At 47.5% G+C, this 121896-nt stretch overlaps 2 protein-coding genes across 6 annotated transcripts in view; both read right to left on the bottom strand.

Moving 5' to 3' along the window:
• Positions 1-206: 206 nt before the first annotated feature.
• Positions 207-90985, bottom strand: KDM2A (lysine demethylase 2A). Of its 5 annotated transcripts, none has more exons than XM_048852445.2 (22): positions 90912-90985; positions 90031-90058; positions 86645-86749; positions 54579-54717; positions 52645-52723; positions 51068-51114; positions 50448-50626; positions 48676-48782; positions 47377-47470; positions 36902-37055; positions 33945-34060; positions 32814-32940; positions 31229-31629; positions 11871-11954; positions 9679-9945; positions 9324-9455; positions 9128-9217; positions 6952-7661; positions 5632-5795; positions 4923-5081; positions 4352-4567; positions 207-3109 (listed from the first exon to the last, which is right to left on the bottom strand). In XM_048852445.2, exons 3-22 carry the CDS (start codon positions 86684-86686, stop codon positions 2928-2930), a joined length of 3489 nt encoding a protein of 1162 aa, XP_048708402.1. In that variant the 5' UTR covers positions 86687-86749; positions 90031-90058; positions 90912-90985; the 3' UTR covers positions 207-2927. The 5 variants fall into 5 exon arrangements, with proteins under 5 accessions (XP_048708402.1, XP_048708400.1, XP_048708404.1 ...); XM_048852443.2 differs by having other exon boundaries at positions 90866-90967; XM_048852447.2 differs by lacking the exon at positions 90912-90985 and adding an exon at positions 58186-58292 and having other exon boundaries at positions 90031-90328.
• Positions 90986-103595: 12610 nt separating this feature from the next.
• RHOD (ras homolog family member D) overlaps positions 103596-121896 on the bottom strand; it is a 20298-nt gene continuing 1997 nt past the window's right edge. The window contains 5 exon segments of the mRNA XM_048852942.1: positions 103596-103763; positions 104113-104174; positions 104177-104240; positions 104713-104822; positions 112746-112833. Of these exon segments, the coding sequence (XP_048708899.1) occupies positions 103596-103763; positions 104113-104174; positions 104177-104240; positions 104713-104822; positions 112746-112833 (492 nt within the window).

Here is a 121896-nt window from a genome sequence, read left to right as displayed (position 1 = left end):
CAAGGGAAACATCATTAACTGAAATAGGAAGAGCTAAATATGCACAATAAATTGCCTGGTAGGATTGTTATACTCTTCTGCTCACTGGAGGGGTCACACGATGACGGCAGTGAAACTAGGAAACTGAGTGGTACCATCAACTTGAGTTCACCTCCCTCTCTCGGGACGTCCAACTCCCACACAAAAAACATGCAGACCTGACAGTGTTTTCTTTAAACTTTTATTCCAAAAATCCACCCCCAAGAAACAAAATATTTCCCTTCAGAGGCTGGTATCTTCCCCTCCCTCCCCCACAAATGTCTCTCCTGTTCATGTGGTAATAGGTTATGAGCAAAGATTCTCTCTAAAACCAGTATTGGAGAATGCTTAGAAGAGAAAATAAAAACAAAAAAATTCCAACTAGCTCCCCCTCCCTTTGCCCCCAAATAATAACCCCCAACCCAAACAGCATAAGACTTGTTTTCTTTTACCCTTAATGCTTACATTTAATTTTAAAGCACGAATGTTGGAGATGGACTCTAAATTGCCAACAAAAAATATATATTTACAATATTTCTCTGGGGGGAAAAAAAAACAAAACACGAAAACACAACCAAAACCCTTTAAACCAATAGTGACTTTCTTCAGGGAGTTTTATTTAGGGAGCAGGGTTGTTTTTTTTTAAATCACTAAGTGATTTCATATATATATTTTTCTTTCTTCTTTCCTTTGTGGATTTTCATCCCTTGCCCTCCAAGGTGGTGGCCAGCTACAGGAACGAGTATCACACCTTTATTTTAATTTTTTAAGTCTCTGAAGCCACAGACTTAGTGGAAGGCTGTGTCTCAGAAGGCTGTGGGACAGCGAAGTTAAAAGACTGACCACTTCCTCCACCCAATCAGCTCGACTCCTCCTCCTGCCTACCATGGACACCCCGGCTCATTGGTCCGCTGTTGCTCAGCGCTGAATGCATATGTGACAGTAGCTAAGATGCTTTTGTTTTTCAAACTGAAAATGAAAAGCCGGCCCAAAAATCCTCGGGCCCAGAGCGTCCCCCAGGTCAGATGCACGTATATCTCCTGTGTATAGCTTCCCCTGCTTTTCTTTAAAAAAAAAAAAAAAAAAAAAAAAGTAGTTTGATTCTTCTGTTTTCCACAGGAGTAACCAAAAACAAAATGGCAGAAAGCTTCCACTCCTTGGTCAGTGATAAAGTGGGCTCCCCCACCCAAAACTCTTAATCCATTGTAGCAAAACTCCCATGTACCGAGGCACTGCGGAATTCATCACACTTGCACGTTCCAGTCAGCAAGCAAGCAGGCTCACGATATGGAGGCGGAGGGGAGGGGAGGGGAGGGGAGGGGAAGGGAAGGGAAGGGGAAGCACAGGACCTGAGCCCTCCACTGTGGATTCAGTGGATCTAAACAAAAAAGACACCCCCCACCCCCAGCCAACACTGCAGCAGCAGAAGTCATTGGTGCCAGAGAATTTGGAGCCGGCAGGCTGTGGGGAGAGCTGGAGGGGTGACAGCTGCTTCTGCCTCCCTTATTGCTTTTGAAGCAGTGAGGGTGCATCTGGTCGATTCTCCTTTGAGGTTTCACAACCGCTCGTCCCTCCCCCTTTTCCCTGCTGCTTAGAGTTCCTTTTTCCCCTGTAAGGCTGGAGAGGGGCTGGGGGAACACGTGGCAGGCTGGTTTTGTGCTATCAGTATGCTTAGAAGGAGAGGATTTGGGAGGCAGGAAGAGAGCAGAGTGCAAACTGTGCATTAAACATCGACAAGCTCAGTCAGTCAGGGGAGCGTCCAGTCACTTTTGGGGAAGAGGGGAAATAAATGACCCAAAATAAGATTCCAACCTTTCTTTTTAAAGTGCAAAAAGCTCTCTGCTGCCCAAGAGAGAGGGTTCTTTGGACCGACCATTCATTGCAAAGGAAAAGTGGCAGCTAAAGGGGTAGGGGGACGGGGACTTTCATGCCCCCCTCCACATCTCCCAGGTCGAGAGCCGACAGCTACACGCTGGGTGACAAGATGGAGAAGGATCCTCTCCTCTTGGTCGCAGCATCCCAAGAGTGCTCAATGATACTAGCCTGTCCCAGGGGGTGGGGAGAGCATGTAGCCCACCCTGTGCAGAATCTAGAAACCCCTCTGGAAACCTTTTGAGTCCTCCCTGAGCTCTGATGGACCTGGCCTCTGCAGACACCCACCCCCAGCCCTTCCAGAAGGGCTGGACACTCATCCTCATGGGGGTGTGGATAGATGGTGCTCTGAGCAGGCTAGCGCTGCTCTGGAGTGGAAGCTTGGCTAGCCATGGGAGACACCTAGCCTTGAGAACCCATTGCCATGGGGCTCTTGCCCTCTACATACAAGCTGCAGGAGGCAAACCCCAGTCACCTTAGTGAGGCAAGGCCAAGAGGAGGAAAAGCTCAGGGGGCAGAGCTGTGGCATGTGTGCCAAGTATGACAAGCCATAGGTCCAACAGCCACACGTGACGGTGCTACTGGAGAGACCAGGCACGCTCATTTCATACCATCCAGCTCCAATCTCTTTTCCAGGGGGAGGACACTCCCCTTGCCCATGCTGAGTAGGAAGTGAAATCTGTTTTGGGGTGCCAAGGCAGGGAGAAAAGAGGGGCACGTTTCCCTGCGTGGATACCTCTGCACAACCTCAGACTAACAGCAGCCAGGCTCCAGAACGAGCTCCCCTGGCCACAGCCCATTCCTCCTCAGCTATGGGTCAGCCTGGCAGGACCCCCTTCCCCTGCCGAAGTCCCAGGAAGAGGAGGAGGAGGAGACCCAGTGGAGTGGGGTTGGCCACTGCCCTGCCTGTGGAGGTGGGTGATGGAGGAGTGCATGATGTTGGCCTCACAGCAGGACAGGGCTGGGGAGGAGGAGCGCCTCTCCGAGAGGGATGGGGTGGGATCTTTCCTTCTCCTCAGTCTGCCTGGGGTTGGTCTCTAGCTGATTTTCTGGATCAGCTTCTCGTCAGACAGGCAGTAGAGGCTGCTGATGGACAGGTCTGAGATGAAATGCTCGCAGGCCTTGCGGGTAATCTGCTTGCAGCCTCGCAGGTCGATCAGGGTGAGGTTGGAGATGCGCCGCAGGTACAGCAGTGACTGGTCTGTCAGCTTATTGCAACCTGAGCAGAAGAGGAGGAAGGGGTTACAGCAGAGCACGCAGTACCCCACCATGCCACGCATAGCCCTGCACACCCCACAGGAAGCTGGGACAAGTTTGGCAGAAGGCTGGGGCAGCCAGCTGGGAACATGGGGTAGTTTAGAGGAATGGAAAAATACATTGAGGTTTATACTAACATCCCAGCCAGAGCAATATCCCCCAAATATCCCAGTCAGCACAGCAAGCCCCCCCCCCCCCCCCAGCTAACATCTGCCCCTGCCCCATAGCCCCATGAATATCCAAAGCAGCACCCCCACGGGAATTTAATCTGATGACAAACTCCATCTAAGCATCCCCTAAATTTTAATCTTTTCCACCTGCCATGGACTGGGTCTCTACCATTCACCCTGCAACTTTCAAGAGGAAGATGGTGAGTTCTAGTAGCTAAGGGAACCCTTGGATCTGGAATGTAGAGCTGGCTGGAAATTGTCAGACAATGTGTGTCAGAAAAGGCTGATTTCACAAAATCAAAATGTTCCATGGGGATGTGTTCACTTCATCCACTCTTACAGTGGAAGCCTGCCTGATTCCCAGCCATCTCGCCTGCTTCCCCCCCACCTGCTGGGTCAGCTGCCACAGAACTGGGAGCCTGGCACAGCCCTTGTAGCCCCAGCTCAAGCTGGGGGTCCTGGCTATATGCCAGGGAGCCTGGAAGCAGGGCTGACTGGCATCTGGGCAGCTCGGAGAGTCTCAGTTATGAAACAGTTTTGATCTCGCTCTCACGTGGAATGAAGATTTTCATCCGTCTGAGCGTTTCCCCACTCGCCATAAGGGCTATCGACTGAATGTGTTTAAAAGGAAAAAGAAAAGGAGTACTTGTGGCACCTTAGAGACTAACCAATTTATTTGAGCATGAGCTTTCGTGAGCTACAGCTCACTTCATGTGTTGATTTCAGAGGACAACCCTGCAGCAGATGCTGAGGAACATCTGGGGCACTGAAGACACAAGCTCACCCCCTTCATTCGGCCTTGGGAGCAGATTCCTAGCTGCCAGGTATTGTCCAAGACCCACAGCTCACTCATCCCTCTGGAGAAGGGCTGTGCTAAAGGCCACAACTGAGCCAACATGGAAACTAACCCCCATCCCGCCACTGTACCCCAGTAGCATGGAACCCATCCAAAGCGAGGGTAAATGAAGGCAGAGCAGTGGCACTGTCTGGCACCACACAAGGTGCCAGTGGAAGGGTGCAGAGGTTGCAGTCACCTGCCATGTTGATCTCAGTGAGCGAGTTGCGTGTGGAAGACCCCACGGCCGTTAGGAGGTTGGCCGACTGGTCCGTAAGGTGGCTGCAGTGACTAAGGTCGAGTCGTGAGAGCAGGGGCATATGGCGGATGATGAGCCGGAGGGTGGCATCGGTGATGTCCAGACCAGCTAGCCGGAAGTCTGTCATGTTACGGAGTTTGCTGCGATTGTCTTGACCTGCCGAGGTGCGTGGGAAACAATCATGTCACGGCCACCCCTAGATGCATTGCCATCTGCTACATGCCAGCACCTCCCACTTCATCACCTGCACCAAGACGTGAACTTCTAATAAATAAGTGCAGCCCAATCACCCTGCAACACTACCTGAAGACCACAGCCCTCATCTCGCTCCCAGAAATACAGATCCCTAAGGAAATACCCCCATCCCATGGCAACCACAGCTCCCACCCCATTCCCCGAACACTGCCCCCTGGAGATTCTTCTTGGTAACTACAACCCCTGCCCACCTGAACACAGGCCTTCCTTGCGCAACCACATTGCCCACCCTTGTATGACCCAGGAACCAACATACTGGGTTTGTCTGTGGGAGGTGTGAGCAAGTCCCGGATCTGAGGGTCCTTGATTCCTACTGCCCACCGAAGATCGAGGGTCCTGAGAAGGGGGCAGCTGGAGGTACTGAGCGCACACACTGCAGACCAGGAACAGCCTGCTAAGATGAGGTCTTTCAGGCCTGCCGGGAAGAGGGGGAACCAGTGAGTCAAGAGAGCCCTCAACTCCAAGATACCCCTGTAGCTTCCTTTCTGATCGGAGACCAACAGGACACTTTGTCCACACCCGCGCCAACACATTCCAATGACTTCACCTCTTGCCCACCCCGGGAGAGAGAAGGTCAGGATGGGATGTACACAGACCCCGAATTCCTACTTCATCCTGGCAGGATAGGGATGGGGAGGTCTCCTCTTCAATGCCGGGGACTGGGGGACACAGGGAACTTACTGCTAGAGCCAGCTTCCCTGTGTGACTCAGGAAGATCCACAAGGACTCCTGGGAGTGGGTGGTACCATGAGATACCCTGAAGATACATGAACATGGCAACAATCCTAGATTACCTCTGACATCCACAAGGGGCACAGGGCTATGGCACCCACAGGCTGGCTGGCTATTCAGAGTGGTGGTGGGGCTACCAGACAAGGGGCAGTTCAGCGTGTGGGTTGTAATGCCAAGGGCAAAGCAAAAGAGAAAAGCCCCCTCACCCTACCCCAAGCACAAGGCCCACTGACCTGGCAGCCTGTTGACAAGCCAGGTGAGCTGTTTTTTGGAGATATTGGTCCAGCTAAGGTCGAGGCTGACCGGCTGCCTCTTGATGATGCCACTCAGGGCCTGGGGAGTGATGGACTTGCACCTGCTCAAGTCAATCTTTGTCCACAATCTCTTGTCGCAGCACCTGATGCAGAGAGACATGCCGGTTGGACAGGAAGAGCCCATAGCCCCACCCGATACAGACTGCTGGATGCCAAGGGAATGAAGGAACTCCAGTGGTAACATGCTCCAAAGGACCCAGGGGCTTGCTGTGCTAATCAGACTTCTGCAGGCTCTTCAGCTCCAGTCTGGCTCTGGACACACTCCAGCTTGTGCTGGAGGAGCCATTTCAGATGCCAGTCATGCAGCTCACACTCAGAACAGGGGTTAGGCTGCCCCGGGAACCAGCAGCAGGGCAGTTGGTTATCTCAGCACTGCTGGTTACAATAAGAACCGGGGAATGCCTGGAAGAGAGACCATGCTGGGCTAGCAGCTAACAGGGTCTTGCAGGCCTGTAGGATCTAGTGTGCTTGTGCCTTCATGGGCACTGAAGTCGCTGAGGGGTTAGGGAAATACGGGTCCCTGCTTCCCACCTCACTAGCTAGGAGGCTGCATGTTCTGCCTGAGTGGCCAGCTCTCCTCACACAAGCTACAGGTAACTCCATTGTCTTGATGAGAACCATCATGTAGCCTGAGGTGAGAGAAAAAGGCCCCTGGGTGGAACAGGTATCCATGATGTGCCCATCATGACTGGGGACTGGAGGGGGTAAGAAATACTCAGGACCCCATGGGAGATCACTGCAACAGTGCAGAGCTCAGAGACAGTCCCCAGGGCCTTCCACAGAGAGTTAGTTTGTACAGCCTGGAGACAGTTCTGCAAAGCCACCAGGAGAGGGCTGGTGGACACAGGACACTGTCAACCACAGGAAAGGTAAGGAGAGTGCAGGACTGGTCACTGTGGGCACTAGCAAGGATGTGGGGGACTGGAACTCAGGAAATGCTCTCTGATGGAGGGACTGGCCACGGCCCAATAGAGCCATTCAGAGAAGTGTATTTCTTGAAGGGAGAACAGGTATGGCACAAATAGCAGCATGGCAAACTTCCAGCACCAACATACCTCACCCAAGAGCCAGAGGGACACGGCACCTCTGCCAAGGGCCCAATACGCACCAGCTGTGATGGGGCTGCAGCTGACCCTGAAACAACCCTCCCAGCTCTAGTCATCTCCTATTTGGTACTAATCAGCTAGCGGGGGTCCACTGCCTTTGATGAGGGCGGGGGTGGCACCATGCCCCACTTACCATTTGTACCAAGTCTTGCACACCCGCATACACTCGCAGAGCTCTCTGCGGCTGAGGTAGCGGAAGACGGACATCCACACCTCGCGCTGCATCCAGCTCTCCTCGCCGTCCTGCGCTCGGCCACCTCTGCCATTCAGCCGGGCCGCCCCGCCCTCCTCCATGCTTTCCTCTTCCTCCTCCTCATCTGCTGCCTCCTCCTCGTCTGCTGCCTCCTCCTCCCCAGCCCGCTGGGGCGTCCTGGCCGGGCAGTGGCGCACTACCACGCGGGGAGAGTGCCGCAGATTAGTGGAGGAGGCGGTGATGGCCTGCAGCTTGGGCACAATGGAAGTGCCGTGCAGGTCTTTGGCGGGCCTCTGCAGTGTGACCGTGAGGTAGGAGCCATGCAGCTTGGCCTTCTCCACCTCTGACAGCTCCTTCTTGCCACTAGGGTTGTTCTCCTTCTCCCGCACCATAGTGCGCTCCGTGACCTGGAGCCGCAGCAGTTGCCGCCGCTTGAAGCGCTCATCCCGGCTCGCGCTGTGGTGGTCACTGGGACCAGCCCCCGGGGATGAGCGCGTCACCACACCCCGCGGTGATGCCGGGTCATGGATCAGCTGCAGCATGGAGGTGGGCGAGTGCGGTGGGGGTGTCAGGGGCTCCTCGCAGCTCCGCAGGGGTCGCAAGACTTTGGCCTGCACTGTGTCCTCGTCGCTCTCCTCCATCTTCCGCTTCTGCAAAGCGGACAGAGAGGGGAGTTAACACCTCACCTATCAACAGTACAGGCCCAGACAGCACCCCCTGATGGCACAGCAGGCAAAACCCTAGGGGAACACACCATCACTGTGCTGATACAGGGCCCCACTCACCTGGGCAAGACCACCTTTCTCTGGGCACTTTGAATAGTGGGGTCCGTGCCAGCAGTGCCCAGTATGTGGAGGAGGGACTAAGGAGAGCTTGCCCAACACTGTCCATATGGCAGGTCTGCTCTCCCAATACGGAGCTGTAGTAACCAGAGTAGGTAGTGCAGGGTGTTATAACATAAAGGGCAGAGGGGCTCAAGCCAACCGTCCAGGCTGCGGTCATCTTCTTTCCAGTAACCTCGCATCCAGGCCATGGCAAGTTCACCAGGCCTCACACACAACTGGTTTCCAGGGTGGGGCCAGTGGCCCCTCCACCATTTGCAAACCCACCTGGCACAGGGGACTCAGTCAAACTGTTGGGAGTCACACTGACAGGAGGGGCAGAGATTTGGAGGCTGTCTGGGAACAGCACCAGCTTTTAGGAGTTACATGATCAGAACTCAGCTCCTAAATCCACACCTGGCCACCTGAACAAGCATCCTGACTTTCAGGATGGCTAAGTACCCACTGAGATCCTTTTCCTAAGGGAGTGGTGGTGGAAGGATGAAGCCACAAGGCTTTGCAATGTCCTTGAGGCCAATGGGAAACTGCGCCCTTCCCACTGCTGAGCCCTGCACCCAGGCTGGCCACATTCATCTCCTCCCAAGTTGCAGGCCCACTCCCTGCAGGAGGGTCCCCCACCTTGCTTGCCTCTTCTGGGACACTGCTCTCTGAGGCAACAGGCACAGTCCTACGTATGAGCTGGTAACCGTAGTTCTGCTGCCTAGGCAGCGCTGCCAGCCTCCACTTGGCCAGCCGGCGCCGCACATAGTCTGCTCGCTGCTTGGTGGCAGGGTCTGGGCGCCAGTGCCCTTTGAGGAGTTGTTTCTTCTGCAGGATGCTGGAGTTTGCTTGTTGACAGGCTCTCTGTGAACGTCGTGGGGGGTGGACATGGAAGAGCTATGAACCAGCTCCACTGGAAGTTAGCAACATGCACCTTCACCAGTGCCCACAAGCCACCTGGCCCCACTGAGGTGCCACAGCTCCACCAGTGCCCACCTGCCTGATGTGGCATTCACTGCCCTCAAGAGCATCAGTTCCTGTTGACCCAATGTGCCCATGCATATACGTGCACACATGCCTGGCTCCATGGCATGACGACCTCAACAGAACCTTCTCAATGCTTCCTGCAACTCAGCGTCCAGAGTGAGTAGCACCCCACAACCAGCTGGGCTCCCCCTTTCCCCACATACCTCCCCACCTGAGAAGAACCGAGTGAGGTGTACGTTTAGAGAGCAATCCTAGTGCTCCCATTCTCCTCACACTGGTGCTGTCCAGGCGAGTGGGTCTCCTCTTACCTGGCCCTTCTCCAACTCGTCACCCTGGTAGCACTTTGGACACTCCCAGCAATTGGGCAATTCATCATTCAGCAGCCCTTCCCCATCCATCTGTAGATGGGAGATATCAAGTGGTTAAGCACCATCCTTCAGCCACTCCCCTCCCTCCCCATACATGAGTGTGGACCCAGAACCCATGTCCCTGAGCCCACCTCACCTGCAGGCAGCCAGGGTGAACTATCTCGTTGCAGATGCAGCATTCCATGAGCTTTTTCTCAAAGTCCTGCGAATCCTCATTCTGATCCACCTCCCCGCAAAGCGCGCACGTAACCGAGTGAGGCAGCCTGGGCTACAAAGGAAGCCAAGAGTGAAACCAGGGAGACAGACACACCAAAGGAAGTGCCCTCAAGCTTGGGGGATGGCTAGTTCCAGGAGCTCCCTTGTTTTGACCCAAATTCTGCTCTGTCAAATTCAGATTTGGAGTGGAAGGCTCAAGCAAAATTCCCTGCCATCCTTGCCCGCAAGTGGCCAGCCACGGCTCCCCCCCCAACGTAACTTGCCACAGAACTCACCGCTAAGCATTGCCGGAGGACGCAGGACTGCTTCATGCGACCAGGCCCCCCAAACTTCTTCATGTCCCTGCAGTAGTGGCACATGCCGCACTCGCCCTGCATGCAGGCCTTGCATTTACGGCACCGCACCCGCCTCCGTCGTGCTCCTGACACTATCGGAGACACTGTGGGCCTTACAGGTGCTGGGCGTGGGGCTGGCTTCATGGTGTGAGGCTTGGTGATGGGGATGGTGGGCAGGCGCACCTTCGGCCGGGCCTGGAGCTTTAGCTGGCAATAGACGCACAAAGGAGAGGTCAAAGATTGGGAGGTTCATGGCTCACAGCTTTCTGTCATATTCAAGCAGCAGGAGCATCTCAGCAAGCCCATGTCTCGCACCTTTCATTTGGATCTCAAAGGACGGCACAGACTCAGCCCAGTCAGCATTTTCCCCATTTTACAGAGCTGAGAACGAATGTATCCAAGGGAAGGCAGGATTAGATCCCTAGCCACTAGACTGCTACACCCCAGAGTCGGGTGCATATCATGAGCCAAGGAAGGGAAATGACTGTTTGCAGCGCTTATCTTCTTTCCCAACCCATGCCCCAACCTCTTCTTCCAGTCGAGTTAGAGCTGCAAATGGGCCCCTACATCTCACTATGACCTTAGACAGTGGCTCGCTTCCTTCCAGCCTTCCCCTGGTGAGACTTGCTTCCTCTGACCCAGGGCCACTGGCTGGGAAAGTACACCAAATCTGAAACTGTTTATAACCAGCCCAGCTGCTAAGCACCTTTGCAACAGTCTTCTCACACAATTGCAGAAAATTCTCCAACTGCCAGGGCTTTATACCACTGGGAAGCTGGGATCCAAGCTCAGCCTGTTAGGGCTGGTCAGCAGTCTTTTGATTTAGCAAGACTTTTTGGTCCATGCCTGAATACTGACACGCTGCCTCTTGGAGCAGTACAATTCCCAAATTCTCCTCCAAGAGACATCGTATTCTGACATTTCTAAGAGCAACACCCATGGCGAGAGCAGCCAGAACAAGAGGAACAGACTATCAACCCTCACAGAGCTATGGGGCATAAATTAATCCTCAGTTTTGGGGTAAGCTGCAGACCCACCTGGCCAAAAGGCCTCGGTGGGGGGCTTATTGTATCTCCCTTTCTCCAAGTCGAGAGGTAGGAAGGCAGAAAAACTACTTGGCCAACTGCCACCACAGTAATTTCTATCAGAGGGAGCCCATTATCCAGCATGCTCACTCCCTTTTGGGGAACAAATTCTGACTTATGGATGTACAGGCAATTTTTTTTTTTTTTTTTAAAGTATTTAGGTACCTAACTCCCATGTACCTTTTAAAATCTAGGCCTTACTGCTTATTCCTATATATTCGCCGAATAGGTTAGGCAGACATTTCAGCCTATGGGACTTTTCACTAAGTTTTTCCTGTGACTATTCACCACTAGTGGCAAGTGTTTGGACAAATAAATCACATGGCATGACTTCGGCTCCACGACTGGATGGCAAACTATGGATGGAACTGGTGGAGAGTGGTGACTCCCGTTTGCATGTGAATGACTGGTATTCAGACCAACACACTTAGATTCATGGATAGGATGTGAGGGCAGAGTCTGAGGCAGTCACTCTGGATCGCTAGCCAGTTGCCACCTCTGGGAAGCATTCCTTTGCAGGAAGGCAGGAGCATAGCAGGGACTGATCTCCATGAGAGCGGGGAAGCTGCCTGCTTCGCCCTGCTGTGGGCTTGTTAAGAGAGCAGACATTAGATAAAGGCCGTATCTGTGGGAGGACCACACTCTGCTCCAAGACAGCCACTTATGAAAAGTTCACTGGCTTAGAGGTGCTTGTCGGTGAGTGCCAACTCTTGTGCACAGAAGCGCACTTGGGCTTGTGTTTATCTTTCACTTCTGCACTTTGCATTTCACCTGAAGTGGGGAACATAACAGCACCACTTTCTTGAATCCTGCATCTCGCTGCCTTCTCCCATCCACATTCCTGCATTTAAGCAGCTCTGGGAAGGGCTGCTGGGAACATGACTCCCCTCCCCTATGGAGGGTCACTAGGCAGTTAGGTTCCAGGGCTCTGCTCTCCACTTCCACCACTGGAATCTCTCCTCAGAAGAAGCAATAGGGAGGTGAGAAGCCAGATGAAACCAAAACCGCCAGCAGTTGGCTGGGCCATGGTACAGCCCCATCTCTTACCTTGTCTCTCTTGGGCCACTGGATGATAGGGACTCCTGTAAGTGCCAGTTTTGGGTCGCTGTTCGCGTGCTCCTCCAGCAGCAGCTATTGGAGAGTCAGGAAGAGAAAAGGAAGGAGACAAACAGCAGCACAGATACATAAGCAAGGGAACAAGAAACTGCTGCCAGCCTGGATCTGTCCAGATGCCAGGGAGAGAGCATTCCTTTCACATACTGCTGCAGTGCCTGGGGAAGAGATGTCCTCCGCTCCACCCCCAGCAGAGACACCTGTTCATCATTAGCAGAGCTGAGCTGAGCTACACAAGTGATAGTTATCTAGCCGTTTCAGCCCAGCAGTCCCTGGCAGACCATGCTGAGAGGAGTGTGCACTTGTGTGGGGACTAGTTCTTTTGTAGAGGAGCAGAAGCCCAGCCCCTTTTCCAGAGGAGCTGAGTTGCTTCCCTGTAATTTGAACGCTCTAAGCAGCAGACAGAGTGCAGGACAGCCAGCCCCTGCTCTGGTGTAGGAGGCAGTCATCCTCCTACACCAGAGCAGAGGAAGAGGAAGAATTCTCACAAGGAAACCACACAGCCCTGTGCTGGGTGCCAGGTAGCTAGAAGCGTCTTCTCATTCTGCCTTCCAGTTTGGATTTCACAGTAATGAACAGTTCCAAAAGGCGGCAGGGCTTTGAGCCTTCTGGGAACGTTCCCAGGGCTGGCCCTCCTGCCTTTAACTCAAGGACATCCTACAGCCAGGTGTTAGCGACAAGCACCTGCATCCCCTGGAAGGCTCTTGGACTACCAGTGCCAAGCCTGGCCTCTGCTCTCTACCCCACCCACCCACCCAGATTGCCGTTGCAGATGTGCTTTATTTACTTGGCTGTTGCTATGGCTACGTTTTCAGGAGCCTCCTGCTGGCACTCCCATGTGCCAGGCAAGTGCAGTGCTTCCTGCTGCCAGGAGGAAACAGGGCATGGGCTGGGCTCACATCCACCCCAGGGGATGCACGTCCCCCAAAGGGAGCCTCTGCTGGGGAAGGCTGCTTTCCAGTTACTCCCCGCCCTTCTAAGGCGGCTGTGGGCGCGGGCGGAAGTGGCTGCCTCCACTCCCAGAGCAGCATAGCATACTGTCCACAACCAGACTTTCCTCCCTCAGCCAGCCTTCACATGAGCACACACTGAAAGGAAAGGTCAGGGGCACTTAGACACACACACCTCAATGCCTATCAGAGCAGGGAGGGAGAAATGAACACTCCCCCTGCCCCAGGTACTCCAGGAGGTGGGTGGGCTGGCTGGCTGTTCAGGCAAGAACACCCTGCTCTGAGTGGGAGGGGGCACACCGTGATCCAACATCTAACCAAACAAGGTAGTATGGGGCAGGGAACCCTAAACGTGTCCCCTCTGTGCTCATCTCAGGACGGAGAACGCCAACTTCCAGCCTTGAAACACCCCGCCTCGAGGATCGCTAGCACAAGCGGAAAATACTCCCAGAGAGGGAACGGGCGACGGGATTTCCACCCCAGAACGCCCTCCCCCCAAAAAGGTGCAGGGAACCCACGTAAACAAGCCAACCCCAGTCAGAGAAGAGGGGAAAGCCCAAGCCCCAGCAGGGAGCTGTTTCGAGAGGGCAGATCTCATAGAAGGACGCCAATAGCATTGTTCTGCGGAAACGTGGACGGCAACCAAGTGCCCCCCCCGGAGGTTCCCATCTAATCCCCCCCAAGAAAGCTCGCCTCGCTGCCTGACCTTGCGTGCCACGTCCCTCTGGAGCTGCCGAGGCTGTGCGGAATGAAGTTTCCGAGCCCCTTTGTTTCGTTCCGTGCACTACGAGCTGCGGGGCTCTCCCTGGCTCCACTCCTTCCGATTTACAGTGTGTAAATCAGCAAACCCCCCGCTCTTCGGGAGACATGTTCCCAAGAGCCGCCCCCCGAACCCACGCAGCTGCCCCAGCAGAAACTCGCTCCTTTCCAGACCCCGTCCGCAGCTTCCTGTGCCTGCAAGACAATGCTGCTGCGTCACCCACATGCGGCTCCCAGCAATGCTTTGCAGCGGAAGATGGCAGAAGAGAAAGAGCCAGCGAGCGAGACAGCGCGCAGAGGACAGCTCCGTTCTGCTGCAGAGTCAGAGGAGGCTGGGACAAGCGGCTGGCGGCTCGCTGATTGGCAGACAGGGCTGCCCGAAGAGCCCCCCTCCCCTGTCCCCTCCCCTCACCACTGCAATCGGAGAACCCAGGGCCAGACCCCCGAGGGCTTCGGCAGTGTGGCTGACTTTAAAGAGCAACAGAAAAGCGTTAACCCCTTGTGTGCGCTGCGGCTGGCTTGCATTTGTCCTTGTCTTACACGCCCTGGCTAGCCCCTTCCCATTTTCTTAATCAGGCTGTTTTACGGGCTTCCTCTGAACGGACACCCAGGCCCTACACAGCATCTCATTGAGGGGCATGGGGGGACGATTATATTCCTATGAGAAAGGAGGTGGTCAGAGTCCATTGCAGACTACTGAACACAAACTGAGTCTGCAGGCATTGAACCTGGGAACCTGGGGATCTAAAACCATGAACCTCCACTACTTCAGCTAAGAGACCTCATCCGCTAACTTTTAGAGGCAGTTGCAGCCTCGAACCAATTTATATGTCCCCCTCTAGTGGCTACCTCAAAAAGCCATACTGGGTTTACCTGAGTTACACAAGGGGCTTGGCTACACGTACATTTTATAGCGCTCTAAGTTGCTGGCTCAGGGGTGTGAAAAATCCCCCCCCCCGAGCGCAGCAAGTCTGAGTGTTTTAAAGCGCAAGTGTAGACAGGCTCTGAGCTCATCCCCTCCTGGAGGTGGATTATCAGGAGCACTGGGAGAGCTCTCTCCCAGCGCTCGTGTGCGGTCACACTCGCACTTCGAAGTGCTGCTGTGGGAGCACTCCCGCGACAGCGCTTCTAAGTTTCCAGTGTAGCCATGCCCAAGATATCCCAGTGCACCCATCCCGTTCCCATCACTGGTGAATCTCAACATAATACATTGTGGGACAGCTTCAGTTAAAAATGGAGGATGTTATTAAAGTATGAAATATACAAGGAAAATGGTACTAATTAAGGTCTATTAAATTGTGTTATGCTGCCCCCAGTTTCATATATTACATACCACAGAACCTTCACTCTTGTAGAAGCTAGCAGGGAAAGCTTAAAGTCTGGCAGGTGAGCAGGGGACAGCTGAATTTTTTTTGCACCTAAGGGGCATGAGGAGCAGTTTGAGAAGGATGTGGCAGGGATGCACAGATTAGCTGGATGTTTCTGCTAAAATAATCCAGTAGCTAACAAGGCTGTGGTTTGAACTGCCATCCATATGGGGCATCAGCATTAACACCATGGTGAACTGACCCTCTCAGGTCTACTGTTGCAGGCTGTCCACAGACTCAGGAAGACATCTCTGCACGGATAAAGGTTAGAAGCTTCGTATAATAAAAAGCTGAGATGCTAGATCACAATTCTCCAGAAGGCTGCAAATCATGGAGTACATTGGGTGTTTCACCAACCAATCACATGCACCTCCTGTGAAACATGCCCTGCATTCCTGTCCCTCAATGGGAAAGGTTTCTTCATTCCGTCTCATTAGGTAACGATTCTGACATATTCAATACATATGCCTTCTTACTCATCTTGTGCTGCAGGAAGCTACCGCCTCTCATCACACCCTGATATATCAAGGTTGAGAGTTTGGGTGGTTGTCTACTGCACTTTACAGGTGAATAGGGAAGGTTTAACCCTCCCTTTCACAGCAGGAGAGATGAGGAGTGGCTGCTTTTTCAGACCAAACACCTCTTTCAAGCTACAACCTTTGCAGATTTCATTGTAGGTTTCACTCTGCTCTGTGGCATGGGAACAACTTTCCATGTAGCCAGTGACCTCCCCTCTGCTGCAGAGGGTGCCTATTTTATGCTTCTGGGCAGTCTCCAGGACTGAGCAATGGCCAGCTCCCTCCAGCCATGGATCCTCTATGTCCTAAATTTTTCTCCAACCATGGCTATCCTTGCTCCAGTATGATAAAGGGAGGATGTAATGACCAGAAGTCTAGTTTAGCAATTTTGAAAGATGTGGGCTTCAGCAACTGAAGTCCTCGCCACTTCTTGAACAGAGACAGGAGAGAGCAGCTCTAGACACTCAGAACCTAGAGGGAGAATAGTGAGGCAGGAACCTAAATGATCCTGATTTATTGCAGGGGGGAGAAGACTGGGGTACAGGAGAACTATCCTGCTTTGAATGAATGGTGACCACCCTTGCATGGCTGACAGATGGCTGACAGATGGAGTGGACTACAGGCCCCGCAGGCAAGGGGAGGCAGTAGCAGCCCATCATGCAATGAAGGAGGATTTAATTAGTGACTGCAGAGGTAACAGAAAATAGATTGGTGAAGGGACAGAGCAGTTCTGGCCAGCAGTCAGACTCTGCAATGAACGATTAGCTCAGCTACACACTAGCGGCAGCCAGACCAGAGAGGAGATCCTGGATATGGGAACTTCAGATTGTTCACCCTTCAGGGTAGGGAGTCTCTCTGTGTTTGTACTGCACCAAGCTTAATGGGGTCCCAATCCCAGTTGGGCCTCCGGGCACTACCAAAATATAAACATTTACTACTGCAATTACTAAGAGGTCCAGACTTGGGCTTATGAACCATCTAAGTCCAATGAGCAGGTAGTAGATATAACAATTTCTCTGATGGCCCACTGAACAGCTACGCTACTAAGAAACCAGGTCCCCACTAAGACTTTGGGGAGCATTATGTGTGGGAAGACGGAGGGACAAGGGTGATTGGAAAAAATGGGTGTGTGTGAAGTAGGTTTTAAGATCATAAAGCAGGTGGAGGGAGGGGAGGGAACCTCATTTATTATTGAGACCAGATGAGGCATAAACTAATGGCTGCCCTGTTAAAATCTCTCAATTGCCAGCTTAGGTTATGTACCTCAAGAGGAACCAGATATTAGCTATGCACCAGTAAGATGCCCAAGGCTTTGCATGATGGTCAGGAGGTAAGAGTGCTGCTGGATAAAGGGAGTTCTGAGAAGTTTGTTCTTTGCAAGAGATCTGGACCAAGCTACCATGCTCAGGTTGTATGTATGAGGACTGAGGGATCTATGCAGCTCCTGAAGTACACATCACTGTTTTATGATGCAAGTTAAAGTAGGAACACTCCCTTCCAATAGGGTATGAGGACAAGGTTTTCCAGTTCTCATAGGCCTTCTTAGTGAAACCATTACCGCTTGCATAGTGATTCAATCACAGGACAAGAAAGGAAAGACCTGGAATCACACCAAGAGGTTTGCTGAGAAGCCAGGAAAAGCTAAAAAACAAAGCCTTGGAGAAAAAGGGTAGAGCACAATGAGGCGAGGTTAAGAGAAAGATGAAGCTGGATGTGGTACAACCCTCTCAGTATTGGTGTTCTACAGTCAGACCTCACTCTTCAGCCTCTATACTCCCAAGTGGTGTAGAAGTCAGGGGTATATCAGTGAAGGTATAAACTATGTCTCAGTATGGGACCACAGATAAGTATGTATCAGAGTGGCCCATAAAAGGAAGAAGCCAGTAATCCCTAAAGCTTGTAGAGGAACGGTCCTAATGGTTTGACACAATTCCATAGGCAGGACCCCCTGCACCAACAAAAAGAAACCTAGGACAGGACAGCACTGAGATTTTATTGGCCTGATTTGTATCAACAAGTAGAGGAATGGATTCAAACCTGGCCTGAAATTCCAGAAAGTTGCCTTCACTAAGAAAAAAAAGTGATTACACATCTTGTGACATTTCCACTTGTAGGAGGTGCCACTTTCCTCACAAAATGATGGATGCTGCAAGACCCCTAGAATGCAGTTATTTGGATAACCAGTATCTAGTGGCTGTTAATGACTACGTACCCAGAAGCCTTTCCCAAAGAAGATATTAAACAGCCGGCAGGTGGTGAGTGCATTTGTTCAATTGTTATCCAGGACACACCGCAAACACCAGAAATGTCATGTCCAGGGTTATGCAGCCACTGTACAGACAATTGGAAATAAAAATGTTTAAAGTGTGAATTGGGAGTGCTTTGTTCCAGGTGAGCCCTGAGTGGGCCTGACTGTTATAAAAAGCCAGTCAGTCGCGAACCAGCAGAGCGGCTAACAGTGGGAGTTTGCCTGGGGAGAGCCCACTGAGGCTTTCATCTTGCAGGCTTCTCTGAGTAGTTACTACAGCACCTGTGGAAGCTCTTAGAAGGAAGGTAATATGGATGGTGAGCATTCAGCTGTTCTCTGCACAGGATGTGCCATGTTTGTCTTTCTTCCACAGGACAGAAGCGACTGTCTGTATAAAGTACAAGCTGGTCTCCATATTGGAAGAGAAGGTTCAAGGTCTGGAGAAACAAGTATCAACCCTGCGTTGCACAAGGGAAACTGAAGATTTCCTTTACAGATGTCAGGATATGCTTCTATGGGCACAACATTCTGAAGATTCAGAGCAGGCTGCGCAGCAGGGACAGAAGGGTGAAGAAATTTGGCAGCATGTGACCTCCAGAAGAAGAAAGGGGAGCGTCCATATACCAGAAACGCAGATACAGGTAAACAACCGTTTTCATGTTCTCTCCACAGGTACTAATGCGGAGAGTTGACTAGATGATACCTCTGAGGGAAGGGAACAGAAGGAGACTCCGCCGATTGGAAGGCATGAGATGCACTGTCCTAGGGATGGAGGTTCCACGACTGCCGCTCCCAAGAGGCGGCGGCGGGTGGTGGTAGTCAGGGACTCCCTCCCCGGGGGGATTGAATCATCTATCTGCCGCCCTGACCGGGAAAACCGAGAAGTCTGCTGCTTGCCAGGAGCTAGGATTCACGATGTGAAGGAGAGACTGCTGAAACTCATCAACCCTCGCATCGCTATCCCTTCCTGCTTCTCCACGTGGACAACAATGATACTGCCAAGAATGACCTTGAGTGGATCATTGCAGACCACGTGGCCCTGGGAAGAAGGATAAAGGAGTTTGCGGCACAAGTGGTGTTCTCATCCATCCTCCCTGTGGAAGGAAAAGGCCGGGGTAGAGACTGTCGAATCACGGAAGTCAACAAATGGCTATGCAGGTGGTGTCGGAGAGAAGGCTTTGGATTCTTTGACCATGGGATGATGTTCCAAAGAGGAGGAGTGCTAGGCAGAGACGGCCTCCATCTAACGAAGAAAGGGAAGAGCATCTTCGCAAGCAGGCTGGCTAACCTAGTGAGGAGGGCTTTAAACTAGGTTCACTGGGGGAAGGAGACCAAAGCCCTGAGGTAAGTGGGGAAGTAGGATACAGGGAGGAAGCATGAGAGCGCAAGAGGAGAGGGTTCCTGCCTCATAGTTTGTACCTCATCCTGAGAAAGCAGGATGATCAGCAAGTGCCTATACACAAATGCAAGAAGCCTGGGAAACAAGCAGGGAGAACTGGAAGTCCTGGCACAGTCAAGGAATTATGATGTGGTTGGAATAACAGAGACTTGGTGGGATAACTCACATGATTGGAGTACTGTCATGGATGGATATAAATTGTTCAGGAAGAACAGGCAGGGCAGAAAAGGTGGGGGAGTTGCACCGTAAGTAAGAGTGCAGTATGACTGCTCAGAGCTCCGGTATGAAACTGCAGAAAAATCTGAGAGTCTCTGGATTAAAGTTTAGAAGTGTGAGCAACAAGGGTGATGACTGACTGGCTAAGCAGCAGGTCTTCAGAAAAGGACCTGGAGATTACAGTGGACTAGAATCTGGATATGAGTCAGCAGTGTGCCCTTGTTGTCAAGAAGCCATACGGCATATTGGGCTGTATAAGTAGGAGCATTGCCAACAGATCGAGGGAAGTGATTATTCCCATCTATTTGGCATTGGTGAGGCCACACCTGGAGTATTGTGTCCAGTTTTGGTCCCCCCACTACAGAAGGGATGTGGGAAAAATTGGAGAGTCCAGCAGAAGGCAACAAAAATTATTAGGGGACTGGAACACATGACTTATGAGGAGAGGCTGAGGGAACTGGGATTGTTTAGTCTGCAGAAGAGAAGAATGAGGGGGGATTTGATAGCTGCTTTCAACTACCTGTGTCAAATATAAAGGGAAGGGTAAACACCTTTAAAATCCCTCCTGGCCAGAGGAAAAACCCTTTCACCTGTAAAAGGTTAAGAAGCTAGGATAACCTCACTGGCAGCTGACCAAAATGACCAATGAGGACACAAGGTACTTTCAAAGCTGGAGAGGGGGGGGGAGAAACAAAGGTTCTCCCTGTCTGTGTGATGTTTTTGCCAGGGACAGAACAGGAATGGAGTCTTAGAACTTAGTAAGTAATCTAGCTAGATATGTGTTAGATTCGGTTTTGTTTAAATGGCTGATAAGCTGTGCTGAATGGAATGTATATTCCTGTTTGTGTGTCTTTTTGTAACTTAAGGTTTTGCATAGAGGGATTTCTCTGTGTTTTGAATCTGATTACCCTGTAAGGTATTTACCATCCTGATTTTACAGAGGTGATTGTTTTACTTTTTCTTCAATTAAAATTCTTCTTCTAAGAACCTGATTGTTTTTTCATTGTTCTTAAGATCCAAGGATTTGGGTCTGTGTTCATCTATGCAAATTGGTGAGGATTTTTATCAAGCCTTCCCTAGGAAAGGGGGTGTGGGGTTTGGGGAGGATTTTTGGGGGAAAGAAGTTTCCAAGTGGGCTCTTTCCCTGTTATATATTTGTTAGACGCTAGGTGGTGGCAGCAATAAAGTCCAAGGGCAAAAGGTAAAATAGTTTGTACCTTGGGGAAGTTTTAACCTAAGCTGGTAAAAATAAGCTTGGGGGTTTTTCATGCAGGTCCCCAAATCTGTACTCTAGAGTTCAGAGTGGGGAAGGAACCTTGACAACCTGAAAGGGGGTTCCAAAGAGGATGGATCTAGACTGTTCTCAGTGGTACCAGATGACAGAACAAGGAGTAATTGTCTCAAGTTGCAGTGGGGGAGGTTTTGGTTGGATATTAGGAAAAAAACTTTCACAAGGAGGGTGGTGAAGCACTGGAATGGGTTCCCTAGGGAGGTGATGGAATCTCCATCCTTAGAGGTTTTTAAGGCCCAGCTTGACAAAGCCTTGGCTGGGATGATTTAGTTGGTGCTGGTCCTGCTTTGAGCAGCGGGTTGGACTAGATGACCTCCTGAGGTCCCTTCCAACCCTGATATTCTATGATTCTATGAAATGCGTTCATTGGTTGACAGCCCTAGAGAAAGGTTTAAAAAAATGCAGTGGGAATCTGTAAATGCTACATAGGCAGTTTGGGATAGGTGACTGCTCATGTGCAAATACCTCAGGTATCTATAGCTTTTACTTTGTTCTATTCTGTCTGACAGATGTGAGGACTGCTACACATTCTTAAAGAAACCTGGGAACTGTAGCTAAGCCTGGAAAGTAAAGCAAGTCAAGACCTTCAGGTGAGAGACGGACTCTTCCAAATGAGCAAGCTGGCACAAGAACATTTTAAGGAAGCCCCCACTTCCAGCGTAATGAGGAAGCAAAACCTACTAATACCAGGACAAAAGGTTTTATTTATTAGTGTTGCAACCAGGGCTGGCCTTACCATGAAGCGAACTCAGGTGGCTGCCTCAGGTGCCAGACTGGGCGGGGGTAGGGGACGGAGGGCAGCTCCACTAGGACCCAGAGCGTAGAAAATTGTGTCTGCTGCTGGTGCATGTGTATTCTTTCTGCTCTAGATGCACAGAGATGGAGGAGTGCTGTGCTGGAGGAAGGAGGGCACAAGAGACATAACAGGCAGGCAGGCGAAAAGGTGAGAGGGAACAGAAAGTAGCAGGAGCTGCAGGGAGAGAGAGGAGGAGAAGGAGCCTCTTATGTACCTCTCTAGCACCCCAAGGAGCCTGGACTGATTAACACCACCTTCTCAGGGACCTTCCAGTTTCACGCTGCTTCCCTGAACCCACTTAAGGAGAACAGGCAGTCAACTGAAGTAGTACGAGCCAGGTAGGCCCTTAAAACACTGATATCTTTCCTCACTCAGGCCCTGCTACCAGCTTGCTTTATTTGTTCCCTTCAATTGAGTGTTGAGAGCCACTATAGCTGGCACAGAACAGCAGTCATGAGTGAAAGAAGAAAACGCCCCTCTGGGACAGCATTCGAAAAAAAAGCAAAAGGAAGCTTTTCTATCTAAGCAGGAAGGAGCTCTCCTGAGATACATAAACACAAATGTTCACGGTGAGCCTTCCGGCCCCAGTGAGGATGTGAGTGGTGAGGAGATGCCTGATCTTCCAGATAGAGTGCAGGTGACCTGGCAGCTATTGCAGCATCCATATCGCCATCTCAAATGGATGTAACCATTCACATTCCTGAAGAAAAGCACAGATCAGAGAAGAGTGTGGTGGAGGCGCAAGAAACAGCTGCTGCTGAGTTTAGCTCCTTAAGCCTAGATGATCCAGGACCGTGGACCCACTTGAGCAGTAGCCTGAGGGACTTCCTTGTACTGCATGGGCCACAGCAAGTGAAAAACTTCATGTTCCCCAAAGACAATGAAAATAGAAGTTTTTATCCCAACATATTACTGGCGTGAAATCTCCAATGGTGACAAAGTGGAGGGGCCATGGCTTATGTACTCAAAACCCCAGAATGCTGCATACTGTTATTGTTACAAACTCTTCCAGTCTAATGTTCCAGCCACATTGGGTTCTACAGGAACACAGGATTGGAAAAATCTGGCTAGAAATCTGGCATGCCATGAGAAGGCAGCAAATCACTAGAGAGCATTCCATAGGTGGAAAGAGCTTGAGATGAGACTAAGGTTAAAGGCCACCACAGATGATCAGCATCAAGAGAAGATTGCATCAGCGTCTCTTTACTGGCAAAATGCTCTGAAAAGGCTCATTGCCATTGTGAGAATGCTTGCTATCAAAAACCTAACACTGTGTGGCACTTCAGATCAGCTGTATGTGTCAAACAATGGAAACTTCCTTAAAACTGTGGAGCTGATGGCCAAGTTTGATGCTGTACTCCAGGAGCATCTAAGAAGAGTCACCACCCAAGAAATGTACACACACCACTACCTTGGAAAAACAATTCAAAATGAGACCATACAGTTACTGGCAACAAAAATCAAACAGAAGATTGTGGCAGATCTGAAGATGGCAAAATATTACTGTTATTCTGGACTGCATACCTGACATCAGCCATACGGAACAAATTACTTTAATGGTGCATTTTGTAACAGAACCCAGTGAAAATGTCCCTGCAGTGGTGACTGTCAGAGAGCATTCTCTAGAATTTATAGACATTGATACTACAGGAGCTGGTATGACAAATGTGCTTCTTAAAAAGCTGGAAGATACGGGAATTGCGATAGCTGACATGAGAAGTCATGGCTACGATAATGGTGCCAACATGAGAGGAAAGAACATAGGAGTGCAGACGCAGATCCAAGAGTTAAACCCTTGAGCATTTTTTGTCCCATGCAGTTCTCATTCATTGAACTTGGTGGTCAGTGGGGCTTCTATTGAGGCTGCTGAATTTTTTAAATGTAATTCAAAGCATATATGTATTTTCCTCTGAATCAACTCATCGATGGCAAATTTTGAAGCAACATCTGGGAACATCCTCTCTGATACTGAAACCACTGAATGCCACATGATGGGAAATGTTAGGATATAGATATTCAGGCCTGTCTGTAAAGGCCTATACTCTAAGAATTTAGGTGTATTCTTATCACTTAGATAGTTATAGAGGTACGAGAGAATCAAAATCACTGACTGTATAAGGCCTTTTCTCACTGACAGTCTGAGGCCCTTTTCTTAGGCTAAGGCCTTTGGCTAAGCAGCAGAGGCAGCCATAAGCTGGGAAGCAAGCGGTCACATCCTTACTTTCCCAACTAGTCACACCGAAATAAGGCAATCTGGAGCTGTTAGAAAGGTGATCTGATCTATCAACTCCAGAGAAAGGGAAGTGTCTAGAAAATGTAAAAGGAAACTTCGTTTGATAGCATCCTGTCTCACAAGAACTCACTAATCAATAGCTGGGATGTGAAATCCTCACTTCTGTATTGTTTTGTCATTATAGTTCCCACTTTGCTATTGTTTATTTGCATGGTCTCTGTCTGGTTCTGTGATTGTTTCTATCTGCTGTATAATTAATTTTTCTGGGTGTAAACTAATTAAGGTGATGGGATATAATTGGTTAAATAATCATGTTACAATATGTGAGGATTGGTTAGTTAAATTTCAGTAAAATGATTGGTTAAGGTATAGCTAAGCAGAACTCAGGTTTTACTATACAGTCTGCAGTCAATCAGGAAGAGTGTGTGTGTGGGGGGGAATGGGAACAGGGAATGGGGTTAGGGAAATTGGAATCATGTTTTGCTAAGGGGGGGGGGGGATTGGAACAGGGACACAGCTAAGGCTCTGTGGTGTCAGAGCTAGGAAGGTGGACACTAAGGAAGGAAACTAGAATCATGCTTGCTGGAAGTTCACCCCAAAGAACATTGAATTGTTTGCACCTTTGGACTTTGGGTATTGTTGCTCTCTCTTCATGTGAGAAGGACCAGGGAAGTAAGTGGGTGAAGGAATAGGCCCCTAACAGGAAAGTCGAGTGGAGGCGATAAAGCCTATCAAACACCAAATTGGGAAGGTAGATGATGCCACAGTTGCCATTATGGAGGCTAATGCTATGACAGGAACTGTTTGTGGGAGAACAGTGGCAGAGGGAAATGGAATCACCAGAAACATACATAACTTCAAATTTCTGTGTGGCTTAGTGTTGTGGCACGACATACTGTTTGAAATAAATGTCATAAGCAAGAGACTCCAAGGTGTTGACCTTGATATATCTGGAGCAATGGAACAACTGGACAAAGCAAAGTCATATCTACAGTCTTACCGGTCAGATGAGGGATTTCAAAACATTCTGAAGAGTGCACAGAAGTTGGCAGAGGAACTTCACACTGAAGCTATTTTCCCCACCCATTCAAGAATACAGGAGTCACCGAAGAAGACTACATTTTGATTATGAGGTATGGGATAATCCTATAAGAGACCCCAAACAACAATTCAAAGTTGAATTCTTTAACCAGGTGCTAGATTGTGCAATACAGTCAGTTGAAGAACGTTTCATGTAGCTCAAGGAACACAGCAGTATATTTGGGATGTTGTATGATATTTCAAAACTCCTCACTATACCTGAAGACGACCTACACCAGCAATGCAGGGCACTAGAGACCGTGTTGACACATGAGGACATGTGCGATATTGATGCGAGTGATTTGGGTGATGAACTGAAAGCCCTTTCAAGGTACATTTCAGCAGGATCAACTCCAAAGAATATTCTGAAATATGTGCGCACAAATAAGATGAACACCCTCTTTCTAAATGCTTTTGTTGCTCTGCGCATACTTCTAACACTTCCTGTAACAATTGCCAGTGGAGAACACAGCTTCTCCAAGCTGAAGTTAATAAAAACACATCTACGCTCCACAATGACACAGGAGAGGCTGGTCGGCCTTGCAACCATCTCAGTAGAGCATGAGCTGGCCCAGACTATGGACCTTCAGGAAGCAGTTCAATCTTTACAACCAAGGCGGCACGGAAAGCACCACTTTGATTATTCAAACAGATAAAAATGCCAGTGTTTACTATGCAGACAAGAAAAGTTAACTTTCAAACGCCTGAAAGCAAATGTAAGCATTACTTAAAATTTTTGAACAAGGCATTTTAAGTTATTAGTTCTCCTTTATTGGGGTAGGTAGCAGAGCAGTACCATGAGAGGAGTAGAACAGGAAAAAGGCAGAATTGAGACCTTTCAAAGTTTTGGCCCAAGCGATGGGACATGGGGACATCATTTGAGCTCCCCGCCTCAGGTGCCAAAATGTTGTGGGCTGCCCCTAGTTGCCACAGAGTAAGTTACTTGAAGGGTGGGAAGAACAATATGCAAGTTTGAAGAAAGCAAGGCTGTTATCAGGCAGCTATCCCAGACAAATGCCAAGTGTGGTGAGAACAGATCTTAACTTTTTGTGAGCAGAGCAATGAGCCAGACAAGGGTGGAGGATGGAGAAGATGTAAGATCTAGACAGGCTAGGGTTACACCAGGAAGAACCTAATTTGAAACACATCTCACAGAACAAAGAACTGCAAGGGAAGACTAAGCACTACTAGCAGAAAGACCAGTCAGAACAACATATCACCACTGTAAGACTCCACTTAGATAAAGCAATAGTATCACTGTATTTCTGAAAAGATGGCTGCAGTTCTGCAGGAAGAAATACAAACCATGCTGAATATGGGAGTTACTGAACCAACCAATAGCGAACAGGTAAGACTCACAGTACTGGTACCAGAGAAATGGGAAGGTATTCAGGGGTATTCAGGCCCCTTAATGAATGAGGGAGGCAACCTAGTGACAGAGGATGTGGAAAAAGCTAATGTACTCAATGCTTTTTTTGCCTCTGTCTTCACTAACAAGGTCAGCTCCCAGACTGCTGCACTGGGCATCACAACATGGGGAATAGATGGCCAGCCCTCTGTGGAGAAAGAGGTGGTTAGGGACTATTTAGAAAAGCTGGACGTGCACAAGTCCATGGGGCCGGACGAGTTGCATCCGAGAGTGCTAAAGGAAATGGCGGCTGTGATTGCAGAGCTATTGGCCATTATCTTTGAAAACTCGTGGCGAACAGGGGAAGTCCCGGATGACTGGAAAAAGGCTAATGTAGTGCCAATCTTTAAAAAAGGGAAGAAGGAGGATCCTGGGAACTACAGGCCAGTCAGCCTCACCTCAGTCCCCGGAAAAATCATGGAGCAGGTCCTCAAAGAATCAATCCTGAAGCACTTACATGAGAGGAAAGTGATCAGGAACAGTCAGCATGGATTCACCAAGGGAAGGTCATGCCTGACTAATCTAATCGCCTTCTATGATGAGATTACTGGTTCTGTGGATGAAGGGAAAGCAGTGGATGTATTGTATCTTGACTTTAGCAAAGCTTTTGACACGGTCTCCCACAGTATTCTTGTCAGCAAGTTAAAGTAGTACGGGCTGGATGAATGCACTATAAGGTGGGTAGAAAGTTGGCTAGATTGTCGGGCTCAACGGGTAGTGATCAATGGCTCCATGTCTAGTTGGCAGCCGATGTCAAGTGGAGTGCCCCAGGTCCTGGGGCCGGTTTTGTTCAATATCTTCATAAATGATCTGGAGGATGGTGTGGATTGCACTCTCAGCAAATTTGCGGATGATACTAAACTGGGAGGAGTGGTAGATGCGCTGGAGGGCAGGGATAGGATACAGAGGGACCTAGACAAATTGGAGGATTTTTTAAAGTTTTTAAGGTCAGGCTTGACAAAGCCCTGGCTGGGATGATTTAATTGGGGATGGGTCCTGCTTTTGAGCAGGGGGTTGGACTAGATGATCTCCTGAGGTCCCTTCCAACCCTGATATTGTATGATTCTATCATGGAGGAAAAAACAGCTCAGATGAATATTGTTAAATCAAAATAACAAACTAATAAACTTTAAAGTCAGCTTTCCCTTAGATGCACTTAAAATCTACAAGGTAAATCATCTTTTAATCTTAAACGAGTAAATTTTTACCAAAAGCTTGAGACTTGAATAAAGTTAAAGGGACCATTTTTAACAAATTATAATTAAATCTTTTGATCAATTTGGTAGAATCCTCAACATTAAATCTTCACTCTCAGATTATGTGCTGAGAACTTGGACGAGATACGCTCCATTCTTTATTGAAAACGAAGCAGTTTTACCTTATGTAGCAAAATTGAACCAAACCTTAACTTTGGAGCTGCTGTCGATGCCTCCATAATTCAATACATGGCATAAAGGATGAATGAGACTTGGATAACTGTGTTTAATGTGCAAATATTGGAATCATAGAATCATAGAATATCAGGGTTGGAAGGGACCTCAGGAGGTCATCTAGTCCAACCCCCTGCTCAAAAGCAGGACCCATCCCCAATTAAATCATCCCAGCTAGGGCTTTCTCAAGCCTGACCTTAAAAACTTCTAAGGAAGGAGATTCCACCACCTCCCTAGGCAACGCATTCCAGTGTTTCACCACCCTCCTAGTGAAAAGGTTTTTCCTAATATCCAACCTAAACCTCCCCCACTGCAACTTGAGACCATTACTCCTTGTCCTGTCCTCTTCTGCCACTGAGAATAGTCTAGAACCATCCTCTCTGGAACCACCTCCCAGGTAGTTGAAAGCAGCTATCAAATCCCCCCTCATTCTTCTCTTCCGCAGACTAAACAATCCCAGTTCCCTCAGCCTCTCCTCATAAGTCATGTGTTCCAGACCCCTAATCATTTTTGTTGCCCTTCGCTGGACTCTTTCCAATTTATCCACATCCTTCTTGTAGTGTGAGGCCCAAAACTGGACACAGTACTCCAGATGAGGCCTCACCAATGTCGAATAGAGGGGGACGATCACGTCCCTCGATCTGCTCGCTATGCCCCTACTTATACATCCCAAAATGCCATTGGCCTTCTTGGCAACAAGGGCACACTGCTGACTCATATCCAGCTTCTCGTCCACTGTCACCCCTAGGTCCTTTTCCGCAGAACTGCTGCCTAGCCATTCAGTCCCTAGTCTGTAGCTGTGCATTGGGTTCTTCCATCCTAAGTGGAGGACCCTGCACTTATCCTTATTGAACCTCATCAGATTTCTTTTGGCCCAATCCTCCAATTTGTCTAGGTCCCTCTGTATCCTATCCCTGCCCTCCAGCGTATCTACCGCTCCTCCCAGTTTAGTATCATCCGCAAATTTGCTGAGAGTGCAATCCACACCATCCTCCAGATCATTTATGAAGATATTGAACAAAACCGGCCCCAGGACCGACCCCTGGGGCACTCCACTTGATACCGGCTGCCAACTAGACATGGAGCCATTGATCACTACCCGTTGAGCCCGACAATCTAGCCAACTTTCTACCCACCTTATAGTGCATTCATCCAGCCTATACTACTTTAACTTGCTGACAAGAATACTGTGGGAGACCGTGTCAAAAGCTTTGCTAAAGTCAAGATACAATACATCCACTGCTTTCCCTTCATCCACAGAACCAGTAATCTCATCATAGAAGGCGATTAGATTAGTCAGGCATGACCTTCCCTTGGTGAATCCATGCTGACTGTTCCTGATCACTTTCCTCTCATGTAAGTGCTTCAGGATTGATTCTTTGAGGACCTGCTCCATGATTTTTCCGGGGACTGAGGTGAGGCTGACTGGCCTGTAGTTCCCAGGATCCTCCTTCTTCCCTTTTTTAAAGATTGGCACTACATTAGCCTTTTTCCAGTCATCCGGGACTTCCCCCGTTCGCCACGAGTTTTCAAAGATAATGGCCAATGGCTCTGCAATCACAGCCGCCATTTCCTTTAACACTCTCGGATGCAACTCGTCCGGCCCCATGGACTTGTGCACGTCCAGCTTTTCTAAATAGTCCCTAACCACCTCTTTCTCCACAGAGGGCTGGCCATCTATTCCCCATGTTGTGATGCCCAGCGCAGCAGTCTGGGAGCTGACCTTGTTAGTGAAGACAGAGGCAAAAAAAGCATGATGTTTGTTGATTAATATTTTTGATGACAAGTAGTTGCTCCAGAATCAAAGCTTTCATTTGAACAAGTTTCTAACCCTCGTGGCTGTGGAGAAAAAGTCTTGAAATTATGGAGTGAGTTTATATGCACATTTCAAAGAGGTTCTTTCACAAGAGGTAGGAACTCTGTGGAACTTCACAATTGGTTCTGGAGTTCTATTGAATGTTCTGGCCAGTCGATACTCCTTTTCACCTGCAGTCCTTTCTGTTGATCTGCAAGGCATGATCGACCAGGTTGTTTTGTGGATTTAGAAACCTAGAAAAGTGGCCAAGAAGTTCCTATACTCCTTCTGGAGCGTCCATTAACTGACATTTAGAATGTGCCTGGTATGCTATGTAATTCAGAAGATGCAACATCAACTGGTGCAATCTGTGAGAGGATCTAAAGGCAGCACTCCTGATATTCAGATGGTAAGGATACACAGCAAATCCCTTATTCAGGTCAAAAGTGCAGACACACTGCTTTCACAATTCTTATATCACACAACACTATACTATGTATCGGTTAAGGTTGCGACAACATAAATGACAAAGCCACAAAAGCAAAATAAAGTTAAACCATCCAACGGTACACTCTTCTATGCAGACACCTCTCCACTAGCTAACTACCATAAACCACAGCCTTGGCTCACCTCCCCAAACTGGAAGGACCATGTTTTTTCTAAATTTAGTACAGAAGGAATGGGTGGGAATCATACTTGTGCTGATGGTGGGAGTATGGGCAAAGCTTGGCTAGAAGGCTGACAGTGCTACCTGTGGAGAGGTAAGGCTAAGTTTGTGTCTCTATCTGCTTCAGAAGGGACAGAGAGCACAACACAGGACAATGAGGAAGGGTGGGACAGAAACCCAGCCTTCTAACCTTGGTTTTAGGATTCAAAGCTGATATTTTCAGAAAAGGGTGGGCTGGAATTCCCTTCTTCTTTCAGTAATGCAAGGATAAGAGACCTGGCTCATGGTGACCATCTTCATAGGCCTACCTATTGCAAAGCATGGTGGGATACAGGGTGAAAAGGAGAAACATGCATATAATAACCCACCTAGCGAAACCTGCAAGAGATCATATATCCTGGGCAAACAACCAAACAAAAATACAACCAAGTCCATCTGTAATGGGCAGTGAGGAACGGAGGAGGTTGTTCTGATGACCACTAAGGAGGATTAAGGCTAGTATGGAGAATACATTGTGCCATGAACAATCTTGCAGTGTCACCTGAAAATGAACCAAATGGGTCCTAAGATGATTTTCAGAACTCGTGTCCATGACGGCACCAGAAAATACTGCCTTGGTAGAGATAGTTAGTCACACTGGCATCTCTACACCCCTAAAGGAATCAAAATTAGGTTGGGTTCAGTTTTCCCCTTTGGGCCCAGATCCCCTCTAAACATCATTTGGTAGATTGAATACCTGCATTTTATCTTTGAAATATGAGTAAAAACCATCAGTCCCCATTGGAAAAGGGGGGCACCAAGTTAGAGGTAGCACATTTAGAACTAAATGAGCCTTTGGGGGATATAGCACACTTTTGGGGCACCTCTCCCAGAAAGTCACCAAGACGGAGTGGACTCAGTAATGGAAGATGTAGTTTTATAACCATTGATAACTATGTGCCAGCTTAGATCACGTAGCCAGACCTCATGGTTTCAGGCACAAGCTCATCAGCTGCAGGAGGAATTCCTCCCTGAGCCTCTCTTGCACTGCCCCCAGCAAGCCAGGAGCATCCTGGCATTCCTTGCTTTTGTATACGGACAATGGCAGGCAGGGATATGGGACTCTGTGAAGCAGAGGTTCTCAGCTTCTACATACCTTAACCTCAGCAATGAGGGCGTCCTCATCCTCTATGCCCGTGGGGACACATTTCTTGTGCAGAGGCAGCGACTCCAGCTTGTCCACCAGGCAGCGTAGACCTTCCAGTTCAAACTGGGTCAGATGCACCTTCCTGTACTTGAAAGGACTGCTGCCATGGGGATCCCAGGCCTGACCATTGTGGGAGCCCCGGCTGGAGTCAGAGGAGTCCATAGACAGAGTTCTCTTGAGGCCTGGCAGGCTCCTGCAGCCTCTGCTTAGATCATCATAGTCTAGGTTGGCACCGTTAGCTACAGGGCTTGTGAGAATTGATCGTCTGGTGACTGGGCGCCTGGGGTCCCTCCCTTCTGCATCGTCCTCTTCATCCATGTTCCCCGGCTCCAAGCAGCTCAACTCCATATCTGCCACGAGGGTGAGGGGAAAGATTAGAGAGAGAGAGAGAATGAGAGGAGCAGAATAGCAGGCCTGCCAAGCGGACTGCTTACAGGAGATTGAGGGTTTTCAGGCTAATCATCTGAAGGAGACAGGAAGGCATCTCCCTCAACCACCAGAGAGAACGGCATGTAAAGCCAGGAAAACAAGCAGCTGGACAGAGCAAGACACTGAATGGATACACCAGTGGGGCTGATCTAGAGTGACCACTGTGCGGGAGTGGCAGAAGAGTAGCCTGATTTCCAATGAGTGCCAAATGTAAAGCACCCCTCCCCACCAAGGCTGAGAGAGGAGAAGGGCTGTGGATGCTGCTGCTCCTATAGCTGTCCCATTAACACCACCTCTGTTCATTATTTCACCACACTCCACTGCTGGGGGAAGCTGATCAAATGGATATGGAGCCACACTGTAGAAGAACAGGAGTTTGAGAGCAGCAGGCTGCCCTGAACTGACCATCTTAAGCTACTAAAGAAAATGTTCTGAAATTTGCAGGGGAAAGAGGAGTCACAGGGCTTTGCCTTTGCTGGAGCCCTTTGGGTAGAAGTTCTAGCCCTGGAAATGCTACAGGTGTGATGAGAGGGCATCCTGCAAATGATTTTCGGATCCCTTTTGAGAGCAAGGTCTCATACATCACCCTCTATTGGATTCCTGGCTCCTGCTATGTTGCAAGAGGCCCCTGCAACCCTCAATATAAAAACCCACAGACACAGCAACTTAATCTAGCACACGAGGTTCTAGGCCACAGGAAACATTTTCCCCATCATCAGCTGGAGCCGGCCCATGAACATAGCAGCAGGGACTGCATCGCCCCTTCGCCATTCACTAGAGGCTGCACATCACTAACTGGGCACGTACAGGGGGACAACTTGGGCTAGATTATCTGCAGCCCTTTCGAGCAGAGATGGCTGGCCTAGCACTTCATGGGGGTAAAGGAAAGCTCCAGGACAAACTGCAGCTTTTGACTCATTGATCCTGTTTGCCCTCTCCCTGCGGATTCCCTTAAACATGACTAACAGGAAAGACAGGAAGTGTGAAATTTAAGGAAGTGAACCTCCTGAATGCCCCCCTGCCCTGCTGTATTGGCAGTGAGGGAACTGGAAGAAACTCCTTCAGTATGACAAGGAGGAGATGGGGGCCAAGCAGTTGCTCTTACCCATGCTGAGTGATTCCTTCTGGAAGTCCTTGGTCAGGTGGGAGTGACTGGTGATGCAGTAAACATAGCGTTCCAGCACATACCAACACATCTCATAGTAGAAGGGGTAGCGAAACTTATTTGGGACCTGTCATGGGGTGAAAGAGGCAAGACAGAGCCAAGGGAAGAGATCAGCTACACTCAAAAGGAAAGCACAGTGACAACACTCCAAGCACAGCTATCTTGGTCCCAGAGTGAGCCTCTTGTGAGGGTTGGGAATTGCAGGTACATGGAACAGCATATACAGGGAGTGCTTTCAGCATCCTGACATTTTATCTCACTGCAGGAAACTGCCCACAGGCAGTGCAGGCATACCTCACTCCCAGGCCATTAACATTTTATTCTTGTTTAGGGTCACAGATCTGTGCTACATTTAACATCGAACAAATCCTCCCCCATTGTTGCAGAGATAGTAGCAAGACAAGCACGCTACACAACACCTTAGCTGCAAGTACCACACTTTGACCTCAAGCTAAAATCTAACGTAAGTTACATGTTCTGAAGGATGCTTAAGAGAAGGGAAGGCTATTGCCAATAAGAGTCTGCGTAGTGCTTTTGCAGCTTCATGTTAGGAGCTGTGTGCTACACTTGGCAAGTCCTGAACTCAATTCACAGCAGTTAACTGGTGGGGATGCATCAGCCTGCAGATCCAAGCACTCTCACTCAAGGTCACAAGAGGCCTTTGGCCACAATAACCCTCTCTGCTGGTCAAAACTTAGCATAAGACTCCAAAGCAGCAGAGGAAGGAAAATGAAAATGCAGAAGCACCACATTTGGGCGACTCCAGTGACAAGTAATCTTCCTTTTCCTACAAAGGAGGGCTTGGAGAGCCCCACTCAGATTCACTGTACCCAATTCCCTTCTCCCCCTGGTTCTCCCCAACCTGGAGCTGGATTAGAACCAGTGCCCTAGAAGTTAATACCCCATATCCCATCCTCCCCCAGCCCCAAACCAGCCAGTCTTCCCATTTTCTTAGACACAGTAAGCTGGAGACAGATCCTTTTGGAAGCTCGGTAGCCTGTATTTGTTCCCTTGTGCTGAGGGAGGGTCTCTGATTCAGAGGTCGCCTTCAGGCCCTCCTATGTTCCTTACCCTTGTGCGGTCTTCAATGTTGTAGATCCGTAGCTGCATGGGGATGTTGAAGCTGTGCAGGAAATTGCCCCCGAAAACCAAAGTGTCAGTGGGAGTATACACAGCATGGATCCAACCTGTCAGAGTAAGACAGTAAGCGATGATCCCAAGTTGCAGTGGGGGAGGTCTAACTTGGATATTAGGAAAAACTATTTCACTAGGAGGGTGGTGAAGCACTGGAATGGATTACCAAGGGGAGTGGTGAGGTTTTTAAGGCCCATCTTGACAAAGCCCTGGCTGGGATGATTTAGTTGGGGTTGTTCCTGCTTTGAGCAGGGGGTTGGATTAGATGACCTCCCATGGTCTCTTCCAATCCTGATATTCTATGATTCTATGAACTGGAGAGTTCATAGACTAGCTCTGTCTAACAAATGCATGGTTGAAGCATCCTCACAGACCACATTAATTTAAAATACCACTCCAACTCTGAATCCAGCTGGCTGATCCCAGCCCCTGGAAGGATGTGGACAGTGTGTGCCTTGCAGTGCTAATCCCAATCTTAGCTGCTCCAGCCACTCCCACTCATGTATGTCTGAAAATTCTCATTTGTCACTCACTCCCTTACCTCCAGCAGCACCTTCTCTCCCTTTTCTACTTCTTCCTTTGTATGTTAGTCACATTAAACTCTTTGGGGCAGAGCCTGTCTGTATCTGCGTGGAACCTAGCACACTTGTGGTCTCAAAGAAATAGCAGGCAGTCTACCTCACCCATCCAGAAATTGAAGTGTTTCTGATCACACTAGATTCACCAGTAGGATGTGATCTTGGTCATGGGTTCCCTCAGCTTGGATAGCTCAATAGCTGCCTTTAACCAATTTGTTCCAGTGAAAGTTTGCAATTCTCTGTTTTGTATGCAGGCCAGCTATAATAGACCCTAAGTCAAACAGGTCAGTGCCTTGAGAAAAAGAAGAGATGGAGTATGCACTGTTTACTAAACCAGAAGGTCTAGAATGCACAGATATGCTCGGTAGCGACACCTTCCAAACAGTGGTCTAATTCCTGATCCTCCCATTCTTTCCAAAGGTGCATGTAATTCTCTCTCTTTCATACCATTAGTACTCTTCACTCTCACAGCTCTCTCTCCTTGCTGAAGCCTTCCCACAACCAGCAGGGAGGAATTTACTTCCTTCAAAGCTACGGAAGCCATGGTTCAGGGAAGTATCTACCTCCAGCCCCACTGATACCATCTCCTTCTTTCCCCCTACCTTCCTATCATCCAATCTCTTAGAAAAGCCACCTCTGCAACATTTGTCCCTAACACCCCATATTCCTACCACACTTTTATTCAGCTCTTTTATTCAGGTATCTTTCCGATCTGTTCTCTGCTTTAAAAACCTCTCTCACTTGCTACTTATTTGTAATCTTTGCTTTCACTGAAGAGATGTTAGCTTTCCTCATCTCTCCAACCACCTCTTACAAACCATGCCTGTGGCAAATTTCAGCAACAAATTTCACTGCAACAAGAGTCCTCTGAGGCAACTTAGATGCTAGGCATTATGAGCACAGTTGAAAAATCCTGACATGGTATTCTCCATTCCTTGCCCAAGGAAGAAGCTGCATATGGTAATTTATATGCTTTTATTAGTGAAGGCAGGCTAGTGTGTGCCTAGCATTTGGGACAGAATAGTGGCCTGCAGATCCTGTAGCAGTTCCATAGCCTTGGACCAGCTCTTGAGAAAGCTCTCTTGCTCAAACAAGCTTTGATTTCCAGTAGACCATTCCATTTGCCAGCACAGCCCAGTTGACTGTTAATTTTCAAGGCATACCCGACTCAAATCATCAAGAGTCTTAAAGAGAAGTGTTCAGATCTACAGATTTCCACAAGGATCAACTCATCTTTCTGCTTTGTCTACCTTTTCTCTCTGAGTTCTCATCTTCACCTTCTCTAACACTTACTTGGATCGTACTCAGCAGTATGTTTAAGAACTCTTGACACCTTTCTATTTACCCTCTGCATGCCTTGGCAAAGTCAGCCTGAAGCTTTGATTCAGCTCCCTTTAGCTGAAGGTCCCAACGTCTCAAAGGACAGAAGGGTTTCTCTTGGACAGATGGACCAACCTCAAAAGCCACTTCTCATTTACCTTCTCATCTGTTTGGAGCTCCCAAATGCTTCCACAGTTCCTTGCCCTTGAACCATCCTTGGCTATGAACTCCCTTTTGCCACATGTTTGTTCTACAAGTCACTATACAGTTAGCCCTCAAAGTCTCAAGATCCTCTGACCTTCACTCCTGCAACTCCCATCTTGATGCTTCCAGCTCTCCAGATTCCAGCATCTGCCAGATGCTGCTGCCACCTTCTCACACACAAAGCAGTGCAGTCACATTACTCATTTCCTAAATACATGCACTCTCCTCCCCGCACCTTTTGTTACAGGACACAGGTCAAAACTGTCCTTATTTTAGGAATGTCCACGGAGTTATTATAACCAACCACACACCCTCTCCTCTACTACCCTACCTTGCTTCCTCTATCAGGACAAGCTTCCATTTTGCACCTCCAATAGTTCCCACCAAGCACCTTCTCTTCAACTTCTGCCGTCTGAAAGAGCCTCTCTTTGTCCAGCTCATTTCAAATATTCAGCTGAACACATCTTTCTCCTCTGCCTCTTAATTACTGACCCCTGCTTTGTTATTTAGATTTAGTATCTATTTAACTTGGTGATCCATTATGGGAGTTTGTATGAAAGATGCTAGAGAGAACAGAAGCGTATCATATTTTCCTCTCTCACAGAGGCTTGCTATCCAGGAAATTCAGGGAGGAATCATCCTGCTCTGAACTGCCCGAATTTTATGGGCGTGTCCCCCAGAGATTCTTTCCCCCACTGCCTCAGACTTCCTGACTCCTAGCACAGAACATATTCCTTTCAAAGACAAGGACAAACGCACACTTCCAGGGTTCTCCCCCCCAGCCCCTTATACCTGAGGGGATGACGAACGTGTAGCCCTGCTTGAGCTCAATTCGTTGACAGTCTGACACTTTGTCACCAAGAAAGATGTCCCCCTGTTTCCCTGACAGCAGCCAATTCTCGTAGAGCTCCAGGTTCTGGGGCGTTGGTGGGATCAGCCAGAAGATCTGCAAGGTTCATTGGGTAGAGATCCTTCAACAGTTGTCGACAAAACCCTCTTCACTCCTTTTCTATTATTCCTTTCAAGCATCATACATCCAGCTCTTTCCACCCACAATAGGATCCATAAAGGATGGCTCTAACAGAACCATCAATAGATATTCTGTTAGAAATACCAGCAACTAACAAGAGAGACTTAATGTCAGTGATAGGGAAAAAAACCCAGAAAACGACCCTATAATCATGTAAAGCTACGCTGCTGTCTCTTTTCTATGCTTATCTGTCCTTTCTACTTTGTGTATGGATAGAAAGAATGTGAACTGTGTGTAACCTGCACTCCCTGCTTTTGGGAAGAGAATTCCTTATACAGATAAGCCTCCATGCTCGTACCTACCCCAGAACTTCAAACAGACTGGGTTAACCGGTTCGAACTGGAAGAGATATCACAACGTATGTTGAACCAAGCTATAAAAGCTCATCCCTGTTCTTTGTTCGGGGCTTCACCATTTTCCTCTGAAAAGGAATTGGTGAGCCCTTCAGCTGTCGTATTTGCTAGCAATAAAGTGCCTCACTTTATCAAAGAGCCAAGACTCTGTGTTTTGTTTGGCTAATACAGAAGTCCAGGGGAGCCACCACCCTTCTTTACATATAGTATCTTTGCTGGGCTCATGGTTTTGGTACATACCCGGTGGAAGAGGGCACAACAACTGGACGCACAGCAGAACATAATTACAATTATACATTGTGAAAATACCCTTTAACTTTTTAATAAATTCTTCCGGACACTGTCGAAATGAGGGAAAAGTAGATGACCAATTCATTAGATCCGTGCTGGTAAAAGGGACATACACCATCTGTGTCCCCCCCCTACCGCTCGGCAGTTGTCGCATAGGCATTTGGACTGCACTAGCTATTGCAGCTCCAAGAACTTTTGCCTTAGGGGTGCCTAGAGAACCATGAGACCGGGTCTTTGCTGGGGTTGCATCACTGGGGTGTCGCGGATCAGGACGTGTCAACCCCCTGGTAGAGGTGCCAGCCTCCGGATCGCCCCCCCACTCTGCGTTAATTGTGGGGGTATCGGTAGCTAGTGGGAGAGTGGGACCGCTCCTTTCCCCGGTTGGGGGCGTGGGTGCATCAGGGTCAGGCTGCGGTACCCCACCCCATAGCCAGCTACATTCTTCCAATGGTATAGGATCCCCCGCTTCTTTCAATGGGAGTTGGGGATAAATAGACTTTGACGTTTTTAGCTTCTGGTCAGCATGACTAGATTCTGGATTGTATGGTGGGGGCCGCATGGCTTTAAGTTTTTCTACCTCAGCACGTAAACTAGTAGTTACACTGGCACTTTTGCGCCGTTCGGCCTCCCTTATCCATACATCAGAATACTTAAGTTGCCGCGGTTGTAAATCATACAATACTTTTCGTAATTGAACAATGTTATGTAACTCAAATGTTCCTTCCCCCGGCCAGCGATTTCCTGGTTCCGGGTCGTCTTGCGTCATTCCCACCCAGGGACCTTGACACAAAAATATAAACTTATACAAAGCTTTGTTGCCATCCGATTGTAAGGCCTTGATATCCCTATCATAATGTTTTAACATATAGCCCAGAGGCGTAGAAGGATCAACAGTTCTACTGGACCCCCCCCCCATCTTTTCCCAAAGACGGGACCCCCGGCTGTTGTCTAGACAATCACAAAGGAAAAATTCAGAACTCACCAAGTTCCCACCGGCCAGTGTTCACCAATAGGTCCGGACCCTAGTGCCTTCGGGATGCCTTATTTCGCCGAAGCGGCGGGTGGAAGCGAGACAGGAAGGCTTCAGGGTTAAAGCAACCAGGGTGCCGGCAAGAAGGATTCAGAGTCCCGACCATCCACCGGTCCGGAGAAGAGGCGATCCCGGACGAGCCCCCAAATTGTTAGGGAAAAAGGGTTCCCCTCCCGTCTAGGGTTAGGAGGGTAGCCTTCCCTGGACTTCTGTATTAGCCAAACAAAACACAGAGTCTTGGCTCTTTGATAAAGTGAGGCACTTTATTGCTAGCAAATACGACAGCTGAAGGGCTTCACCATTTTCCTCTGAAAAGGAATTGGTGAGCCCTTCAGCTGTCGTATTTGCTAGCAATAAAGTGCCTCACTTTATCAAAGAGCCAAGACTCTGTGTTTTGTTTGGCTAATACAGAAGTCCAGGGAAGGCTACCCTCCTAACCCTAGACGGGAGGGGAACCCTTTTTCCCTAACATCAGAATGACATACTGAGTACTGCAATCATCCAGGGTATGTGGAAATTTATCACCTTACAGGCAAACCAAAGAGACAAGAAATACAAAATCCACTGGAAATTCTAGATCCTTAGACACACACACGATATATAGCAACGTTTTCAGACGTGCAGTTCTACTATTGAAAATGTCTAAGATTATTCTCTTATTAGCCTCTGTGTACCCTACAGTATGGAAATACAGTAACTCCTCACTTAACATTGTAGTTATATTCCTGAAAAATGCTACTTTATGCAAAACTATGTTAAGCGAATCCAATTTCCCCCTAAGAATTAATGTAAATGGGGGGAAGTCGTTAGGTTCCAGGGAAATTTTTCCAAAATGGCTCCGATTTTTGTGCACCTCTAACACAGAGCAAGCTGAAAGTTGTGTACCTTTCAGTGGCAGACGGATGCCTTAGCTGCCTTGGGTGTTAGAAGATCTTCCCCTTCCTGTACATGTCAAACTCCATAAAGTGTTGCGCATAATTAAAATAGTGTTTACAAAAAGCTATCACAAATCTTTGGCATCCATGACACCGAGGCCTAGCCTACACTAGAAAGGATTAAAAATTCCCAGAAGAGACCACTTATACCAGCAAAAAAAACGGTGAGCAAACTACAGCCCACGGGCTGGAGCGGTTTTAAGCTGGCCCGCAAGCCGCACCACATGGCTTAGCCCTGCTCCGGTGCTCCGGCTGGGGTGCAGAGTCGGGGGCTGCACCATGAGGCTCCTGGAAGCCACAGAATGGTCCCACTCTGGCTCCTAAGCGCTCCAATGGCCCCCTCCAGTGCTCCAATGGGAGCTGCAGGGGCGGTGCCTGCAGATGGAGCAGCATGCCTTCGCATAGGAGCTGTAGAAGGGACATGCCACTGCTTCTGGGAGCCGCTTGAGGTAAGCGCTGCTCTGAGCCTGCACCCCTGAGACTCTCCCCACGCCACAACCCCCGCCCCAGCCCTGACCCCCCTCTCATACTCCAAACCCCTCAATCCCACTCCAGAGCACCCTCCTGCACCCAAAACCTCTCATCCCCAGCCCCACCCCAGAGCCCACACCACCAGCCGGAACCTGTACCCCTTCCTGCACCCCTGCCCCAGCCCTGATCCCCCTCCCGCCATCCGAACCCCTCAATCCCAGCCCAGAGCACCCTCCTACACCCCAAACTCATCCCCAGCCCCACCCCAGAGCCCTCACCCCCTCCTGCACCCCAACCCCAATTTTGTGAACATTCATGGCCCACCATACAATTTCTATTCCCTGATGTGGCCCTCAGGCCAAGAAGTTCGCCCACCCTTGGCCTATGCCAAATTCCCTGAATGTAGTAAGCTATACTGGCAAAAGAACATCATTCTTGCGGGACTGTTGTAAGCAAGACACAAGGAACAATTCTTCTACTCTACTCTGCACTGGTAAGGCCTCAACTGGAACAGAGCGTCCAGTTCTGGGTGCCACATTTCAGGAAAGATGGATAAATTAGAGTAATTCCCAAGGAGAGCAACAAAAACTATTAAAGATCTAGTAATCATGAGGAAAGACTGAAAAACCTGGGTTTAGTCAGTCTGGTGAAGAGAAGATGAAGGAGGGACCATCATAACAGTTTTCAAGTATATAAAACTTTGTTACAAGGAGGAGGGTGAAAAATTGTTCTCATTAACCTCAGAGAATGGGCTTAAATTGCAGCAAGGGAGGTTTAGGTTTCACATTAGAAAATACTTCCTGTCAGGATAGTTAAGCACTGGACAAAATTGCCTAGGAATCTTCTGGAAGCTCCGTCACTGGAGGTTTTTAAGAACAGGTTTGACAAACAGCTGTCTAGTTATTATTTAGTCCTGCCTTGAGTGCAGAATCTTTGACTAGATGACCTATCAAGGTCCCTTCCAGTCCTTACACTTTTGTTATTTCATGTTTTAAGTCCTAGTGTAGACAGGACAACATGGTATTTAACGTATCAGGCAGGGTACAGGGTCAGATGGATCCTGGGTCTGCCCCAGTGTGACAATTCCTACATGAACCCACAAGGATTCAGCACAAGAAGCTAACACATGTTAAGGGTTAAGGCCAGGCCTGAATCAAGCCAAAGACAAAGGAGAACCAGCTGAGCAGCGGGGACAGCAGAGCAGCTCACAGCAGGAGTTTGCCTGGGACTGGTAAGTATCCGAGTGTGTGTGTGTTCGCTTGCTGAGGAAGTATCCGAGCGTGTGTTTGCTGGGGGGGGCAGTGTGAGAGCCTGAGTGAGTGTCTGATTGGCTGCTAGCCTGCAGGGGGCGGGCAGTAGGGTGTCTGTTTGTTTGCGACAGGGAAGCCTGGCTGTTTAAAAATAGCCAGAGCTTCGCGAACCAGCTGAGCGGTGGAGAACCAGCTGAGCAGCGGGGACAGCAGAGCAGCTCACAGCAGGAGTTTGCCTGGGAGTTCGCCTGGAGTGAGCCCAGTGAGGCATACGTCTTGCAAACTGCTCTGAGGAAGCTCATAGTAGGAAGGTGATATGGAAGGGGGGGGTTCAGCTGTTGTGACCTGCACTGGATGTGCCATGTTTGTCTTTCTTCCACAGGACAGAAGCGACTTTGTCTGTACAAAGTGCAAGCTGGTCTCCATATTGCAAGAGAAGATTGAAGGTCTGGAGCAACAGATAACGACCCTGCGTTGCATACGGGAAACTGAGGATTTTCTGGACAAAACTCAGGATAGGCTTCTAGGGGCACAAAGCTCTACAGATACAGAGCAGGTTGCACAGAGGAGCCAAGAGGCCAGTGAAGAAGCTTGGCAACATGTGACCTCCAGAAGAGGTAAGCGGAATGTCTGGGTTCCAGTAACACAGACACAGGTAACTAACCGCTTTCATGTTCTCTCCACAGGTATCGTTGCAGAGAGCGGACCAGATGATATGTCTGGGGCGAGAAAGCAGAAGGAGACTCCGCTGGTTGGAAGGCATGAGATGCGCTGTCCTGAGGTTGGGAGTTCCACGACCACCACTCCCAAGAGGAGAAGGCGGGTGGTGGTGGTCGGGGACTCGCTCCTCCGGGGGACTGAGTCATCTATCTGCCGCCCTGACCGGGAAAACCGAGAAGTCTGCTGCTTGCCGGGGGCTAAGATTCGCGATGTGACGGAGAGACTGCCGAGACTCATCAAGCCCTCGGATCGCTACCCCTTCCTGCTTCTCCACGTGGGCACCAATGATACTGCCAAGAATGACCTTGAGCGGATCACTGCGGACTATGTGGCTCTAGGAAGAAGGATAAAGGAGTTGGAGGTGCAAGTGGTGTTCTCGTCCATCCTCCCCGTGGAAGGAAAAGGCCTAGGTAGGGAGCGTCGAATCGTGGAAGTCAACGAATGGCTACGCAGATGGTGTCGGAGAGAAGGCTTTGGATTCTTCGACCATGGGATGGTGTTCCAAGAAGGAGTGCTAGGCAGAGACGGGCTCCACTTAACGAAGAGAGGGAAGAGCATCTTCGCGAGCAGGCTGGCTAACCTAGTGAGGAGGGCTTTAAACTAGGTTCACCGGGGGAAGGAGACCAAAGCCCTGAGGTAAGTGGGAAAGCGGGATACCGGGAGGAAGCACAGGCAGGAATGTCTGTGAGGGGAGGGCTCCTGCCTCATACTGGGAATGAGGGGCGATCAACAGGTTATCTCAAGTGCTTATATACAAATGCACAAAGCCTTGGAAACAAGCAGGGAGAACTGGAGGTCCTGGTGATGTCAAGGAACTATGACGTGATTGGAATAACAGAGACTTGGTGGGATAACTCACATGACTGGAGTACTGTCATGGATGGTTATAAACTGTTCAGGAAGGACAGGCAGGGCAGAAAAGGTGGGGGAGTAGCACTGTATGTAAGGGAGCAGTATGACTGCTCAGAGCTCCGGTACGAAACTGCAGAAAAACCTGAGTGTCTCTGGATTAAGTTTAGAAGTGTGTGCAACAAGAGTGATGTAGTGGTGGGAGTCTGCTATAGACCACCGGACCAGGGGGATGAGGTAGATGAGGCTTTCTTCCGGCAGCTCACGGAAGCTACTGGATCGCATGCCCTGATTCTCATGGGTGACTAATTTTCCTGATATCTGCTGGGAGAGCAATACAGCGGTGCATAGACAATCCAGGAAGTTTTTGGAAAGCGTAGGGGACAATTTCCTGGCGCAAGTGCTCGAGGAGCCAACTGGGGGGGCGCTTTTCTTGACCTGCTGCTCACAAACCAGGTAGAATTAGTGGGGGAAGCAAAAGTGGATGGGAATCTGGGGGGCAGTGACCATGAGTTGGTTGAGTTCAGGATCCTGACACAGGGAAGAAAGGTAAGCAGCACGATACGGACCCTGGACTTCAGGAAAGCAGACTTCGACTCCCTCAGGGAACGGATGGCCAGGATCCCCTGGGGGACTAACTTGAAGGGGAAAGGAGTCCAGGAGAGCTGGCTGTATTTCAAGGAATCCCTGTTGAGGTTACAGGGACAAACCATCCCGATGAGTCGAAAGAATAGTAAATATGGCAGGCAACCAGCTTGGCTTAATGGTGAAATCTTAGCGGATCTTAAACATAAAAAAGAAGCTTACAAGAAGTGGAAGGTTGGACATATGACCAGGGAAGAGTATAAAAATATTGCTAGGGCATGTAGGAATGTTATCAGGAGGGCCAAATCGCACCTGGAGCTGCAGCTAGCCAGAGATGTCAAGAGTAACAAGAAGGGTTTCTTCAGGTATGTTGGCAACAAGAAGAAAGCCAAGGAATGTGTGGGCCCCTTACTGAATGAGGGAGGCAAACTAGTGACAGAGGATGTGGAAAAAGCTAATGTACTCAATGCTTTTTTTGCCTCTGTTTTCACTAACAAGGTCAGCTCCCAGACTGCTACGCTGGGCATCACAAAATGGGGAAGAGATGGCCAGCCCTCTGTGGAGATAGAGGTGGTTAGGGACTTTTTAGAAAAGCTGGACGTGCACAAGTCCATGGGGCCGGACGAGTTGCATCCGAGAGTGCTGAAGGAACTGGCGGCTGTGATTGCAGAGCCATTGGCCATTATCTTTGAAAACTCGTGGCGAACCGGGGAAGTCCCGGATGACTGGAAAAAGGCTAATTTAGTGCCAATCTTTAAAAAAGGGAAGAAGGAGGATCCTGGGAACTACAGGCCAGTCAGCCTCACTTCAGTCCCTGGAAAAATCATGGAGCAGGTCCTCAAAGAATCAATCCTGAAGCACTTGCATGAGAGGAAAGTGATCAGGAACAGCCAGCATGGATTCACCAAGGGAAGGTCATGCCTGACTAATCTAATCGCCTTCTATGATGAGATTACTGGTTCTGTGGATGAAGGGAAAGCAATGGATGTATTGTTTCTTGACTTTAGCAAAGCTTTTGACACAGTCTCCCACAGTATTCTTGTCAGCAAGTTGAGGAAGTATGGGCTGGATGAATGCACTACAAGGTGGATAGAAAGCTGGCTAGATTGTCGGGCTCAACGGGTAGTGATCAATGGCTCCATGTCTAGTTGGCAGCCGGTATCAAGTGGAGTGCCCCAAGGGTCGGTCCTGGGGCCGGTTTTGTTCAATATCTTCATAAATGATCTGGAGGATGGTGTGGATTGCACTCTCAGCAAATTTGCGGATGATACTAAACTGGGAGGAGTGGTAGATACACTGGAGGGGAGGGATAGGATACAGAAGGACCTAGACAAATTGGAGGATTGGGCCAAAAGAAATCTGATGAGGTTCAATAAGGATAAGTGCAGGGTCCTGCACTTAGGACGGAAGAACCCAATGCACAGCTACAGACTAGGGACCGAATGGCTAGGCAGCAGTTCTGCGGAAAAGGACCTAGGGGTGACAGTGGACGAGAAGCTGGATATGAGTCAGCAGTGTGCCCTTGTTGCCAAGAAGGCCAATGGCATTTTGGGATGTATAAGTAGGGGCATAGCGAGCAGATCGAGGGACGTGATCGTTCCCCTCTATTCGACATTGGTGAGGCCTCATCTGGAGTACTGTGTCCAGTTTTGGGCCCCACACTTCAAGAAGGATGTGGATAATTTGGAGAGAGTCCAGCGAAGGGCAACAAAAATGATTAGGGGTCTGGAACATATGAGTTATGAGGAGAGGCTGAGGGAGCTGGGATTGTTTAGCCTGCAGAAGAGAAGAATGAGGGGGGATTTGATAGCTGTTTTCAACTACCTGAAAGGGGGTTCCAAAGAGGATGGCTCTAGACTGTTCTCAATGGTATCAGATGACAGAACGAGGAGTAATGGTCTCAAGTTACAGTGGGGGAGGTTTAGATTGGATATTAGGAAAAACTTTTTCACTATGAGGGTGGTGAAACACTGGAATGCGTTACCTAGGGAGGTGGTAGAATCTCCTTCCTTAGAGGTTTTTAAGGTCAGGCTTGACAAAGCCCTGGCTGGGATGATTTAACTGGGAATTGGTCCTGCTTTGAGCAGGGGGTTGGACTAGATGACCTTCTGGGGTCCCTTCCAACCCTTATATTCTATGATTCTATGATTCTATAGTTTCAGGACAAAAAAAAAAAAAAAAAAAACCAAAAAAACCCCCACACATTTAAAAACACTTTTTTATGCAAGATGAGTAGGCAAGGAGATCTATCATGCTAGGAAGATGTAGCAAATCTGTGGCTGCTTACAACACATTATGCAAGAGACTCCAGGAGCTGGGGGGATCCAGCTCTCTTTCAGGTGTATCTGATTTCATCAGAAGATATCTTAAGTCTCAGGTTCCAGACCTACAATTCCTCTAGAGACTGGTGTTTATGTGGTCAGAGCTCTGTGCATTTTACCAAAGACCCGATCCTCTGTGATGGAGTATAGACCAGGGATGAGACACAATGATGTTTGTACATGGAAGAATCCCCTGAATAATCCAGGTGGTTTTATATGCAGGAGTCCATGTGATGCCTATATGGTCTTTCAGATATCAATAGCCCAGGAAGGCTTTTCAACATTGAGTTTATGCATATAAAATGTTATGCACTGAAGTTTGTTTATGCTTTACAGTATACCTTGAAGATTATGCTTGGGTAGTTTCATTATTATTGTGTTGCCTTGTACCTTTAAGTGTTACAAAAAGGTAACATTCTTGTTAATAAAGACAGTACAATAGAACCTCAGAGTTACGAACGCCATAGTTACGAACTGACGAGTCAGCCATACATCTCATTTGGAATCGAAAGTATGCAATCAGGCAGCAGCAGAGACAAGAAAAAGCAAATATAGCACTGTGTTAAATGTAAACTACTAAAAAAATAAAGGGAAAGTAAAACATTTTTTTGACAAGGTAAGGAAACTGTTTGTGCTTGTTTTATTTAAATTAAGGTGGTTAAAAGCAACATTCTTCTTTTGCATAGTAAAGTTTCAAAGCTGTATTAAGTCAATGTTCAGTTGTAAACTTTTGAAGAAACGACCATAACGTTTTGTACAGAGTTGCAAACATTTCAGAGTTACGATAACCTTCATTCCCAAGGTGTTTGTAACTTCTGAGGTTCTGCTGTAATACAGAAGCAACAAATATGAACTACACAGAAGTCTAAACCAGTGGAAAGTCACATTAGGCTTTCAAAGACATCCCACAACCTTAACTGTAAATCATGAGAAGTCTATTATATGAAGTTGAGCGACTTAATGCTAACCAATCAGAGATGAGCCACAGAAATTTGCATCCAAATCCATCCAAGGCTTGATGAAGTTTGACAGAGTTGGGTTCAGTTATAAGAAATGAACTAAAGCTGAGAAGCTCAGAGTGGGATACTAGTTCAAGGGTTTCATATTCAAACCCATCACCACCCATCCTGAGCTCTGATCCTTACACTTTTAACCCATGTGTTACTTTAAGGGTACCTGTTTGCAATTTAAGATCTTTAGTCAGCTGCAGGTTTGAAAGCACTCCAGCTAGTCTTTAGGAACCCCAGATAGTCTCTTCTGCTGGTCCCCGAACGCCGATCGTTATGTCACACCCAGCCTGGAACAGCATCCCAGTTTAGAGATCAGATCTCCCCTGAAGCACATGGCTTTGTAAGTTTAGCTCTACCCTGGTTGCTTTTTAAAGACCAACATAAAACATCTTTAGCAGTCCCCACAGGGGCTGCTCTCATACCTTTCCCCCTCGGTGGATGTGGTACCAAACAGAGGTGCCGCCAAAGTCCACGTGGAAATCTGTGTAGCAGCCCTTAACACTCATCAGACAGTACCTAGCCGGAGACAGGAAGAAGAGATGAGCAGGATGGAAGTGAGTAGCACATACCTCTGTTTTAAAGCGGCCACTTGTGAAACCCCAACAGCTGTAGCATACTCAAGGGACAAGATACGGGTGGGTGGACACAGGGACAAATAGTAGCGTTAGGCTCCAGGGAAATGCAGACAGAGCAGCAGTTGAGGCTAAATCAGGGGTCGGCAAACTTTTTGGCTGAAGGGTCACATCGGGGTTGCGAAACTGTATGGGGGGCTGGGTAGGGAAGGCTGGGTCCCCCAAACAGCCTGCCCCCTACCTGCCCCCTCCTACTTCCCCCCCCTCAGAACCCCTAATCCATCCACCCGCCCCCACAGCTCCTTGTCCCCTGACTACCCCCTCCCGGGACCCCTGCCCCTAATTGCCCCCTGGGACCCCACCCCCTGTCCAACCCACCCTGCTCCCCGTCCCTTGACCACCCCACCTCATCCAACCACTCCTTGTCCCCCGACTGCCGCCTGGAACCCCCTGCCCCTTATCCAACCCCCCCTTACCATGCCGCTCAGAGCGGCAGGAACAGTGCTTAGCAGGAGCGGTGGGCCAGAATGCTGGCAGCACAGCGAGCTGAGGCTGCGGTGGGGGGACACAGCAGGGGAGGGGCCGGGGTCTAGCCTCCACAACTGGGAGCTCAAGGGCCAGGCAGGACGGCCCCATGGGCCGGAGTTTGCCCACCTCTGGGATAAATACTACAGTGATTCCTACCATTGCCAGCAATCTGTTGAGTTAATTTACATCAAGAAATGAAATACACAGGAGGAGCTTTAGCCCAGGCAGGAGAAGGAAGAGCTTCCCTCCTCATCTTCCTAAAAGCTCTGGGATTCTAAAAGATCACTGAAGTCTGTCATTGCCTAGTCTTGCTTGCTATGGCAGGACAGTAAATACTTGGCAACTTGTCCAATTCAACATGCTGTATTAGAATGACAAGCCACACAAGTTTTACCAAATGCAACAAAAAGAGGAACTTGTGCAACTGCCCAAAGGCTGGAGGAGTTAACAGCTCTGCTATTTTAATGGTATATGCAAACAGTACCTGGGGACACAGACTCCTGCATCTCTCCTCAATACCAGGCTGCCTGCCACATTCAGTTTTCCTTGAATGATTGCCTCACCCCCTAGATTCACCAGAAGGAGAAGGAGCTAGGTACATGTGCTTCTGAGGTCTCTTACTTTTGCACCTTGGGATACTGCATCTCCAGAATGGCATTTGTAGACTCTGTTTGACTCTCCTTCAGGTGTCTTGGCCACATGTTGTCGACCCAGTCGATCAAATCCACCTGCAACCAGAGAGGAATTAGGCCCAAGCCTCGGTAAAAGGGTCCCTGGCTCTCTTCACATGCTTGAGTATTTCTAGGAGGTCCTGTGGCCAATCTGACATCTGCAATGGCCAGGTAACAAACACAGGGCTACTGAAGTAGAAATACTATCTATGGCTGTAGCGAGACTGCCTCCCAGGTATGATCACAGTCACAAGGATGAACAGGTGTCACAGTTCCTAGCCACTTTGCTGCACTGCTACTTCAGGCTTGGGACTGGAATCCAGGATTTCATGCATTTCACAACTCTGCAGAATCCAGTGTGTAGATCACCCTTGCCACAGAACTGTGCTCTGAAATCTAACTTATTTAAACAAACTGCAGTAATTCTTATGGTTGCGTAGGAAACCTTCCAAATGTGAATGAAGGGTACATAATACAGCAGTGTTCGAGTCTGCAGAGAACCTGACAATAGCTGAGGTATGAACCACTCCGCATTTATCTCAATGGGACCTTGTTCTTAGGTTTAAGAGTTAATTTAGTTGTCAAAATTCACTACTCCATCATATTAATAACATCCTGCTTGTGTGCTTCTCTCACATTCCCAACTGTTTTTCCACACCTTCTCAAGACACCCCCGCCCCCCAACACCTTTACCCAAGCTGCAGAAATCTCCAGCTCCCCTGCTCCCCACTGCAACCTCTACATAGCAATGTGCATTTGTAACACAAGATTCTGAAGCACATGGAAGGTATAAAGAATCTGCATAAATAATCTGAACACAGGGGATGCTGCCCTGTCTGGGTTATTTTCATATGTCATGCAACAAAAGTATTACTTTGCAGCTTTGCTGGTATTCCCACCTTCCATTTGGCTGCTTGTGCTTTCACTAACAATGGGATTGAGGCTTCCCCCAAGATGCAGGAAGGGGTTCTACCAAGCTTCATAGCAATTCAGTGCACACAACTGAACGCGGAAGCAGGCACTGGTTGGAAAACAGCCACAGTCTTGTCAGGCAGTGGAACCAGCTTAACAGGATGAGGTTGGGAGTCAGTGACCCAGTCCATGGACTAAAACTAGCCCAAATTTACCCTTTATTCAGACTTGGATGTGTTCTATCGTGTATCTGTACTTGAACCCCTTCCAGCAGAGCAGGTTACTCCGCTGTCTAGTTAACTGTCCTCATTCATCAGAATGCATCCGATGAAGAGAACTATAGCTCACAAAAGGTTTTGTTCAAATAAATTTGTGTCTCTAAGGGGCCACAAGTACTCCTTTTCTTTTTGTCCTCATTAGGAACAGCTTACATTTCTCTCACCTGCAGGCCATCACTCCTCACTGTGGCTTTGTCCCCGACCTGCCTCATTAAATAATTCTACCTCCACAATGACTGTCTTGAGGATTTAAATAGGATTACTGTGACCTCCTCTGACAGACCAGCCTACCCATTCCTTTCTGCACTTCTCACTAGTTTAGCAAGGTCTGCAATGGCGCAGGCACTCAAAACTTATATATTGCTCCAGCTGCTCTTTGGGGTTGGAGAAGCAGCAGCAACCCTGTCTGACCCCATAAGTATTATAGGGAGGCCTCTGGCTGCTCTCTTCTTCAGTACGGAGGGGCCAGGCTCAGTGCTCTACCTTTACCAAGATGAAAGGAAAAGGGGGAGAAGACGACAACTTTACTGACCGTAGCAGGTCTCTGCACCAGGTTCTCCAGCCTTGTGTGACTGAACTCCAAGCTGATGACATTATACAATTTCTCCCGCTCCTCCTCTGGGGTCTCATAGTAGCGTGCCCACTGTGCCATGGACATCTCAATGTCCCTTTGCGTGTTCACATCCATGACATCCACCATCCGCCGGCTCCCTGCCAGAGCAAAACAGACATCACTGCTGTGCACAAGGGCCCACTAAGGACAGACAAGCCAGGGCACAAGAGGACAACCCCTTTCTGAGGGATGAACTTGTTAGCCCCACCCATCTATGTGTAAGGCCAATCCCTCTCCTGCAGGAGTGTACCTAGGCCCTTGTCCTCATCCACGCCAGGACAACCAGAAGCTGTTTAGAGTTTTCTGAACAAAGCCCATGGCTCAGCTACTCCTGGTCACAGACTAGATTCCTTCTCAGGCAGTAAAAATCCTTGATTATTTGGACTGGAGGGGCTGTTAGAGCTCAGCTACCAATGTGCTAAGGGAGCCATAAAGTTGTAGCTCATGGATTCAACAGCCTGAACTACTCCCCCCACCCCTTCTGAAAGTCACCACGGACAGTTACGACCATGCCACAAGGCAGCAGGAGAGACACTTACCTACATACAGTCGCACGTCATTCACACTGAAGTCAGGATCTGGCATCCTGCAAGACAGACACTTAACTAAAACAAACTAGGGTCTCTGCCACAGGCCCCTCCCCCTCCTGTAGCCCTTGGCTTCATATAGGCATCTCAAAGGCTCCATCCCTCCACAACTGCCCTCCGCTCCCCGAAAGAACGCTACATGCTTCCCCCTCCCTCTTTGAGGGCAGCCAAGAGAGACATGATAGCAGCACACAAACCAATGTGTGCAAACAGACTCTTCTGCAAACAAATCCACTCAGGTGCCTCAACAGGCAAATGCTGGGCACAACTGTCACAAGGGGAGTAGTGGTAGCTTAGGAATAGGAGAAATTGTCACCAGCAAGTACATGCTTTGTATAGCGGCTCTAGGAAACGGTCAGCCTATCCTTGAGAATCACTGGGCATGTCTACACTATGGACACTATAGCCGCACAGCTCCACCTATGCCACCATCACATAGATGCTTCCTATAGCAACCCAAGGGGTTTTCCAGGCAATGTACGTAATCTGTCTCCCAGAGAGGCAGCAGCTAGATTGACAGAAGAATTTTGCCATTAACCTAGGGGTTAGGTTGGCTTAACTACAGTGCTTAGAGGTGTGATTTTTTTCACACCCTTGAGCAACGTAACTAGGTCAAACTGCAGCAGCCGGAGCCCTGGGCCCTTTAAAGCATCGCCAGAGCCCTGCCGCCACTACCCCAGGGGCTCCGGCAGAGGGACTTGGGCAGCGCTTTAAAGGGCCCAGGGCAGAGCCCCTGGGGTAGCGGCAGCAGGGCTCCAGCAGTGATTTAAAGGGCCAGGAGCTCCAGCTGCTGCGGGGAGCCCCAGGCCTTTTAAAGCGCCAGCCTGGGGAAGCCAGTCTGGTATGGCGTACCGGCTTACTTTCACCTCTGGGTAATTCCCTCCACCCAAGTCAGGAAAGAGCCATGCCCAAGGAACCTACCAGAGCTCGGAGCAGGGCATTTGAGCCCCACTAAGGGAGAGCCAAACCCAAGACCTATAGTGTGCTTGTTATCACATCCTGAATGGTCCTAAGCTATTGACTGGCCTCTCCCTTTAGCAAGTCAGGCAGGCAAGAGCATCTTCACTCCACTGATTAAGCCATTCTTGTAACTCTCGCCCAACTCATACTCTCTCAGACAGGGCTCATAAGCCAAGCAACTGTCTTCATTCTGTGCTGATACAGTGCCTCGCACAAGGTAGTCTGGCCCACGACTGGGGATCCTAGGCGCTGCATGATACAAATAAAACCACCACCCCAGATGGGCACCCAGTTAGAATGGGCACGTATGTCAAAAGCACGGTAAAAACAAGTTGGACACCGCACTGGGGCAGCTACCAGAATCTGCTTTCCCACAGTTGGACATGTGGGGGACAGTGGGACTAGATTCTGAACTGGGCACTTTTAGGAGAGCATCCACAGACACAACTTAGGATAGAAAGACCACCCTCAGATGGAAAGGCCCTGTCAGACTGCTAGGTTATTTCTCTAGTACAGTCAGTAGCCAGCTAGGCTAGAGTCACCCATCCTTCCCTATCCTCAACACTTACTTTATTCCAAGCCCATCGGAGTTCTTGAAAATCAGAGGGTCTCTCAGGCCACCCCGCTGGATGTACTCAACATTGAAGTCTGTCATGAGGTGAGAGAGAAGAGGGGATGTATTAAGGGGAGGTTGCCAGCCACAGAGATACTGGGGATATTAACCACAGAAGGGGCAGGTAGCATGAGGAGTGGAAAGAAGAACTGGGTTTAGCCACCCTCTCCTACAGAATTTAATCTCCAGGCACTATCCTAATCAGCTGTAGGCAGCCTGCCATAAGCACAAGCCAGACAGGCACAAGCAGGGCAGGGCATGTGGGGTCCTATAGCTGAGTCAGACAAACAGGAAAATAGAGTTTATCGTTTTCCAAACAAACTCAGTCAAGCAAAAGAGGCCTTAAAGAAACCAGTTAGACTTCTTCCCCCTGAGGGCTCTGCATCTAGAGCCTAGCTCACATGAGCTGAGTGAGCATCAGGGATCCTAGTTTTCCATGATTAACAACCCACCAAAACTCTGATAAAAAACACACAAAAGTCCACGTTCTTCCATGATTAAAATGAAATGCTGAACTTAGTTTCCTTAACCACAATATATTTAGGTATCAGCTGAACACAAGCTTTTACTGATATATTTAAAATTTTTAAGCTGACAGCCCAAGTCCCGCCCATTCTCCTGATTATCTGAATTTGATTATCCGATCTGGCCCCGGTCCCAGTTAGACCGGATAATTGGAGTTCCACTATATATGTTTTTATTTTTTCACAAAATGTAAAAACTAAAGATTCTCTGTAAAAATGCAAATCCAACATTTTCCCACGGCAAACCGATTTCTAGGATCCCCGGTGATCCTAAGGCTAAGATTTTGTCTCGGTGATTTTTAGTAAAACTCACGGACAGGTCAGGGGCAATAAACAAAAATTTGTGGAAGCCATGACCTGTCTGTGACTTTTGCTGCTGCAGCTCCATGGTTTCCCCTGCCACTGGGTGGCTGGGAGCTGTGGGGTTCTCTCCCTACCTCCCCGCAAGACTGTCCCCAGTCACTGGAATCCTGAGGAGGCTGTCACCCGTCACTGGAACCCTGCAGGGGGACCCTGAAGAGGCTGTTGCCGGATCCCTGCCAGGGCCCCACTGGCTGCCAGCTCCCAGGGCTGAAGCAGAAAATGTCACAGAGGTCTCTGGAAGTCATGGTTTGCAACTTCATGACCTCTGTGACAATAACGTAGCCTTAATTATTGGTGTCACTTGCAAGCTTATATTTACCCCTCACTCTCCCTTTACCCCACCCCACCCGGGTATGCAAAATTAGGGACCTGGCTCTACTCTTACTCAGTATGTTTCAGGTGGAGGTTTGCTAGGGAGCAGCTTCAAAAAGCCATTCTTAGGACTGGACTCCCATCTGCTGGCTCATTAGCCAGAGAGCTGTGTGGGGTAGAGCTGAGACTTCACTTAGCATGTTCCACTCCATGCCACTTAACAGTAGCTACAGGAGGACTTTTTTGCGGAGGTAGGGCCAAAAAGCCATATTTACTCTGATGCATGTGCTAGGAAAGCAGAGCAGCTCAGAGAGGAGAAAGAATCAAAACAGCAAGGGGAAAAGGGGTGAAGGGAGCAACTGGAAAATAAAAATAGAGGCAAATCTCTGGATTTAAATACCAGTAGTTGGGTCACCACTGATCCAACTGGCAGCTAAAGAACTCAGCAGTGAGTTTTGTCCTCTAAGGCCTTGAGCACACCGGGGGGAAGGGGGTGGGAGGGAGGAAGAGCTCCTCTCCTTCCAGAGATTATATATATGCCCTACTAGAGAAGAGGTTCTCCTCCCTCGCACAGGAGTGAGGACTGTGGAGGACACACAATGACAGTTTGTTCACAGGGGCACTTTTCCCCAGTGTTTCTCTCTAGGAACTTTGCAGTAGTATGGGTGTGGGCAGCAGAGGGGGCACAGACCTTTGCCTTCCATAAAGAGGACGAAGTTGGCATTGAATTTGTTGGTGGAGAGTTTCTCCTCCAGGTCAAATGTCCTCTTTCCTTCAATTTCATCATCCGAGATGCCATCATCTTCATAGCGCCGCCTCATTGTGCCACGCTGTGGAGAGAACGAATAGGAGGATGAGAATAGCTGTAGACAGTGCCAAGCACCCAGCTGACTTCCGTTTCCAACTGTCACAATAACCCCAAATTAGACACCTTGCTTGAAGATACTTTCCAGATTCACAAAAAAAAAAAAATCTAGCCTGTGTTTTCAGAGGGCCTCACGTCACCGGACTGGTATTACACTGGAAATGAGCACCCCACCCTCCCAGAAAGGAGGAACAGCTATGTTAGCATGTCAACATGTCATTCCGGTATTATTCTGGGATATCTACCACTGGCTAACTGGTGCACACATTTATTACCCAGTTCCTTTTGCTCAGGGAAAATAATCAGCTATTGTGGTCAGTTCCCTAGATGCAGGCCATGCAACAGCAAGAACAGCTAAGCAACCTCTGCCCCCACTACCAGAAAGCATGCAGCTGTAACTCCATATTTGCTCCCCCCGCTGCCTATAAACTCCCGCACTTTAGGCAAGATGGGGGACAGATGGGATTAGAATCTTCACTGGCCTCAAGTGTTGACCACACCTCAACTCACAAGGAAGGGATGGGACAGTGGTTCATGTGCAGTGAGGCTAGTGCCCCCCAATTTTCACCAAGAACATTAGCTGGGCTTTACAACTCATCAATATTTTGTCTTGAGATGGGAAACAGAATTTTGTCTTTTGTACATTTAGATTCCAGCACGCCTACCACGTTATTGATTAAAACGTGCCTGCATTCTGTATGCCTAGTGTAATCTTCGGCCTTGTTGGCACAAAAAAGTAGTAACAGACAGGGAATAGGGGAGACCAGTATAAAGATGCTTCTGAGACCACAGTGCTCTGCAAGCAGGTTTACAGCACTTGGAGCAAAGGAAGTGGGATAGGTGGCAGGTGTTGAGGCTCATCCACGGGCCCTCTCTACAGGTTCAGATCTGACTCCCCACCCCAGCCAAGTGAGCTGGGAAATGAGGGAGTAAAAGCAGTAACTTGCATGGGAAGAACAAATCCCAGAGACACAAATCCCCCAGCAGGAGGCACTACCACCTCTGGACATAGAGATGATAATCAGAATAACTAGCTTAGATCCTGGACTCAATTTGCCATTTGATTTGACCTCTTTCCCCATCCTTCACACTCTCTCTGCTGCCAGCTTCACTCTCCCCAGATCCCATGATGCATTATAAAGCCAGATCATAAACACAAAACCAGAACATTTAAAGAAGCTACAACTAACTTGCCAACCATCACCCTGATCACTGTAGGTTGTATCTTTCATCCTTGTCGCCCTTCAGTCTTGTCTATTTAGACAATGCTCTTTGGTACAAGGGGAATCTTAAGGCCATATCCACAGGAGAAAGTTGCACTGGTTTAGCTTAAGGTGCACTTCTTAAACCAATTTAGCTAAAATGATGCAAAAGGATGTGGTTTAAGAGTGGATTACAGTAAAAGCTTTGTTATCCAGCATGTTGGGGGAATGGGTGGTGCAGTAACTCAAAAATTCCAGTAAACTAAAAGGGAGTGAGTTTGGGTGCGGGAGGAGACTCAGGGCTGGGGCGCAGGAGGGGGTGTGGGACACGGGCTCTGGGAGGGAGTTTGGGTGCGGGAGGGGTTTCAGGGTGCCAGATCCAAGTGGCACTCCCCTCAGGCAGCTCCCTGAAAGCAGTGACGTATCTCTGCTGCTCCTAAGGGGAGGCGCAGCCAGGCAGCTCTGCACACTGCCTCCACCCTCAAGCGTCACCCCCACAACTCCCATTGGTCGCGGTTCCCTGCCAATGGGAGCTGTGGAGCCAGTGCTCAGGGCAGGGCGGGAGCAGCACGAAGAGTCCCTGTGGCCGCTCCTCTGCCTAGGAGCGGCAGGGACATGTCACTTCCACACAGCCATGCAGATTTTTAATGGCCCGGTCGGCGGTGCTGACCAAAGCTGCCAGGGTCCCTTTTCGACCAGTCATTCTGGTCAAAAACTGGACACCTGGCAACCCTACTGAAGATCAGAAATGCCGATTTATAGAGCTTTCTGCTTGGTAAACTGCCAGATAACACTTTTACTGTATTTTGACTACCTCAACTTGCAAGTAATTTACAAGTTTGATCTAACAACATCTTCAAAAATCACTGATTAATGTATAAAGTATTTTCTACCATCCGGCCAGAGAAATTTACCCACTGATAACACCTCATTAACTGAGCTTCGCTTTCATGAAAGCCAACACGTTAGTTTGAACAATAAGGTTGTAGCCACCTTATCAGCAAGACATGCAACAACATGCAAATTATGAATGATGGTTTTAAAAATTACCTAGCTAAATATTCTACAACAAATTTTTTTTGTTCTCAAACTTGTTTGCATAGTTTGTAGATGGTTAAGCGTTCAACTCCAGTGAAAGGTAACGTCAGTCTTAGAAGCCACATTTCAAGAACAGATTGCAAATATGAATAGTATTCTTAATTCAACAAAAGTTTTTGGTTTTTTTTTTAAATAAAATACAGTAAGATAAAGCCAGTTTACATTTAAGGCCATCTTAGGACAAATTAAGACTTTAGGAAGTCTATTTTTATTATATAGTTAGCGGTGTACAAACATGGCCAAATTAGGGTCTCAATACTAACAGTTATAAATGAAGATTTCATATTGAATAATCTTAATGTGGCAGTTTCAGAGCCATATTTTGCACACTAGCCACTGGGAATAGCACTTATTATTAGCCCCAGTAAGAATACTCTCAGTAGTTCTGCTATTGTTTTTAATAATAATACACCTAGATGTATTTGTAGGACAAGACCAATAGGCTAAATTCCCAACCTCATTGTTGGATTCTTGATCACCTGAAATCTTTAAAAGGCCGGGTATCTTTCTAAGAGATATGCTATACTTCAAACAGAAGCTATGAGCTTAATGCAGATGTTACTGGGTGAGCATCTAAGGCCTATGTTATACAGATCAGACTAGACGATCATAATTGCCCCTTCCGGCCTTAAAGGTTTTTTTTTTTTGGTCATCCACACATGCCTAACAGTTAAACACAGCAATTAAGAGTCCTATTCTATGCAACTTTGGTCCAGGATTTTGAGCTGTAGTGGTATGACATCTGTGGTCTTAAGTTCAAGGCTTGGTAACCAGTAGCATTTCAGGAGGCAAGAAACATTAGTGCCCGTATGCTGATTCAGGAAAGGTTTGCTTCAAGCCTAAATCTTTTGACCACACTAGCAGCTAATGTACTTTAGGAAGTTGTGCACCAGTGCAGCTGTACCACAGCTGAAAAAACAGGTACAAAGCTCCTTAGTGAAGATAAGGCCAGAGCTACACTACTGCACAGCAAAGTACTGTGCTTTTTGCGTAAGTCTTAAAATGTTTAGAAATGCAACTCCCCTGTAAGTGAGAAGCCCTGTGATCCCACCTCCCAGCTGCAGTAAGCCTCCCATCAGGAGGGAATGCTAGGATTTGACAGTAGTCAGAAGAAGCAATAGTGACTGGCTTACCACATTGTGTTCATTGCAAGATGCACACTTGCAGCGTGCCACCTCCTGCAAGATGGGAGTGAAAGAGACCAGCTCCTTTTAACCCCTTGGGATCTGGCTCTTGTCCCCTGGGAGGGTCAAAAAGAGGAAAGCCCCAGATCAAGAAGTGAAGCATTATCCTAGTCTGTAACCGTATCACTGGAAACAAGTTCTGAGACCATACACCCTCCCCACCTCCAATGCACATATGATACATCTCTACAATGGAAGTCTGGATCCTGCCACTGAATCAGGACTGGCACAGCATCTCATTTTCCCTGCTCCCCAAGGATTTCTTTTACAGTTCTGCCCCTACCCCTGGCCTTTGCACAAGCTAAGGGAGGGAATGATTTGCCAGGATTCTTACAACATTGGGACTTTCCTGAAAAACCAGAATGTTAGTCACTCTACATAGCAGGGGTGAAGCAGGCCAAGGGAAGTATCTATAGTCTGGCAGCCCCACAGAACCAAAACTCAGTCCAGACACTGGAAGTTTCATTTCTGCTCACTTTCTGGGAAAGCTGCATAGCTGTAGATTTTAAGGATACTGACTGGGGCACACCCAGCCCAAAACAAAGTGAAAAAATTGAGACAGCTTTATTTGTCAGGCGACCACACTGGAGATCTGTAGTGCTATTTTAAAATAAGTCCTAGGTTGAAGAGAAAGTGTGAGGGTGTTAAGGAAGCCTTTCAGTTATGTTTAAAGGTTCTTTGTGCCAACAAGCAAGTCAGTTAGGCTTGATGTTTTCCCCTTCTTTATGATATTAAAGAAAACCCAAAGGTTCTCTTCTGGTTGTTACATTAGAAATTGAGGTCCTATCTATAGTAGGGAATTCTAGAAATAGCTCCCTGTGGCAGTCACAACAGTTCAGCTGCACTAGTGGAAACGGAGCAAACAATGCTTCAGCGGCTTCTGGTGATTTTACCACTGTGTTGGAATGAACCTGCGTGTGAGAAGGTTTAACTAAGGGTATTTTTGTGTTTGTGGTTTCTCCCTTAATAGACTAAAGGGAAGCGGACTACACAAAAAGTACTGTCAAATGTCCTTTCAGAAAACAGCCTTCCCCCCAGCATTACTTTTTACCTACATGTAACACATACTGTCCACTATTTTTATAGTAACCTTATCTCTTTAAATACAAAGACTGAAGAGACTACCAGTCCCAGCGTGCAATGCTCTATCTGAACAGAAGATGAGCATATCGAAGCATAACAGCATGCTAGGCTCGATAGTTTATGGGCAACAGCCACATATAGAACAGGAGGGTGGAGGCAAACTGCAGTGTCAGACTGTGGGCTGCATTGGGCTTGCACTCTGCCCAACTCCAGATACATCACTAGTCCCAGATTACTGAAATGCTCACTTCAAATGCTTTGGAAAGAGATCCCACTTTTCCGATGCAGTTTCTGGTACAAACTGACAGAAACATTAAAAAGGCACAGGGGCATCTGTGTTGGGAGAAACAGGATTCTTGCAAACTAGTCCCAACAGAAGGAAAATCTGGTTGCCATGCCAGAAACAAGAAGGGCGTTTCAGGGCTTCCAAGATGAAGCTATACAAAAGGTAGGTAATAAAATGGACTTGACCTGAGGCATATCAAGTCAGATCATGAGTATTTTGCCTCAAGAGGCCGAGACTGAAATTCAACTTTGGTTGCAAGTGACATGATTGGCTACATAAGTTTAGTTTCTGAAGCAGTCTGCAGCAACAAGCACAGCTATTCAAGATAACTAGCAACCTCTGCTCAAGGACGGCAAAGGATTGGAATAGCAGGGAGCGTTGCAGTACAACAGGAGAGCTGCATGTGAGTAAATAAATGGAAGTTACTTGTAATGAAGTTCTTTGAGATTTGTGGCCCCATCTGTACTCTATACGTGGGTATGCAAGCGCATCACGTACCTGAGACCGAAAAAAACTAGCAAATAGCGTCTGTTGGTTCACACATGTGCCCTGGATCTCCTCGTGCTCAGCACTGAGAGCACAATGGAAGGTGCAGACTGACCACCTCTCCAGGTCCTTCTCTATGGTGAATCCAGTGATGATCTGAAGCAGAGGGGAAGGAGGATGGGTAGCAGAATACACCACACCTCAAAGAACTTCCAGTTACAGGCACGTAACCTCCATTTCTTCTTTGAGTGCTGGTCCCTCTAGTTATTCCATGTGTGGGTGGCTGGCAAGCAGTACTCAAAATAGGAGGAGGGGAGTGCAAGGATGCCAGCCATATAGATGTTTGTAACACTGCCATTCCAAAGGCTGCGTCAGGAGAAGAGGCTTGAACCAAAGTGCAATGCTTAGTGAAAGCATGGATGAAATTCAAGGTTGCTGCTGTACAAATGTCCAGCATAGACACTTCCTGAAGAGTTGCTACTGAGATCGCCTGTGCTCTAGTGGGATTCTGCAGACTACGTCTAAGATTTCCGAAGTGGTCCACACCTCCATTCAAAATTTTTTTTTAGGGGTCACAAATGAAAAGAGGTTGAAAACTACTGCTCTAGTGGAAAGGTCCCTCACTTGGTCCAAGGGAGGGAGATGACCCAACTGATAGCAAAGGAACAGTCAGAAACCAACTTAGTCTCTGAGCAGATATCACTTGTCCCACTGCTCGCTCTCCCATAGCAACAAAAAAGCCAGATGATTTTCTAAACAGTTTTGTTCTCTGCAGGTAGAATGCGAATGCTCACCTGACGCCGAGAGAATGAAATCTCTTCTCCTTACTTGAGGCATGAGGCTTCAGGGAAGATACCAGTGAGTTGACTGGTTTATGTGGAACTCGGAAGTTACCTTCAAGATGAATTTCAGTTGGAGGCAAATGGATTCCTTCTCTTTATGTAATGCAGTGTATGTCGGGTCAGCCACGAGGGGATCCAGCTCACCCACCCTCCTGGCTGATGTAAATGGTGACCAAGAAGGGGACCTTCAGAGACAGGTGGGACATGGAGCACATGGGCAATGGTTTGAAAGTACGAGATCGAGGTTCCACTATAGCAGTGGCTTCACTACTTGTGGAAGGCAGTTACACTCTTCAGGAATCTGGTTATTACTGGATGAGTAAAAGTAGAACCACCATTTACTGAAGGAGGGAATACACTAACTGTTGCTAGGTGAAGCTGCAGTGACCTAATAAAACGACGCAACATCTTGAGAGCGAGGAGGTAGTCTAAAATAGCAGGAATACCTGCTGCCCTTGATAACTGGTTCTGTTGCAACAGGTAAAGAAACACCTCAATTTGACTAAACATTTTCTGGCAGAGAGAAAAGGTAGGTGAAGTAATATCTTCTATTGGACCTACTTCTGTTGGTGAAAGAGGAAGGTTTTTGAACTACATAGAGCTCTTCTTCAGATCTGGGAAACCTGAGTACATTTCTCAGACCTAAAGAATAGCTCCGTGTAGCTCAAAAGCTTTCAGAAAGCTTCAAAAGCAACAGAAGTTGGTCCAACAGAAGATATTATCTCACCCACCTTGTCTCCCTAACACCCTAGGACCAACACAGCTACAACATTGCAAACAAAATTTTCTGGTAGTTTTTCCTGCTGTAATTAAGAAGAGTTTGAATGGCCATTGAACACAAACACTCTTGATATTAGGATGGGAGTCAGACCTAGCTGTGAGTGAAGAGAGTTTGGGTTGGGATGTCTGATTCCACAGCTCTTGAGTTAGCAGGTCTGATAAGGACAGAATGTGGATGGGTTGACAGGTTGACATTTGTAGAAGGTCTGGAAATCAGCATGGTCTGTGCCAACAGGGTGCACGGAGAATGACTCATTCTTCATGGTGACGAATCATCCATAGAACCTGGGGTTGTAGTGGGATGGAAGGAAAAGCATACTTCAAGTGGCTAGTCCAGTACAGTAGAAGAGCATTGCCCCTGGAGTCCTGACCCCATGCTGCTCTGAAATAATACAAAGTGAACTTCTTGTTCATGAACAGGTCCAAGATGGCGTACTACACTGAGTGAATATATTGTTCAATAATGAATTCTGCAACTCCCACTCATGATCCATGGCAAAATGCCTGATGAGGTTGTCTGCCAACAAGTTCTGAGTGCCTGGGAGGTATGTCAAAGAAATTGAGGTGGCTCTGGATACACCAGTGCCATCAATTGCTGATCTCTATGTACAGTGGGAGGGATTTTCCCCCTTTGTTTACACAGAAGATGACTGTCACGTAGCCGGATATTATCCGGACATGACAGGATCATGTGAATGGGAGGAATGCATTGTAGGCCTGTCTGACTGCTCTTAGTTTCAGGAGATTGATGTGCATCATGGCCTCCAAAGGTATCCAAGTACTTTGTGCTGTGTGACTGCCCATGCAGGTTCCCCAGTCTGTGAAGGATGCATCTGTGATTATTGTCATATTAGGTGTGGGAACTAGGACAGGGACTCCAATGCCCAAGTGTTCTGGGTTGTCCACCTGGTGAGTGAAGCCTTGACACTGGACAAGGATTGTTACGATGAACGGTTTCAGAGTAACAGCCGTGTTAGTCTGTATTCGCAAAAAGAAAAGGAGTACTTGTGGCACCTTAGAGACTAACCAATTTATTTGAGCATTAGTTTTGTGAGCTACAGCTCACTTCATCGGATGCTTCACGAAAGCTAATGCTCAAATAAATTGGTTAGTCTCTAAGGTGCCACAAGTACTCCTTTTCTTGTCACAATGAAGTTCATGTTGTGTCTGGCATATACACCGACAGGAGACAAGGCTCCAGACAAAGGAGATGTAGCCGGGTGAATGGCTTTATGTAGGTTCAGGTGGCCATGTGGCATAGCCAAGGAAGACAGACCCAGACTGTTATCCAGGGTTGTGAGTGACTTTAGTTTATCAGAAAGAAAAGGAGTACTTGTGGCACCTTAGAGACTAACCAATTTATTTGAGCATGAGCTTTCGTGAGCTACAGCTCACTTCATCAGCTCACGAAAGCTCATGCTCAAATAAATTGGTTAGTCTCTAAGGTGCCACAAGTACTCCTTTTCTTTTTGCGAATACAGACTAACACGGCTGTTCCTCTGAAACCTGTCTTTAGTTTATCAGGTTTCAGAGTAGCAGCTGAGATAGTCTGTATCCACAAAAAGAACAGGAGTACTTGTGGCACCTTAGAAACTAAAAAATTTATTTGAGCATAAGCTTTTGTGGGCTACAGCCCACTTCATCGGATGCATAGAATGGAACATCTATGTAAGAAGATTGTGTATGTATATATGTGTGTATATATATATACATACACACACAGAGAACATGAAAAGGTGGAAGCAGCCATACCAACTGTAAGAGGCTAATTAATTAAAATGAGCTATTATCAGCAGGAGAAACTTTTGTAGTGATAATCAAGATGGCCCATTTAGACAGTTGATAAGAAGGTGTGAGGATACTTAACATGGGGAAACAGATTCAATATGTGTAATGACCCAGCCACTCCCAGTCTCTATTCAAACCCAGGTTCTCGTTTGCATATTAATTCAAGCTCAGCAGTTTCTCGATGGAGTCCGTTTTTTGAAGCTTTTCTGTTGCAAAATTGCCACCTTTAAGTCTGTTACTGAGTGGCCAGAGAGGTTGAAGTGTTCTCCTACTGGTTTCTGAATGTTATGATTCCTGATGTCAGATTTGTGTCCATTTATTCTTTTGCGTAGAGACTGTCCGGTTTGGCCAATGTACATGACAGAGGGGCATTGCTGGCACATGATAGCATATATCACATTGGTAGATGTGAAGGTGAAGGAGCCCCTGATGGCGTGGCTAATGTGATTAGGTCCTATGATGGTGTCACTTGAATAAATACGTGGACAGAGTTGGCATCGGGCTTTGTTGCAAGGACAGATTCCTGAGTTAGTGTTTCTGCATATTGGCTGACCCAACGTGATTTAGATAGTGTGAACTAAAGTCTAGTCCAGACTAGGATTTAAAAGGTGTGATGTTAGATCGAGTTACCTACTTTGATCTAAAACTATAGTCAAATAATAAAATTTTACAGGTTGTCAACACACTCAAGTTATACACTTTATACTGGTGTAGTTCAACTGATATAACCCCTAGTGCAGATGCAGTTGTACAACTACAAAGGTGCTTATGTTGGTACAGCTTATTCCCATGAAGAAAGTGGAATAAGTTATATTGACAGAAAGGTACCTTAGACTAATGTAACTGCATCCACACCAGGGTGCTGGACCCGTATAACTGTTTTGATAAAAAAGTCACACTCAACTAAAGTAGTCATGCTGCTACAAGAACTGTATTTAGACCATGCTACATACTATGCTAAAGATATTAAAAAGCCTAAACTCAACCAGTTTTGTATATTCTAGAATACAATTGCTTTGTGTTGACTAGAGTTTTAGGTGTTAATTACACTGAGTTGAGTAACTCTACCACACCTTTAAATCTTAATCTAGACAAGGTCTAAGTGTTTATACCTTATCAAACAGGGTCAACTACAAAGGGCTCACACTCCATTTACCAGGATAACGAAGCAGAACAAAGTATTTTTCTTCAAGTAGGCAATTTCCCCCACTCCTGTTTTCACACCAATATAGACTCTTCAGGAGCTCCTCACCACTGGCACAGCCACTTCCCAGGTAGATCACAGAAAAGCCCTCCTGTTTTTACTTAACTAGTAAGGGATCTAGTTGTTTCAAAATGGTTTGAGGGAAATAATTGTTTTTCTTTGACAGACTGGAATTGTACATAGTCCAATTCTACTATTTTGTTAACATAAATTATCTTACAAACCCTGAGATTTACTTTGCCTGTAAATTCTTTGAGGCAGGAACAGTGTTTGTTACGGGTTTGTACAACATCTAGCACAATGGGGTCCTCACCCATGACTGAAACTCCTAATCACTACCACAATACAAACAGCTATTCACTGTCAAGTTACAAGAAGCCTCTCATGCACACAGTAGGACAACACCACAGCACTTTCACTTCATTGTCATCTCATGAGTAAGGAAGAGGAAGACACTTAGGTGCATTTGTGGAGGGGGAGCAAGGAAAGAATCCAACTGCTAAGACAACTATGGTCATTAATTGCAGCGATAATCAGAACTACCTCAAATACAACCTGAATCTTAGTTATTTTTAGGCATCTATCACAGTAATATCTACTGGATGCACTGAATTATTTACAGCAGACTTCTCTCCTAGAGTTTGCAGTATTCCTCCATGCAACTAAACAGTTTGTTATTGTCTTCTCTTCTCCCTCTGGGATTTTTTTCAGCTGATGACAATCTGGGATATTTATTGATCCCCCTCCCCTGGATCAGGTCTGCAGAATGGAATTGTTGCTTAGTCAGCTTCCAACTTGTTCCTGGTAAGCTTGGAAGACTCTGTGCAGTGACCTTTTTGCAAAAACTATTTTCACCCTGATACTATTCTGATCCTCGCCTGCCTAACCAGATAATTACTATACACTTACATAACTGGACAACAGTTAATAATTGCAAGGCAATTTTAAAAGTGGGAGGGGCAAGAAAAGGCAGGTACACAAGATACTGACAGACCAACACCATAGTTAAACCTCTGCTCTAGCATGCACTTAGTATTAGTTGAACAGACCCTTTTTCAAGGGGAAGGAGGCTGCCCAGATGTTGTTTATTTGCAGGACCAGCCTGCACTGTACACCCTGCACCCCAAACCAAGATATGGCAGGCAGTGAATAAGGAGACATCAGGCTGTGACCTGATCTGTTTTTGAATATACCTCAGCAGATTTCTCCATTTTAAACTGAAGTTCTTGGCCCAGCTGCCTTTGCTGTGGGCATCTGTGTATTGCTTGCCAGCCCCAGGGTGGATAAAAATCAATGATTTTTTAAAAACCAAAAAAAAAAAAAAAAAGGATTTAAATTGGATTTTTTTTTGATAAAATGCTTTTTGAGAAAAAAAGAAAGATACATTATAGCTCAAAGATATCTCATCATGGAATAGGGATTATAAATTCTAATTCTATAGTATGAGACAATATATTCATTTAATGTTTAAAAAAGTTTTGTAAATGTGTTCCAGTAGTTCATGGATTAGGGACCCAATCTTCTGAGGTTCCAGGGGTTTCTGTATAGATTATTTAGGTTAATCTGTCTATCTACCCAATGGGACTCAATGGTCAGTCTAGAAGATACCATCAGAGATGCTTAGTTTTGCAGTTCTCAAACTGTGGATTTGTATCTCCAGAGATAACATGCTTGTTAACAGCAAAAATGTTTTAAAATAAATATACAGAGAGAGGTGAGAAACAACAGACCTCAGCCCTATTGTCCCTCTGCAAATCTGTGCACACAGAGTCAATCCCTTACCTCTCTCTGAAAGTGCAAAGTTTCAAAAAGTTCAATGAATAGAAGATTGTTGGGGGCAGAATAGATCTGGACAAGGAGAAGAAGAAGTCTGGAGATAAATGTGAGAAGGGAGGGACAGACAGTAGAAACAAAAGTAAAACTGTTTGCGCAGCATATTTCAGAAGCCTTGAGGTCTTTTGAGTGTAGCCTTCACTGATTTGAGATCTACCATACTGTCTCTCACCAGAAGGGAAAACCTATAATGGCAGCAGGCGGTAAAAGAGACCCAGTTTGGGAATATTTTAATGAAGTTCCTCAACCTGTGCAAAATGCATGCGTGCAAAATACAAACAGTGCAACAAAGAAATGCAAGGCCTGGTTGCCTGAATGAAACATCTTGAGAAGTGTTCCTTCTCAGGAGGAAGCTGCATTGAAGATGATGAAAGGAACATGTCAGAACATGCAAGATCTTCAGGTTGGTAAACTTTTTTATTTCATACTTCTTTCTTAAGGACCGTCTTCCTTCCTTCTGGACTATTCTTGAATTCTCATGTTTGAGCAAAAAATATAGTTGTTACTCTATGGTACTACCATTTTAGATGCAGTTGTGATAAAAAGATGAGTTTGTGATAAAAACCAGCAGATTACAAAAAGAGGTAATTGATGAAAAAATTGCCCAGTTTGTTTATGCAACAAACTCTCCTTTCCGTATGATTGAGAACCCACACTTCATTAACATGGTACAGTCATTAAGACCAGGATACAGTCCACCCAATAGAACAGATGTCACAGGCAAATTGCTGGATAAAGTGTACGAAAGAGAAATTGAGCAGTGTGCAAAAGGTCTAGAGGGTGAAATTGTTAACCTGAGTCTTGATGGGTGGAGCAATGTCCACAATGATCCTGTTGTATGTGCTTGTGTGACAACAGAAGAAGGGAATCTCTTCCTTACAGAAACAATTGATACATCAGGAAATGCACACAGCAGAATACTTACAAGAAGTAGCAGTAAAAGCTATAACAAACTAAAAACAATTTCAAAATGTCTAGTATGCAGCTTGGTCAGACACAATGCTGCATATGTATCCAAAATGAGAAGAAATTTAGAAGAGTGTGACGAGAGTCCCAAGCTAATAACGTACGGTTGCAGTGCTCATTTGATGCACCTCCAAGTCAAAGACTTCAGTGTTCCAGAAATAAAGGCTAATGTTGAAATTGCAAAATACTTCCATAACAACCACTTTGCAGCAGCTGCTCTGAAAAAAGTCTGAGGAACCCACAAGACATGCGATGGAACTAAGTAGTGAAATGTTCTGAGCACTATATCAAGAACTGGCCTAATCTGACGACAGTTTGTGAACAAAATCATGAAAAAAATAGATGGCACTGTCACAACCGAAGTTCTCACCATTGGGCTTAAGAGAAATGTTGAACACATGCTGAGTACCTTGAAGCCTATTTCTGTAGCCTTGAACAAAATGCAGGGAAACAGCGGTTTTATTGCTGACACTCTTGAAATTTGGAAGGAACTGAGTGAGATCATAAAAAGAGAAATATGCAATGACAGAGTTAAATTACAAGCATTAAAAAATGAATGGGACAAGCACTATCTCCAGATCATTTTCTTGCAGATATTCTCAATACTCAGTACCAGAGTCAAACTTAACTGCTGAAGAAGAGGAGTTGGCTATAACATGGACATCCAGCAATCATCCCTCCATAATGCTAACTATAATAAACTTCAGAGCAAAGGGTGAACCATTCAAGAAATGGATGTTTGCTGATGTTTTAAAGAAAGTCACACCAGTGAACTGGTCGAAGTCACTTAAGCACTTGGATTCAGAGACTGTTGACGTGATAATCTCACTTTTAACAGCAATAGCTTCTTCTGCCGGTGTAGAAAGAGTATTTTCTTCTTTTGGACTAATTCATTCCAAATTGAGAAACTGTTTGGGACCTGAAAAAGCAGGAAAGCTTGTTTTTCCTTTTCCAGATTATGAACAAACAGGAAAATAAAGGTGAAGACGACCGAGTTAGCTGCAGAAGCCAATATTTTAAGTTTCTCATGTTGATTTTTTTAAAAAAATATTTAACTATTTTAGTTAATTTAAAAAAAAAACAAACGTGATTTTAAAAAAACTTGGTTTAAATTCAAAAATTCATATGCTTATTTTGTTAAAATATTATATGTTTGCTGTTGAAGAAAAAAAAATCCAGAATACATAATGTTGTTTTAGTTAACTAAAACAAATTAAATGTCTGTCTGGTGATGTTCTCCTCCTAAAACAGCATGGCAAGAAAATCCTCCAAATATTAATGATTAACCTGTTGAATTGGAGATAGTTCACCTCCCAGTGACTTCATAAATATCTGCTTCAATTACCTTTCATAAATGAAATAACCAATTACTCTTTTTCTGATATAGCTGTAAAATTAATCTGAAAAGTTTTCAAAATAAATCACTTTAAAAATGTAGTGTGTACGTTCTAAAAATGAAACCTACATCTCTGAGTTGTGAAGAATATGTATTAAGGTTAGAATAACCAACAAGAATGCACTTTTATGTAGAAATCCATGATTAAATTGAGTCTTCCTGACTAGTGATTTAAATCAAATCCACCCTGGCCAGCCCACTTCTTTGCTTGAGCACAACAGAGCACAGCAGAGACTGAATGCTCCAAATCTTGAATCAGATAAAACTTTCCTACGCATTCGGTGCTCTGCTGTTTGGAGTATTTGACTCCATTGGCGGTCAGAATCCTCACAATTTACTAGGGAGGCCAATTTTTTAATGGGACAAAGATGCATGTTTATGGTACAATGGCGGACAGGCACGCTAGAAGCCATTGCATAAGAAGGGCAAAGCTAGGGAATTCAGGAACCCCTCATGACATACCCCCTCAATCCAATCTTCTAATCACCTTTCCACACTGAGCAACCCAGCTAAATCCACCCAGCCAATAAAATTATGTCCTATTGTCACTCCCCCTCCATGTCTACTGAACTCTCTCCAGCCCCCTGCCTTACATAGATGACTCACTTCTTCACACCCCACACCTCTCCAGCAATGGCAAGATTCCTGCTCTCATCACCCACCAAGTTGTCAGTTATTCCACTTCCCATCCCACAATATTACTCACAACAGGCAGCTTAGGATCCCATGTGCATATTTTTGCATAAGGTGCCCCCAAATCTAAGACATTCTACACGTATAGATTGTAGAAACCACACACCAAAGAGCTCTCAATGACTAGGGAGCAAGAGAACTTCACTGGTTAGGCATGTTGCCTATGGCTGCCACATTACCTTGACATTTAACAGATCTCAGCACCAAGTGAGGATAGCTGTAAAAGTATTTCAGTAATGTTAGCACAATAGTATCTGAGTGTTCTTCATACTAATGAGCACTCATGTAATGAGGGGCTGGACTGAAGCCCAACAAAGCAGCTCTCACTGCAGAAGAGCCCAAGCCTGAACCAGTTAGAGGAGGATAAATAATGGCAATTACACATTATTTTCCATTCATCCCAACACTCAGAAGCCAGTGGTCACCTCTTAGATACCTTCTACATGTCCCTTCCCCATTTATTCCTAGAGGTAACATACTCTAAGGAAATGAAAAGCATGGATCGTACTTCTACACAGATAATACAACTCTGCAGCTCTCCCTACTCACGCTGATCCTTCCACCTCCCATCTAATCTCCTTAACGATGGCATGGCTGAGGCTTATACCTGTCTGCACAATGGAATTCTCCAGACTCTACTTCCTTTGATACCCACATCACTCCTCTGCAGGCTACTTCTGCCTTCCAAGAGTCAGACCCATCTCTAATATGGAAGAGAATTGAAAATCTAGATTTTGAAACAAATTATGAATTGTGTTCTTTTAAATACAAGGTCACATTTAAAAACAGATCAAGCTTGCCCAACCCACCTCATGTTTTAGGAATGAAGCCAGTGAACACGACAATGCTTTAGTTGCTTCCTGCCTTATTTGTTGCAATTTCCTTCATGACCTTCCTAAATCTCTGCTTTTGAAACTTCAGGGGGCCCAGAATGCTGCCCCCAAGTTCTCTCCATCATAGGAAGCATCTGCATCATAGGAAGCAGCAGCACAACATGCATCTCTCTCACCCACTTCTCTCCCCCACTTCCCTAGCTTATCTTCTGCTTTCAGTTGAGAACTGCTCTCCTGGTTTGAAACTCTACACAAACTTGTTCCATGAACTTCCCTACTCTCTCCCTTCCCCATACACCCTCACAATCTGCATTTCTCTAATCTTCATATCTCCTTTCCACAAAAGGAATTTTTCATTCATGTGTGCATACTTTTCTGAACTCTCTCCTTCAAAACTAAACTACATATATATATATATATACACACACACACACACACCCCACCACACCTCTACATCACATCTCTACCTTCACATGATATTTACAGGTAAACATGCATGAAAACTAGTAGCTGTTTCTTTGTTCAAAAACATCCTCATTAGCCATGCACACCCCTGTTCACCTCTTTTCATTTTCACCTCTCTAACTAAATTTGGATCTTTCTAATGTATTTTGGCATCCATACATCCCCTAAATATTTGTAGATTTAAACTCAAGCCCTCTGATGAGGCAAAGTAGTATTATCTATAAAAATAGGAAACTGAGGCAGAGATTAAGCAACTTGCTCAAGATTGAAATGCCACAGAATTTTTGTGCAAAAATTAAACCCAGATCTCCCAAGTCTTAGTTAACCTTAACCACAAGACCATTTTTACTCCATCTCTAACCCTTCCCTCAGCTCCTCCACAATTTACCTCCACCCACTATTCCTTGATCACAATCACCTGCATGCTAGAGCCTAACCAACACTACATCGTGTTGCCAGCTTTGGTGGAGGACAGTATAGTGGTCCAAACACTCTTTATTCTTTCCAGCATTAGTGCTTTCATAATTTCAGCTCTGCTTTTCCTAAACTCCATTTCTGTTCATCTTCTCCTTCCTTAGCTGTAGGAATAGTTGCACCCAATTCTGCAAGACATGTGCTACTACGTCTCTTGCTGCAAAAGGGTGTGCGAAGGACCTTACACAGCTGAATTGTGCGTTGTAAGGTTAATAATATCCTGATTCCCCGTGGCAATTTGGCTCAACCAAAACTGCTGGAACCTTGAGGGAATGTATTAATACAGCAGTGTTGTGTTACCTACTGTCCAACTTGAAGGTTTCAAACCTTAGCATAATAAATCATGCAACCCTCCATACAAGTGACCCTAGATACACTCTGCCAACTACTGCATAGATCTGAATGCTGACCTTAATCTGGAGTGCAGCCTGACACTGGGAGAGAGAGGTGGCTAATTTTAGTAGCACAACCCATCCTCCAAAGAAGGGTTTCTGGAGAGAAAGCCATATTAAACTAACCCTGACACTGGTGGGTTTCACATGAAGAATCCTTGAACTAATCCAGCAGATTTTTTCCCCAAGGTCTAATACTACTACTTATTGCTTTATGCTTTCAAAGCCCTATACAAGCTAACTAGCATTTCATATATTAGGTGTTTATCCAGAATAGGATAGCCTCAAGTACCAGGCTCATGATTTAGCAGGAATCTAGTCAGAACCTGGAGACCTTCCAGGGTTTAAAGTTTCAGGAGGGATTCCTATCACAAGCAGGGCTGGCACAGGTTCAGAGTAAGTGGGGAGGAGAGCGTGTGGTTTGTATGTTTTCTGGGGGATTTATAGTTGATAGTGCCAAGGAGTAGCTAGACAATTCAGTGAGAGGGGCATACAGTCAGGCCCTTCAACACCCACAGGCTGAAGAAGACTTCAGCAGCTGTTTACACAATATGTACTGATGGGCAACACTGTTTAACTCTAGGACCCATGATGAGTTTGGCCAGGTCAAAGACAGGTTCTTGGCAGCTGCCCCGGACACAGGAATGCTGTTCCCAACAAGGAACGTGGCAGTGCCATCCTCTGCACAAGCTGCTGGTTACATTGTACTTTACACCCTCTTCCATAATGTCGCCCAGTTCCTGATTGGCTTATCACTTCAGAAACAATATTCTGCCTAAGAAAATAAGGTCACTCTCTCACTAGAACCTGCTCCCTTTACTGTGAGGTTTTTTTTGCTTTTGCTTACATTTGACAGCTTAAGTTTAAGTGAACCATGAAAGACTGCCCTGGAGATGATGTCCTCTAGTAGCAGGACAGGTAACACAACCTTATTCCATAATACCCCACTAATATGCCTCAGCCTACCACAGTAGTTAAATATTAATTGGCAGTGCTACCAAACAAGGGCTGAGAAACCAGACTGCCAAAAAACGAGTGACAGCATACTGGAGTTGAGACAGAAATTCAGCATGGATGCTATCAGAGCTAGACGAGGACTCACTGAGGCTTTGTCTACAATGGAAGCTGAACAACAATACAGACTAACACGGCCGCTACTCTGAAACAAAAGTTTTGGCATTCAGTGGTGTGAAAAAAAACATACACACACCCCCAAGCGACAAAAGTTTTGCCAACAAAAAGCGCCAATGTGAACAGTGCTTTGTTGGCAGCCGTGCTCACCTACTGACAAAGCTACCGCCACTGTAGTGGTACAGTCGTGCCGCTACAAGGTGCGTAGTGTAGACAAAGCCTAAGAATCATAGAATACCAGGGTTGGAAGGGACCTCAGAAAGTCCTCTAGTCCAACCCCCTGCTCAAAGCAGATCCCCAGATCCCTAAATGGCCCCCTCAAGGACTGAACTCATAACCCTAGGTTTAGCAGGCCAATACTCAAACCACTGAGCTATCCCTCCCCTACGTCTATACTACAGAAAAACAACACCCCCTGACTGACAAATGTTTTGCCGACAACAGTGCTAGTGTAGATAAAGCCTCAGTCTCTGTGGTGTAAGTTTTGGATATAGTATCCTTCTGACTGCTCAGTGTATGTTAAAGGCATCGCTTTGATTCAATCTTCTTCATTCTTCTGTAGTAGATGGAACACAATCCATTTCACGCCATCACACCCCAACCAGAAAGAGTCCAAGTAAGCTATAGCATCAGTACTCTTCCCCTCTCCCAGAGTATCCCCAGTATACACACTACCCACTAGACCCAACCAATAGCATGTTGGCTCTTATTCTATACTGGTGACAAAGCACCTTAAGAGTGGACAGACAGACCTCTCCAAATAAACCAGAAGGGAAGTAAAAATATGTAAGCTTAAATTACTCTGCCTGTCCTTTCTCATGACACCTTGATAATTTTAAGTTGCAATGCCCTCAAATCTCACAAGCTAGACAAGGCTGGACCAGGACAGTATTTGCTGAAAGATGTCAACAGCATGGGAAAATTTGGGTTGCCGTTCCCTCCAAATCAATGCCATCTATTAGACAAGACATCCCAAGGCCCTTACCACTTCTGCTTCAAAGGCCCATCCATGGTGCTTTTTAACTGAAGTAGGGGAACTAACCTCAGTGTCCTTTTCAAATTCAAATTACATGAATATGGCCAGTTGGAGCCCTTCAGATTCCCCCCACGTGGAATGAGAATCTCACTCTCATTGCCTTATGTATAGTGTTACCGTGTAGCTGTCATGTTCTATCCCAGAAGTAGCTGCATTTTATCTTTAGGTGAAGCATTCACTATACATCCCTTTGTTACTTCACAAGGTATTAAGCAGATTAGTGAGCATTTATAAAGCACTTGGAAACACTCAGGTGAAACATGCTAGAGAAGTTATGGTAGTTAAATACTCAAGCTACACACTTCTCAGCCCTCTCCTCTCCACTTATAGCTGCTAAAACCTTCCAGTGCTAGCTCCTGTACCTGACACCCAGAAGCACATCCATCAGAAGCTAGCTGCAGGGAGGTAGGATTGCATGAGAATAGAGGAAGGTGGGGCATATTGTGATTTATTCTAATCAACAGTTAAATTCAGCAGCTTCCTGATCTGATGCCTAGGACCTTGGACCTTGCCTCCTCTTCTCCCAAACCCTCAGGAGACTGGCTGTTGAGTAAAAACAGTACAATTTCTCCAGTCTGTACCCAATCTTTAGGATCAGCAGCAGTAAAAACCACAGGCACCTATTACACTGTGCATGTCTACACAGCAATTAAACACCTATGACTGGCCCATGTCAGCTGACTCAGGCTCATGGAACTTGGGCTATGGGGCTGTAAAACTGCCGTGTAGATGCTTAGGCTTGAGCCCAAGCCCTGGGATCCCCCTCCCCTCTCACAGGGCCCCAGAGCCAGGGCTCAAGCCCAAGCCTAGACATCTACACTGAAATTTTACAGCCTCAAGAGCCCAAGTCAGCTGATCTGGGTCAGCTGCAGGTGTTTAATTGCAGTGTAGACATACCCCTTTTGGCTGTCTCTTTACCACCAAAAAAGGGCATAAGCTACCCTGCTGCAAAATCCTAGTGGGGATAAGACACAGATAGTTTTTATTGTGATACAGCTGGGTGAAGTGTTAGTACTGACCTTGCTTAACTATGTCACAGTAAAAACTGCCTGCATCTCGTCTCCATTAGTATTTTATAGTGGGATAGCTAACACACATTTGTTTTTTAACAGCTTGATAACTACCTATTTTGGCAGTGAAGAGACAGCCTGAATTCTGCATCCTCCCCGGTGCACAACTTGTGCAGATGTGTAACAAAGAAAGACACCTCTCCGTAAAACTTCTATTCAGTTTAAAGAACCTGTGTCTGACAGAACTGAGTGAAGGAGTATCAACACCAGTTATTTACTACCATACTGTAACCTGTAGCACATTTCACAACTCCATACTTCAATCCAGTTTGTTTTAATTAAGCTCCTGGTGTCTCCACCAAGATTCAGAGTCCCCGCACAGAGAGCTCACGCTGTTTACTGCAAGTACTGTTTCTACAGCAACAGAGACAAGCAGAGCATAAAGGTACCAACACTGTGCTTATTCAGTTCTCTTTTAGGGAACACCTGCACAAAATTTGAACAGGTATAGTCCTCTCTAAGAGAGGCCTTCAGAGCTGAAGGTGAGAGAAATCCAATCAAGTGGACTCAGAATCTTTTCCTGCTGCCTATACACATTACTCCCTCTCTCCTTGATGATCAAGTCACATGCTAGGTTTCCTCCAAGTTTCTCAGAGCCAACTGAAGTATTGACAAAAGTGCTATGAGCAATGTGTGCTGGTAGCCTGTGGGCTGCTATGGAGCCTCTCCCTTTTCCACCACTGTTTTCAAAGGTCTCCTTGTTCACAGTTGCAGGGGTAGAGCTAAAAGGTAGATCTGGAGTAGACACCAACCTAAAGGAATTTCTATGAGCCTACCTTTATGCTTTCTGTATGCCCTGGATTAAGCCACACCAGAGTAAACCCTCATTTGATTACAGTATGTGAATTGCCTTAATGTAGACATGGCTTAAGTGTTTCCCCCATTGGCTTCCACAAGAGGTGTCAGCCTGAGCAGAGAGTTTAGGTTTCCCACCACAGCAAGGTAGGAGACTAGGAACCTCCATCAACAGAGCAGATACAAACTTGGAAGCATCAAAGCATGCTTATGAGTGAACACATGCCACCCTGCAACTACACCTCTACCATGAATCAGACAGAGCATGTCTAGGGTGAAGGGAGCTCTCAGTTCCTAAGGACAATCTAGATCTTGGCATCTCTGCTGAGATGGAACCCCATTGTGGTGGTAGTTTTAGGTTTCATTTATAGACACACTCATTGTGCGAGTGCCTCATATAGAGGTGTTTAGGACAAATCCATTAGTATTCCCATTTTCCAGATGGTAAGATTGAGGTACAAAGAAATTCAGTAACTTGCCTATAGTCAAACAAGAGGTCGCTGGCAGAAGTTATCAACAGAACTAGATCTCCGGTGTTGCAGACCAGTACCTTAACCAGCCTTCTTTCCTCTCAATATAACTACTGCTTCACAAGGAACTGGACTAAGACTGACTCATGTCTCAGACCATTGAACAGTTGTGGGAGGTAACCACTTTCAGACACTACCAAGTTGGGCCATATTGGAACTGAAAGACATGAGAAAAAAGTTCCATATCCCATTTCCAAATACTTGTGCCATTCTCTGAATGCTCCCCCCAAAGGCCGACAACAGTCCACGTTTGTTCATTATGTGCATCACCTTTTGACTCCAGCTGATTCTCTTGATCCATTCAAACTCATTCTCCCTCAAACCTATTTAGCATTAGGGTGCCTGTTTCCTATTCCCATCTTCCTTCTCTAAAGTATTGAGAATGGGCAAATATCAGAGGCTGGAGAGACTCCAGCCAGCAGGGGCAGAAGCAGCCAAAGCAGTGACCTTTGGACTTTCAGAGAACTGTCTACAGTTTTGACTGGACTTTCTCTGTCCTGTGCTGATTGGCTGTTTGCTCCAACGTTTCCACTCCTGCTCCCTCACAGTCTCTTCCCCTCAGCTTCACCTCCACAGTGTCCTCTTATCCTCTTCTCTCCTGCCCTGTCCCCCTCTGCCTTTTGTTTTCTTTAGCCCCAGAGTTAGTTTTTTGGGATATCTTTAACCGAGCCTCATATCAACAGAAATGATCCCCCTTCTAGTTAAACCCACCCCCAAAATAATCATGGAAAAAACCTGCCATTTGCTGACATTACATTGCACGCTCTGCTTGCGCGTTATACCCCTTCTCCCATCATCATTTAGATTGTAAGCTCTTCAGTGCAGGGGCCATCTGCTACTTTCTATGCACAATACCTAGCACAATGGGTCCCTACACTGAGTTGCCCATAGGCACTTCCATAATAAACATATTAAATACATTAGCTAGACCAAAGACTAGCTACCATTCCTACTATGGAATTCCTACTATGGAATTTCTTATACTGCTAGAAGGGAGAACTGGTTAATAGTGCTGTATTAATATACTAGAGACCACAAATAAGAGCAGAGCTCAGTATTGCGCATATACAACACTGATTATGGCAGGTCTCTCAGATCCTTAACTTCCTTCTCTTTCACAGTGATGAATATCTCTGGGCATTTTCATATGATCACTGGATTTGTAGTTAAATCCTAACAAAACAATGACTGCATAATTCTGAAAGCCAATGAACTGAAAGGTCAACAATGGCCACTGAATTAATTTTCAGAGTTCATACTAGCCATTTAGAGCCCTCCACTAAGCTCATCCTTGTCCTCTCCTTCCCTGGAATCAGCAAATCTGGTCTGTGCATCAGGAGTGTTAACAGCTTTCCCCAATGGTAGGGAGCAATTGCCCCCAAATGTTTGCACAGACAATGACCTAATTCAAACTGAGGTAAGAGCTTTTGTTTTTCCTCTAAACACAGTGCCACTGCCCCATCACATGAAGTGTCTGTCCCAAAGGACCACCTGCTGAACTGCAGACCCAGAGTTGGGACTAACAAATAAGGATTAGTGAACAATAAAAAGCCAGTGGGGAGGAACAGGTATCCTAAGGAGTTAGTACCACCTCCAGCAGGGATAACCCCATAAAACCTGTTCATGCTCATTAAAAGGAAACACTGATGCTACTTGCAAACTTTGTTTAGTATCTGACAGGCAACTGAAAGTGCTCATCTGCGTCTCTTCAGCTCAGTCAGCACTGCAGCTTACAAATCATGTTAAAGGGACAGTCAGTTTTTAAAAACAGTTCTGTTAAATAGTAAAGAGCAAATCAGCCTTTTAAATGTTTGTTTAAAGCATTATTTTCTGCACGTCTCAGCTGAGAGAAAATGAACACAACTGAGTCACATTTTAGTCTTTTTTTTTCTTCAGATTCTGTCATGGGCTAGCACAAGGCTGCAATGTTTAGGATGCAAATACTGCAGGGAAATGCTTTAACATACTGTAACTGTTCCACTGACATTTCAGGGCATTCCAAGTAATCATTTCTACTGAAATTAGATTCCATTAAAAATACGTCCAAAAACTAAGTTTGGGGCTAAATATGAGCAGAGTCTTTACAAGACAAGATAGTTTGCTGCCCACACATTGTTAGTGAAGTGAGCCTGAAACCCATTTTTTGAGGCCAAGGGGAGGAGTGAGTTGGTTGAAGTGATTAGTCTCACAAGTCCTGTCTAGACTAGGAAAGTAAGGTGTGTTTAGCAGCTATGATCACGTTACAGCTGAAGAGCATTCAGTCACACGAGGTTCACGTAGTGTGCTGGAGAACCACTTTAGTTGGTCCTCTTAGGTGATTTAACAAAGTATAGCCTGTCAAGGTAGGTGCTCACAGAGCATCTGTTCCCAAACTGGGAGGCAGTCCTAGAATACGAATATGGGGTGAATGTAACCCATCCAGATTCACATGCAAGTATATTTGGCACCTCTCACCCGCCCAAGCATCCACAGCTGCATGCATTTGGCAATCCAAGCCACTTCCCACCCCCACCCTGCCACCTCACACAGCCATAGTTGCAAGCACTTGAATAACTGGGATCAGGACTAGATTCATAGATATTTAGGTCAGAAGGGACCATTATGATCATCTAGTCTGACCTCCTGCACAGCGCAGGCCACAGAATTTCACCCACCACTCCTGCAAAAAACCTCCCACCTATGTCTGAGCTATTGAAGTCCTCAAATCATGGTTTAAAGACTTCAAGGAGCAGAGAATGTGCTACCACACATGACACTGATCTCTTTTGTAAAGCACTTTGAGATCTAAAGTCAATTGTTAGCTATTACTACTTGGTACAGGCCAATACAAGAGATCCTAAGGCCAACAGAAGCCAGAGAAATCATTCTGATGACCACCCCAACATCCCCACTGCTAGGAAACCAAGGGCTACTTGGCTTCCTTCCACTGGGGCTTATATTTTGATGCTAGCCTAGGTATGATCAATTTAGAAGCTGCAGATGGCTTAGAGTGGAAGACCCTGCCCACTCTTAATTCCCTATATCTATGATTGCTGTAGAACAGTGGTTCTCAACCAGGGGTCTGGGACCTATTGGGGGGGCCACAAGCAGGTTTCAGGGGCCAGTGTAAGATTTTCTGGGCCCAGGGCAGAAAGGGACTGAAGCCTGGGGCCCTGATCCCCGCCACCTGAAGCGGAAGCCTGAGCAGCTTAGCTTTGCAGTGCCCCCTGTGGCATGTGGCCCTGGGCAGTTGCCCTGCTTGCTACCCCCTAACGCCAGCTCTGGCTTTTATATGCAGAAAACCAGTTATTGTGGCACAGGTGGGCTGTGGAGTTTTTGTTTGAGAGGCCTCAGAAAGAAAAAGATTGAGAACCCCTGCTGTAGAGGATGGGGATGTGTCCACTCTTCCATTTCTGTTGCTCCCCCCCCCATCCCCACCCCCGCTGCAGTGCTTTGGGGTGCACTGATTTTGCCCTTTCCCCTGCTCCTAACTCCCAGCATAGCATTCTGAGTTACAATGGTCTAGCCAGTTTCACTGCTACTAAAAAACAGGAAGTATAAAACATACTATACTTGTATGTTTTACTCTACTGCAAAGGACATTTTCCTAGAGAAAAGTCCGTTTCTCATTCCTGCCTTGAGTGCTTCCCCAAAACACAGACTATGATCCCTCCTACAGCATAATGGAGGTCAGTGGCAGAAACTGTGGTTGAGCACCTTCCCTTATTCTATGACTCCACACACTGTAAAGCATATCTGAACTAGTGCCTGGGGGGATACTGATTTCAGAGTAGCAGCCGTGTTAGTCTGTATTCGCAAAAAGAAAAGGAGTACTTGTGGCACCTTAGAGACGAACCAATTTATTTGAGCATAAGCTTTCATACTGCGGACATCAAACATGTCTAAGCAGGTTCACATTTCGTATGGAAGAGCTCTCACTTTGTGCTGGTGGGGACAGAGTTTCTCTCATACAAAGCATCTGCAGATTTCACATGTGGATCTAGTCAGAGGTCAGGCCAAGCCAGTACTTAAATGGGAGATCTCCAAGAACACCTAGGGTCAGTGGGAGGAGAGTTGGTGGAAAGCAGTATCGGCCATTCTATAGGAGGCATTTTCTTCTATGACAAAACAGCCATCATGGGAGATGCAGCCTTTCAGATTATAAGTATTGCAGTAGGGTCCAGAGGCCCCAATCAGCAATCAAGGCACCCATCGTGTTTGACTATGTACAAACACAAAGAGATAGTCTGAGACAAAGACCCTTTGCCCTGATGACTTGACAACATAAAAGACCCAGTGGCGGGCAGAATTTCCAGCTAAGGTAATGACACTTTATTGCTCTACATTCTAGTCAAACTGCTTTGACTAGATACAATGTTATTGCTCTTTATTTCCTAATTTAAACTTCATTACTGAACAGTTGTGGAACAATTTCAGTGGTGAGTGAAACAATCCCTAATTTCTCTCCCAAGGGTCTTGCAAGTCTTAATTCGTGTGTATATGGATAAGTTCCATTGAGTAATGAGAGGCTGAGATTTCTTATTCCTGTGATTCAAATATTCACCACCACCACCCACCCCCATGGTGTCCCTAGATTGCTGAAGGGATTAAAATATGAAGTCTTTCACACATTGGTTCTAATCCACCCCTCTAGTGCCAACTGCATATAGCTCCCACCAATGACTATTTGGCAACTGACAGTATATGAAAGGCAATGTTTATGTTTCCAGTGGAACATTTTTACGCTATTAAAACTACCCACAATTACCATTCCATGCTCTTACTAAGATCAGAGAAGACAAGGTTTGAGTAGGCCTTGAAGACTGAATTCCCCTTTCACTGCCATAAATCATTAGCCAGAACAGAAATTCTTTTTTATACCAATACTATTTAAAAGTCTGGTTGAATCCACCCAAACAGATCTGGGAAGCTGGGATTATTTTGCTCTTGTGCACTGAAACCAATGATGCTCCACTGACAGGAAAAGAATCTCCAGAACTAACAATACCTTGGCTCCATAACACAAGAGTAAGGGGCAGTAACTTTTCAAACTACAGAGCCATTTCTCTCCAGGATAGACTGTAGAACTCACTATCAGAAGGGACCACAGAGACAAATACAACACTGGGTGGGCACAACATGATAACTAAACACCTTTGTGGTTCTGTGAACTCAGATAGTGATGCAAGGATGATAAAGTATCATGTTTCAGCCAGTAAGATGGTCAGAGGAATCTTCCTCTTGTACAGCACTCTACAAGTGGCCAAGTGCAATATGGAAAGGGTTTTAATTTCCGTCTGAAGCATCAGATACTGGTTGCTGCTGAAGACATGATCCTCGACTAGTTGGACCAGTATTCTGATGCAGTATGACAAATCAGACTCTTCAAAATGGCCAGATGACTAACCGGAAAGCCTTAACTCTTGTATTCACTACAATGTCCATCTGTACATGTCTGCATGAAAACAGAATTAAGTGGTGTCTTTGAGTGTGAAAAGTATTGGATTGACAGCCCCAGGAGAATGAATTTCTCAGTTCATTCTGCATAGGTAGAGCCTAAACATCTGCAGTTCATGCTTCCTACTCACACTACCATTCCTGCCACCATAGCCTTGCAGGCGCTAAGCGGGAAGTTCAGTCTCCACGGTGGTCAAATGCCTGACCCATAGACTTGACATCCAATTGGTGTCATGCTGCTCACTCAAATACATTCAGGCCTGGTCTACACCTAAAAACTAGAGGGACTTACCTACACCGCTAAGGGTTGTGAAAAATTGTGCGTCCTGTGCGCTGTAGTTATCTTGACCTACCCCCACCACTCAGGGCTGTGAAAAATTGTTTGCCCTGTGATGTAGTTAGGTCAACCTACTCACACTATAGACACAGCTAGATTAAAGAAGCGTTCTTCCATCGACCTAGGTACTGAATCCCGGAGATGTGGATTAACTACAGCAACGGAAAAACCCCTTTCATCAATGTAGGAAGCATTTACACTATGGTGCTCCAGCACTGTAACTGTGTCCCTGTAGCAGACACGCTCTTGGACTCCTCAGAATCAAAGCTTGCATTTAGAAGAGTTTCTAGCCTTCTTTGCAGCCATGATAACTTTACAGAAAAAACCAGAATGTAAACTGATGAAGCGCAGTCTTCTTGACTCTGCTACAGCCCAATGCATTACCTAGTACATGGGCTCTCAAACTTTCTTTTGCTCGGACCCCCTTTGAAAATATATCAGGCTGTGATGACTGGCCCAAAAAAGTGACTCCTCCTCCCCTCCATACCACGCTACCTTTACTAGAGCTGGGTGCATGGCCAGCAGCTGCTGCTCTCCGGCCACCCAGCTCTGAAGGGCTCGGACTGTCAGCTCCACACATGGCTCACAGCCAAAGCCCTGGCATGCAGGGGGCTGACACCTCATGAGCCCCTGAAGGGTCGCAACCCCCAGTTTGAGAACCCCTGGGCTAGGAGAATTACTTTTCCAGCCCATTCATCTCAACAAGATGTTAAATAGTTAATGCTGGTACTTCAGAGTTAACCCCAACAGATCTTCAACCACTGATCACTTTTAGCAGAGGAGATTAGGAAGGGGGTGGCAGTGAAGTCCAAATAAAGTGGTTGCATGGTAAATTCGAAGTCACTACAGAGAAGAAAGCAGCAGACATTTACAAAACGTTAATAAATTAAACGTCATAACCCCCATGTGACAGATCTCCCTATGAGACAAAGGGTTTGCCAGTGCAGATATACCAGTAGAGCTACACAAGCCACCCCCTCCAGTGGAGAAAGCTCATGCTGGCAAAATAACTCTTTGTTTACATCAGTTAACGCTATCAGAATAAGCCATTTTGATGGTATAGCTGCATCTACTCTAGGGTTTTTACTCACCTAGCTATGTTGGTTGTGGGTGTGATTTTTCTGGCAAAACTTTCACTGAGGTTTCTGCCACACTTACTTACCCAAGGCCACAGGAAGACCTACAAAACCAGATAGAGAACCAAGCTATGACTCTGTCCTCTGCTCTAATCCCCAGCCATGCTCCTTCTCCTGTGGTCTGAACTTACTTCAACACTGCTGTTTATTCAGCTCATATTGGCGCTAAACCATCAACACTACAACTATAGGTAAAAGAACCCCAAGTTCTTGGTAATTTTAAGTTTGATGACTACAGCCATTTTTAACAGGCATGGCTGGCAAACAATGACTTAACTATACAACCTGTAGGAGTTACTTCAGAGTTTCCCACAGAAGCCATAAGGGGCTGGAAGTATGAAGAATTTGTCTTTCAATAAGATGTTTTCTGCACCAGATGTTTAGCCTGAAGATTATATCCACAAAATTTAAGATGCAACCAACACTATCCCCTGCCATACACAGTTCTCAAACTAGAGCTTTATCATTAAGTCAAGATGAAACATGGCCCTACTAACTTCTCCTTCCTCTAAGGAACAAATTATTTAGTGGGAGTGAAACCAATTACCCTACAGATTTCAATTACTACCTCACCCTTACAAAGTGAGCACTAGTTACAACTCTCCAGCTTGCTCTCCGCAGGCTCTTAAGGCACAGAAGTAGCAACTGACTAGATGACAAGGAAAGTGACCTCTCTGGGAAACCTAATCCTAGAGATCAGTGCACCACTTCACTAGACTTCATGCCAACTGATTTTATTTTGAAGAGTTAAAGGATAAAGATTTAATTGCAGCAGTCAAAAGCCTGAGGGTTAGGGCAAAGAGACCAAGCTGACCATGCAGCTTAGCACAACTTCTCCAAGAAATGGGAATGAAAGAACACCAGTTTTTCTTCTTTTCTCTTAATGGGAACTCTGTTCCAGACACAGACACCATTAATAAAATCTCAGACTCTCTAAGGGAAGGTCTAAACTTAAGATGCTGCAGTAGTGCAGACGCACTGCTGCAGCTGTGCTGCTGTGGCACTACAGAGAAGATGCTACCGACACCAATGGAAGGGATTCTCCTGTCAGTGTAGGTACTCCACCTGTACAGGACGTGGGAGCTATGCTGATGGGAGAATTCTCCCATGAATTTAGCATTCTCTATATTGGGAGTTAGGTCAATTTATCTGTCGCTCAGGGGTGAAGGGTTTTCACACCTCTGAGCTATGTAGTTATAGTGACCTACTTTCCTAGTGTAGATCTGGCCTCTGGAGTGCGAATACTAAAATAAGACAGACACACACAACCAGTTCAAACTAACTTCAGCGAAAAGCCAATTTCCTTCGGGCTGGTCTACACTGAAAAAGTACATCGGCATAGCTATGTCTTCAGGGCTGTAGCTATGACAACCTAAGCCCGGTGTAGACAGTGCTAAATTGACAGAAGAATTCTTCTGTCGACTCACGGAGGTGGATAACTAAGTGACAGGAGAAGCACGTCCTGTTGTTGTACAGTGTCTACAATGAAGCTCTATAGTGGTGCTACTGTCGTGTTTTAAATGTTGACAGTCTCAGGTTAAAAAGTATACTCAAGTCAGATCTGGGCCAATGTAATGCCAACAGAAAGCCACCCCAGTTTAAGCTACACAGTATCCCAACTCCTCCTCTGCCCATCTGCCCCAAATACTAAGAGATGCCTGTTTTGTCACAAGTAACAACTATACCAGTTTCTTATGTCTGAAAGCATATTCTTTGACCTGTGACTTTTCCATTTTTGAAGCTTAAATAGTCATAGAATATTAGGGTTGGAACCTCAGGAGGTCATCTAGTCGAACCCGCTGCTCAAAGCAGGACCAGCACCATCCCAGCCAGGGCTTTGTCAAGCCAGGCCTTAAAAACCTCTAAGGATGGAGATTCCACCACCTCCCTAGGGAACCCATTCCAGTGCTTCACCACGCTCCTAGTGAAATAGTGACTGGAAATATCCAACCTAGACCTAATATCTGCAACCTGAGACCATTGCTCCTTGTTCTGTCATCTGCTACCACTGAGAACAGCCGAGCTCCATCCTCTTTGAAACCCCCCCTTCAGGTAGTTGAAGGCTGCTATCAAATCCTCATTCACTCTTTTCTTCTGCAGACTAAATAACCCCAGTTCCCTCAGCCTCTCCGCAGAAGTCATGTGCCCCAGCCCCCTAATCATTTTCATTGCCCTCCACTGGACTCTCTCCAATTTGTCCACATCCCTTCTGTAGTGAAGAGACCAAAACTGGACGCAATACTCCAGGTGCGGCCTCATGAGTGCTGAATAGAGGGGAATGATCACTTGCCTCGATCTGCTGGCAATGCTCCTACTTATACAGCCCAATATGCTGTTGGCCTTCTTGGCAACATGGGCACACTGCTGACTCATATCCAGCTTCTCGTCCACTGTTATCCCCAGGTCCTTTTCTGAAGAACTGCTGCTTAGCCAGTCAGTCCCCAGCCTGTAGCGGTGCATGGGATTCTTCCTTCCTAAGTGCAGAACTCTGCACTTGTCCTTATTGAACTTCATCAGATCTCCTGTGGCCCAATCCTCCAATTTGTCTAGGTCACTCTGGACCCTATCCCTACCCTCCAGCATATCTACCTCTCCCGCAGCTTAGTGTCATCTGCGAACTTGCTGAGGGTACAATTCATCCCATCATCCAGATCATTAATAAAGATGCTGAACAAAACCAGCCCCAGGACTGACCTCTGGGGAACTGATACTGGCTGCCAACTAGACAGCCATTGATCACTACCCGTTGAGCCCGACAATCTAGCCAGCTTTCTAACCACCTTACAGTCCATTCATCCAATCCATATTTTTTTAACTTGCTGGCAAGAATACTGTGGGAGACCGTATCAAAAGCTTTGCTAAAGTCAGGATATATCCACCACTTTCCCCATATCCACAGAGCCAGTTATCTCATCATAGAAGGCAATGAGGTTGGTCAGGCATGACTTGCCCTTGGTGAATCCATGTTGACTGTTCCTGATCACATTCCTCTCCTCCCAGTGCTTCAAAATGGATTCCTTGAGGACCTGCTCCATGATTTTGCTGGGGACTGAAGTGAGGCTAACTGGGCTGTTGTTCCCCAGGTTCTCTTTCTTCCCTTTTTAAAATATGGGCACTATATTTGCCTTTTTCCAATCGTCCGGGCCATGTATTGGGCTGGTAACAACCACGGTTATAACGTTCCCCCACAATAAGACACACTTGTATGATGTGAATTGGAGGCATTAAATGATCTGATTGACTGCCCACCTAAGTGGTTATATGTTTCAGTGGATAAGCTGGAGATGCTAGTCTCATTGCTACATGGGGTGGTAATGAGCCTGCTCCCACTATAAAGCCAGGGTGTTTTTTGTGGGTTGAAAGGCAAATAAAGAGACTAACAGTGAGAGTTTGATGGGTAAAAAGTGAATACTGACCAATCTTTGGCTGTAACGGATCCTCTCTTCCTCAGGCTCCATCTCTGACTCTTCTGAAGAGAGTGAGAAGGACACTCCGGGGCTACTGTCTTCCTCCTCTTCCTCCTTAGTAACCAAAATGAAATAGTGAAAGATTGCACACAGTTATTAGAAACTCTCCTTTAAGCCTTCATTTCTTCATTCGTGACTGTAGCATTGCGCAATACAATGTACAGAGGCCACAGAACAGCAATGGGCTAGCTCCTGAAAAGAGTTACAAAGGGATCTCACTGAACTGGGTGACTGGGCAACAAAATGGGAAGTGAAATTCAATGCTGATAAGTGCAAAGTAATGAACGTTGGAAAACAATCCCAACTATACATACAAAATGACGGGGTATAAATTAGCTGTTACTACTTTAGAAAGATCTTGGAGTCATCATGGATAGTTCTCTGAAAACACTCACTCAATATGCAGCAGCAATAAAAAAAAAAGTTAATATATTAGGAACTATTACGAAAGGGATATATAATAAAACAGATGATATCATGCCACTATATAATTCCATGGTATGCCCACACTTTAAATACTGCACGCAGTTCTGGTCACTGCATCTCAAAAAACTGTATTAGAACTGGAAAAAAAGTACAAAGAAGGGCAACAACAATTATTAGGTGTATGGAACAGCTTCCATAAAAGGAGACATTAAAAGATTAGCATAGCTCATCTTAGAAAAGAGACGACAAAGTGGGGATATATTCATGGTCTATAAAATCATGGTGTGGAGAAAGCTAATATTTACTCCTTCATAAAACAAAAACTAGGGGTCACCTGATGAAATAGGCAGCAGGTTCAAAACAAAAGGAAGTATTTCTTCTCACAACACACGGTCAACCTGTGGAACTCATTGCAAGGGGATGTTGTGAAGGAAAGTAGTATAACTGGGCTCAGAAAAGAATTAGAAAAGTACATGGAGGCTAGGTCCATCGATGGCTATTAGTCAAGATGGCCAGGGATGCAACCCCATACTCCGAGTATCCATAAACCTCCAGAAGCTGGAACTGGATGACAGAGAATGGATCACTTGAAATTTGCTCTGCTCTGTTCATTCCTTCTGAAGCAGCTGGCACTGGCCACTGTCATTTAGAAGGATAAATGGACCATTGGTCTGACCCAGCGTGGCCATTCTTATGTACTCCTTTCTCCATTAACTCCTTGGGGTTCTAGCTTGGCTCCAGGTGACTAGTAATCTGGATCTGTAATCTAGTAATCTGGAGTCATTACCATTTTCTGGTCTACGTGAAGTGAGTTCGTAGTCTCAGTTCAGGGAGATGCCTCCACATTAGAGTCATCAGTAAGCCATTCCACTTTGGGATCAGAACCATGCTGGCTTCAAATGTATACTTAAACATACAGTGGCAGCAGGGTTGTAGCACGGTTTTCTTAGAGACTCAGATGTCTCTCTCCGAGAAGCATGTCTCCTAAATCATGCTGTAGACTCCTCCTCTTGATAGTTTGTAATGTGGTTCTCTGCAGCTCCCCCACTACCCTTCAACAACAACAAATCCACATGGATGTTTGTCAGGGAAAATCCACAGAAACTCTTCTAACAGTAGTTCAACATACTTGCAGGTAGCATGACTAGAGTGACCAGATGTCCTGATTTTATAGGGAGAGTCCCAATTTTGGAGGCTTTTTCTTATATAGGCACCTATTACCCCCTACCCACTGTCCTGATTTTTTACACTTGCTATCTAGTCACCCTAAGTGTGACCAGTGTGGACAGATTCGACAGCTCAGAATTTGCCCCACTGTAGCGCTATTATCACATGGAGGTGCTCTGATATAATATTGTTTGATCTTTTCTATGTGGACAAGATAATGCTGTATTATAACTAAATTAAAGAGCCCAATCTTTATGGCCTTGTCTTTCCTAGGCTGTTTGGGGAAATCTCCCATGGTTGGTAGCAATAGGAGTGATAGCATAAAAAGAGCTCAAGCAGCAACTGGTGTTTTCACCATCAAGTCATATCTACCCATTATGAGCAAGATCAGACAACACGATGGTTAAAGTGCCAGTGCCCTGTTTATATTAACACTTCCGCCACTGCTACCACCAGTGACTTAAAGTTTATTATAGACCAGGAGTTCTCACACTTCCTTGCACCACGACCCCCTTCTGACAAAGATTACTACATGACACCAGAAGAGAGGACCGAAGCCTAAGCCCGCCCAAGCCCCACCACCCAGGATGGGCCAAAGCCCGAGCTCTACCAGCCCGGGCAGGGGGGCCAAAGCTGAAGCCCAGGGGGCCTGTAACCTGAGCCCTGCTACCCAGGGCAGAAGCCCTCGGACCTTCACTTCAGCCCTGGGCAACGGGGCTCAAACTCTGGCTTCGGCCCAACAAGTCTAAGGCAGCATTGGCGACCCCATTAAAATGGGGTTGCAACCCACTTTGGGGTCCCAACCCACAGTTTGAGAACCACTGTTATGGACAGTTTACATGGCTTGAGTATGGTCTAGCAACAGTCAAACAGTTTTTTCTTATGTGCACAGACAAGCTATGGTATAATAACGAGGGCACTAGTACATCATAACAGTGCCACAACACATGGTAAATTACATAGCATAGTTGTGGTATAACAGGCCCCCAACCCTAGCAGTCTCATCAGAGAAGGCCGATTCAGATATTGGCCTACAGAATTAACTCTCCACCCCTCATCCTTAGAAGTGATCTTAGGCCTGGGCAGAGAGGCAGCTGGTTGGGACAGTGCAAGGAGATAGCATGGCTACTGCCTTGGTTTGGCTGTGCTGCGAACACATTCAGGATGTCAATCTCTGTGGAACTGTCAATCCAGCATCCTTCAGTAACACAGAACTCACTTTAAATTGCACATCTTATTAAAACAAAAGTTTCACAGATACCAGATAACTTGTCAATAACAAGAAGTCTTAACCTACTCTCCCTCTTCAGGAGTCAGGGAAAAACTCCTTACAAAGTTTTGTATTTAAGAGTAGTAAAAGACAAGACGGAAAGAAATCCCATCAACTCTTTCTCCCTGCCTCAGGGATAAAACCAACCTCTTCCCCACCCCCACCCAGTGCCCTGCTCTCTTTCTTCAAAAATGTTTTTTAAAACCATGAAACAAATGAGAACAGTGCAATATAATAAAGAGATTAAACAATCCCCACATACAAATCCCAGCTCATCTCTGAGGAGAAAGGCAAAGAAGAGATAATGCCAGTGACTGGCTGCTCCTAAGAAGCCAGAATAAAATGCGTGGTTCACTGAGTTACATAAAGTTAGAGGGGTCGAGGAGGAGGGAGACCCTGGGCACTGGAGAGGTCACTAGACTCATCACTGCTGGCAAAAACAGGGGGATATGAAGAAAATCAAGTCTCTCACCAGGTCTCTTCTTCTCCTTTGTCCTTTTCTAGGGATGAAAAAAGATTCAGAAAAATAAAGAGAGGAGAAATTAAATCCCACGCATGGCTGTCTTCATCTTGGGTGCTCAGAGGATCCTAGTATCCAGAAGGGATGGCAAGTCCCAGGAAAACAGCTCTGCTCGTAGAAGGGGGTCAGGACGGTCTCAGGGTGCCTGCAACACTCACCCTTCTCAGCATGGCTGGGAGCAGCCACACAGACATCCCCCCGTAAATAAACCCTCACACACCCAGTGAACAGACTCTCAGCCAGTTACAGGCAATGCCCCTAAGGGGAAAGTCACCCCACCCCCAAATCAACTCACCCCAGCCCCCCCACCTCCAAAATCACCCCACCTCAAATCTCCACCCACCCCCTAACTCACCCCAGCCCACGACCCCAAACCCCCTGCCCCACCCCCAGTCACCCCACCTCCAATCTCCACCCACGCCACCCTCTAACTCACCCCACACCCATTTCAAATCTCCTGCCCCACCCCCTCAATCACTCCACCTCAAATCTCCCCCTCTAAACTCACCCCAAGGGAGTTCGCACTTGGGGTGCCCTAGGGCTATGAGGGAGTCACTCCGGGGGGTGTCCCTCCCCTAACTCGCCCCCAATCCCATCTCCTTACCCCTAACTCGCCCCCCAGCCGCCGCCTCCCCCCCCCCGACCCGGCACCCCAAGGCCAAGAGTCTCCAGCCCCCCGCTCTCACCCCAGCGCCCCACTGCCCTGCCCGGCTCTGTCTCAGCGCCAGCGGGCTCGGCACCCCGCTGCCATCCCCACCCCCCGCCCGGACTCGCTTCCCCTCCTCACACAGGAGCAGCCGCCGCCATTTTGAACCCGTCAGACTCTCACATACACACACACACAGGATCGGCCCGGCCGCCACACTGCGCCTGCGCGGCCGCGACCTCCTCCCAAGCGGCTTCCTCCCTCCCGTTCCAAGCAGGCTCCACTGGCCGCGCACGCGCAGCGACCTCCCTACCCCGCCACCCAGAGAGCGACGGGCATTCCCATGTGGCGCACGCGCACGAACCTCACGTCCTCTTGTCGAGAACGCCGGCGCAGGCGCTTTGGCTCAACCTCCCAACCATCCTTTGGCGCATGCGCAAAAGCTGCGCCACGAGTCCAACTGCGGTCTGCTCAAATAAATTGGTTAGTTGCTAAGGTGCCACAAGTATTCGTTTTCTTTTTGCGAATACAGACTGAGACGGCTGGTACTCTGAAACCGGTCTTCGGCCTATCAGCTTAATCCACCCTGGAACCCGTTCGCATGCGTAGTAGCAAACTCCAAAAGGCTCAGAAAATGCACAGCGGGTGACAGCAGAGGGAGTGTGGACTAGAGCTAGGGGCTCCCCCAGTGTGATCCCCACTCCTCCGCACACAGACCAGGGGCACCTCCGGTGTGACGCCCTACGCAGCCATGGGGCTTCCCTAGTGTTACTCTCCACGCCTTCCCACAGTTCTGGGGCACCCCCAGAGTGACCCCCCACAGTCATGGGGCTTCCCCAGTGTAACCCCACCCCTCCCCACATAGCTGTGGGACTCCCCCAGTGTGGCTCCATTGCTCCCCACATAGCCATGTGACCCCCCCAAACACCTCCCCACACAACTTGGGTGCTCCCCAGTGTGACCTACACAGCCCTGGGGACATCCGATGAAGTGAGCTGTAGCTCACGAAAGCTTATGCTCAAATAAATTTGTGTCTCTAAGGTGCCACAAGTCCTCCTTTTTGCGAGTACAGACTAACATGGCTGCTACTCTATAACCCTTCAGTCACCTATTTGTACAGATCTCTGAGGGTAAATGGGGTATACCCATCCCAAAGACCCATTCCCACAGAACCGTAGGTGGCTCTGAGACCCCTCCCTACAAAGGCCTGGGGACATACAGCATATCACCTCCAAGACCCCTCCCCACACAGACCTGGGGTGCTCACAGTATAATCTGTGCAGATACCCGCTCCCTGTACAGTTGTGGAGGCACACACAGTAGAACGCCTCTGAGACCCTTCTCCCTAGAGCTCTGGGGATAAACACAGTATCTCTCCACCAGATGCTGGCATGGAGGTCATGCTGTATCAGCCCCTCTGCCCTCTCAGGTGTCTCCAACCCCACACCCTGAAGGCACCCATGTAGGAATAGTTTCTCCATCCCACTCCTTGCCTAGGGCTGGTTGGAGCTGGGACAGGAAACCAGTATGTCTCCCAATCTGCTTTCTTGTTCATCAGAATCTCACCATCATGAAAAAATAACAGAACTAGAGTTTCTAGCTGTTGCAAATAAACCTTGAAAACATGACCATGTGTAACTGGTGCAGAGAGGCCATGAGCAGAGCATTGATCTGGGGCTTGAGTTTTATTCCCAGCTCTGTCACTGGCCTGCTGGATGACCTTGGGCAAATTGTACTGTTTCTCTGGGCCTCAGTTTCCCCATCTGTGAAAGGGGGATGATGCTGACCTCTTTTGTAAAGTGCTTTGAGATCTATGGATGAAAAGTGCTATAAAAGAGCAGGTATCCTGAAGATGTCTTTAAGATAACAGAGTAACTGCTCTGCTTTAGCTAAACTCGCTGTTTAACAGATGATTTTTCAAAGTGTCCTAAAATCCACATGCTTGCTCAGATTGTCTTGAAAATGCCCGAGCCTCATAGGGCTCCAGGGTAGGCTAAGTGAGCCAAATTTGGGGTTGTTATACAAAGATACAGTGCCCCTGAAATTCAAAGCCCCTAAATTTCGTGCCATTGATATTTTCCAGCCCTTGTAACATTTTGTTTGCACCTAGGTCAAGCTGTATCAGGGAACTGACTTGGAAGGAAGAAGCAGGTGGTTGAGTCCCCAAGCCGCCTGGATTCCCTGATGGCTATGCAGACCCCAAGCCAAGGAGTCTGCTAGGGATGTGGAACCAAATGTCAGAGCCCCCTTCTGTGTGGAAGGGTGTAAATCTGCATCAAGAGGTGGACAGATCCTGGGGCGCTCCACAGGCTTCAGTGTTGGAGATTAGAAGGCGAGAATGTGTATTTCTTATTGCCAGTGTGGCTCCCGGCCTGGCATGGTGGCTTTTGTAGATTGTTTTCTAAGGCACTTATTTCTCCCCATTCATCGTACGGGGAGCCTAGGCACCCCACTTTGGCTTTGTGGATCACAGCATTGTTCCTGTGATTTTCTAAGTGTCTGTCCACACTTAAAAGTTAGGTTGACATAACTACAGTGCTCAGGGGTGTGAAAAATCTGCACCCCTAAGTACTGTCGCTATGCCAAACTCATCCCCAATGTATACACAACTACTGGACAGAAGAATGTTTCCAGCCTCCTAGCTCCTGTCTCCTAGGGAGGTGGAATTCCTACAGGGTTGGAAAAACCCCTTCTGTCGATGTAGAAAGTGTCTACACTGTGGCGCTACAGCACCCATAGTGTAGACATGACCTGAGTCCCTTTGTGAATCTGGGCCTATGCTCCCAACTTACATTAATTTCAACAGAAGGTAGGACCCTAAATGCCTTTGATGATCTGGGCCTGACCATTTTTAGCCTGGAACAAAAGGGTGGAGAGTGTTCACACTAGCAGCTACAAATGGGCTCAGTACCTTTAGTTAATTGGCAATTAAGGTACAAAAATCGAGTGAAAACAAACCCATATGAAAAGCAATAGGAGTGGTTCTTCCTATCTATGGATTGTGGGAACTGCATTGCTGGATATTTCTGCTCTACTTCTCCCCTGGCCTGCAAGGATAGTGAATCCCCCTCTGCTGCCTTTATGAATGGCAAGAATGGGGGTACCTGGGGTCTGGCAGCAATGACAACTTCCTGTCCGAACACACTGATAACAGTGAAATATTTCCCACTTCCAAACTGCAAACTTGTTCTGAGCTCCATCCTGCCAAACCATAGCATTGTATCTACCTGCATTCATACAGTCATGGAGTTTAGTGCCAGAAGGGACCATTAGGTTATCAGCAAAACACAAGTCCCTAAATCTTCCTTCCAGTCTGCAGCTGTTGCCCTTTCACTGTATCTTGTAGCTCCTCCTGATAGTGAGTTTTCTCCTCTTTAGATGCAGTTTTCTCTATCAGTCTGTTTGGGAACAACTGGTTTCCATTCTGATTGGGGAGGACAGGGCTATCCACTATGATGCACCAAGTTATTATTAATTAATGAGCAATGTCTGTTTAATCTTCAAACTGTGCGACTGGAAGTCAGGACTCCTGGGTTTGTTGTTTTATTTTTACAAGCTCTGGGTGGGGCGTAAGATCTAGTTGGGTTAGAGCACGAGGGGCTGGAGACTGGTCTTCTGGGTTCTAGCCCTGGCTCTGGGAGGGGAGGGGAGTTTAGTGGTCAGAGCAGTGGGGCTAGATGTCAGTCAGGGCTCTGTGCAGTGCCTGGAACAATGGGCCCAGATGTCAGTCAGGGGTCTGTGCAGTGCCTGGCACAATGGGCCCAGATCTTGGTCAGGAGCCTTTAGGCACTACTGTAGTTACATATAATAACACTGCTCTAGAAGAAGGAAGCAAGTACAGTCATAGCGTGTAGGTAGCAATGATCCCTTGTTCCTCCCTCAACCTGTTCCCTATGGGTATTGGAGTCAGGGCTAGTTACAGCCAGGTTTGACTGCTTTCCTGCTGCTGTCCCTGCAGAGCCAGCACAGCGACAGGAGAGAGAGCTGGATTGCTGTCTGCCTTGAGCACTGCTAGCATAACCATGAACCTGCTTGCTGCCCACTGCAAACTCTTCATTCTGGCTGCTGCTTGAGAGGGAAGGAGCCTCCTGGACCTCAGGTGGTGACTGTAGGGCTGGTAGGTGGTTAGGGAAAGCAGCTTCATTTTGCTTCTAAATTTGGCATGTAGTTTGTCTCTGAGCTAGTGAGCTGCGATAAATGAAGCCCACGAAGCCACGATGTCCCCAATTCTCCTCTGAGCACTAAAATGGGAGGGAAGGGGGCAGTTCGGGCCATGGGAAGCAGAGAATAGCTGGAATATAGGCGCTCCCCCTGGGCTGAGATGCTAGAGGTGAACAGGGGGATCAGTATCAAGACCTTGTGCTGGCTCTGTGCTGCTCAGGGAGGCCCTCTGCCAGTGGGTTATTCCCTGGGGGCTGTCTCCACCCGCTTTCACCACGTCCCTGGCCGTACAGGGGCTGGATCACAACAGAGAATAGGGCTATAGAGCAGAACAGCACTTTAAGGCTAGATCTCGGCGGCGGGAGGGTGGGTGGCAAGAGCCCTGAGAGCCAACTCCCAGCCACATGAAGCTCTTGCTGCCAGCTGCCCCGGAATGTTCTCTGGGGCCGTTGTTCCATCGCCCAGGGTGATTGACTCCCCACAGCATCCTGCTGCCCATCCATCACCCTGCTGAACGTGCAGCATATCTCCTGCTCCTACTCTGTGTGGAGAATCTCTATGGCCAGTGGTTGGATCATCTGCTAAGCGCAAGATTGATCCAGCCACCATGAGCTCTGTGAGGCATCAGGAAAGAGCTCCCTGCGAGCCACAGAGGAGTTCTGAGGGGGGCCAGACCCAGGGCACATCCTGCACATCCAGGATGCCCAGGACCTAGGCTCTGTGTGGGAATGGCAGAGGGTGAGGCAGCCTATGCATCAGGGATATGGGCAGCACAAAGTCACCTCATCCCAGCCCCTGAGCTCTAGTGCTATCATCACTGGGGGCGGGGATCACACAGGGTGTGGGGGAGGCAGAGCTAGGTGGTGGGGCTCCCCTTGGGGCACGGGGCCCTCAATGCTGAGCTAGTGAGTGAGTGAGCTTGGATTGCCACAGGGAGCATAAAATGGCTCCTGAGTACGGGACCTCCTAGCCTTGTGGGGAGGGTGGTTGTGGGGCTAGGTTTTCCTGTAACTCCTCCCACTGGTCCTTCTCTATGACTGGCAGCAACAATGGCAGCCCCCAATGTGGACAGGTCCTCAGGTGGTCACTGATGGAATAATGACCTCTCACAGGGTGATTGGCCCATTAAGGGGAGCTGGGCCCAGCCTCACCTGTTACCCATCAGCTATCTCCCAGGTGAGAGTGATGAAGTGATTCTAAAAGCCAGTGTCATTATTCTACTCAGTCTAGACAGGGGAAGGGGATGTGCAGTGGGGTCAGGGTTGGATGGGAACTGTAGTTTGCTGCTTAGCAGGTTCATCATACAACATTGGGAAGGGGCACTATGGGAAACCAATGGCTTTCTGGAACTGGGGCTGGAGAAGAGACACAAGCAAAAGGTCTCTGAGTTCCTGCAACCTGCTTTGAGCAGGGAATAGCTTTGTTTTGCATCTGAGTAATAAAGGAAGCCCTGAGAAAGCAAATCTGATCCAGATTCGGACATGGTATCAATCCTGCTCAGGCTGGGGAGACAAATCAGCAGCATTTATTATCATCTATCCTGGCTCAGAGTATGGGTATGTCTGTACTGCTAAAAAAGGTTTGATCTTAACCTGGGTGAAAATAGCAGTGAAGATGCGGCAACTTGGCTTTTAACTTGGCTTAGCCTCAGGCTCCCTTGCAGGCTTTAACTTGCACCATTAACCCAAGTTAAAAGCTCAGTTCATAGATTCCAAGGCCAGAAGGGCCCTTTGTGATCATGCAGGCCGATCCCCTGTGTAACACAGGTCATAGGACTTCCTAGTAATCATTCCTGTCTGCACTAGAATCGATCTTTCAGGAAAAGATCCATTCTTGATTTAACAATTGCCAGTGATGGAGAATCCACTGTACCCCTTGGTTCCAATGACTGCCACGTCTTCAGTGCTATTGTAACCTGGGTTAGCTAACTGAATTAGCAATACACCTCTTTATGCAGTGTAGACACACTCTATGAGCTACAGATCTTAAAAGTGCCAGCAGAGGCCAGTTCTTGCACCACACCAGAGCTCCCACTTTTGCCACTATTGGTGGGGCTGAACCAGAGGGAGCAACAGGGGGAGACCCAGGGAAAGCTCCTCAGGGAGCTTCCTGTCTCATCACCAGTGAAGAGGAGGGTGAAGCCTCGGTCCCCTACTACAAGGGAAAAAGCATTCCCACATGTTTGGCTTCTCCATGCAGTGGCAGCTGATGGCTCATGGGACACACCATGCAGCGGTGCCACAATGTGCCCGGACATACAGTGAGACTCCACTCCCTGTGGGCTGTTGGGGGTGGGCAGTGATGGTGAAATGCCGCCCCTTTGGGATTTGAGGGGTGGGGCAGTGAAGGTCAGATGCTGCCTCTGTGACTGTTCTTGGGGTACCCAGGACTGTGAGTCATCTGGTTACTTCCTGCCTCTGCAAGAGGAAGCTCTGCCCGTGGTGGCTGGGTGTTAGCTACCTACCACCACTGGCCTGTTAGCCACTCAAGCACTCTCCTCTGGGCTATGCCAACCCTGTCTTTGCCCTGCAGGTTAGTAATAGGTGCACCTCAATCACTGAAGCCCTTTGAAGCATTCCCCTGCAATATCCATCCCCTGACACTGGCTACTCGCAGAAATCCCAGATCCTCTGCCCCCAAAGTAGCAGGGTACCCCCAGTGTAACCTTAAATCACCCCTGGTGTATAACAGACAGTACTTGTAAGCACTTACAATAAAACCAAAGAAAGTTTATTTCAGAACTAATAAAGATTCAACTAGAAACAAGAGAGAGTGGTGGAAACAACTCGTTACAAGGCCAAACAAAAATCAAAAAAGCAAACTAGGGCTACAATTAATAGTTCCCTTTCCTAGCTAATAAAGTAGGTTTCTGCCCCAAAGTTTAGTCTGTTGCAGAGCTGGATGGCTTCACAGGAACCAGGATCCCAACATTCATGAACAGAGTCTGCTCCACCACATGTATTCTCAAGGAAGGGATCCAAGGGGCCTCTCCCCACTCTGTGTTATACTGTGTCATGGAGCCACAGGATCGGTGCTACAACCTCAGCTTTGGGGTAGTCTCTTGGAGGAAGCCCTTTGATATGCCAAGGGGTCTCACTCTTCCTTCAGGGCAGGCCATACAGCCTCACGACCTCCTGAGACTGAATCTCTGAGGCTTCAGCTCTCCTGCTTCACACTGTGAGCTCTGTCCAGTGGGTCCAACTGAGACAGACTCCTGGTAGGACTTGGCCACTCTTCAGGCATTAATGCACCTTTGCAAGTATTTGCAGTGACATTCACATAGCATTGTGAAAACAGTTGGATTTATTAGTCAGCTGCAATACAGCATAGGAAGTCTTAGGTGAGCACAGAGAAAGAAAGGTTAAATTCCAACCCAAGTCCATTCTGGCTAACCCATGTCCCCAGCCAAGCTGTAGTGAATCTCTGTGACAGACTGTACTCTTATGTCCACCACTTTTACAAAACTATGATAAATCTTGTACAAAGTATGCCTTGTGAGGTATCACTTGAAAACTCATAATCCGCTGAACATTATTGTCATGGTAAAACGTGTAACGTTGTTAAAGTAAGTTATAAAATTCTTCTGTATAAGACATGTTCCAAGGCTGGGGAAGCAGCTCAAACCAGTTCCTCATAGACAAAAGGCAAACTGATGCCTCAGCCAGGTATCAACAAATCAAATGGACTACCACCGAGTTAAACGGCCATTCTTTGGCAGGAAGAAGAGTGTGAATGAGAAATTTACATCTTGGCAGTGGAACAGCCTGGCTGTCTCCTAGTTAACAGACTGGCTGTCTCCTGAACCCCAGCTGGAGAGGAGTCTCAGAGAGGAGGAAAAGATATAAAAATGAGGAACAGAGGCCGCAAGGTCTCCCATGTTTAAGAAGGATGAATTCAAACTGGAACAGGTACAGAGAAGGGCTACTGGGATGATCCGAGGAATGGAAAACTTGCCTTATGAAAGGAGACTCAGGGAGCTTGGCTTGTTTAGCCTAACTAAAAGAAGGTTGAGGGGAGATATGATTGCTCTCTATAAATATATCAGAGGGATAAATACCAGAGAGGGAGAGGAATTATTTAAACTCAGTACCAATGTGGACACAAGAACAAATGGATATAAACTGGCCACTAGGAAATTTAGATTAGAAATTAGACGAAGGTTTCTAACCATCAGAGGAGTGAAGTTTTGGAATAGCCTTCCGAGGGAAGTAGTGGGGGCAAAAGATCTATCTTGCTTTAAGATTAAACTCGATAAGTTTATGGAGGAGATGGTATGATGGGATAACATGGTTTTGGTAATTTAATATTCATGGTAAATAGGCCCAATGGCCTGTGATGGGTTTTTAGATGGGGTAAGATCCAAGTTACCCGGGAAAGAATTTTCTGTAGTATCTGGCTGATGAATCTTGCCCATATGCTCAGGGTTTAGCTGATCGCCATATTTGGGGTCGGGAAGGAATTTTCCTCCAGGGCAGATTGGAAGGCCCTGGAGGTTTTTCGCCTTCCTCTGTAGCATGGGGCACGGGTCACTTGCTGGAGGATTCTCTGCTCCTTGAGGTCTTCAAACTACAATTTGAGGACTTCAATAGCACAGATATAGGTGTGAGGTCTTTTTTAGGAGTGGTGGGTGAAATTCTGTGGCCTGCATTGTGCAGGAGGTCAGACTAGATGATCATAATGGTCCCTTCTGGCCTAAATATCTATGAATCTATGAATCTATGAATAAATCACCTCTCCCCTCATCTGTACTCATGGCATCAACAATGTTTGAAAGACAAAAGAAGCATCATTGAACTAGGGGAAGGGTCCTGGCTGAAAAATCCACCCAGACTGCTGTAAGCATATGGTGAGAGAAACCTTTTTGCTTTAAATTCACTTAGCTTATTAAGTTAAGTATTAGTTTGCATTTTACCTTTTATTTCTTTGTAACCAGTTCTGACTTTTATGCCTCATCACTTGTAATCACTTAAAATCTATCTTTCTGTAGTTAATAAATTTGTTTTCACTGAACCAGTGTGTGTTTGGATTGAAGTGTTTGGGAACCTCCACTTGAGATAATGGAGTTTGTGCATATCATTTTCCATTAATGAAATGACAGACTTTCTATGAGCTTGTATTGTCCAGGAGGGTGTTGGGCAGTACAAGATGCACATTTGTGGGAACAAGTCTGGGACTAAGAATTTTCTGGTGTCACTCTGCAATATAATTCAGGAGCAGCTGGCTTACAGCACTCATATAACTCAACTGGGAGTAATTTACATCCTGGAGTTGTGAGTGAGCAGTCTGGGAGTGGCTGCTCTCACAGCAAAGTAGTGTAAAAGGCACCCCAGGTTGGAGAATTGGGGGGATACAGCTGTTCAAGAGGCCAGATTGTACCCTGGGGAACATCACAACCCCATTGTTTAGTTTTTGTCTCTGTCCATCTGACCTCTTGGTCAATTCCCAGGTGACAGCCCCTGACTTTCTCCAGAAGCCAACCTTTAACACCCCACCTCCTCAGTTCTTAGTCTTTTGTTCTTCAGCCTGTGTTTTTGCTTAGCTTCCCTGCTGAGAGGTGGGGAAACCCTTCTCTCTCTGGGTCCTTGGTTGCTAGGTATCAGTGTGCTGGTGACTGGGTTTACCATTGTCTTTTTGGACTTTCCATTTATATGGGGCTGGTCTCGGCCACTCTTTTTTAAAAGGACCCTGTAATGGAGTATATGTACCCCACTCTAGCCCAGCAACTAAACGGTTAACACAGGCACTGCCTGCCCTCGTTGATTGGCTGCCTCAGCGCAGCTGGGAGGATAAAAGGACTGGGAGGGGGTGGTGTGGTTCCTAGAGGAGTAAGCAGGCCTGGAGGAGGGAACTCTTCCCAGCAAGCTGCTGAAGAACTGCTCAGGGACACCACCTTAGAAGGAGACAGCCTGCAGAACCTGGGGGAGGTAAGCAGGAGTGGAGGATACAGCTGGAGATGATGAATCCTGATCCAGCTTACTTAGCTTGAGGGGCCTGAGTTGGAACCTACTTGAGTGGCTAACCCCCTAATCATAGGGGTGTGGGGTGCTGCAGCACCCCCAGGTTTTATGCAGGGCTACTGGCCCTGCACCCAGGCCTCCACTCTCCAGCTTGGCTCCTGGCTGCTGGCCTGTGCCTAGGGCTACCGCCCCGAGGCCCCACTCATGGCCCTCTGCCTGGGACTCCACTCTCTGGCTCTGTGCCTGGGGCTTGTTCCCAGCTGTTGGCCCCATGTCTGGGGCCCTGCATGTGGTCCCCTGCTCCCAGGGCTCTGCTCTTTGGGTCCCAACTGCTGGCCCCATGGCTGGGTCTCTGCTACTGGCACTATGCCCACCCCAGCCTTTGCCCCCTTATCCCTGTGTGGGTCCCTCCGTCCCAGAGACATGGCACTGCTCCTGGTCCCAGCTGGGGGAGAGGTGTGGACAGGGATAAGGGGGCTGGCTTTCAGCCCCCCTGCACTGTTAAAAGGGTTCCAGTGCCATTGCCTGCGAGGCTGAGTTCAGCTGTTATGCCCTAATCTGCCCAGAGGGGGCACCATTGCACTGACACCAACTCACAAACCTATCCAGCCTCAGACAGTTGGGTGACATTCATACTTGTGTGTCGTGGCCTGCCCTGCGAGCAAACAGTCCTTCCCACCCCTCCAATGGCTAACAATGCAACACAGGGGAAACTGAGGCTCATAGAGGGGCTCATAAAATATTACAGAAAATTCCCACTTTGTCACATATCAAAACAATTGTTTGTCCCTTCATAGCTAGGGGACTCCTTGTCCGTTGTACTGTCTCTTTTATCTCTGTGTTTGCAGATATTTGCAGTGGTCTCTGATAGTTTTCTATTGATAATCTGGGGCTGGAGCAAGGCTAGACAATTGAGCCTTGCATTACATCACCAGCTAATGAGGGAGGCATGACAACTCCTGGTGATAACCCATTCAAGCAGACATACTATCCCTGGGAGACTATCTTCTACTCTGAGTCCATAAAGCATACTTTCAACATAGTTATGTTTCTTAAATTATTACCTGTAACAACTACTTGCAATGATTAGGAGTCTTGATAAATCACGAGCTTTCTGTAGCTACATTCCATGTTACAGTTTATGGATAAATGCCTGGCAAGATATGTTTAATGTAGTGAGTTTACCACGTCTGAGGCAAGAGTTACTTGCAAAGAACAGGGGACCTTTTGCTAAGGGACCTTTGTGTCACTCTTGTGGTTAACTCAGTTAATCCCCAATGGGATAGTTCATCCCTTTCCCTACAACTAGTATGTATGCCAGCCTCCCCCTGCCCCATGCGGCTGATCAGCATCACTCCATTGGAATCAAGGAGGCCAGGTACTCAGTGGGTGTAAACTGGTTGTAGCTCTGTTGGAGTCAGTAGAACCAGATCCTCAAATGGTGTAAATCAACCCAACTCCATTGGAATCAATGGGCCAGATCCCTAGCTGGTCCAAATCAGCTGGAGCTGCTAAATTCCCAGCTGGTGTAAATTTGGCATTACTCCATTGGAGTCCATAGATCCCCAGCTGGTGTAAATGGGTGCAGCACTACTGGAGTCAATGGAGTGATGCCAATTTACTCCAGTTGGGGTTCTGTCCCGTTGTGCTGAGCTCTGGGTACCACATCACCAAAGTGAGATCAGCACACTGGGAGCTGCTCAGACAAAAGCTCAGGTGTCTGATTTAGGAGGATCTAGCTAACTTAGGGATGGAGCAATGAAGGGTAGTGGTGACACAGGATCTCTGATGGGTTAACCCACCCCCCCCCCCAAGGAGGAAGGAGCTTAGTCTCACAAACAGGAGAATAACTGGAGTCCTAGGATGGAACCTGAGTGAGGGACAAGGGGAGCGAGGAGATAGGCCATGGGATTGGCCACCGGGGGAGGTGATGGGAGCCCCAATGGCATTGAACGTGACTGGCCAAGACAATGGGAAATGGTCCTGTAGGGAACAATGCTGCCCTGGCTTCGTGGCAATATGCTGGGTGGTCTAGTTGGTTCTTCCCATCTCTCACACCAAGGGGTCTTTGATGGGTGTTCCCTTACTCAGATCTTCCAGACAGGAGAGGGAGCCTCACCCTCAGCCCTTTGCTCAGCCTCATCTGTTACACATAATAAATACTAACTAGGAGTATTATCGCAGCATCCAGGAGCCCCAGCCATGGTCCAGGACCTTACTTTGTGAGGTGCTGTACAAACACAGAACAAAGACAACACCACAGTCCCTCCTCGGGCTTATGCCCTGCAGAGACTTGTGGCTGTGGAGTCTTGTGGATGGGTTCAGGGAATTGGTCAGTGGACATGGATGGGGCCACCGTGGGTCACAGTGGTGGGAGTCGTGCAGGAGCCGGGCTATGCTATTAGGAGCTGTGTGGGCTGGTAGTTGCTAGATGGTGCCAGGCAAATCTGGGAGGAATTAGGGCTATCGAACATGAACTTGTGATCTGTTACAGAGCTGAGGGAGTGAATCATGTGAGCTGGAATATGGCTCCTTCTCCACTCTGGTCTCATTCTGTGCCAGATTATGGGGGAGGTATTTGCCCTTCCTGTGGCATCATTCATCCCCGGTGATGCATGCTGCGAGGAGGGCAAGATCTGCCCTGTCAGTCCCTGCTGCGTGGGACCCGATGCCCATGGAGATGCTGGAGGGCAGAGATGGCTCTGGGATGGGTGCAGGACACTGGGGTGTCCCCAGGAGAAGTATGGAGGTGGCTAGGAGAGCAGGCAGCTTCTCTTGGGTTTTCGTTTACGCTGGCCCTTCCGCATGGTGCTCAAGGCAGCGCTGGAGGCCTCCATGAAGTTGTCGGTGATGTTCTCTTGGTACTTGGCCGAGCACTCAAGGTAGGTGACAGCGTGCACCTCCCGGGCCATGGCCTCTGCCTGCAACAGGGGAGTGGTGTGAGACCCACAGAAGGCATAGGGCTGGGCAGGGCCTGGGGTCCCTGCTGAAGGCATGTTGTGCCCATTGTACAGCCTGGGGCTTCCAGGATCCATTCCCATTGGGCATCACCTCCCCAGCTACTATTCCTGGGCTTCCTCGAGTCTCTGGCAGGGCCCAGGACATGCCCTGCTTCGGCTGACTGAATCGCTGCCTTGCCACAACCTCATCCCAGCATGGAGTCTAGGAGCTTGGCTGAACCCTGGCCCATTATCTCTGGGAGGGACTATTTTTCCTTCCTGATGATTCAGGATGGCGTGTGTTGGCCATGGGGGGGAGAGGCTTTGTTACCTTATGGTAGGTGATGGGCTCCAGCTGGTCCTCGTGGAGCTGCCTCAGAAGGACCTTGTCAGGTCAGTCTTGCAGCCCACCAGCACGATGGGGATGCCCTTGCAGAAGTGATTCACCTCCGGGTACCACTATGCAGGGAGAGAGATGGAGACAGGGGCTGAGCACTGGGGTGGGAGACCCCACATGCCCTCAGAGGCTTTGGGGGAGGGTCTGAGCCCCATGTTCATCCCCATTAAATCAGAGAATGGGACATACCCCTAAGGAACACAATAGAGGCCAGCAGAACAGAGCTAGAACAGTGGTGGGCAAACTTTTTGGCCTGAGGGCCACATCTGGGTATGGAAATTGTATGGCAGGCCATGAATGCTCACGAAATTGGGGTTGGCTGTGCGGGAGCTCCCGACTACTCCAGTCCCAGGCTGGCACTGCAGGGAGCAGGGTGGGAGCAGTGGCTGTGTGGGGGGAGCTCCCGGATACTCCAGCCCCAGCCTCTCCAGAAGGGGGTGCTGCAGGGAGCAGGGAAGCAGCACTGGCTGTGGCAGGAGCTTCCAGCTACTCCAGTCCCAGCCTCTTCCATTTGATCTATAGAAGTTTTGTTACCTTTGTGAGAATGTTGTTGAAGCTGTTGGGACTGGTGACGTCGAAGCACATGAGAATCACGTGGGCTCCTGTGTAGGAGAGGGGGCAGAGCCTGTCGTAATCTTCCTGCCCTGTGAGGAGGAGATGGAGGTCACTAAGTACCCCTCCCCTTCAAGTGCAGGGTCCCCAACCCCTCCCCATCCTCTGTATGTGAGAGGGGATCCAGCCCCCAAGGACAGCCAACCATGTGTGTGTATTCAGCCACCCACTGGTGCACTCACACATACATATTGACACACTAACGTGTGCTGATACATATGTGCCTGCACACTCACACTCACCTATGTGAAGGAGACTCCGCTGGTTGGAAGGCATGAGATGCACTATCCTGAGATGGGGGGGTTCCATGACCACCACTCCCAAGAGAAGGAGGCAGGTGGTGGTGGTCAGGGACTCTCTACTTCGGGGGACTGAGTCATCTATCTGCCGCCCTGACCGGGAAAACCGAGAAGTCTGCTGCTTGCCAGGGGCTAAGATTCGCGATGTGACGGAGAGACTGCCGAGACTCATCAAGCCCTCGGATCGCTACCCCTTCCTGCTTCTCCACGTGGGCACCAATGATACTGCCAAGAATGACCTTGAGCGGATCACTGCGGACTACGTGGCTCTGGGAAGAAGGATAAAGGAGTTTGAGGCACAAGTGGTGTTCTCATCCATCCTCCCCGTGGAAGGAAAAGGCCTGGGTAGGGACCATTGAATCGTGGAAGTCAACGAATGGCTACGCAGGTGGTGTCGGAGAGAAGGCTTTGGATTCTTTGACCATGGGATGGTCTTCCAAGAAGGAGGAGTGCTGGGCAGAGACGGGCTCCACCTTACGAAGAGAGGGAAGAGCATCTTTGCGAGCAGACTGGCTAACCTGGTGAGGAGGGTTTTAAACTAGGTTCACCGGGGGAAGGAGACCAAAGCCCTGAGGTAAGTGGGAAAGCGGGATACCGGGAGGAAGCACAGGCAGGAATGTCTGTGAGGGGAGGGCTCCTGCCTCATACTGAGAATGAGGGGCGATCAGCAGGTTATCTCAAGTGCTTATATACGAATGCACAAAGCCTTGGAAACAAGCAGGGAGAACTGGAGGTCCTGGTGATGTCAAGGAATTATGATGTGATTGGAATAACAGAGACTTGGTGGGATAACTCACATGACTGGAGTACTGTCGTGGGTGGATATAAACTGTTCAGGAAGGACAGGCAGGGCAGAAAAGGTGGGGGAGTAGCACTGTATGTAAAGGAGCAGTATGACTGCTCAGAGCTCTGGTATGAAACTGCAGAAAAACCTGAGTGTCTCTGGATTAAGTTTAGAAGTGTGAGCAACAAGAGTGATGTAGTGGTGGGAGTCTGCTATAGACCACCGGACCAGGGGGATGAGGCTTTCTTCTGGCAACTCGCAGAAGCTACTAGATCGCACGCCCTGGTTCTCATGGGTGACTTTAATCATCCTGATATCTGCTGGGAGAGCAATACAGCGGTGCATAGACAATCCAGGAAGTTTTTGGAAAGCGTAGGGGACAATTTCCTGGTGCAAGTGCTGGAGGAACCATCTAGGGGCAGAGCTCTTCTTGACCTGCTGCTCACAAACCAGGAAGAATTAGTAGGGAAAGCAAAAGTGGATGGGAATCTGGGAGGCAGTGACCATGAGATGGTTGAGTTCAGGATCCTGACACAGGGAAGAAAGGTAAGCAGCAGGATACGGACCCTGGACTTCAGGAAAGCAAACTTCGACTCCCTCAGGGAACGGATGGGTAGGATCCCCTGGGGGACTAACATGAAGGGGAAAGGAGTCCAGGAGAGCTGGCTGTATTTCAAGGAATCCCTGTTGAGGTTACAGGGACAAACCATCCCGATGTGTCGAAAGAATAGTAAATATGGCAGGCAACCAGCTTGGCTTAACGGTGAAATCCTAGTGGATCTTAAACATAAAAAAGAAGCTTACAAGAAGTGGAAGGTTGGACATATGACCAGGGAAGAGTATAAAAATAATGCTCGGCCATGTAGGAATGAAATCAGGAGGGCCAAATAGCACCTGGAGCTGCAGCTAGTGAGAGATGTTAAGAGTAACAAGAAGGGTTTCTTCAGGTATGTTGGCAACAAGAAGAAAGCCAAGGAAAGTGTGGGCCCCTTACTGAATGAGGGAGGCAACCTAGTGACAGAGGATGTGGAAAAAGCTAATGTACTCAATGCTTTTTTTGCCTCTGTCTTCACTAACAAGGTCAGCTCTCAGACTGCTGCGCTGGGCATCACAACATGGGGAATAGATGGCCAGCCCTCTGTGGAGATAGAGGTGGTTAGGGACTATTTAGAAAAGCTGGACGTGCACAAGTCCATGGGACCGGACGAGTTGCATCCGAGAGTGCTAAAGGACCTGGCGGCTGTGATTGCAGAGCCATTGGCCATTATCTTTGAAAACTCGTGGCGAACGGGGGAAGTCCCGGATGACTGGAAAAAGGCTAATGTAGTGCCAATCTTTAAAAAAGGGAAGAAGGAGGATCCTGGGAACTACAGGCCAGTCAGCCTCACTTCAGTCCCCAGAAAAATCATGGAGCAGGTCCTCAAAGAATCAATCCTGAAGCACTTACATGAGAGGAAAGTGATCAGGAACAGTCAGCGTGGATTCACCAAGGGAAGATCATGCCTGACTAATCTAATCACCTTCTATGATGAGATTACTGGTTCTGTGGATGAAGGGAAAGCAGTGGATGTATTGTTTCTTGACTTTAGCAAAGCTTTTGACACTGTCTCCCACAGTATTCTTGTCAGCAAGTTAAAGAAGTACGGGCTGGATGAATGCACTATAAGGTGGGTAGAAAGTTGGCTAGATTGTCGGGCTCAACGGGTAGTGATCAATGGCTCCATATCTAGTTGGCAGCTGGTGTCAAGTGGAGTGCCCCAGGGGTCAGTCTTGGGGCCGGTTTTGTTCAATATCTTCATAAATGATCTGGAGGATGGTGTGGATTGCACTCTCCGCAAATTTGCGGATGATACTAAACTAGGAGGAGCGGTAGATACGCTGGAGGGCAGGGATAGGATACAGAGGGACCTAGACAAATTGGAGGATTGGGCCAAAAGAAATCTGATGAGGTTCAATAAGGATAAGTGCAGGGTCCTGCACTTAGGATGGAAGAACCCAATGCACAGCTACAGACTAGGGACTGAATGGCTAGGCAGCAGTTCTGCGGAAAAGGACCTAGGGGTGACAGTGGATGAGAAGCTGGATATGAGTCAGCAGTGTGCCCTTGTTGCCAAGAAGGCCAATGGCATTTTGGGATGTATAAGTAAGGGCATAGCGAGCAGATCAAGGGACGTGATCGTCCCCCTCTATTCGACATTGGTGAGGCCTCATCTGGAGTACTGTGTCCAGTTTTGGGCCCCACACTACAAGAAGGATATGGATAAATTGGAAAGAGTCCAGCGAAGGGCAACAAAAATGATTAGGGGTCTGGAACACATGACTTATGAGGAGAGGCTGAGGGAACTGGGATTGTTTAGCCTGCAGAAGAGAAGAATGAGGGGGGATTTGATAGCTGCTTTCAACTACCTGAGAGGTGGTTCCAGAGAGGATGGTTCTAGACTATTCTCAGTGGCAGAAGAGGACAGGACAAGGAGTAATGGTCTCAAGTTGCAGTGGGGGAGGTTTAGGTTGGATATTAGGAAAAACTTTTTCACTAGGAGGGTGGTGAAACACTGGAATGCATTGCCTAGGGAGGTGGTGGAATCTCCTTCCTTAGAAGTTTTTAAGGTCAGGCTTGAAAAAGCCCTGGCTGGGATGATTTAATTGGGGATGGGTCCTGCTTTTGAGCAGGGGGTTGGACTAGATGACCTCCTGAGGTCCCTTCCAACCCTGATATTCTATGATTCTATGAATTTGAGGCCTGGCTCCTGTTGTTGGAAGGGATGGGGGGCCAGCAGTCCTGGGCTGTGTCACTTTAAGTTCAAGGTAGGGGATAGAGCTCAGGATGCCAACAGTAGAACCCAGAAAGAACTTTGATCCCAGGGTGCTGATGTGGGCCTGTGGGAAAGGGGCCCTTCTGTTTCCAGGGAAATGTTTTAAGAAAAGGAAGGCTAAAAATATTTTTTTTCCTGAACATGAGGAAAATCTGCTTTTTTTTTTTAAAAAAAAAACTTGTAAGAAATGTCACTTTCTTTCAAAAACCATTGTGGTAAAAATTGGCTTGTTTGAAAGTGTCTCTTTTTCTACCCCAAATTTGCATGCTAATAAAAGCCACCCACTGATTTGCATAATATGCCACACCCCAACACACATGTATAGTGTACACAATCAAGCTCCAACTACGATTTGCATAGCAAGCCATGCCCCAAACCTTATCCCTGTGACCTTTCCTGACTACTGTACCCCTTTTAGGAGTCTGATTTGTCTTGCATATCCCAAGTTTTACCTCACTTAAAATTACTTGCTTACAAAATCCGACATAAACCTACAAGTGTCACAACACACTGTTAGTGGAAAATTGCTTACTTTCTCATTTTTACCATAAGATTATAAAATAAATAGTACAATATTTGTATTCTGAACATGTTAGTGTATAGTATACAGAGCAGTATAAACAAGTCATGATCTGTATGAAATTTTAGTTTGTACCGACTTTGCTAGTGAACATAATGGCCATAGTGGGTCAGATCAAAGGTCCATCTAGCCCAGTATCCTGTCTTCCAACAGTGGCCAGAACCAGGTTCCCAAGAGGGAATGAACAGAACAGGTAATCATCAATTGAGCCATTCCCTGTCGCTCATTCCTAGCTTCTGGCAAACAGAGGCTAGAGACCCCATCCCTGCCCATCCTGGCTAATAGCCATTGATGGACCTATCCTCCTTGAATTTATCTAGTTCTTCTTTGAATGCTGTTATAGTCTTGGCCTTCACAACATCTTCTGGCAAAGAGTTCCACAGGTTGACTCTGCGTTGTGTGAAGAAATAGCTCCTTTTGTTTTAAACCTGCTGCTTATTAATTTCAGTTCACTGCAAGGTCAGGATCCTGACACAAGGAAGAAAGGAGAGCAGCAGAATACAGACCCTGTTGAGGTTACAGGGACAAACCATCCCGATGAGTCGAAAGAATAGTAAATATGGCAGGTGACCAGCTTGGCTTAATAGTGAAATCCTAGCGGATCTTACACTTCTTGTAAGCTTCTTTTTTATGTTTAAGGTTGGACATATGACCAGGGAAGAGTATAAAAATAATGCTCGGGCATGTAGGAATGAAATCAGGAGGGCCAAATCTCACCTGGAGCTGCAGCTAGCGAGAGATGTCAAGAGTAACAAGAAGAGTTTCTTCAGGTATGTTGGCAACAAGAAGAAAGCCAAGGAATGTGTGGGCCCCTTACTGAATGAGGGAGGCAACCTAGTGACAGAGGATGTGGAAAAAGCTAATGTACTCAATGCTTTTTTTGCCTCTGTCTTCGCAAACAATGTCAGCTCCCAGACTACTGCACTGGGCATCACAAAATGGGGAAGAGATGGCCAGCCCTCTGTGGAGATAGAGGTGGTTAGGGACTATTTAGAAAAGCTGGATGTGCACAAGTCCATGGGGCCGGACGAGTTGCATCCGAGAGTGCTGAAGGAATTGGCGGCTGTGATTGCAGAGCCATTGGCCATTATCTTTGAAAACTCGTGGCGAACCAGGGAAGGATTTCACTGTTAAGCCAAGCTGGTCGCTTGCCATATTTACTATTCACACTGCTGTGACTACACGGGAAAGTGTAGGCCCCTTACTGAATGAGGGAGGCAACCTAGTGGCAGAGGATGTGGAAAAAGCTAATGTACTCAATGCTTTTTTTGCCTCTGTCTTCGCAAACAATGTCAGCTCCCAGACTACTGCACTGGGCAGCACAGCATGGGGAGGAGGTGACCAGCCCTCTGTGGAGAAAGAAGAGGTTCGGGACTATTTAGAAAAGCTGGACAACCACAAGTCCATGGGGCCGGATTGTACTGCATCCGAGAGTGCTAAAGGAGTTGGCGGCTGTGATTGCAGAGCCATTGGCCATTATCTCTGAAAACTCATGGCAATTGGGGGAAGTCCTGGACGACTGGAAAAAGGCTAATGTAGTGCCCATCTTTAAAAAAGGGAAGAAGGAGGATCCTGGAACTACAGGCCAGTCAGCCTCACCTCAGTCCCTGGAAAAATCATGGAGCAGGTCCTCAAGGAATCCATTCTGAACCTCTTAGAGGAGAGGAAAGTGATCAGGAACAGTCAGCATGGATTCACCAAGGGCAAGTCATGCCTGACTAATCTATTGCCTTCTATGATGAGATAACTGGCTCTGTGGTTGAGGGGAAAGCAGTGGACGTGTTGTTCCTTGACTTGAGCAAAGCTTTAGACACGGTCTCCTACAGTATTCTTGCCAGCAAGTTAAAGAAGTATGGGCTGGATGAATGGACTGTAAGGTGGATAGAAAGCTGGCTAGATCATCAGGCTCAACTGGTAGTGATGAATGGCTCCATGTTTAGTTGGCAGCCGGTATCAAGCTGAGTGCCCCAAGGGTCGGTCCTGGGGCCGGTTTTGTTCAATATCTTCCTTAATGATCTGGAGGATGGTGTGGATTGCACCCTCAGCAAGTTTGCGGATGACCCTAAACTGGGAGGAGAGGTAGATACGCTGGAGGGTAGGGATAGGCTACAGAGGGCCCTAGACAAATTAGAGGATTGGGCCAAAAGAAATCTGAGGTTCAACAAGGACAAGTGCAGAGTCCTGCACTTAGGACAGAAAAATCCCATGTAGTGCTACAAACTAGGGACCGAATGGCTAAGCAGCAGTTCTGCAGAAAAGGACCTAGTGGGTTACAGTGGATGAGTAGCTAGATATGAGTCAACAGTGTGCCCTTGTTGCCCAGAAGACCAATGGCATTTTGGGATGTATAAGTAGGGGCATTGCCAGCAGATCAAGGAATGTGATCGTTTCCCTCTATTAAACATTGGTGAGGCCTCATCTGGAGTATTGTTAAGTTTTGGGCCCCACACAACAAGGATGTAAAAATATTGGAAAGCGTCCAGCAGAGGGCAACAAAAATGATTAGGGGACTGGAACACATGATTTATGAGGAGAGGCTGAGGGAACTGGGATTGTTTAGTCTGCAGAAGAGAAGAATAAGGGGGGATTTGATAGCTGCTTTCAGCTACCTGAAAGGGGGTTCCAAAGAGGATGGATCTAGACTGTTCTCAGTGGTACCAGATGACAGAACAAGGAGTAATGGTCTCAAGTTGCAGTGGGGGAGATTTAGGTTGGATGTTAAGAGAAACTTTTTCACTAGGAGGGTGGTAAAGCACTGGAATGCATTACCTAGGCAGGTGGTGGAATCTTTTTCCTTTGAGGTTTTTAAGGTTCGGCTTGATGAAGCCCTGGCTGGGATGATTTAGTTGGGGATTGGTCCTGCTTTGAGCAGGGGGTTGGACTAGACTACCTCCTGAGGTCCCTTCCCACCGTGATATTCTATGATTTGGTGACCCCTAGTTCTTATGCTATGAGAAGGAGTGAATAACACTTCCTTATTTACTTTCTCCACACCAGTCATGCTATTATAGACCTCTATCATGTGTCTCTCCCTCCCCCCTTAGTTGTCTCTTTTCCAAGCTGAAAGGTCCCAGTCTTATTAACCTCTCCTCATACAGCAGCTGTTCCATACCCATAATCATTGTTTCCCTTTTCTGAACCTTTTCCAAGTCCAATATATATATTTTTTTGAGATGGGGTGACCACATCTGCATGAATATATGCAGATGTGGGCATACCATGGATTTGTATAAAAGCAATAGGATATTTTCTCTTATCTATCCCTTTCTTAATGATTCCCAACATTGTTTGCGCTTTTGACTGCCACTGCACATTGAGTGGTTGTTTTCAGACAACTATCCACAGTGACTCCAAGATCTTTCTTGAGAGAGTGCTTTTTATGTAGCCTGTTGTAAAAATGAGACCAATATCTAGATGAGTTGATGTACCCCCGGAAGACCTGTGTACCCCGGTACACCCCATCCTCTACCTATACATACCCACTGTGTCCCACAGATTGATTTGCACCGGCTTGCCGCCAATCTGGAAAGAGGCAGAGTACTTCTCAAACACTGTGGGGACATAGACCTAGGAGGAGAAAGGAGGGGAGAGTCACTGTGCTGGAAAGAAAGAAAGAAAGACAGCCATCACTACTGCTCAGCAGGCTGGCCCACGGGGAGCTAGCGTTCATTCCTCTTTAAACGCTTCTCTATCAGTCTATCTAAAGTACTCACATGACCTCCAACACCGTAATAACTGAGTGTCTCACAATCTGTAATGTGTTTATCCTCACAACACCCCTGTGAGGTAAGGAAGTAGTACCTCCGTTGTAGAGATGGGGAAATTGAGGCACTGAGCAGAGCAAGGTCACACAGGAAGCTCTTTGGAAGAGCAGGGACTTGAATGGAGGTCTCCCAAGGATGGCCCTTAACCACTGACTGTACCATCCATTCACTGCAACAGTGTGTTTTCTTCTCCCCTCCCCACCCATGTGATTTTCTAGGGTGCTTGTGCTGTGTGTCTCCCTGTGGTTTATTGTTTTATTTACATGTGGAGCTGAACCAATATTGTTCAGTTCAGGGCTGAACTGAAAGGAAAAAAAATCAGTTTGAACCAAAATGGATTTTTTGGGGGGGGTTTTCTTGCTGAAACACAAACCAAAAACAAACCTTTAGCTGGGTTTATCAGTACTGGCACTGGTTTCATGGGAGGGCAGGTCCCACAGAGTCTCACCTTGGGGCTGAATGCCACCAAGCCCCTAAATACCCCCCCAGGGTAAACCCAGGCCTTTCTGGGCTAGTCGGTCTCTGGGGCAATGCCGTACCCTGGCAACATATCACAGTGACTGTGGGTGGCTCTGGGCTTGTTCAGCTGCTAGGTTAGTCTAGGCTGGGGGTGGGCGAGTGGAGTGGAGTGCCTGATAGGGCATGGCCTAAGCACCATCCATTTGCAGCATCCACCCTATCACCAGCCCTGCTCCCCAGAGGAATCCTGTGGCCATCCATCACCAGTCCTAGCCCCAGGGCTTCTGCTTTACGGGGGGGAGAATTCCATTTCCTGCACTGCTTGGCAGCACTGGGGTGTGCTGGGGGACAAGTCATAGGAGCCCTGTGGATACAGCCTCCCATACTCCCCCAACTCCTCCCCTTCGAAGGGGATTCAGATCCTACCAGAGCCAGCCAATCTTGCACCCTGGAATAAACAATGTTCCCCTCTACAGCAGGTAGCATGTGCCAAGTGAGCTGGCCTTGCTGGAGCCCTTGGTCTGCCAGGCAGCTCCTACCCCTTTTCCTGGGGTTACATCACAGCTAGGGTTGCCACCCCTCCAGGATTGTCTTGGAGTCTGCAGGAATTAAAGATTAATCTGTAAAGATTATGTCATGATGAAACCTCCAGGAATACGTCCAACCAAAATTGGCAACCCTAATTCACAAAGAGCTGATGGGCTGACAGAAGGCGCCATGGGCCTGAGGTGCACTCCTTCCACCTCCCACAATCATGGTTGTGCTGGCAGCAGAGACCGTCCAGCAGCCATGTGCCATGCAGCAGAGCCCCTGAGGATCCTGGCTTTTTTCTCTGTGTGGCTACCCTAGTGTTTCTCTCAGGCCTGCACCTACAGTAAAGCCCTCCCCCACCCCCCGCACACACACACACAGGCTGTGCCCCTTGCACCTGGCATGCAGATGGGGCTGTTCTCATTAGAAGGAGCAGTTGATACACTGGAGGGTATGGATAGGATACAGAGGGACCTAGGCAAATTAGAGGATTGGGCCAAAAGAAATCTGATAAGGTTCAACAAGGACAAGTGCAGAGCCCTGCACTTAGGACAGAAGAATCCCATGCACCGCTACAGACTAGGGACCGAATGGCTAGGCAGTGGTTCTGCAGAAAAGGACCTAGAGGTTACAGTGGACGAGAAGCTGGATATGAGTCAACAGTGTGCCCTTCTTGCCAAGAAGACCAATGGCATTTTGGGCTATATAAGTAGGGGCATTGCCAGCAGATCGAGGGACGTACTCTATTCGTCATTGGTGAGGCCTCATCTGGAATACTGTGTCCAGTTTTGGGCCCTACACTACAAGAAGGATGTGGAAAAATTGGAAAACCCCCAGCAGAGGGCAACAAAAATGATTAGGGGACTGGAACACATGACTTATGAGGAGAAGCTGAGGGAACTGGGATTGTTTAGTCTGCAGAAGAGAAGAATAAGGGGGGATTTGATAGCTGCTTTCAACTACCTGAAAGGGGGTTCCAAAGAGGATGGAGCTTGGCTGTTCTCAGTGGTACCAGATGACAGAACGAGGAGTAATGGTCTCAAGTTGCAGTGGGGGAGGTTTAGGTTGGATATTAGGAAACACTATTTCACTAGGAGGGTGGTGAAACACTGGAATGCGTTACCTAGGGATGTGGTGGAATCTCCTTCCTTAGAAGTTTTTAAGGTCAGGCTTGAGCAAGCCCTGGCTGTGAAGATTTAGTTGGGGTTGGTCCTGCTTTGAGCAGGGGGTTATACTAGACAACCTCCTGAGGTCCCTTCCAACCCTGATATTCTATGATTAAGCCTTTTTTGGGCTGCTATGACTGCATCTGCACTAGGAGGATTTGCCCTTGTAGCTATACTAGCAAACCCTTTGTACTATAGACTAGGCTGCAGAGGAAGGGAGAAAAATCCTGACCCTAGGATTTTTTTATACTGGGGCTTTTTGCTGGTATAAATGTCACAGAAATCCTATCCCCTGGAGCAGGAAAAGTTTCTAGTTTTAAAAATATCCTTCCAAAGGGACATAAACCAAACCGAGAAAAAGCCACATGGGGAGTTATATTGGTGTAGTAATGCTGATAAGTGTCCTGGGTAAACAATCCCATAGGTGCTGGCTGCTGCTAGAGAAAAGAGACAGACAGATGCTCTGAACCAGGGCCTTTGGGCTATGTGCACCTCTGGAGCAGGTGGTTCCTGAAGATGTGCTGCCACCCTATGGCCACTTCTTGTCATGCAGTTCCTCATTTCTGCTCTGTTAGTGTGTCATACTTGTTTGGAAAGCCAGTGCAGAACTCCAGGCACCCAATGGGCTAGCGAAGGAGGGTGCCGGCGCATGAAGCTACCCCATGCGCATACTCCCCCTGGGTGCTGGGGATTTAGTTCTTCCCAGCAAACTCTGATGTGTTTGTCCGTTCTCTGCAAAGGAATAAGAGCAAATCACAGAGGAATCTGGGGACCCTGAAAATTCCTGGCCCAAACTCTTGGGAACGGGGAGTGCCCAAGCCCCGTTATTCCTGTGCTCTGGTGGTAGAGGGAGACTTTAAAATATCAGCTCACAGAATCCCATTTACTGGCCCCCAGCAGCAGGAGCTGCTCAGAGCAGCAAACAATGCAGTGTTTGTAATTGGGAAACAGGACCCCTGTGCCAGCCGTGCTAACAAACATGGGTTCAAAGTGCAAATAAGCACATGTTTGGTGTGTGGCTGCGTGAGGAGGGGCCTACCCCATACAAGGCCTGAGGAGAGAGGAAGGGCCAATTAACTCTGACAGGCTGTACCCGAAGGAGAGTCAGGCCCAAGAAGTGTCACTGATAATGAAGTCCAGCTGGGCAAGGGGCAGGCTGAGCTGTTATAGAACCAGGAAGTAGGAGGCTGCAGTAGAAGGTCCGCAGTTATGCTCTGGGCTTAGAGAGGGAAAGGAGGAAACTCTGGTGGGGAGAAGAGAACTGAAGCCCTGGGATCCTGGCCCTGAGGAGGGTGGAGAAGGGGCCTGACAGAAATGAAGCAGAAAGCAGCCCAGGGAAAGAGCAGCAAGCTTTGGGACCTTGGCCATTCAGCTGTAGGGTCCCTGGGTTAGAATCGGGAGCAGTGGGTGGGCCCAGATTCCCCTACCAGTCACTGGGGAAGTGGCACAGTCTGGGCAGTGGAAAAGAAGACTGCCTGGGACAGTTTGTCCAGTAGGACTTTGATACCTGAGAAGGGGAGGACTGTAGTGACCTGGCTGAAGGGCCAAGCCATGAAGAGGGACCACCCTGAGTAATGCATTGGGAGGCACCTGACTTCAGAGAGAGAGAGAGAGAGTCAGCATGGGGTGAGAAACCAAAGAAGGGGGCATCAGACTGATTGTGAGCTAATCCCTAGTTGAGCCACAAAGAGAAGCCCTGGGATTGACTAGCAAAAGTCGTGACAGGATGATGGGGAGGTGTCACAGGGTACCTGGCTCTTTAAGGGGGAGATGAGTTCAGGCCAACCTGGGAGAAACTTAGCTTGCCTCCCCAGGAAGGTCACATGACTAAATCAACCAAGCACCACCAGGTTAGCTACTGCCTCAGTTTCCTCCTCTTGGGCTTTCCTCTATTGAGTAACATCTGAAAGTAAATCACAGAGGAATCTGGGGATCCTGAAAGCTCAACAGACCACGGAGAGCCTCCAAGGAGCAGGAGGGCTGCATGAGCTGCTCTATGCAGAGAGGCTCTCCCTAGCACCAAGGCAGATCACTTTAAAGTTGTCCCTTTAAGAGTAAGGGGTTTCCTGGTCCTGCTTGCAGGCTAGGGGACCATGAGGGAAACTGTATGGCTCCTTTCTGGGCCATCTACGAAGAGCCAACCTAAAGCAAGGTGGATTGAGTTGGGCCTCTCTCTGTTTTTGGTTCTTGTGTGTTAGGGTTCTGGATTCCAAGAATAAAGTAGGTTTCAGAGGAACAGCCGTGTTAGTCTGTATTCTTAAAAAGAAAAGGAGTACTTGTGGCACCTTAGAGACTAACCAATTTATTTGAGCATGAGCTTTCGTGAGCTACAGCTCACTTCATCAGATGTATACCGTGGAAACTGCAGCAGACTTTATATACACACAGAGAATATGAAACAATACCTCCTCCCACCCCACTGTCCTGCTGGTAATAGCTTATCTAAAGTGATCAACAGGTGGGCCATTTCCAGCACAAATCCAGGTTTTCTCACCCTCCACCCCCCCACACAAATTCATGGGGGGTGGAGGGTGAGAAAACCTGGATTTGTGCTGGAAATGGCCCACCTGTTGATCACTTTAGATAAGCTATTACCAGCAGGACAGTGGGGTGGGAGGAGGTATTGTTTCATATTCTCTGTGTGTATATAAAGTCTGCTGCAGTTTCCACGGTATACATCTGATGAAGTGAGCTGTAGCTCACGAAAGCTCATGCTCAAATAAATTGGTTAGTCTCTAAGGTGCCACAAGTACTCCTTTTCTTTTTAAGAATAAAGTAGTGTTCCACTGCCACCTTTCAGCAGCAGTATTTTGGGTTTTTCCCCCCAACTTTGTGTGTGTGTGTGCGCTAGTGTGTGTTGAGGGTGGCATATGGGTGCACATACAGGTTCTTCCTGCTCTTTGCCCTTCTCCCCCTCCCTCCCCGCCTACCTTCTCAGCCCTGGTCTACACTAGGAGTTGAGGTCAAATTTAGCAGCATTAAATAGATTTAACCCTGCACCCATCCACACGACGAAGCCCTTTTTTCAACTTAAAGGACTCTTAAAATTGATTATTATTTTTTTTTTTTTTTACTCCACCTGCGACAAGGGGATTAACACTGAAATCAGCCTTGCCGGGTTGAATATGGGGTACTGTGGATGCAATTAGACGGTACTGGCCTCTGGGAGCTATCCCAGAATGCTCCATTGTGACCGCTCTGGACAGCACTCTCAACTGAGATGCACTGGACAGGTAGACCGAAAAAGGCCCAAGAACTTTTGAATCTCTTTTCCTGTTTGGCCAGCTGGCAAGCTGCAGGTGACCATGCAGAACTCATCAGCAGAGGTGACAATAATGGAGTCCCAGAATAGCAAAAGAGCTCCAGCATGGGCCGAACAGGAGGTATGGGATCTGATCGCTGTATGGGGAGAGGAATCCGTGCTATCAGAACTCCGTTCCAGTTTTCGAAATGCCAAAACGTTTGTCAATCTCCCAGAGCATTAAGGACAGAGGCCATAACAGGGACCTGAAGCAGTGCCACGTGAAACTTAAGGAGCTGAGGCAAGCCTACCAGAAAACCAGAGGATTTCCAGGTTTATGGATCTTGGGTAGTAGATAGAATACCCCAGGTCGAGGTTCCAGGGGTGTGTCTGTGCGGATTTGATCTTGTGCTTTTTCAGGAAGTTTCTTGAGCAAATGCTGTAGTTTCTTTTGGTAACTCTCAGTGGGATCAGTGCCTTGTAAAAAGTGGTGTTGGAGAGCTGCCGAGCAGCCAGCTTTCACCCTGACCACACCACACGATCCATTGTCTACAGCCAAACTCTGCGATACAACCGCATTTGCTCCAACCCCTCTGACAGAGCCCAACACGTACAAGATCTCTGTCAAGCATTCTTACAACTACAATACCCACCTGCGGAAGTGAAGAAACAGATTGACAGAGCCAGAAGAGTTCCCAGAAGTCTCCTACTACAGGACAGGCCTAACAAAGAAAATAACAGAACGCCACTAGCCGTCACCTTCAGCCCCCAAATAAAACCCCTCCAACGCATTATGAAGGATCTACATCCTTCCCGTTGCCAACTGTGCCCACATAGCTATTCAGGGGACGCCATCACAGGGCCTAATCACATCAGCCACACTATCAGAGGCACATCCACCAATGTGATATACGCCATCCTGTGCCAGCAATGCCCCTCTGCCATGTACATTGGTCAAACTGGACAGTCTCTTCGTAAAAGAATAAATGGACACAAATCAGATGTCAAGAATTATAACGTTCATAAACTGGTAGGAGCACACTTCAATCTCTCTGGTCACACGATTACAGACATGAAAGTTGAGATATTACAACAAAAATACTTCAAAACCAGACTCCCGCGAGAGACTGCTGAATTGGAATTCATTTGCAAATTGGATACAATTAACTTAGGCTTGAATAGAGACTGGGAGTGGCTAAGTCATTATGCAAGGTAACCTATTTCCCCTTGTTTTTTTCCTACCCCCCACCCTCCGCAGTTCTTGTTAAACCCTGGATTTGTGCTGGAAATGGCCCAACTTAAGTATCATACCCATTGTAAGGAGAGTGCTCCCTTTAGAAAAGCTATTACCAGCAGGAGAGTGGGGTGGGGGGAGGTATTTTTTCATGCTTTGTGTGTATAAAAAGATCTTCTACTTTTTCCACAGTATGCATCCGATGAAGTGAGCTGTAGCTCACGAAAGCTTATGCTCAAAATAACTGGTAGTTCTCTAAGGTGGCACAAGTATTCCTTTTCTTTTTACCCCATCAGTGAGTATTGCGGAGCCTTTATGCATGTTCCAAGGGGACATACAACTATTAAAATATTTGTGTGGTGTAGTAGAAAACAAATGAAAAGGAAAACTGGCTGAAATGTCCCTCCAGCCAGGAACTTTTTTTCTTGGGCAAACCATTTAAGAATAGCAGGCTTACCACTGCTCTGCAGGTGGCTTCCATAAGTCTGCTGATAAGATGTGGGGAAAACCATACATCGCTAACAGCAATAAGAAAACTCAGCATGGTAGAGAAAGCAAGGGATCTGCAGAGAAATGCTGCGGAGTGTTGCTTCCATTCCTAGACATGAGGACAGGATCAAGGGACTCAGCCTGCATAGCCGGGACAGTGGTTTTCAGATGCTATCAATTAATGTTAAAAGCTGGATGGACAGAAAGGAAGAGTGCAAAGTAGCAGGCGCTACCTGATGTGATTTTTTTCAGGAAAAAGACAGGAGACTGAATATGAAAATATAATTTAACACATGGCTCTGCAATGCCTGGGGTTCTTGCATTAAACTCACATTTGTTTCCTCTTCCTTTTCTGTTAGTATGAATATAAGTAAACGTTTCTAATGCAAATTTACAGCATTCAGAGTGCAGCCAGGGCAAGTCAATGGGAGTTAGGGGCGTAACTTACCTAGATGCTTTTTTCAGAGTAACAGCCGTGTTGAAGTGAGCTGTAGCTCACGAAAGCTCATGCTCAAATAAATTGGTTAGTCTCTAAGGTGCCACAAGTACTCCTTTTCTTTTTGCTAGATGCTTTTGTAAACCGCGCTAGGTGGCTAGCTGCATATTTCAGTGCCTAAGCTTGTTTGTTAATCTGACCCTAGGACATTATTTCTTTTCTTTTAACCATTTTCTCCAGATCCACAGATGTTCACTCATTACTTTTCCAAGGAGAGTTTGCAGGCAGCAAGGAGTCATTTGCAAACAGCCTTTAATAGAAGAGCAAGAGACAGACAGACACACACACACACACACACACCCCATTCGCAAATACAGATAATTTGCCTTAAATTGAGCACACTTAAAATCCAAAGACAAAGTAGTTGTCAGGGGCTCGTTTTACATCAAATGGAAATGAAGTATTATTGGCTCGATCCTGTTCCCACTGAATGCAAAGGAAATTTTGACCCAATTTCAAGGGGAGCAGGACTGGTCATTGTGTGGCTATTAGACTCCTGTACAGTAAAGCATCACTTAAAGTTGTCCCAGTTAACGTTGTTTTGTTGCTGATCAGTTCGAGAATATGCTCATTTACAGTTGCGCATGCTCCGTTATAACCCTTTGTCCACTGCTTGCAGAAAGAGCAGCCCCTTGGAACTAGCTGGTGGGGGCTTGGAACCAGGCTGGCCCGGCAGCCCCCATCAGCTCTCCTAAGTTCCCTGTGCAGCACCTGCCCAGCAGGCTATCACTTGTCCGGCAGGTGCTGCTCCTGCTCTCTGCCTTGGAGCTGCTCCTGGGAGCCTCCTGCTTGCTGTGCAGGAGGTGGGGGGGAAGAGGGGTGTTAATGTTAGGGTGTCCCCATCCCCCCACTCCTGTACCTTATCTCCCCTCTCTCCATTTGTGCTCCCTTGTAGAGCGTGAGGCTACGTTAACAACAATGTGTTAACCCTGGAGGGCTCAGCCGAGTGCTCGTTCATCATTTAGCAGCAAGTCATTCCCTGGGAAATATCCCACTCCCTGACTTCCCCACCTCAACCAAGCTTCACAATCATCATTGCTTTGTACGACATTAAATTGTTTGTTTTAAAGCTTATACTGTGTGTGTGTGCGCGCGTGTGTATGTGTCTATAAAGACATATATATAAACATGTTTTCTGGTGAGCCAGTTGAAGAAATTTTTTGATGCCTGCTACCTAACAGAACTGGAGCTGAAGGGTTTGGGGTGTGGGAGGGGCTCAGGGCTGGGACAGAGGGTTGGGCTTGACAGCT

The sequence above is a fragment of the Caretta caretta genome, chromosome 6, assembly GCF_965140235.1.
Source record: "Caretta caretta isolate rCarCar2 chromosome 6, rCarCar1.hap1, whole genome shotgun sequence".
NCBI lineage: Eukaryota > Metazoa > Chordata > Testudines > Cheloniidae > Caretta > Caretta caretta.
This window is presented reverse-complemented; position numbering and strand designations above follow the sequence as displayed.

What these genes read in the sequence shown, in the direction of transcription:
- KDM2A (XM_048852443.2), bottom strand. Translation starts at nt 90,885, where the DNA reads ATGGCGGCGGCTGCTCCTGT. An exon ending in CAGTATCCCAAGGTGCAAAA is followed by an intron (nt 47,471 to 48,675) that starts GTAAGAGACCTC and finishes GTCTCCGGCTAG; the next exon opens with GTACTGTCTGATGAGTGTTA. An exon ending in GAAGGAATCACTCAGCATGG is followed by an intron (nt 31,630 to 32,813) that starts GTAAGAGCAACT and finishes CCCTCGTGGCAG; the next exon opens with ATATGGAGTTGAGCTGCTTG.